Source organism: Phalangium opilio, unplaced genomic scaffold (assembly GCF_054372755.1).
Source record: "Phalangium opilio isolate 3A_F unplaced genomic scaffold, DU_Popi_V2 ptg000024l_1, whole genome shotgun sequence".
NCBI classification, from domain to species: domain Eukaryota; kingdom Metazoa; phylum Arthropoda; class Arachnida; order Opiliones; family Phalangiidae; genus Phalangium; species Phalangium opilio.
In genome coordinates this window covers 689,973-791,913 of record NW_028324155.1, presented here as the reverse complement: position 1 = coordinate 791,913, position 101,941 = coordinate 689,973, and the positions used below count along the sequence as shown (strand labels likewise).

At 36.9% G+C, this 101,941-nt stretch overlaps 15 protein-coding genes and 5 long non-coding RNA genes across 35 annotated transcripts; 10 read left to right on the top strand and 10 right to left on the bottom strand.

Moving 5' to 3' along the window:
* Positions 1 to 8,054: 8,054 nt before the first annotated feature.
* On the top strand, positions 8,055 to 13,449 carry LOC149691997 (sphingomyelin phosphodiesterase 4). Of its 2 annotated transcripts, none has more exons than XM_089867638.1 (15): positions 8,055 to 8,253; positions 8,333 to 8,446; positions 8,609 to 8,830; positions 8,934 to 9,036; positions 9,557 to 9,734; positions 9,815 to 10,082; positions 10,156 to 10,307; positions 10,382 to 10,472; positions 10,551 to 10,657; positions 10,723 to 10,886; positions 10,969 to 11,141; positions 11,234 to 11,446; positions 11,517 to 11,747; positions 11,830 to 13,190; positions 13,253 to 13,449. In XM_089867638.1, exons 1-14 carry the CDS (start codon positions 8,239 to 8,241, stop codon positions 12,130 to 12,132), a joined length of 2,334 nt encoding a protein of 777 aa, XP_089723764.1. In that variant the 5' UTR covers positions 8,055 to 8,238; the 3' UTR covers positions 12,133 to 13,190; positions 13,253 to 13,449. The 2 variants fall into 2 exon arrangements, with proteins under 2 accessions (XP_089723764.1, XP_089723763.1); XM_089867637.1 differs by having other exon boundaries at positions 8,055 to 8,265.
* On the top strand, positions 13,261 to 13,583 carry LOC149691996 (UPF0729 protein GD16342-like). Its single transcript, XM_089867525.1, has 2 exons — positions 13,261 to 13,449; positions 13,521 to 13,583. The coding sequence occupies exons 1-2, from the start codon at positions 13,261 to 13,263 to the stop codon at positions 13,581 to 13,583; spliced, it is 252 nt and encodes an 83-aa protein (XP_089723651.1).
* A 54-nt stretch (positions 13,584 to 13,637) lies between these two features.
* Positions 13,638 to 14,257, bottom strand: LOC149691995 (uncharacterized). The gene is made up of 2 exons (XR_016382580.1): positions 13,966 to 14,257; positions 13,638 to 13,908 (listed from the first exon to the last, which is right to left on the bottom strand). It is a non-coding gene; the product is annotated as an uncharacterized LOC149691995 (long non-coding RNA).
* A 132-nt stretch (positions 14,258 to 14,389) lies between these two features.
* LOC149691994 (uncharacterized) lies at positions 14,390 to 27,937 on the top strand. The gene is made up of 5 exons (XM_089867615.1): positions 14,390 to 14,530; positions 15,283 to 15,356; positions 20,153 to 25,019; positions 25,143 to 27,410; positions 27,615 to 27,937. The coding sequence occupies exons 3-5, from the start codon at positions 20,193 to 20,195 to the stop codon at positions 27,645 to 27,647; spliced, it is 7,128 nt and encodes a 2,375-aa protein (XP_089723741.1). The 5' UTR covers positions 14,390 to 14,530; positions 15,283 to 15,356; positions 20,153 to 20,192; the 3' UTR covers positions 27,648 to 27,937.
* LOC149691993 (uncharacterized) lies at positions 27,577 to 28,561 on the bottom strand. Its single transcript, XR_016382592.1, has 2 exons — positions 28,421 to 28,561; positions 27,577 to 28,359 (listed from the first exon to the last, which is right to left on the bottom strand). It is a non-coding gene; the product is annotated as an uncharacterized LOC149691993 (long non-coding RNA).
* Positions 28,562 to 28,573: 12 nt separating this feature from the next.
* Positions 28,574 to 42,044, top strand: LOC149691989 (scoloptoxin SSD14-like). 2 transcript variants are annotated; one of them, XM_089867643.1, is made up of 11 exons: positions 28,574 to 28,710; positions 29,848 to 30,063; positions 30,236 to 30,358; positions 30,448 to 30,545; positions 30,610 to 30,802; positions 30,959 to 31,232; positions 40,587 to 40,763; positions 40,825 to 41,012; positions 41,080 to 41,320; positions 41,409 to 41,522; positions 41,582 to 42,044. In XM_089867643.1, exons 1-11 carry the CDS (start codon positions 28,574 to 28,576, stop codon positions 41,723 to 41,725), a joined length of 1,905 nt encoding a protein of 634 aa, XP_089723769.1. In that variant the 3' UTR covers positions 41,726 to 42,044. The 2 variants fall into 2 exon arrangements, with proteins under 2 accessions (XP_089723769.1, XP_089723770.1); XM_089867644.1 differs by lacking the exon at positions 28,574 to 28,710 and adding an exon at positions 29,579 to 29,763.
* LOC149691992 (uncharacterized) lies at positions 31,239 to 32,400 on the top strand. Its single transcript, XR_016382594.1, has 2 exons — positions 31,239 to 31,392; positions 31,455 to 32,400. It is a non-coding gene; the product is annotated as an uncharacterized LOC149691992 (long non-coding RNA).
* Positions 31,876 to 40,530, bottom strand: LOC149691990 (uncharacterized). Of its 5 annotated transcripts, XM_089867635.1 has the most exons (11): positions 39,304 to 40,530; positions 39,091 to 39,115; positions 36,351 to 36,543; positions 35,623 to 35,838; positions 34,141 to 35,346; positions 33,973 to 34,068; positions 33,804 to 33,906; positions 33,673 to 33,728; positions 33,390 to 33,592; positions 33,157 to 33,316; positions 31,876 to 32,809 (listed from the first exon to the last, which is right to left on the bottom strand). In XM_089867635.1, the coding sequence occupies exons 3-11, from the start codon at positions 36,541 to 36,543 to the stop codon at positions 32,496 to 32,498; spliced, it is 2,547 nt and encodes an 848-aa protein (XP_089723761.1). In that variant the 5' UTR covers positions 39,091 to 39,115; positions 39,304 to 40,530; the 3' UTR covers positions 31,876 to 32,495. The 5 variants fall into 5 exon arrangements, with proteins under 5 accessions (XP_089723761.1, XP_089723759.1, XP_089723760.1 ...); XM_089867633.1 differs by having other exon boundaries at positions 33,973 to 35,346; XM_089867634.1 differs by having other exon boundaries at positions 33,804 to 34,068; positions 39,304 to 40,529.
* Positions 36,543 to 38,197, top strand: LOC149691991 (uncharacterized). The gene is made up of 4 exons (XR_016382593.1): positions 36,543 to 37,516; positions 37,584 to 37,679; positions 37,746 to 38,083; positions 38,146 to 38,197. It is a non-coding gene; the product is annotated as an uncharacterized LOC149691991 (long non-coding RNA).
* LOC149691988 (protein HIRA-like) lies at positions 42,034 to 49,137 on the bottom strand. Of its 3 annotated transcripts, XM_089867628.1 has the most exons (19): positions 48,754 to 48,947; positions 48,179 to 48,686; positions 47,987 to 48,049; positions 47,614 to 47,910; positions 47,451 to 47,546; positions 47,288 to 47,370; positions 47,143 to 47,220; positions 46,898 to 47,065; positions 46,727 to 46,831; positions 45,675 to 45,851; positions 45,312 to 45,583; positions 44,483 to 44,734; positions 44,225 to 44,408; positions 43,732 to 44,159; positions 43,609 to 43,667; positions 42,970 to 43,081; positions 42,614 to 42,903; positions 42,448 to 42,539; positions 42,034 to 42,371 (listed from the first exon to the last, which is right to left on the bottom strand). In XM_089867628.1, exons 2-19 carry the CDS (start codon positions 48,213 to 48,215, stop codon positions 42,255 to 42,257), a joined length of 2,910 nt encoding a protein of 969 aa, XP_089723754.1. In that variant the 5' UTR covers positions 48,216 to 48,686; positions 48,754 to 48,947; the 3' UTR covers positions 42,034 to 42,254. The 3 variants fall into 3 exon arrangements, with proteins under 3 accessions (XP_089723754.1, XP_089723756.1, XP_089723755.1); XM_089867630.1 differs by lacking the exons at positions 48,179 to 48,686; positions 48,754 to 48,947 and adding an exon at positions 49,044 to 49,137; XM_089867629.1 differs by having other exon boundaries at positions 44,225 to 44,402; positions 48,179 to 48,949.
* Positions 49,138 to 49,390: 253 nt separating this feature from the next.
* Positions 49,391 to 53,433, top strand: LOC149691987 (protein spinster homolog 3-like). 2 transcript variants are annotated; one of them, XM_089867647.1, is made up of 11 exons: positions 49,391 to 49,531; positions 49,601 to 49,729; positions 49,939 to 50,141; positions 50,221 to 50,439; positions 50,541 to 50,677; positions 50,886 to 51,017; positions 51,095 to 51,290; positions 51,378 to 51,443; positions 51,520 to 51,618; positions 51,712 to 51,883; positions 53,023 to 53,433. In XM_089867647.1, the coding sequence occupies exons 1-11, from the start codon at positions 49,426 to 49,428 to the stop codon at positions 53,127 to 53,129; spliced, it is 1,566 nt and encodes a 521-aa protein (XP_089723773.1). In that variant the 5' UTR covers positions 49,391 to 49,425; the 3' UTR covers positions 53,130 to 53,433. The 2 variants fall into 2 exon arrangements, with proteins under 2 accessions (XP_089723773.1, XP_089723772.1); XM_089867646.1 differs by having other exon boundaries at positions 49,426 to 49,729.
* Positions 53,434 to 54,207: 774 nt separating this feature from the next.
* On the top strand, positions 54,208 to 57,768 carry LOC149691986 (serine hydroxymethyltransferase, mitochondrial-like). The gene is made up of 11 exons (XM_089867649.1): positions 54,208 to 54,556; positions 54,619 to 54,771; positions 54,842 to 54,921; positions 55,125 to 55,325; positions 55,399 to 55,480; positions 55,546 to 55,668; positions 55,742 to 55,881; positions 55,957 to 56,219; positions 56,299 to 56,454; positions 56,550 to 56,657; positions 56,724 to 57,768. Exons 1-11 carry the CDS (start codon positions 54,479 to 54,481, stop codon positions 56,852 to 56,854), a joined length of 1,515 nt encoding a protein of 504 aa, XP_089723775.1. The 5' UTR covers positions 54,208 to 54,478; the 3' UTR covers positions 56,855 to 57,768.
* On the bottom strand, positions 55,370 to 59,032 carry LOC149691985 (solute carrier family 35 member B1-like). The gene is made up of 7 exons (XM_089867668.1): positions 58,762 to 59,032; positions 58,551 to 58,645; positions 58,339 to 58,469; positions 57,851 to 58,045; positions 57,534 to 57,767; positions 57,303 to 57,456; positions 55,370 to 57,217 (listed from the first exon to the last, which is right to left on the bottom strand). The coding sequence occupies exons 1-7, from the start codon at positions 58,914 to 58,916 to the stop codon at positions 57,165 to 57,167; spliced, it is 1,017 nt and encodes a 338-aa protein (XP_089723794.1). The 5' UTR covers positions 58,917 to 59,032; the 3' UTR covers positions 55,370 to 57,164.
* A 493-nt stretch (positions 59,033 to 59,525) lies between these two features.
* On the top strand, positions 59,526 to 62,501 carry LOC149691984 (sarcoplasmic calcium-binding protein, alpha-B and -A chains-like). Of its 2 annotated transcripts, none has more exons than XM_089867674.1 (7): positions 59,526 to 60,205; positions 60,818 to 60,900; positions 60,965 to 61,017; positions 61,115 to 61,228; positions 61,309 to 61,441; positions 61,961 to 62,058; positions 62,131 to 62,501. In XM_089867674.1, the coding sequence occupies exons 2-7, from the start codon at positions 60,852 to 60,854 to the stop codon at positions 62,296 to 62,298; spliced, it is 615 nt and encodes a 204-aa protein (XP_089723800.1). In that variant the 5' UTR covers positions 59,526 to 60,205; positions 60,818 to 60,851; the 3' UTR covers positions 62,299 to 62,501. The 2 variants fall into 2 exon arrangements, with proteins under 2 accessions (XP_089723800.1, XP_089723799.1); XM_089867673.1 differs by having other exon boundaries at positions 59,527 to 60,205; positions 60,838 to 60,900.
* A 650-nt stretch (positions 62,502 to 63,151) lies between these two features.
* LOC149691983 (uncharacterized) lies at positions 63,152 to 71,401 on the bottom strand. 2 transcript variants are annotated; one of them, XM_089867617.1, is made up of 9 exons: positions 71,285 to 71,401; positions 69,339 to 70,339; positions 68,607 to 69,275; positions 67,083 to 68,495; positions 66,509 to 66,997; positions 66,289 to 66,438; positions 66,033 to 66,216; positions 65,800 to 65,954; positions 63,152 to 65,727 (listed from the first exon to the last, which is right to left on the bottom strand). In XM_089867617.1, exons 2-9 carry the CDS (start codon positions 70,008 to 70,010, stop codon positions 63,523 to 63,525), a joined length of 5,937 nt encoding a protein of 1,978 aa, XP_089723743.1. In that variant the 5' UTR covers positions 70,011 to 70,339; positions 71,285 to 71,401; the 3' UTR covers positions 63,152 to 63,522. The 2 variants fall into 2 exon arrangements, with proteins under 2 accessions (XP_089723743.1, XP_089723744.1); XM_089867618.1 differs by having other exon boundaries at positions 68,607 to 69,263.
* Positions 71,402 to 71,629: 228 nt separating this feature from the next.
* LOC149691982 (alkylglycerol monooxygenase-like) lies at positions 71,630 to 76,779 on the bottom strand. Of its 3 annotated transcripts, none has more exons than XM_089867653.1 (11): positions 76,605 to 76,779; positions 73,880 to 74,012; positions 73,530 to 73,657; positions 73,297 to 73,448; positions 73,124 to 73,227; positions 72,955 to 73,050; positions 72,815 to 72,881; positions 72,473 to 72,753; positions 72,273 to 72,389; positions 72,115 to 72,197; positions 71,630 to 72,010 (listed from the first exon to the last, which is right to left on the bottom strand). In XM_089867653.1, exons 2-11 carry the CDS (start codon positions 73,988 to 73,990, stop codon positions 71,806 to 71,808), a joined length of 1,344 nt encoding a protein of 447 aa, XP_089723779.1. In that variant the 5' UTR covers positions 73,991 to 74,012; positions 76,605 to 76,779; the 3' UTR covers positions 71,630 to 71,805. The 3 variants fall into 3 exon arrangements, with proteins under 3 accessions (XP_089723779.1, XP_089723780.1, XP_089723781.1); XM_089867654.1 differs by lacking the exon at positions 76,605 to 76,779 and adding an exon at positions 74,825 to 75,194; XM_089867655.1 differs by lacking the exon at positions 76,605 to 76,779 and adding an exon at positions 74,756 to 74,774.
* A 503-nt stretch (positions 76,780 to 77,282) lies between these two features.
* On the bottom strand, positions 77,283 to 78,921 carry LOC149691981 (cytochrome P450 3A12-like). Its single transcript, XM_089867524.1, has 7 exons — positions 78,750 to 78,921; positions 78,605 to 78,693; positions 78,371 to 78,516; positions 77,955 to 78,295; positions 77,808 to 77,896; positions 77,601 to 77,738; positions 77,283 to 77,553 (listed from the first exon to the last, which is right to left on the bottom strand). Exons 1-7 carry the CDS (start codon positions 78,819 to 78,821, stop codon positions 77,283 to 77,285), a joined length of 1,146 nt encoding a protein of 381 aa, XP_089723650.1. The 5' UTR covers positions 78,822 to 78,921.
* Positions 78,922 to 78,979: 58 nt separating this feature from the next.
* LOC149691980 (uncharacterized) lies at positions 78,980 to 79,456 on the bottom strand. Its single transcript, XR_016382591.1, has 3 exons — positions 79,366 to 79,456; positions 79,221 to 79,308; positions 78,980 to 79,128 (listed from the first exon to the last, which is right to left on the bottom strand). It is a non-coding gene; the product is annotated as an uncharacterized LOC149691980 (long non-coding RNA).
* Positions 79,457 to 79,545: 89 nt separating this feature from the next.
* LOC149691979 (neuroendocrine convertase 1-like) lies at positions 79,546 to 88,753 on the bottom strand. Of its 3 annotated transcripts, none has more exons than XM_089867641.1 (14): positions 88,334 to 88,753; positions 87,549 to 88,268; positions 83,673 to 83,777; positions 83,444 to 83,590; positions 83,261 to 83,369; positions 83,092 to 83,129; positions 82,933 to 83,009; positions 82,455 to 82,543; positions 81,554 to 81,939; positions 81,390 to 81,490; positions 81,109 to 81,327; positions 80,725 to 81,025; positions 80,517 to 80,657; positions 79,546 to 79,976 (listed from the first exon to the last, which is right to left on the bottom strand). In XM_089867641.1, the coding sequence occupies exons 2-14, from the start codon at positions 87,786 to 87,788 to the stop codon at positions 79,767 to 79,769; spliced, it is 2,163 nt and encodes a 720-aa protein (XP_089723767.1). In that variant the 5' UTR covers positions 87,789 to 88,268; positions 88,334 to 88,753; the 3' UTR covers positions 79,546 to 79,766. The 3 variants fall into 3 exon arrangements, with proteins under 3 accessions (XP_089723767.1, XP_089723766.1, XP_089723765.1); XM_089867640.1 differs by having other exon boundaries at positions 87,549 to 88,258; XM_089867639.1 differs by having other exon boundaries at positions 87,549 to 88,753.
* A 919-nt stretch (positions 88,754 to 89,672) lies between these two features.
* conv (insulin like growth factor binding protein acid labile subunit convoluted) lies at positions 89,673 to 94,514 on the top strand. Its single transcript, XM_089867627.1, has 3 exons — positions 89,673 to 89,908; positions 90,786 to 93,417; positions 93,524 to 94,514. Exons 1-3 carry the CDS (start codon positions 89,906 to 89,908, stop codon positions 94,087 to 94,089), a joined length of 3,201 nt encoding a protein of 1,066 aa, XP_089723753.1. The 5' UTR covers positions 89,673 to 89,905; the 3' UTR covers positions 94,090 to 94,514.
* Positions 94,515 to 101,941: the final 7,427 nt, after the last annotated feature.

Below are 101,941 nucleotides of genomic sequence, written 5' to 3'. Positions count from 1 at the left end.
AAATTTCTTGGTGGGCGATTAAGTATTTCTTTAAACGTACAGAACTACACTTTTCTTTCGAAGGAGGCTTGGTATATAAACGACATCGTCTTGTCGAACAAAAAACTTCTCCTCAGTTGGAAGAGAGGATAAAAGAATAAAGAGTCCAAGAAGAGATTGAATAGGAGTAAGAGAAGCTCGGGATGGAAATGGGTGATGGGGATTTGGAGAGGAGAGGAATGAAAGGCAATTTAGCCACAGAATGAAAGCTTCTTATTTTGGGGAAGAGGAGGGCAGGGGGGAAACGTTAAAAAGCCAAAAAGAAAGGGGTGGAAGAAAGAAAGAAAGAAAAAAGTATTTTCTCCTTCTTTCCCTCTGACAAAGTATTCGAAATTTGGGGAATTTTCTCGCGGTCACAAAGAAGCTACGGAGCATTTGTCATCCGAAAATTGCTTCCATTCTCTCTCGCTCTCTCTCTGGAAGAGGATACTCAGTCACTAGAAAAATTCTTTTTATTTTAAGATGTTCCTTATTATTCGAGCAACAATCTTCAATATCAAGAAATGCCACTCTGACAATCAAATGTAAATATAAAGGTGAATTGGAACACGGAGCAAATTGTATGTACAATCAACTATAGGTTCCTTGACTAGTGACAACTGCATTCAACCAAGAACGTAAGCAAAGCTACTAAACATCTTAAATTGGGGGACAGCGAGTCTTAAAGTTAAATACTCTTGATCATCTTCCCTTCCCCCTACGACTGACAAAATTTCTCACGAACACTACCGCCTGTCCCCATGCAGGAAGAGAGATGTTCCTTTCAACACACACTTTACAATATTACAAATCCGTATAGGGTTAATTTAATCGTTAGGGTAACTCCCGGAGTAACTAAAATTCCTAGCAAATAAAACTAACCATTCGTATATGGAATAGAAAACCCCCATCTTTCCATCTCAGGCAAGAGAGGGTTCGGGTTTTCCCGATTTTCAACTGGATAAGTTTCGGTCGGGTCTATCGCGTGGTTTATGTAAAATCCCAAGTCTAGTATAATAATTCTTGTTCTACTTTCGCATCCGCATAAAACTTAGTGCCGATTTTCCATCATCAGAAAGGGAGATCCCACATCCCATCCGGTTCCATCTCTCTTTCCTCCTGGAGTCTCAAGGGTAAAAACCGAAAAGGGCGGGAACGAGCTAGAGTGAGCGATCTTCGGGTATAGGAAAAGATTTAATGAAATTAGTCGCTGGATGCCTCCTATACCTTTCGCTTTCGATCTTCCAGACTGAAATCTCGCTAACCCTAACCTTCATCTAAGTAACCGCTTTCTTAATCAGCAAGGGGGGACCCTCTTCACGTATTCTATACGCCTATTTTTCCTAAACAAAAATCTACAACCTTTTGGATTATAGCAGAAGTGCATTCAAGATGGTACCCTTTTAATGATACCACAAACGTACCCAGTTCTGGGTGGAAAAACAAGCTTTTAAAAACAATTATTTTGGATTTATTCATTGGAATCCTATTGACCACAACGGAAACTCTAACGTGTTCTCAGTTGTGGGTGTGATAACCCCAAAATATTCCCCTCTCCAATGATACTAGTTATACAAACATTGGGTTTTAAAAGAAATTCCCACCCTTTCTTCCTTGGATCCCGAGCTATAAATCCACATGATTCAGACGAGAGTTCCTCAGGAAAACCAAAGCCGTAGGCGTTGAAATTTGGCGCGAACGCCACTAACAAACCCCTGGTATTCTGTACAATAGGAGGTTTTGTATGAAGAATGAAAGGGAATCAATTTCCCTTTCCTCGATGGCTATAGATATCCGGTATCAAAAAATAGTAGCGAGCACCCCAAAAAGAAGCCCGGCCTGGGGGTTGGTTCGATAAGGGAGGAGAGAAAGGCCAAGAACAGGAGCAGCGTAAATGGAAAGAGAGAAAAGAGAGAGAGAAGAGAGAAAGGGGAGCGATTAAGGAAAAGAATGTATAAATTTGGTTACATCTCCTCTAAAAGCCGGAACGAGAGCGGGCCACCAACTAAAAAGGGGGAAAACGGAAAAGTAGAAGGAAGCCTAGACCAAAAACGCTGCATTTGGACACCTTGCAGTTTAAGTTTCCCCTTACAGTCCATCAAAATCACGCTCAAGTTAAACCAAAGCAAAATCCAGTATTTATAAAATTTGCTGATAACAAACTGCAAAGTTCATTATTGGTTTTAATTTCCTTCCGGACTAGGAAGCGATTTGTCGCGAATATCACGTGACCCTTTGAAAGATAATTTGTCTAAGGTAGAAGACGGACTATACGCGAGAAAAAGATCGTTTGCTTTCGCAAATGAACAGTCAAGAAAAGAGGATGATTTATGGAGGAAGAATCGAAAATCCTCTTTCTCGCCATTTAGGCGGAAAAAGAGGGAGAGAAAGAGGAAACGTATAGGATAAAGAAAACCTTCTAGATATTTTTCCTCTCGAGTTATTAAACTAGGAGATAATTCGCATTGATTGGGACATCATTCTTAAAAGAGATTTTATACCCTTTATTTTTTCCCCCATTCTCTTAAAAGTAGGATTCCCCAAAAGAAAAGGCGAATAAGAGAGCCCGCGAGTTAAAGCTGAATCTACGTTCTACGGATCTGTTCCAAAAATGTTCGAAACACTAAATGGACTTTTCTCCAGCCTAATCTTTCTTCCTACTCTCTCCCTCCCTCCCCTCAGTTTTAAATTTTTATCTTCGTTAAAATAATTCAGCGGTTACTTATATAATATATTTGATGTCGTAAGAATACTAAATATGTCTTTAAAAGCGAGTAAAACACCGTATGAAAATATTTGGCGCTAAATAGGTGCATTTAGTCTGTATTTAACCTTTGACAGCGCCTCACCAGGCGTCGCTTTACCTCGAATCTATGACTTACGTCACTCCATGACAAGCTCCAGTTTGTAACCGGTAACAAACTTATGGAGCATATCTTACGAACTTACGATAAACTAATTTAAGAGGTTTAATTATGTTTGCCACAACCCGACTTGTTTAAAAAGAAATTCACCTCAGCGAAGAGTTAAAAGAGAGAAAGAACTAAGACTTTTTCCCATCCCACCGTTTCTAAAGTCTTTGGTAAGAAAGAAAAAAGGGAGAGAAAGAAATTCGTATACTTTAATTTATGAGAGAACGTTTTTCAAGATTACGCCTTTAACCATCGTTTCTCGTATTATTCTGGTATAAAGCCCACCCTGGCAAGATAGGATTTCTTAGGAAAAGATCCCCAAAGAAGCTCGATCCCTTCTGTTACCAATTTATTATAACGTTTAACCGGCTTAATGATTTGAATATTTAAATCCAGGGTCGGTACTTCGGTAAAAATAAAGTATATCCAAGCATAAATTAAGAGAAAAATTCTACTTTAAAACCAAAGCTTCGAGTTTAGTATCCCAATTTCTAAATTTCGCGAGTCAAAATCTAACCCAAACAGTCTAAATTTACCTTAAATTATATTATACAGTTGCTATTTTAGGTATAATACTGAAATATGTGACTGCATATTACAGTACGTGAATTGACTTTGAAATTCTAAAATACCGAAACTATTTTTTTGTTCTTCGGAGTTTCAAAGGTAATATTTCAATTTTTCAATCGTATTTAAGTGACTCTTTTCGTAGCAGAGTCGTTTATAAATTATAAGAGACTTTTAGAGTTAATAATAAAAAGAAAATGGAAGGAATTCACAGTCCCACTCGAGGTAAATGAAAATAGATAAAAACATTTTAAATCTTACCATGAATGAGCGTGTAGACTCCCGGATCAGCCCGGGTTGATACCTTCACGTTCACGGGTCGTGACCAAACCTGAGTATAATGAACTAGGTTTTAATTAAATAACTCATACAGAAAATTGAAGGAGAGAAAAAAACATCAACAACATCAAAATGGTGGTCTATCTCTGCAACGGAGTTACGACGATTTCGATCTGAATATCTTATATCAGAAGTATATAATACTTCTATTATTCCCTTCTGCTTATATTAAAATGCTGAATAAGTATAACTAGGTCTATAGGTTTGAAAAATATATCTGAAACTTGGCTCATAAGTTGAATTCACAGAGATATAGAAAGAAAGAGAATGTGCATGGGAAGATGGAAAAGTTAAAAACAAAATTAAAGCTTTCGGTATAATAACTCTAGTTGAACAACGGAGCAGGGAAAACTGACAGTCAAAAGATAAGAGAAGTGGAATTCACGGTTAGTAATGATCAACATCTTTGCGTCATAATACTAGACTCCGACCTTAGAACGAGCCAATTACTTCCGGTTCGATTCTTTGTAGGTATTAGGAAAAGCACCATAGTAAGACATACAGACATTTGTGAGTGACAATTAAGGTCCCAAGGAGCAAAATTTATTCTTTTGAAAAAGGACTTGAAAACATTCCTGACTCAAGTTGAAAAATGTTGTCAGGCTAAGTTAATCAAGGGCTAATTCAAACTGAACTGATTTCCCGTCTCCCTGCAGTCTCTTGGATCACCAATGGTCTAGCAAACCCCTCTTTGGTGAAAACTTATTACAATTAAAACCATAATTTAGCTGTTAATTAAAGACCTATAGTCCTTTTGCCACTAACAAATTATAGAAGGAAGATACGGATCTAAATTTTGGGACCTTTACAAGCTGCTAAGATAGTACATATCGAGGTTAACTACACGAAGTAAGTTTCCTATGAGAAATAGTTTTCATTCTTCATGCAATGTATGAAAAGGTTTGAATCTGTCTTAATCTACCATCAACTAAAATTTGGAACAAAAATGAAAAAGTTGACGTATTTTTTAACGTATTGGAAGAATTCCAGTCTTCGTTAGAATTGTGAAGACTCGCGGAATGCTCGAAACGGTGAAACCAAATTGATGACCAGTATTAACAAAATGGATTAAGACAAAATACGCCAAAAGCTCGGAGGCCCCCAACGACAAAAAGACAGGCGTGTAAGTGTATACTTCACTTCCTTACAACTAATTATGACGCATAGGTGGCATTTTTGTATAACGTGCCAAGACTACCTTGTCAACATTAGAAAACTGCATTTCGCGATTTTTTTCAAAAGAAATTTAATAATGTACGCCATGCTTTAGCGAACTTGAACCGTACGTCATAGTTGCAACTGTAATGAAACGCGACCCATGCGCCATACCACGAAATTTTGTATCTCTAAATAGGGCGAACGAAGCAGTAATTTTTAAAACCGAGTACAATCAGTGTAGGGAAACATATTTAATTTACTAACCCCCCCCCCCTACAACGCGCCTATCTTTAAACAATGCTGTAATTTTTTTGAATTGAATTGAACTGAACTGAATATACAGATCGACATTGACATGACACCTTAATTATTAATATAAAGTAATTATTGGCATACCTTTGATTGATAAGCATTGGCAGAGGTTCCACGTGTACTAGTGAGAATCCGTTGTCATCTCGCACCTGCAATAAAAAATAAATTTAATTATATATTTAAATTCCGTTATTTGGTTCTAAAAAACTCGAAAAATTAATTATTTATAAAAATTCTTAAAGTAGGGAGCCCACGATGTTAAAAATCCTGCCCCGAAATTATTACACGTGGCGTGAAGCAAACGTTACAATACGGGGCTTCGTTAGATTTCTAATTTGGAAAAATATTCTTACCTTAATTTTAATATCAAGCAGCTTTAAATTTGGTCATTTTAAATTTAAAAACTATTTAATTTCAAGTAAATGAACCCGTTTTAAACCAATTTAGCGATGACTAATGAATCTCGGGGCGCCGGGCTTTTGTTTTTTCAGAGCGCGCATGTAATGACTTCATGCAGAGTGAAGATCGGCAAGGTCACGTGGTAGATCAACTAACTAATGCATACGTGACGTTTGAACTTGTTAGTGAAGGCATGGACTTTGTACTTCTTAAAAGGACGGGCAAGAATAAGAATATGGGGGAATACGTCTCGTTTACATCCCCCTCCATGTAACTTTGAGGGGAAGACCACGAGGGGGGGGAATTGCGCCTTTCATTTCGCCGTTTCGCGTTTTGGCGCCTGATTTTCTATCCACGCTTGTTTTATTCGGGGCCACCAACAAACACGCATAAAATTAAATTATGAATTAAAAATTTCAGGGGTAAAATATTTGTCCCTAGTTAATTTTAATTCTATTAAATATTTCGACACTATTTTAAACTATTTCTTAAATTTTAGATCACTTTACAACCCCAATTATAGTTAGCATATCTGCCTAAGTGGTGTAACCATCAGTTTAGACGTGGAGTGACGTAGGTGAAACGTCATAGATTTTCGTAAAGCGACATGTTGAGACGCAATGTCATAGAAAGTGTCGCACTTTGAGGATATATTTTCTAAGCTTATGTTGGGACTTAACAAAAAAAAATTGGTTTCTTGCAGCACCTTTGGCATATAAGAAGAAAGAAAAAAAACAAGTAGTTTTTCGTATGTAGAAACAGGCTAGGTTTCAAGCTTCCCTTTGGCATCAGGCTTAAAAATGATAAGAAGTCGGGCGTGTCAAAAATAGACGCTTGGCCACGCGTAAAAGCAAACGTGTAACGTGTAATGTCATTTTGGTGTCACTGGCGTCTCACTACTTGTCAGAAAAATAGCGCGAAATAAAAACTAACCGGCGTATCACTCTTAACGTCGGAATAACTAGGGAAAGGGAATTAAGGTGTGGCTAACTCATACTACACCGAATCCCAAAAGACCTAATACCTTAGCCTATTTCTATACCCGAGCACAGATGTTACCGCTAAAAAGTCCCATTCGCATTCACTTATTTTAGAAATAATGCTGCATTCAAATTGCATTACATTATTTTATTTCCTCAAACATTAGAGAACTTGAATGTTGAAATTTAAAGGATAACTAAGAAATGGAAAAAGGTCGGATGGGTCTCAAAATTCTCGTGAGAATGCATGGACCCCATGGACCCCCCAAGAGAATTTATAAAATTTAATTCATTGATTAGAAATAAAGCTAAGTAAGAAAATTACTTTAAGAGACGTTAAAGCAATGAGCGATTTTATTGGAGATCCTAAGATGGATGCATTATAGCGGGAAAAAGAGCGAATGCCCATCTGCGATTGTTTTTTCCTTTTCTACAGCTGACATATCACTTTAAGGAAAGGAAGTAAAGTGGTTACGGACTTTTTTATCTTTTCCTTCCTCTCGCTAGGGGTGATTAGTAACTTCTAACAGTAGATAATCTCTCTGTCGCCGTTGCAAATTGGTGAAATTGCTCTATACAGTAGTCTCTCTTTCTTCAATACGACTTGTATTTCTCTTGGACGACCATTTGGCCCAAATTAAATGTCTCTGGGCGGGCTGTTTCTCTCGATAAGCCCCGAGAATGTCGTATCAAAACAAAAGAAACTAACAGCTAGTTTTCAAATACTCCACTTATCTGTCACCCCGTTATTAATGGTCTCTAACAACTATACGGCCAACAGCAATCAGTTAAAGACGCTGTTAACACCCTCTCTTAACCAATGGACACTAAGTTCAAGACACACACACATATATATATACTTACACAATCAGCTATGCTCAAAATTAACGTAGATTTCATTTATGAACCGCTAATTCCTAAAGATTATATGCTCACTAGTGTTCAAAGTCCATACCAACCATATTTGGTTAATTCGATAAATGTACATAGATGGTGGAGTTGTAACAAACTTTTGAAAGGTATTTTGACAAAAATTTCGATATCATGGTTGAGATTTGCTCAAAGATAATCTCTAAGAAGGTGATATTTATTTTTAACTACACCGTTTATTAGAAAAAGATAATTTTCAAAAGATTCCGACATGAACATTAGTTCATACTGCACCGACGTAGTTATTAGTCAAAACTCAAAAGGCTGGAAAATTCGCGGGAAAATTGAATTTTCCATTGGAATTTCCCATGGAGCAAATTTATTGGAGTAAACTTAAATATTTCTTTAAATACATTACATTTCATATAGCACTCCCATAATACTACTCCATGGTATCACAACCTTATTTCCCGCCTTTTAAGAAGTACTTATATTTCTTGTCGTCTGCTACTATATATGCTAAAGTTGTTCTTTAGGATTGCATCGTAAATTACTTTAATTATATTAATAATGTTCCTAATTAATAATTCGTCGTGTTAGTAACTTATTACACGTTATAACTAATATTTAGTTCTCCTATTTGGTTTTATTTTGATAAGAAAAGGAGACATCTGTAACATAATATGCATCATCATACAGTTAGTCAGAATGTAAGATGAGTTTTCTAATTACTAATCACTCTTAACGACTTTGTTTTCTTTTAAAACGATTGTGTAGGAAATGTCAAACCAACCGAAATTGATTCAAGATAACATTTCAAACATACTAAACCGAAGTTTACCAGAGAGATGTGCTTTGTTAACTCGATATCTTCAAGAAGCCAGTCACAAGGTTGATTAAAATATACTTAGCAATAGAGTAGTGGCACTCCATGTTAACTACGCATAGAGTTTAATACAGTCAAAGGGAGGGTGGTGCCATTACTCTTAATTTCAGAGATAGAAAGAAACTAATAATACTCAGTCACTTTATGACGTTTGTACGACCATATAGGACCTCTACAACCTGTTTTCTTATATTGTTGAAAACATATTTGGCTTTGGAGCCAACCATGGTAGAGGATGGGGTTTGATGGAAATAGCTAGAACTCGGAATATATCCAACTTTATGTCCGTTATGGAGTTTCTCTCTCCTAGAGGACCCATGATAACTACAGCTTATAAACTAGTAGCAGATGGTAGAACTCAATATGAGTTTCCTGTTCATTGTTTACCTGTAAGACTCACTATAAAACAAATAAGGGGGGGTGGAAACTATAGAAATAGAAAATAGGGAGAGAAATACAGCTGAGAATTTGTATTATATATCATATTTTTAGACAAACACGCAACACTTACTTCAAGAAGGAAATATACCAGCTCTATACAACCATAAAATCCCTTATAGTGGCCCTGGAAGAATGGCTTCTAATATCACCCTTAGTATCCTTGATTCTTATTGAAATTAAATTAATTGGCCATATGTCTAATCAGCGCCACTAGCGGATGGTCTGAGAACTACTCCCATAGAGTCTAGGTATATTTAAGAGGGTTTGCAGAATCATAGCCAGGTGGCTCGAACGCCGCGCCATCTGACGGAAATTCTGTAAACCCGCTTAAATATACCTAGACTCTATGGGAGTAGTTCTCAGACCATCCGCTAGTGGCGCTGATTAGACATGGCCAATTAGCCTTATTCCTGATCAGCGCCACCTACCCATAGCGGCGACTTTGAGAACTACTATAAGCAGCAAGCCAACCAGATGTCGCTAAAATCTGGTGACGTCATTTTTGGTAAGACCCCGAGAGTGCCCGTCAGTGACGTCACCAGATTTTAGCGACTTCTGATTGGCTTGCCGATTACAGTAGTTTTCAAAGTCGCCGCTATGGGTAGGTGGCGCTGATCAGGAATAAGGCTAATTAAGGCAAAATTAATTTATATTTCCCTTAACTATAATTTTAGATCCTTTTGAGTACTACTTTTTTCATTTTGCCTACTTAGTAGTCAACCCTTCCTACTCTAAAGGGGCCGTTTTTCCAACCACAATGTCGGATTCTCTATATCCTTGCCTCTTAGATCAATATTTCAATTATTTCTTGCCTCTCAGTAACACTTCTTTGACATTTTCAAATGCATATGGGTATTTATATTGTTATTACAAAATTCTGTAAACAACTTTGAACTTGAACTTGAAGTAACTCGTAGTTTAAATTTAAATAGGAATTCCAATGTTAATTCTTATGGACAACAAATAGACAGGTCTCAAGGCATAAGAAGTCTCTCGAACAAATCATTTCTTCCTTCCATTTATTCCACTGAAAAGAGAAATTACGCGGATTTTCAATCAGTAGAAGGATTCTCTAATGGCTCAGAATTTTTACAAGAAGAGATATGGAGATCCCAAGTCTTGATTCTCATTTTGGCCGAGTTTTGGCTCAATTTGAGCAGTGATGATTCTCCTAATATAATTTTTAGTCCAATTATTCAAGTAGGACAAATTTCTACAGTTGAGGACTTTATAGTTATAGTTATAGTTCCTTCATTCTTTTGGCTTATCCTAGGAGTCATTTGTCCCAAGCCACTGTCAAATGCAGTTGGTTCGTCATTTTGTCAAATACTTGCATAGTTTCACCAACAGTGCTGTTAAATCTGATGAGAAAATCATCTCAAATCTTTCCTTTGAAGCGAACAATCCTTGGAATGAGTTTAAGAAGTATTGAATTGAAGTCTTAAACTTTCCCTGTTAATACTATTTTTCCTACAATATTATTCTCTTCAACTATTAAGGAATGTTGTCTCTCGATCCATTCAGAAGAAACTTTACACGTTTTTAAAGTTATCTTTCTCAAGATGGCCATTAGATTCCACATTTAGATTGGTATATTATATTCTGTGTTTTTTTTTTTTAATTAAACATGTAAAATTAATTTATTTCACATTATCTTTATGACTATAGCCATTAGAAACATGGCTTAGTTACATTCAACCTTGGAGGTATGAAAAATCAGACCAGGATCTTGAAACTGGACCTGATTCTGATGCTAAACCTGTAGATGCCAAATGGTATATAACTATTTTAAGAAATATATACTTCTAGTTCTTCAATAAAATGTAAATTTTCTCTTTAGGGAAAAGTTTATTGCGGAAAATTTATTATTCTACTCTGTAATTTTCCAAAAAATATTGCCATGCTTCTTTCGATTGGATTTAATTAATCCAAGACAATCTTACTTATTGTTTCGAGTTGCAAAGGTTTTCTCTTTGTCTAATTTGAGACAAATGATATTGGAAGGTATCTTTGATCTCTTTTTTATACCTTTTAATTAAAGCCCATACTTTAGTAATCACTAATCAATTCACTTTCTTTATTTTAGTTGAAAACCAACTTCAAGAACCCGATCTCTCACAATTAAACACCTCGATTTTATTTCAATCCACCATTTCACATTCTAATAACATTCATAGTCAAGTTCGGCAAAAGATTTACGAACTTGAAGGCACAGGGTACAATTATGAACCTATTTTTGGAGCAAAAGTTAGAGCTCAAGTGAGTATCTATTCTAATTATTTAACTATAAGCTTAGCTTATATTTTTAAATATAATAATTATTAATTAAAAGTTTGACAATATTATTTCAGGTTTTGAAACTTTTAACTGTCATAAATGAAGCCAAAGTTAAAGTTGATGCCAAAGTCAATGAAATAAGTCAAATTCGTAAAAGCTGGTGGACTACTTTTATGGATATCTTTTCATCTAGTGAATACGATACCAGGGATGTCTCTCTGCAAGATATGCGGAAAGTTGAAGCTCATTTGAATAGTTCAGCTACTCAGTTGTGTGCCATGTTCAAAGTAATTATGTTATTATACTTTTTAGACTTTGTTTTTAATCATTTTTGTGTTTAATTTAATAATTTTTCAGCTTTCTATGCCAACTATTGAAGAAAACGCTGCCCAAAGAGAATCAGATTCTTTTCAAGATTCAAATTGGTCAAGATCATTTTCAGCCTCACCTTCCAGAGTGCCTAAAGAAAGAATTTCCTACCATCTTGTAAAATATCAAGGCAATCCCGACCTGCAACCAATTAGAACATTTGAAGTGGCCTTTTTGGTCAGACTGTTGTACCGTTTATCAACGCAACTTAATGATAAAGTAAACCTTTAATTAACTTTTTGAAGTCTGGGATAAGGATCTTAATTATTATATTTAATCTTATCTTATCTTATCTTTACAGTTCAAAGATGAGTTCATTACATTTTACAACAGACCAGATTTTCTTGGAAAGATCTCTAGACAAATATTGTCTGAACCTCTTGTTTGTCGAAAAAGTGATCATGATGAATCATTAATGACCCTTCCTCCTAGAATTAGTTTGCGTATATTGGCTCATAGACAACTGCTGTTTTATTTATTCATTTTTTATACATTGTCAATTGTCTTGGGCTACGGAAACATTCAGTTTTTTACATTTTTACTCTTTATTTTTGTTTGTTTTGTAACCTTGCGCGCTTTGTTTTGCAGTAATAATGTGATTTAAATGGATTGTAACGTGATTAATTCGTCATTTGAAATAAATATTTTTTTAAAAGTCTATTAAGAAGTCACGTTTCGTAAAATTTTCAAATAAACCGCCTTTAATTTAACCATAAGTCTATTATGTAAGGTCCCCATAAGTATGAGTCCCCAATTAGGTCTTATACTACCGGCATTGTACTCGTATTAACATTTTGAAAATTTGGCGGGTACGATAAAAGCGCCATCTATGATTCCTAGGCTGTTTGGCTATACCGGAAGTTAGGATAGGACTTTCAACTTTTTCACGGCGGCGGGTACCGTTTGCATTGCTGTTATTTGGTAAAATCATGTCACATACTTTAAATATAATGGCGGAGACAAATAAAAGCGGTCATTGTCATCTTTAAGTGGAGGATTAAGTTAAGTTACAAGATGAAAAAAAGCTACACTTTCAGTTAACTGACTGAAGTAATGGATCTGGCTTAACTTCAGATTGAACATCTTTAACGGTGTTAAGAAGATAATCTAATAGTAACACTAAATACTTTTCGTGTAAATTGTTTTCTACTAACCTTGAATACATTCTACCTCTTTATGTGTTAATTAAATGCACTTCTTCATTTAAATACTACTTGAGTTTAGGCTAATACCTCCCAGCTCCATTCCTGGCCGCCGCCATTTTTAAACCTGCCTACGATTCAATCTTTAAGACTAAGACATGCGCAATACGAAATTCGATTACGTCAGCTCCGCTTTGTGGTACCTCCAGAGTCCGACAGGGGGCGATGAAATTTCCTTACCTGCTTCCTTCATTAGGGGCATTTGCTCGTGACTTAAACATACTTTGTTTCTGACTTATGGGGACCTTACATAATAGACTTATGATTTAACCGATAGAAGGCAGCACTAAACCCGACTGAACTGAACTTTGACCTCTTGTGAAATCGGAATTCGGAAATATCCAGTCGCTAAGCCTAATCCTAATCACAGTGACGAGAGGTTTTGACTTTTGAGTGACCAAAATTATATACATTCCAACCTAAGAGTTTACAATTAAACGAAATTTAATTATTATTAAAAGTAATAAGATCCATAATATAAACTTGTTTAAATGTGAAGTTAATTTTATTCTGATCATTTAGGCTAAATCATGGTTTGTATTCCGTGCATTGTTGCACCTTTGTTGCTTTGGATATGGTACAAATTTATTCAGCCTTTAGCCTTAAAAATTTGGAACCCTTGGGAAACAAAGAAACCAATTACAGACGCGGATAATAGCGAAGTACCTGAAAAGAAAGAAGCTGCAAAGTGTCCAATATCTAGTTTTAATAAAGCTGAAGTAAGTATATTATATAATCAACCTTCCAACAATGATGATCATGGAATTTACGTATTTATTGTCTTGTATAGAACAAACCAACAAATAAAACTGTGGAACAAACTAGTGGTGAAGAAGTTAAAAAAGATTTGTAAAAATAACGTGTATGCTTGTATTTTAATTGCAAAGAAAAATAATTGTATATAAGATTTATTTATAATAAAAATTCATCAAAAATGTTTTGGGAATTATTTATTTTACATATCAGAATAGTCTGAATTATTATTGATATTAGGAGCTGGTGGAGGGTTTAATCCTCTTTGTAAATTATAAAACACTACAGTAGAGTCTTCATCAACCATGGCAATTGTTAAGGAATCACAATTAAAGATTTTAAAATAATTTTGAAGCTTTTGGCATTCCGTTTTTTCATGAGGTAACATTGGAATAATGAGGCTTTCAAAGTCTTCTTTAGTTGGCCTACCTTTCAAATAGGCAATGTTATCTTTTTCATTGCAATGCTCTTTCAGTTCATACCAATTTTTGTTTAGAGTTAAGTACTGGTATATTTGGGAAGATAAAGAGTGATGGGCTTTATCATTGCACATTATTAAGACAAAAACTGTAACCCAGAGGGAAACGACACTAGAATATCTAGAAATTTTGATTATAACTGTCTTATTTCAAATCTTGACAGTGAAAGCATGGAGGAAGGCGAGATGGTGATGACCTTCGTCTTAAGTCAGTCGTAACTTGCTCTTCCGTAATTACTAGTTTTGTGCATCTTTCAAGAGCATAAGTACCTAAACTGAGCAAGGCCCCACTGTAGTTTCTCTGCTTAAGATGGACTGGAAATAAATGCCAATTCTATATGAAGAATTTTGAGAAAATAATCAATTTCTCAAAATTCTTATGGACAGCCCTGGCCTGAATAGCAGTGACGCCACACCAGAGAGGAGGGGGGGTACCAGTCTGTCTAGGCCGTGGCCCGTGGGCCGTCTACTAGCAGACGATTCAGAACATTCGCGTTACCGCGTAAAAGTCCATCCGTAGTTGTTGTTGCGTCTTCAACGCTTGCAAATGCAAAGATATCATCATAATGGTAAGTTTAATTAAAAAACTAAGGATAAAGAAAAACTTCTAAGAATATGGTGTGTTTTTTGGAGTTCGAAAGTAGCAAACCAAAAATGTTACGATAATGTTTACTAAAGTCTCAAGCCGAGGCTTAAAAAAATTTAAAAAATAATTCGTTGTCGCATAGTAATTGTTTTAAATACTATTAGAAAATTAGTTTCAATAGTAGAATTATTAGCCTTAAATCGTTAAATAAATCGGAATAGCAATCCAAAATTTGTAAAAGGGGGGAGAACCCCCAAGCTACGCTGCTACCCTCCCTCATTTTCAGTTTTAGTTTAGTTCCAGTTTGGTTATCAATCTCCCGCCTTTACGTCGTCCATCCCATAGCGTCTAGCCTAGCTTAGAGCATGGTTAGAGTTAGAGTTAGAGTTTGAGTTTAGGCGTAGGAAGAGGAGATTGGTGAGACTCATTGGATTAGCTATGCATAATATCATTTTAAGGAGCTATTAAGTTTTCAATGAATGACCTCATTTAAGACTTGTTTGAAAAAAAAATTTAATTAGATAAAAAGGGCGGTTGCAAGGTGAAGAAAAGTCACATATAAAAACAAGTTTTCTAATTTGATTTTTTTTCTGGATTTTGACTGCAAATATTACCCCTTTAATATTTATCATGATTTTAAGCTTTTTTTTTTGAGTAAGCGTTTAATGAAAACATACTAGGCTCTTAGATAATTATATAAATTATAATTGGAACTATTGTTTTTTTTTTTTTCAGTGACATTGTAACTGCAGAAACGAAAAATTTTAAAACAATTATGATAGAAATCTGTTGCAGTTTTTATTGGATCGGTAAGTTCAAAAATGTCAATTTTTTTCAAATTTAATGAAGAGGGTATTGGTGAAGGGAGGTTTAGGGTGGGGTTTCCTTTTTTACAAAAGCCTTAAGGGTATTTTAACACCCCCCCCCCCCGCCGTGTTGCTAGACCATTAGGATGTCGATAGAGAAGCGCTAGCAATAGCAGCTCCGTTTGAATCAGTACTTGGTTGTCCTAACAACGCTGCACTGAAATAAAAACCGAGAAAGGGGGGGGGATTACGGCCAGCTACATACTTAATTTCGACTCCCTGCTCTAATCGAGAAAACCTTAATGCATCCAGTAATATAAATTTAGCGACTCTACTCACACATAGAACCAGTTTTATTTGTTGGGGGGATGTAACGGTTCTTACTACTCTGTTAAAATCCAACACTAATGCACATATTATTTATTTTTGGTGAAACGAAACGCTTGTTTTCAACTATTGATTTCTTTATGTAAGCCCTGTCCACACATATTTGGCCACTATTATATTTTATTTAAAAAAAAAATGTTTCTTTCTCCTTCATATCCATTATATCTAACTATAAACATTCAACTCCGTACTTACCCTTGGTTCCCAATTATCTTCAACCAGCTTATTGTTAGACCCCCACCATAATAGGGAAATGTCGTAGGACCCCTACAGGTAGCGTGAGTTTGAAAAGAAACTTTCCCTTGCCAATTTTGTGGTCTTTAGCTTAGATTCTTCCATAGATAGTGATGAAGGGCCGGTAGATAAGATAAGGCCCTTCTTGATAATAACCCATACCCTCCCGTATCCCGTAATGTTAAAAAAATCACAGTTATTCGCTAAATAGATTATTTAGTGGTATATGGGAGAATATAACCCCTGTCCCCTATCTACAACGGACTGAAAAGCTTGTCGTTATGTTCGATTCAGATCACATCACACTCAGTTCCAAACCTTAGTTAGATTTTCTCAAAAATTACTGTCAACTCCGAAGCGCAGTTAAGAAAAAAAGGGGGGGGGGGTTCTAGCCCCTTGTGGGCACCTGTTCCCAGAGGTTGCCATTCGAATAGCATCTAGCCTTCATCGCGCTAATTCCGTTCCCCCAAAACCTGTTTTAACGTTTTCCATTCCTCCCAGTCCCATAACAGAAAATAAAATAGTTTATTACAAATCTTAGAAGCTTTAGGCCTGTCTAAACTTCTATAAATAGCAAAACCTAGAAACGTTTGATTTTCTTTTAACAAAAGCGTAAGGGCGGTGAAGACCCTCCCCCTCAGGAAAGCCATAAAATCGAATTGACAAGTGCACGTGCAGGACAATAACTCCCGATTCCATCTTAAGACCCGAGTGGGCCAGTCCACCGACCTTCTAGTGACCCACGAGCCTGTTTAGGGCCGTTTAGAGGCATGCAGGCGTGGAAAATTCGTGTAATTCTTGGAAGTGGGGGGGGGGATGGAACTTGTAATTTCATTGTCCGTTAACCTTGGGAGTTCGGACCCCCTGCAAAATTCTTTCTTGTAAACAATTTGACAATGGTCCGATTTTAAGTCGCCCGAGACTACTAGCAGTAGCAAGCGCTGAGAGATCCTTCTTTATTTGTCATACCTGTCCCAAGCCAAGCAGTGTTGAAAATGTTTGAGTATATATCGAATCCCTTATCTTCTGACTTTGATCGCTTCATAGAGGGTATAAAGAAAAGGGAGAGAAGGTAACTGGTTGGCAAGGCGGGGGACGATTTTGCTTTAGAAGTAGCTCTGTTGTCAGCAGAGAGAATTTAGAAGGGGAGTGGAAAGGGTGGTTTGGAATGTAGCGCAACGTCGTCTGCTAAACGTTATCTGGGCAGGTCGATTTCCGGTATGATGCGTTTGTAATAGATAGATTTTAGAACACGTGACCGGAAACTCGCCTACCCCAAAAAGCTCAACGCGACATCTTGTTTGGGCGTCATCACGTTTAATAGAGTAAAAGGGGGGGGGCCTTCCACTCCCCTTCTAAATTCTCTCTGTTGTCAGTCTGTTCCTAGCTGTAGTTGCTTACAGTTGTGTTTTTTTTTTCCTAATCGTAAAACATGGATGAATTTTTACTTTTCAACAATTTGAATCGGCGTCTAATTTGTTCCCACGTAAAATTAAATCCTCTAGCTTCCATTTCTAACTGCAGTCTTTTAAAAACATCCTTATTCCTATGTTTTTTCTCATCCAGTGCTTCGAGTATATTTAACTCTCCAATTAGGGAAATCAGGGTTAAAGATTCTTTATCGTTCCAACTTGCAGTTTTAATGATTTCTGACTCATTATTTTTTTCCCTTCATAATTTTCGACAACATCCCAAAATTGAAAACCCCCCAAAAAACTGAAAAAACCACAAAAAAACAGAAAAACCACAAAATAATGAACAAAGTTTGCCTAAAGTACGAAAATGGAAAAATCCCAGAGGGACAACTTGTTTCTTTAGGGAAAGCGCGTTTGTTGTTACATGAATACGGAAAGGCGATTTAACCATAGAAACTATAAACCCCAAGGAGTGGCGGGTCCCCCGCTCTACAAGCGCAAATAATGATGTTGCTCCTAAATTGGTACATGAGAGCTTCCAGCCCGTTTAATTTTGCTTAGCGGAAGTCGCCTTGTACCAGGAAAAACCGGAATAACGGGCAACAAGTTGAGGCATTCCTTCCACTCCTTGGGGTTATAGTCTCTATGATTTAACCCTCAGTAAAGGCGCTTTTAGAGCTAAAACCACTTGTCCGAGGTAGTTTTAGTTAACGCGCTTTATCTCGGGGAAGTTTTTCTTAAAGCGCCCTTGCGGGTGGTACATGAGGGCGGGTTGAAACCGGCTTTCAAATTCCCATGTAACCGCGCTTATTATATGGGTTTAAGATTTACGAAAGGCATTTCCTCTTTGGCATTTCTGTGTAGCTGCGATAAGTCGCGGAAAAGAGGAAGCAACTAGAAGTCGGAAAAGAGCCACTGGAAGTTGATAGTTAAACGTCCCAAGTTAGAACTCTCTAGACCAACGTTTTGCTTCTCTTTTTATACCCTTCTTGATATGGCGAATCTTTCGTTTATTATTTGTCAACAAATTTATAGATTTCTATCTTATCTTATCTTAAAAATACGTTCCGAAGTACAAGTACTATTTCACAAAAATGTTAATTCGAGAAATCATTCTATTGACATCTATATTTTAAGTATTTCGAAATAACATACCAAACTGTTTGGGCTATACCAGGGTAGGAAAATTACCAAGACAATATAAATTTTCCTGACATTTCACGCCTAATTTCAAAATCCCTGACCTTTACGAGATTTCCGTGTACTGACAGTGTTTCAAGTTAAGTTGACGGCTAGTTGTTAGGGGGTAATGGGTACTATTCTATTTCAAGCCGAAACTTTCCCTCTTTTAAAGAAAATAAAAAACTTTCAAACGACCTTTGCCCTTCAAAGAAACTCTTATCTTGATGGACAATCATACAAAATCCGAAATTCCACCGTTAAAATTGGACACTAAATCCCAAATGGGAACAAACATGTCATTCAAGCTGGGTCAAAAACTTTTTTCTCTGAACTAAGAAATGTCCTTCACCTCTGGAATATTTTTCTTTGTCCAGAATAATGACACGTGCGTGTTTTTTTATTGTTGGGGAATAAACTGTATAGGCTTGTGTTCCTAGAAGAGAACCTTAGCGTTTGCTGCTGACTCAGCATTCTAGTAAACACTTGAGGCAGGTTGGGCTGAACTGATTTCTGACAGGCTGCTCTCAGTTTCGCGGAACAGGGTGCAATATCATAAATTTAGATTAGATTAGATTAGATTAGATACTGTTTTTCTAAGCACATCAATGTTAATATAAATTTATGCACCGTTCAGAAAGGGTGTGCACATTATTGCTCTTTTGAAACTAGTTGGTAAGTTATGACCCCTTTTTTTAAGACCTTGTGAACGTTTAAAAATTTGAAACACTGGTATCCCGATAAACGCATTCCTCTGAAGTATTTTTACAATCAAAATAGATAGTGGCAGAAGTGGTATGATACTAGAAGTATTGAGCTAACCAAATTCTTCACTCGGCATTAGTGAAAAGACTTGATAAAACACAAACGGTTGGCCCTCTAGTGGCGGTTTCAGAATTTTTCCCTCCAAAACGTGAGACGCTCGCGGTGGTAGACGGCCGAACTAGATTCAAGGAGCCGGGTCCGTGTTCTGCGGCTTTAGGTTGAGGGGAAGGGGGTAGGAAATGTTTTTGGAACTCGACCAATTTTTCTCTCTCTAGTTTTAGCGCGTGGGAAGCGGCATAAAATCCTCAAATTTGTTCACTAGTGCCAGGATCTATTACCAATGCTAGAGCCCTTCACTTCTAGTCTCATACCACTTCTGATAGTGGTTATATAGTTTTCACTTAGGGGGTAAGAGAAAATCTCTCCCCGCTCTCTCTGCTTTAACTCTCGTATTAAATGAATGTCGAAATAAGTACCACGTGCTCTAGACGATTAGATCGAACTTTGGCCTTGAAATAAATATTAACAAAATGGGTTTTATATTGGATTTGGAGATTGGATTGCTTTGATGGGTAAAAATTGTTTTACGATGATTGGAAAGTCGGCTGGCTCTCGTGTGTCCTCGCGGAGTTTGAACTCGTAACGCAATCCATATAGTGGAAGTGTATAGACGAGTGTAGAGTATTTTAATAAATAAATATCGGGTAATTTATCAGCGTTAAATATCTTTTTTTGTTTGCGTTCAAAGTTGATTTCAGTTCTAGTTACTTCGATAATGAAATTGACTAAAATGAAATAAATATTGTATTAACTTCACAGCCTGGTTGAAAACCCAAATTCAGCTTGGTTTTTTTGAAATATGGAAACAAGAATATGGCCATACGTCGGAAATATGAATTATCGATATTTTAGCAAAAAGGAAGAGAACTACGGCATTCGACGGCAAATATTTTACGGGGAAAATGAAAACCAAATGCCAGATTATTATAGAGGAAGAGACCATAGTAATCTTATAAGTATAACGCCGACTACTTTTCAAGAATCTCATCAAAACTACAATAATTTCGCGCCATTGCGGGTGGAAGTCGAAAACCCAGTTGAAAGAAGTTACTGCCGTCGTACACCCCCTTCGCCTTTTAGAAACAGAGAAGCTTGCTGGAACCCCACCAGATTCGACACTATTGAATACCACCACGGAACTGAAGGTTTTAAAGAATATCGTAGAGGTGAATCGACGTACAACGGAGCGAGAAAAGCACCCACTGAAGATAAACCACCCCCTGGTTCTCGTGTGAAAGCTAATAGAGAGGAAGAAGAAATGAACGGGAGGCTGAGAGCTTTACAGGGAGGACAGCACCGCCCTATATCACCCAATCCCGGAACGTCGTGCAGGGATAGAAACGGGAGAGAGTCTTTCTCCTCGTCAGAACTTCACACTCGCTACACGAGATCGAAACGTTACAGGCACCGTTCAAGGTCCCGATCTCCCTCGCCGCCGGGAAGACGCTCCCACTCTCGCAATAGAAGCCGAAGATCGTACGAAGACGATCCCAATTACGTTCCCGCATCTGTAAGCTGTGTCAATTGGTACGACTATGATGGATGGAGGAAAAGTGAGAGAGCTCCGAAACTAATCTACGACCTGCGTAGGTCCAGGTCTTCTAGCGCGTCAGAGAGACGCGAAATCGTCTCACATTCCGAAGTGGACGCTACTAAGAAGATAATAAGTCCTCCGCAAAGGGCAGCTAGTCCAAGTTTAGAAGATCTGTCGTCGGACAGTATCGAAATTAATGGCGAAGAAAACTTACCCCAAGAAAAAGAAAAGGACATCACCATCCCTAGTTCCGAGGACGAACTTACTGGTCCTCAAAAACTAGAACGAATTATTCGAGAATCGAAATTAAAGGAAGTGGTTATTAAAGTCAAACGATGGCAAGAAAAATGCGCTTTCTCCAACGAAAATTTAGCGCCCGAGAGCCTGGATTGTCAGGAAATAAATAATTTGTCCCACGCGCTTGACCCTCTCGACGACAGCGCGTCATCCGACGGAATTCGACTCATCCTCGACTCAGATTCGGAAGACGAAGACCTTTCCTCTACTTCAACAGTGCCTTACGATTCAGTTCGCTTAGGAGTCGAAAACGAATTTGATTCGGTTAGTTCCAGTAGTGGGGATGTTTCCGTCATTGCTGAGTTTGATTACTTGCGAGATATAAATGAGAATGACAATAGCGAAAGAGTGGGTTCGCGCCGAAATTCAGAAGCACTCGATGCGAGATCAATTGGTGGCTTTGGCTATTCCATCTTATCAAGTCGTATATATCAAGCCCCACCGAAATTAAACCACTTGCCAGAATTTCACAGCGGACTAACGAATTCGCGGATCAATTTTTATGGTTTTATATGTCGCCATCTTGCCAAACTAATTTGGGCGGAACGAATGTTTCTTCCTTCCGCCTTCGATATACTGCCTAACATCGCTCTATCAAGGTCGTTCAACACAATCACCCAAAAATTATACGTTTCTCCCATCGTTACTCTAGTCATCGCATCCACTAGACACTCATTTCCGAAGCAACCTACCAGGCTAAGAAAATTAATCAAAGAAAAAACGAAGAAAAAGAACAAAACTTCCAACAAGGAAGCCTCGCGTAAAATTTGGGAACGAGGTATTGAAGCGCGCGAAAGTTCTAAGAAATTGGCCGTCGATCGTACTACGCATTATCCAAATACGAATTACACTTGGCACTGCGAATTGAGCGATAGGGGGATGCCCGAGAAGAAGAAGAATGCTCAATTACAGAGGAAGACAAGCGTAGACTCGTTAAATGACAAGAAAACCTCGAACAATTCGCAATTCCATAAGGCGATTCCTGAGAAAAAGAAAAATGCACAATTACAAAGGAAGACAAGCGTCAACTCGTTAAATGACGAGGAAGCCTCGAACAATTCGCCCATCCATCATGATGACTTTCCTCTACCAGAGACGCTCATTAACACTACCGTCAAGACAATAAAGCCAAATCGTAGACCACCGGCTAGTTCAATTAGCCGTCAGTTTTCGTTAGAAGATGGAAATATTAAAAGACCATCACGCCGAGGCTCTAACCCAGAACAGAGACGAGAAATTCAAAACGCACCTGCCACCACGAAGTTGGTTATCAACCTTAACGCGGGCACTTCGAAAACCGTCACACCGAGCAGTCCATCTGACTCGTCCGAGGTCGGGACCCGCTTGTTTGACCCTACGGAAATTTTAAAACCGGAAGAGCTAGCCTCTAGTCGATCTTTGAACGCTGAAGAATTGAGGAAATCGAGGCACGAAAGCTTTAAAAAATCTTCCAACAAAACCGTTCCTTCTAAGCAGAAAGCGGTGAAAAGAACTAAGAGTACTTCATCCGAAGAAAAGAAAGATAACGAGGATGGCCTGAAGTGCAAGAAGATGTCGAGAAAAGATTCAAAATTGCCGCTTAATGACGGAAATGTTCAAGAGAAACAAAGGTCTAACAAGCGAGTAAATGACGCGAAAAACCCTAACGATACGAAGAAGTCAGATTGCGCTAAAAAAAGGCGAAAGAGTCAAGAAACGACAGTGGAAAACGTTGTGACCCCAAGCGCTTCCAAGGCTGTGATTTCGGAAAAATATTCTTGTAGAAACGAAAAGAGAAATAGTACGGACGTTTCGTTAGAAATTCCAAAATCGCGTAAGATTTCGAAACAATCGAACAAAGGCTTAACTCCTTCCGACAGCAGGATAGAAGGTCTTAATCCTGAGAAATGTCAGTTATACATAAGCCGCAAAACTACTTCACCTGATCGGCATTCCTACTTTCTAAATCCTCCCATTAACGTTCGAAGTAAAATGCCAGAATCATTGCCATGGAAATTAGTCAAAATAGACCCAGTTCCACGAACGTGGTACGCGAATTTGAGGTTAAAGTCAACTACATCGATCAATAAGCAATCGAATGTTTGCCATTCAACAACTTCCGCTGCTCCTCGAGATGTAAATCAGACCCAAGAAACCACCCGAACTTCAGTTAACGAAAATATTATCCCACCCTGCAGTTCCGAAGAAACTCGAGAATTGTCAAATACGCCAATGAACAAACCATATCACGACATTGAAAAAATACATATTTCACCTCCTAGTACAAAACTTAGTGTACCGTTGCCGATTGATCGTGAAACTCTACTTACAAGCAACACGATGGAAAGTGAATCGGAAAATAGTTGTGAAAATGTATCTTCAACAAAACCACTTGCCTCTCTACCTTATTCTATTCCACCACTATCACCCATCGAATTACATTCATCAAATGATTCCACAAATGAAGTCGAAGTTTCTTCGGAATTGGTAACCAGCAATGATTTTTCACAATCAGATATGCCCGAATTCAATCCTATAATAGTCTGCGTAACTTCCGGCTTTGAAGCTGATTCGACAACTGAATTCGAGAGCGCCGAAGCCCCGAACGGAATAGAATTCGAAAGAGCCGAATCAATGAACGAAATAAAATTCGAAAAAGCCGAATCAATGAATGAAACAGATATCGAAAGCGCCGAAGCATCGAACGAAACAGAATTCGAAAGCGCCGTAGCATCGAACGAAACAGAATTCGAAAGCGCCAAAGCACCGAACAAAACGGAATTCGAAAGCGCCAAAGCACCAAACGAAACGGAATTCGAAAGCGCCACAGCACCAAACGAAACGGAATTCGTAAGCGCCAAAACACCAAACGAAACGGAATTCGAAACCGCCAAAGCACCAAACGAAACGGAATTCGAAAGCGCCAAAGCACCAAACGAAACGGAATTCGAAAGCGCCAAAGCACCAAACGAAACAGAATTCGAAATCTCCAAAGCACCGAACGAAACGGAACTCGAAAAGATTCGGAAAACTCTGGCCGAATACAGAGAAAATTTGAGAAAATTAGAAGAAGCGTTCAAACATTTGCTGTCTCAATCTCCCACGGATTATGGTGTGATAAACGCCAGGACGAAGCGATTACAAGCAATGCGTGACCTAGTCTCGGTCACGGAACAAGAAATGGAAAAACTAACCGCCAACGAAGCCATTGAGCAAGGAATTGAAAATTTAGCTTTCAGTGCAGCCATTCAACAAGAAATTGAAAGTCAAACCGAAGCCGCTAAAGCAGTGAGTCGAGAAGAAATGGCGAATAGAGCCGCTGTTGCTCAAGAAGAAGCGCTCAATCGAGCTGTTGTTGCTCAAAACGAAAAGCTCAATCGAGCTGTTATTGCTCAAAATGAAATGGAAAGTAAAACTTCTGTATTAAAAGAACTATTGGAAAGTCGAGCTGATGTTGCTGCGAAATTAATGCCAATACATCAAGAAGCGGAAAATCAAGCCGTTTTTATCCAACAGGAAATCGCCAAGTTTGTCGAGTTCTCGATAAAAAGTACCGCCTTTTTTGAAGGAATTGAACCTTCAAAGATTTCTTCCATGGACCCTGAAATTTTGCTAGAGTTACGAAGGGAGTTAGAACGAGTGAAAGAGAAGTCAGAGGAGATAAGCAAAAGCTTCGCAAATTTAGACTTCCCTGAGAAAAAGGAAAATTTGAATACGTTACGGTTAATATTCCACATCGCGTCTGTGCGAATACCGCTCATCGACGACGTTCTTAAAAAACCGCTCATCGACGACGTTCTTAAAAAACCGGAATTGGTAAGATTGACTCTTTAATAATAATAATAATAGTAATAATAATAATAATAATAATAATAATCTAGGCTTTGTCTATTATTTATTATCTTTGTATTATTTCTAATCGATCGTCGTATCTTGCAGATCAAAAATGACCCCGAGGACGAGGACGACGATTGCCAATTTCTTTGTGACATTAAAAAGGAGGTTGCCGAAAAAAAACCTCCTCGTCGAAAACCCTCTGAGAAAGAAGTGTTAAAAAATCTAGAAACAGCTATAGCAGCTCTAGCAGACCTTATAAGACCTGACGAAAGTCATCATGATATATTTTTTAAAATGGCAAGCGTAGCTTTAAATATGCGCAGAGGTATTGGTACTGCCAAGAACACAGTTCCTACAACTGATCCAGAGATCCCGCCGCCAGTTATTGAAAATAGAAATAATCCATTACCAAGTATCGCGTCTTCTTCAATCGCCAATGAACATCGAAATATAGCGCGTTCTGTTTCCGAGCCGCGGGCCGTTATAAATCCAGGACAACCTTATAACAATGCTATGGCGAATAATCGCTATCTTCCGTCATCAGTCGCTACAAATGTTATAATGGAATCGACTCCATCAGCTACGAAACTTCCCGACCAAAGTGTGCCTTACGTTATGGCGCGCGAAAAAGGTTGTGCAATATCTCATCCCCAAATACTCGTAAATAAATCAACGACGAATCATTCTAATTTATGTAACTTTAACGATGCTAGCTTGAGCGCTAATAATAATAGTCAATGCCCCATATCGCCTTTGGAAGAATCGAACTATCAACGACAGTTAACTCAATTCGTGAATCCGTCGTCACACGCTATTTCTATGATGCACCAATCGGAAGTTGACTCTAACATTCGCTCACAATCGGTAGCATCCGTCGCTTTCGACGCGCATTATACTGGACAATCGAACTGTAACGACGCGACGCAGCAGCCTAATGGTCCTATAATGCAAATGCAACATATGATCAATCGTTCGACTCGAGAAAACCCCGCGCTTCACCACTCGAATGGCAGGCAACTCACCAACCATGATACTCGTGCCACCGAGGTCCGAATGTCAAGTAGCTGTTTACAGACAAATACTGATCCAAATAGGCAACCAACTCTTCAGTACCCCTCTTGCCAACAGTCGGAAACATACATAACTTCGCATATGTGTTTGCAAACGAATCACAATGCAATTCAACAACATTACAATCAAGTTCACTCTACTCAAAGCCTTTCGCAAAGTGCAACGCATTCACACCCTGTCAATCACGGTCAACCTACTCAATCTAATATGCAAACACCAATGCCCCAACACCACCCTGTTAGTCAAGGACAGCTTACGCAGCCACATTCAATAACTCCAATGCCTTCACACACAGTCAATCGAGGCCATCCTACTCAAATAAATCCCGCATCTTCGATGTTTCGTCACCTTGTCAGCCAAGGTCAATCTGACCAACGGCATTCACACATTGTCTGTCAAAGTCAACCTACTCCACGACATTCACAAACCCCAATGCCAATGCACTTTGCGAATCAAAATATGCCTAACTTACAGTCAAGGAGCAGGCAAACCATTTTACAAGAAGTGGTTACTTCAATGCCACCACCGCCACCCCCATACACTCGCGTGCGCACTTCCACAACCGTAATACCTCCGAGCCATGCCAGTAATACTTACCAGAGAACCATGCCACCAAACCCAGCAGCATATGCTTATGTCTCGCCTAATCCACGAGCTACCCCACAAATGCCAGATTACCGAGCTACCCCACAAATGCCAGATTACCGAGCTACCCCACAAATGCCTGATCACCGAGCTACCCAACAAATGCCTGATCACCGAGCTACCCAACAAATGCCTGATCACCGAGCTACCCAACAAATGCCTGATCACCGAGCTACCCAACAAATGCCTGATCACCGAGCTACCCAACAAATGCCTGATCACCGAGCTACCCAACAAATGCCAGATTACCGAGCTACCCCACAAATGCCAGATTACCGAGCTACCCCACAAATGCCAGATTACCGAGCTACCCCACAAATGCCTGATCACCGAGCTACCCAACAAATGCCAGATTACCGAGCTACCCAACAAATGCCAGATTACCGAGCTACCCCACAAATGCCAGATCACCGAACTACCCCACCACAAGTGCCTGATCACAGAGCTACCCCGCAAGTGCCTGATTACCGAGCTACCCTACAAATGCCTGATCATCGAGCTACCCTACAAGTGCCTGATTACCGAGCTACGCCACAAGTGTCCAATCATGTGGCCAATCAAAACGTCGCTCATGGCGCTGCTAATAATTACCAGGAGAACGCACCAGGATCACATGGTAGTCCTTTCCCCACTGGATTATTGCCTTGGCATCATGTAAGGAAATTCACTGTAGAGACAAATTATTGATGTCACATTACAAGCGTTTCGAACGCATTTTTTGACTTACCTTAAAATATCTTTAAATGTGGCATCATTCATTTATTTATTTATTTATTTATTTATTTATGAGTTGAATCCTAACTCGTAGTGCATTTCGCAGTTATTTCTATTGTTTAATTTTATTTTATTTTATTTTAGCCTCAGCCAAAAAGTCATTCGTCACAAAAGTAACTTCGAAGATTTCATTATTCATTAACCTTTTTTCTTTCGAACTTTTGAAGTGTATATACAAGTTGAGTATACAAATTTCTTTGACGAAAGTCAATTGCCATTTTTTTCTTAATTAAAGTATTAGTTTGTAACAGTTTAGCTTTTTAATATTTGCCAAATTTTTTTTTTTTTAAACACTTGTCAAATGTAAAAACTTAATTTTATAAGTGACCATTATTTGTGTTTTGTTATATACGAGAGAGCTCCGTAACAAGAAAGATTACGAGCAATAAAAGCTTTTTTTAATGAAATCTATCGTTATAAATAAATCTCAGGTGCGCGAGTACAAACATTATAGAACCGGGTGGGTAACCCGTATTTCTATGGCCTCTCAACCACTTCCCCTCTTTTCTGCTTACGTGAACATAGTACTTTTCAACGAGGTTGGACATTAGAATGAATATGATACCGACACTTTTTAATATTAACCAATTTTTAGTTAATGAATTTAAACATACATTATTTCGTCACAAAATCATGATCATTTCGAGTATTTTTTCCCGGTGCTTACTTACGTATTTCAATTAAATATTGACACCATCTCGTCGCAATGTCCTTCCTCTCGGTCTTCAGCTACAGGTTTACCTGTACGACTACAAAGGTAGGTAGGAAACAACCTTGCTATTCTATTGGTCGCTGATGGTTTCTTTTGTATACATTCGGCCTGGTTCGCCTGGAGGGAATAAAAAACACGCGGAAAACTTTGGGGTTTTATTAATTTTCGATAATCTTACTTTTGCCGTATGAAATTTGAGAAAGTGTATTTTGATATCGCGGTTTAGTAATATGATAAATCGAAGATTATCTTTAATTTAGTATAATTTATTAAAAGAGGATTATTAACGCCTTGTCCGAAACTTTGTTGGGAACTTATTTCATAGGAAACTATGACCGATAAACGTGGCTCGTATATTCAGTTGTCTCCCGCAGAAAATGGTGTTTACAATGAAACCGCCACGCCGATTGAAGAAACTATTTCAAGCCGCGAGTCCGGGAATAAAAATATTTTTAAAGCAAACCAATCGTAAGTGTCAACATGTTTGATTATGTTATCAGTTGGGAGTTTGGAACTATGTAGAAATAGAGAATTTCCAAAGAATATCAAACAATTGAAAGAAGTCGAAGTTCAATGGTGCAGATAACCTTTAGAGCTTCGTGCAAAATATAAGTCCCATTTTCGTTATTAATGTACGTAGCTATTAGTTATATGAAGTGAATACAGAGTTGTACCATGTGGCTCTGAATTAGGCGGGTTTTAAAGGGGACAGTTAATTGTCTCTCTACACATTAATTCCCTTGGTTGACGTTAGCTGTCATTGGCTTTTTTGCATATTTTATTAGAACTCCAATTTCCAATTGAATATTAAGAAATTAACTATTAAGGATTGTCTATTGTGTATAACCCATGTTAGCATGACCCTCTATGCATATCACACCGTGATTTATTCCTATGGAGGGGTGACGGGTCGTCTCCGTCGTTTTGACAAGAACTGAGCATATAGTGTTTGAGCGGTTTGGTAAATTGGTTCACCATGCCGCGCAATTATACAGAACTTAGTGGAAATGAATTAAGAAAATATATTTTTACTTGTACAATAAATTATATACCCGAGTCAATTGATTTTATATAACCAATGTCGTTGGAGCGATAATGGATTTCTAATCGTTGTTCCTGATTATAAACCAATATATCCATTAACAACTTCGTTAAATGTGAAAAATATAATCCAATGTACTTGTTGAGGTCTTTCTATAGCCATATACACCAGTTTAACCATGATTGCACGTCAAATTATCTCCTTTCATGAAAGATTAAATAAATATCGAATATCTATGTAAGATAAGGTCTTTCAATAGAAACCCAGTCCAAAATATAGATCAGTTTAACCAATACGTTTGAAGAGGGCATAACTCGGGGATTTTTTTATTTTATCAATTGTTCAAATAAGTACTTTCTTAAAACAATAAGTATGAGCGCGAAGGAGGAGAAAAAACCCATTGCTAGTTCTTCGAGTAGCGGTTCGTATGGTACAATTCCTAAAAAGGAACATTACCATACTGTTTATAAACCACAGAAGTATAAAGTTCAAAGATGCATTTGTTAAATTTTTGATCGTTGTACTCAACAAGACGCGTGTTTTACTTTTGTTTCGTTTTAAAGGATAGTTATAACCAAGAGGGACTGTGTTTTAATGGGCATTGTCGCTGCCATTGTGGTCATTGGAGTGTCCGTAACGCTCACTTTGGGTTTGCCAAAGTTACGCGAAAAGAAATTGCGTTACGAAGATACGACCGTACCAATTTCAAATAGCAAATTATTAAGTTTTAATAAAGCTGTCGTGGTATCTGACGGAGCACCATGTGCCAAGATAGGAAGGTATTATACATGGATATTTTAGTTATAATACAGATAGACCGATTGAATAAGCAAGAGCGTCCACCATAAAGACGAAAGTTGCCGATTACTTATGCAATCAGTTTAATCTCGATTTGAAATGAAGGCATATGGCTACGAATGTATGTTTTTTTTATTATTATTATTTCTAAAGAGATATATTAGAAAAAGGTGGTTCAGCGGTGGACGCGGCCATAGCAGCGTTATTTTGTGGCGGAGTTGTAAATCCACAAAGCATGGGATTAGGGGGCGGTTTTATCATGACTATCTATCAACGGTGAGTCGGCTAAATAAGTTATATAATGTTAAAGGGGATAAGAAGGGGTTGAAACACGTGGTTTCAATACATAAAGTTATTTTTCAAAGACAAAATAAAACAATAGACGTGATAGATGGAAGGGAAATGGCCCCCCTAAGTGCTACCGTTGATATGTTTCATGGAAACTCTACGTTATCACAATCCGGTATGTGATATTAGTGCTTTTGTTTACTTATCAGTTTAGTTACATAATTTTTGTTCATTTATAGGTGGATTGGCCGTGGCTGTACCGGGAGAGTTGAAAGGTTACCAATTAGCTCATCAAAAATATGGAAAATTAAATTGGACGGATTTAGTTACACCTTCAGTAAAATTATGCAGGGAAGGATATATAGTGTCAAAATACATGGGACAGAAATTGGCTTATTTCAAGAATGATATCATTGGAGAAGAATCCATGAAGTAAGTCTTTGCAGTTTTACTTTCGCTCATGTTAGCCATGGAGGCCCCTATGGTGGATTGGGTCTAAATTCAAAATGAACAAAACCACGTGGCTCAGGCCGCGTGGCGCACCATGTTGGCTGTTTCGTTTGTAATTGGGTGTTTCACTTATTGTAGGAGTATATTTTATAATAACGCAACAGGAGATGTTTACAAAGAGGGAGACACAATTTTCTGCCCCGTTTTGGCAAATACTTTAGAAGTAATTGCTCGGGAAGGAGCCGATGCCCTATACAATGGATCCTTGACACAGAAGTTTGTTGAAGATATTCAAAACTTTGGAGGAATTATCCAAGTTGCTGATATGCAACAATACGAAGCCAAATCGCAAAATCCTATTTCTGTCACACTAAAAGACGGAAAATCTCTTCACACATCGCCTCCACCTGGACCCCTGTAACAAAATAGACGTTGGCCCGACTTCGTCCGACCGACGCAACACCGACAGACGCAAAAGGGTCGGTGAACATGCAGTTTGACCGTCGAAATGTCCTAGCCATGAAACGGTTGGCCAGACTCTTGCCCGACTGTATTTTGCCAACTCCGAAAACGTAACATTACCACCCCAAAAAAACATAGTTTTCCGACTGTATTCTGTACCACTTGCCAACAGATAAGAATCTTAATGGGCGTCTAAACCGACTATTAATGGTGTTCCTATCCGACTGCTAACGGTCGTCCGCCCGACTGTTAACTATAATCACGCCCGACTGCTAATGATCGTCTTGCCCGACTGCTAATGGTTGTCCGCCCGACTGTTAACTATAATCACGCCCGACTGCTAATGATCGTCTTGCCCGACTGCTAATGGTCGTATCGTCGGACTTATATCTGTTGACTCGCCCGACGTTTAACTGTCTTCTCGCCCGACCCTAAATATTCTTTTTGCCATACTGTAAATATCCTTTTTGTCCGACTGAAAATCGTCCTCTTATCCGACTGCAAACGATTGCCTTACCTGTCTCGTTATCACGCTGCGGGCAGCGAAGTTGGTTTTTCCTTAGGTCCCAAAAATTGTGAATTTTACACATATATAGATTTCAAGAACATAAAAATAGTTTTATTCCAAGGTCACTTTAGCATCTCACACATAGTCATATCACATCTTTTAACATAATGGTATCACTAAATGACCGTTTTTTGATCATGTGGGAAAAAATTGGAGGAAAATGAATTTTTTGTAAATGCAATATTTTGTTAGGACCAATGAATTAGAATACTAAATTTCATGTACAATATAGTTTAGGAACATTAATTACATGAAATACAAATAGTTTTGAGGAGTAACAATGACTTAAATATTTTGTTTGGACCAAATAACTTGAAAACTTGTTTTACTATTTAAACATTGAAGTTTGAAAACACTTCAACTTATATAGTTAAGGGATAATTAAATGACGAAAACACTTTCATATTATGCAGCTCAAAAGCTTTAAAGGGAGAGTTAATTCTGACATAAAGTGATATAACAGAGTCCATGTTCCAAAAAACGCCCAATGAATCCAGTTTATTTATAAATATAAAGGAATTTATAAATATAAAGGAATTTATAAAAACCACTTTTTGCTAGAATAGTCTATAATCCCTTAGGATACTTGGAAAAGTTCGTATTAAAAATACTCGTCTGAAAAGATAAAGTGAAGTCTCTATATACTTAATCAGTTAAAGAATCTTCACTGTCGAAACGCCTGCTTTCATCATTGGACGTTTGGCACTTTTCATAGTTCAAACCCTCATCTATGTTCCCTTTATCTTCAGGGTTTTCTTCTTCATTACTGTTTTCGTCGTCATCAATTCGTTCATCTGCATCAACACTATCACCATCTTGGGAAATTATCTTATTTTCTTTCTTTCTTCGATCCAGTCGACCCCCATCGCGGTCAGACTTATGTTTAAGCCATTTTTTAATGACACATTCAACATCATATTCCGTAGATCTTCTTAACTTCGGATTTGCCATTACTGCAGCTACAAGTAAATAAATTATTTTATCTCTCTGAATAAAAACAGGAATGTGATAAATACACATTCCAACAATATATAATTACTTTAAACTAAACTTACCAAAACCTTTCCGTTAATTTAATATTGTTTTTCAAAGTTTCAAAAGTTGACTTAAAAAGTCAAAATTTAAAAGTTTGAAAAACTATATAAAATGAACGAACAGATTTTGATAAGTTTTGTTATTGATTTTGATGTTATTTTAACAATCTTAATCGATTTAAAAATGGTTCTGAGATTATTTCTTTATCCCTTTATGATGAATAGTTGTTGAAGATTTATGCGCTTCACTAGCACTTAAAAATAATACTAACCATTGATTACATCTCTTAAAATTAATTTTGAATAGCCAATTTTTCCATTCGATCCCATCCAGTTCATTTGCAAAACTAAACCATGTTTGAAAGTTTTCGCCAAGGCCCTCCTTATAATATCATCCGGATACTTTCCACCCCAAGTTCTGATCATGGCAATCTTCAAATAATAAATTACACTCATTTCATGTCACAACCGTTTTTGAGTATTAATTGGGAAAGGATTTACTTACGGCTTTTTCTCTTTCTTCTTCACTTTGAAGGAGTTCTTCAATTTGTTCTAGCACTTGTATATCTGGAATTGGTAACTTTAAACGATTTGATGTAGTCGATGACGTTGTATTAAATCCAAAATTTTCCGAAAGAGCCTTTGACATTTGAGCAAACTTGGAATTTAAGTCGGTAAGCATAAGAACTACAGTTTTTTGAAATTTTTCTGTAATCCAAAATTTTTTATAAACCAAAAAAACAAAATATTTATAAAATCAATGAAGTAAAAAGCGTTCTCATTTTTACCTTGAGACATTATATTTCCAGTTAAACTGCAAGCTGTGTCGTCAATATTCATTGTACTATGATAAATAAATTAGAATAGGCTGTTGTAACTTGGCATTTTGAGAGTTATATTGCTTAAATTTTACTCATACTTCATTTGAGTGGATATACTTTCTGGGTTACTAGTCGATCCAATAAAACCATATTTTTGAGTTGATTCGCTATCTAAAGCTCGAGTTGATCCGCCTGATGCACCTATATGAGTTGAACCGCTAGGTAATCCTTTCCTGCCATTACGGAGTAATTCGCTTTCGCTTTCACCTTTTCGAAATGATTGGCTTTCACTTTTGCGAGACGATCCATTTAGACTTTTGCGAGATGAACCGATAATATCTTTGCAAGGTGATACGGTTATATCTTTGGAAAATGATCCGGTTATACCTTTGCGAGCTGATCCGGTTATACCTTTGCGAGCTGATCCGGTTATACCTTTGCGAGCTGATCCGGTTATACCTTTGCGAGGTGATCCGGTTATACCTTTGCGAGGTGATCCGACTAGACCTTTGCGAGGTGATCCGACTAGACCTTTGCGAGCTGATCCGGTTATACCTTTGCGAGCTGATCCGGTTATACCTTTGCGAGCTGATCCGACTAGACCTTTGCGAGGTGATCCGACTAGACGTTTGCGAGGTGATCCGACAAGACGTTTGCGAGGTGATCCGACAAGACGTTTGCGAGGTGATCCGACAAGACCTTTGCGAGGTGATCCGACAAGACCTTTGCGAGGTGATCCGACAAGACCTTTGCGTGTTGATCCGACAAGACCTTTGCGTGTTGATCCGACAAGACCTTTGCGTGTTGATCCGACAAGACCTTTGCGTGTTGATACGACTAGACCTTTGCGAGATGATCCACTACTAAATAAATGAGGCCCCGATTCGCTGACAACTGATTTAGTTGTTAATCGGTTAAATGACTTTGAGGTTGAAGCCCTATCTATGGGTTTATGAACCCATCCGCTAGCTCCATTCTTTTCAGTACTTCCGGTTTCATTTTCATCCACAATTTTTTTATTATTTATCCCAATACGGGGCTCTTGCTCGTCATTTTGTTTCTGCAAGTAATTTTCTGCATTATCGTTTAAGACGTCTTCAACTACGCCTATTTTTGAAGATGTTATATGCATTTCTCTTTGAGATGAGATTTTTTTATTTTTATTTTGCAAAGAAGTGTTAATAGCTTCCAGTTTTGTTCCTCCTATGTTGCTATTTAAGCTTAGAGGTTGCACGCTGAAAGGCAAATTCAGATCTTCGGACCTTCCCTCAGACGAATTGTTGTAAGTTGTATTTTCTTGTGATTTATTGTTGAAAGCCCCTGGGGATACATAGTTTTCATCCGAGCCATTTTGTGCACTGCTTTGAGTTTCTGTTTCTTGTAGTGAAACTGTAGGTGAATCTTTCACTAGAGATGACGAAACATTTTGAGGAAACTCAAATCTGGATTTTTCCGTTATAGCCGGTGGCAATATCTCAGATAGATCCCTTTCGACTAGATTAGTTGAATCCATACTCTGCCCTGACCTTAAAAAGGTTTTTTGACTAGTCTGTTTGTTTGGATTACTTTCCGGAAATGGAACAAATTCCGGTGGAGATGGAAACTTAATGACGGTAGAGCCCTTGGGTTTGAGAACCAAATCTGATAATATATTAGGAAAAAATTAGTACAACCTTTTAAGGGATACTTAAACCCAACCCAATATTTTCTTATTGAAAATTCATAAAATGAGTCTTTTTGAAACATGAATAATAAAAGAAATGAAGAAAATTTAGTACCTCAACAATTACAAAACATAAAAATGTTTTTGACAAATTGTAAAATTGTATTTATCCCCGATTCTCCAGAAAGTATATCAATTTAATCTCCTAATTGCTGTTCTCATTTTTAGTATTGAAATAAGATATTTTTATTTACCATTTGATATCTCCTTTTTTTTCTTAAACTTCTTTTTTCGTTGAGTCAGTTCATTATCAGAACGGCTCGATTCATCTCCATCTCCTCTGTCACTTTCTTCGTTGCTTAGATAGGCTGTATTTCTCTTTCTCTTTCGTTTTCCGTTTTCGATTTCACTTTGCAAATCCGATGTATCTTCCGCCCTCTTGCAAAGTTGCCTAGCTTTATTGTACGTCGCTTCAGAAGAAAAACATGGAATATGAAATTAATTACCATTTGAGACCGGGTAAATCGAAAAATAACTATACTTTTATGCGGTACCGCATTTAAGACTTGTTTACATAATAATAACGCATGCATTTTTTGCAAATGCTTTGAATTTTGAACTATTAGATGTCTTAATCTACCATTCACGTGCGTGTCAATGCAAATCGATCTTTGTAGTTAACCTCTCATTTAATTCTTTCTTCATCATCCCATTTAAGGGGTTCTTCACCGAAGATGAAGAGGCAGAGCATATTTTGCAATTTTCGGCGAAAAAATTTCGTCTACAGAGTATGCACGACTTTCTAACCAATGAAATCACCTCTCGTCATACCAGAGGGCGCTGCTGGTTGGTTGGCAAGTCACGCATGCTCTGGATATGAAAGTTTGCGCCGGAAATTTCAAAAAGGCTCCTCGTCTTCATACTCGGTGAAGGCCCCTTTAATAATCATTTACAATAAATTGAAACACTTTTAAATACTTACAGGCTTTAGATAGAATCTTTACGTTGAATGATTCCCAGTTCATTGAGGGAGGATGACAAGCAATTTGTAACTTAGATATTTCTCCGCGCTTAGATTTCATTGGCCATAAGCACTTGTTTTTGGCAACACACCAAGATGATGGCACAATATCAATAGCCCCAGGCTCATCGAGAAAACTAACTATTGCATACATCTGATTCAAGAAAGATTGAAATTTAACTTACATTGCTTAAATTAGATCTTAAAATCATCTTGTCATTAATAATTTTTTTAAACAAAGAATATACGCTTCTCTTTATTTAAAAAAAATACCAATGGTAGGTTCATTTTTCAACCACAGGCGCTTATTTTGAATTTGTAATATCAATGGGGTTTTAAATGTTAAAATCCAATCAAGCAGAAAAATGTTTAGTTAATTTTTGTTACTATCTAGGCATCATGCATCAAAGGAATCACGCTGAATAAATTATTCTCTATTGGCAACAGTAAACACTTCATCTTTAGACTTGAATAACTGTAAGTGCTAATTTGTTTTGAAAACCGCCCTATAAAAATACCTAATTTGGAAGATTCCAGGGGATAGTCAAAAAGGTCATTGACAAATTTACAAACACTTCCGCAAACAAATATTTCACTATCTAAATTTTTAAAAATCGCTTTTATAACCAATGTTTCACCAGATTCCAACAGAAAACAATTATCCCCGTTTGATACTGACACAACAAATTTTTGTGTATGAAGTTTTTTGAACGTTTCTACATTTGGAGGTAAAAATGGATAGTTGGCTTTAAAACGTTTCTTTAGACTTAGACCTTGCCTAATTTGGGATTTGGAAAATGATTTGGATTCTTCAATCCTTTTAATCAGTTGCTGAAGTGGTTTGTTCGGACTTCTTAAATGTTTTTTAATGAAATGCAAATGATTTTCGAATGGAAAGGCACTATAAGAATCTAGTGCTCCAAACATCTTTACATCCTGAACAATATGAGAAAGAGAATGGACATTCATTACAATGAACTCTAATCCATAAATTTCTTTTGACATGTTTATGAATATTTTCAGTAACTCTCCTGCATAATCGGCATATTGTTTGTGCAAAATTGGGTGTGCTAAAATATAAATTGCGCAGTGAAGCAACCGGAAATGTTTTAAAACATCATCTTTGAGTATGCCTATCAAAATTATTGGACCAGTATACAATAGAAACTGCCTAAGTTCTGTTGCTTTCCACAGTTTAATGTGCTTTACAGCTCGGGGTTTTCTCGCAAATTCATTTGGAACATACTGTCTACAGTTTAGGAGTTTCTCAGATAGACGTTCACATAAGTGGTTAGTTAATCTAACATTAAGTTTTCCGGTTAACCAACACTTGGCCATCCTTCTCATCACACCAAGGCAAACCAAATGCATGTAATCCAATGGAAACTGCCGAACCATGTTTACATTCAAGTCTATTAGGGGAGACATGTTACCAACTAAATGATGAAAATCATCATCTTGGATTCGAAATAATTCATTAGTACGAGGTGGCGTGCTAAATTCTTCATCAAAAAAAACAGTTCGGCGGAGATGTCTACTGCCTCTTATAGAACATTTGTCACATGAGTTGAAACCTGTGTGACCCTTTGTATTCTTAACAAAAGCCCGAGCAGGAGTGTCAAGAATAAAGGGCCCTTTAACATTGCAGATATATTTTTTATTTTCATATTCAAATCCGTTGACTTCTAAATTTTGTAAGTCAGTAATCAACGGCCTCAAAAATTCTTCTAGGTTACCAGGTTTAACTTCCCCGCAGAACACACCGACCACAAAAGGCTTACCTATCATCCCCTGAGAAAAACTAAAAACACTAGCTAATATGGGCCAAAAGTGTTTGGCATCACTATGGAAAATTGGAAGGCCATCTATATTTATGGCAAAAGATATTTCACGATCATAATGGGGATTTCCTTGTAAAAATGTTTTTAAACCTTGACTAAACCCGGCATGATAATATTCGCCGTTTTCTATATTTACTACCATAGCTGACCTTGGAGTCTTTAAAAGAGTACGTGCATCCTTTGGCAGTTCCATACCATTATCTCGCAACAACACCAGTAGGGCATTAATAGTAACGTGATTAACACTGTGATTTAATGCCCAGTTACGCAAGCCCGAACGAATGTCTAACAATTCCTCTTCCGATGAGCTACTCGAACTTTGCTCTGAATTTAAACTACTAGGGTCTGAACTATTGTCAATATCAGAACTTATTGAATGACGTGAACCACCAGAATTAGAAGTATCTCGATTGTAATCGTCACGATGAGAGTTACTCATATTTGAATCATTGGAACCTGGAATATTTTCCCCGCTAACACGAAGCGGACCTTCTGCATCCGAAGAACTTGACTGCGTAAACTCAGGGGTCGAACCCTCTAAAGACGGACTATTACTTCTTTTGGAGAAAGTGTTAGAGCTACTGCCCTGATTTTCGCTAATTGTGTCATTCAATGATACCTTATTAACATCATCAACTCGATCTAAAACACTCGCAAGATATCTAGCTCTCTTTCGACGTTTCTGCCTATCACTCAAATTATTCAACGACTTATAACTACCCCGTGGAGCTTGGCTATCATCCATTATCTAATAGCTGAACCAATAACCCAACTTAACAAACTAATTAATGCTTAAAACTGTAAACTCACCTAATGTATGTTGGTTAATCTTTTGAAATTCTATTTAAATACTTTCTTACCTTTATTAACAACACAGTTTCAAACCTAAAGAGAGAAATATAATATTTAGATTAATGGAGTCATAACTTACAGTTTAACTAGCTTAATTTTAGCAAAAGAGCAACATTCAAGTCCCCTCTGTAGAGGCACAGGCTTAAATACACTATCAAAATCAGTTCTTTCTTTGTCATTCTGTAGCAAAGGCTTAGCGAAATTATATACAAAGAACTCACCTCTTTACACAAAAGCGTTTGTACAATAAATGCTGAGTTTCATTAGGTCTCTCTTAAATACCTTTAGAATTTAGAGCTGCAGTTAAAGAAGTATCATTAAATTTAAGTTTAAAGGCGATAAACCCACGGGCCACAGCAGTATCAGGCTCTATCAGCGCAGTAAACACGAGACAAACGCGGAGCGAAGAAAGCGCGAGAAACGTTAAGAGTCGGCCGCGTAAGTGAGAGTGGGAGACCTTAACGTGGTAAAACCCGACACAATCAGCGCCGAGGATGAGACAGAGCTACCAGATTTTTTATGGATACCGCACAATCCAAAAAAATCCCGCACAAATAAAATAGGTTTTTCCGGGAAACCGCCAATAAAATTCCATGAAAAAACCACAATTATTTACATTTATATATAAAAGTTTTCTTCAATTAAATATATCTTGAGCAACGAACTCTATTGGCATATTTCTCTTTGTCTACTGAAATATAAATTCCAAAAAAGCCAAATTCGAGATGAAAACCGCCCATCCGGAAACTCTGGAGTGAGAATGGATCAAAATTCAAAATTTATTTATCAAAGACTATATAACATTTCTCCATGAGCAAATGGACTCACAAACTCTATATTTTATATGGTTTAATAACTTCCTGCTCAGTGCCGGAATAATTACACGGAGTTTTTACACCATTTATATTAACTAAGAATTTTTTTGTATATTTTTATTAAATACGTAAATGACTATTTTTATTTCCTCATCGTTTATACTACAACTTAATTTTTTATTTTTAAATAAACGACTTCTCGACCTTTTACCAACCTAAAAGCGGTACGACTAGCTACATTCAAAACGGCCGACTCCTTACCAACCCTTTAAAAATGATTTAGATTTAATCTAACTAAACGTAGTTCATAGCATTGTGTCAGGACGAGAATTAATTATTGGCGCGTTTTCAGATATTTTAAATATTTAGAAATGATTAATTTTCGTTAAGGTCAGACCACCCGCAATAGAGTCGGTAGGAAGTCGAACATTCCGACAGTTTGTTAATTCGAGAGTTAATCCAAACTGCATCTCGGTTGATAAGAATTGAGAAATCGATTGGAACTTAAAAACTTCTTGCGACTACGAACCGTAACATAAGCCGACCATTATTTCGAAGTACTGTTAGCCGACCTTATAACGGCGTAGTCAACTAATGTCGGCATTTAGTCGTTAGAGAACACTCAACGGACAGCCGACGATTCGACCAAAAACCGACGAAAATGCGGAGAGCTTGTGCTACTGGGGCGAAGTGGTCCCGTTTTAGCAATGATTATGAGCGTTTTAGACGGTTATAACTTTACACCAGCCAACTTGGCGACTTTGGACGATACAGTGCTAACATTCCATAGAATGATCGAAACGTTCAAGTATTCCTTCGCAATGAGAACCGAACTAGGAGATCTTGATTTTGTTAATGCCACTGAAGTAAGCGGACCAGTAGGTTATCGCTTTGCCATATAACCAAGGTCTTCTTTGTTTCAACCAGACTCTGACTAGAGCTGAATCCAAAGACTACGCTGAACAAATTCGTAGTCTAATATTAGATGATCAAACTTTTAGTAGCGAACATTATGGCGCTACTTCAGCCATGCCAGATGATCATGGCACTGCTCACGTCTCTGTGTTAGCTGAGAATGGAGATGCCGTTTCAGTAACAAGTACTGTCAATACGCAGTAAGAAAAAAGCGGAAAAGACCATGGAAACTGTGGTTTCTTTTCCTGAAACCATTTGGTATTTTAGATTTGGAGCTATGATTCGATCATCGTCCACGGGAATCATTCTTAATAGTGAAATGGATGATTTTTCATCCCCGAATATAACCAATTATTTTGGGATCCCACCTTCCCCTAATAATTACATTGAACCGAAAAAGCGTCCAATGTCTTCCATGTGTCCCGCGATCATTGTTAATAAGGATGGAGATGTTGAAATGGTTCTAGGAGGAGCCGGAGGAACTAGAATTATCACGGCAACTTCTTTTGTAGGTTCAACCTTTGAATTGACTTATAGCAATAGTCTTTGTCCATTAAAACGATATGAATGAAAATGTAATTGTTTCAACATGTAAGGTCGCCTCTCTATCACTATGGATGGGTAAAGATATAAAGCAGGCCATTGATACGCCTAGAATTCATCATCAATTGTATCCAAATTTCGTACAACACGAGGCTACATTTCCCAAGGTAATTGTTAAATTTTAAAAGGCTTATCGGCATAAAACCTAAAACTTATTGACCCACAGATATATTTGGATCACCTTAGTGCCTTGGGTCACGAAACTGGTTTAGATGATCAAGGATCGGTAGTCTTGGCCATTGCTAGAAATGGCACGTCAGTTTTATCAAATTTAGATTATAGAAAAGGTGGTTCTATCGAAGGATATTAGAAAAAATAAGTCATAATAAAAGTGGTGATATACATAACGGTAAAAACCTAAACCTACAACAGAAAATCTAGGATAAATTTGTTCCTATACGTATTTTTTACAATATTTAAACTTTAAAGTTAATATAATTTTAGTTTAACTATAATTTATCTCTACTAAACTAAAAATGGTTGAAAACTTGAAACCTCATGATAAAACAGCAGTAGTTTTATTAAGACTGAATTCAACATCAATCTTTTACCGTATAACTGTAACATGACAATGTTAATGTTAATGTACTTTTTATTATTAAAAAATCGCATCGCGAATTAAAAGATCAGTACACTTTATTGGCACAAAATCGAAATGACAATTTCAAACTGAACATGGTAAACAAATTTAATAATTAATGAATAGTGACAATGAAAAATGGGGAAACATTTGAGTTAGGCAGTGCTTTTATCTTGTTTTACAGTCCAATGAGTTACTTAATATCACAGGTATTTTTTAAAACTGTTTAAAATCATGCCTAGTGACGATCAATTGAATTTTATAGTAATTTCGCTTGATCTAATTGATCTTTGAACTCTGTAAAGACTCTTTGAAGTCTTAAATTTGACCCAATGATTGGTAAGATTTCCTTTAACAGATCGTGACGATGCATACCCTTAAATGTATATAATTAGTAGTTATTCTCACGTTAGGCTGAAATGTAAGTAATAATATTAATTAAATTAACTAACAAGTATATAAGGCTGCCAAGATTCCGATTCGGACACTCCTTCTGGACATCCTATTAACATTTCGCAAATATCCCTTATTCTATTCTCCAAAACTATAAGAGAAACATAATATATAATAGGTCAAAGGTTACCAAGGGGGTAGACAAAATAGGGTATAGAGAGTGACCTTCTTGAACCAAATATCTAACCAACGCCAACAACCAAAACTTGTACTCTTTGGCCGAATGTAGGGCGAGAGCCGCGGACATTTGGTTATCTAAATGGCTGATAGTTCCAGCTTGTTGCAGAGACGGATTGGCACTAAAAATAGAGCTGGCTATTCTCGTGGCTCTATGAGTTTGTCCTTGTAAAGAAGCTAAGGGCCACTGAGCTATGTTTTCAGGGTCAGGGCGTGATAAGGAGGCCGAAAAACTACTACATTGATGAAGTACATCTTCAACACTACTTATTAGCAACCTGTTTCGATACAAATTGAAATTAAGGTCCATGGTAAAACATTACACAAAGAGTTGAATATAATACCATGAATTTAATTCAACATTGAAGATATAAGATTTTCCTGTAGATAAACTAACCAATGGATGACCACCATCAGTTAAAGCCGCGCTTTTTATGCTTAAATCTTGACCACCAGCTAACATAAATTTAGAAATTGTTTAGAACTTTTCTCACTAAATTGGCCTTATTCCTGATCAACGCCACCGAGGCGTAGCGGCGACTTTTGGAACTATAATAATACGGTAGCCAATTACAGGTGGCGCTGGAACCGATGGACTCTGATGGAGATCTGTTATTTTCCCTATTTTGAATCATGTGAATAGCCAAGGCTTAACAAGCGATATGGTTTCAAAAGTATTAAAAGTTGATTTTACCTTTCTTATTCTGTGTAATATTATGAAATAAGACTTTCGGAGTAAGTTTTCATTCGATTTTGGTCTATTTGGAGATTATTCGGTTAATAATAATTAGTTAAAACATGTTTTTTGAAGTTGAAGCGGTAATAATCAAAACATAGAAAATAATAGATCTCCATCAGAGTCCATCGACTCCAGCGCCACCTCTGATTGGCTACTGTATTATTATAATTCCAAAGGTCGCCGCTACGCCTCGGTGGCGTTGATCAGGAATAAGGCCAATTACTTTACTAATTACAATTAATACCTTGCATAACTGGTAAAAGTGATTCGTTTTTAATCGCGCACACCTTCTTTTGCATATCCCTATCAATTTGGACGACAAAGTTATCTTTGACCAAAGTCCGAAAATACGATTGAATATACTTACCAAACAGAAACGTTCCCTCTTGACGTAATAACCATAATATGTCTATTATTACAAGTTAATCTAGTTGGCGGTGAAGAAAGCACGATTGGAGGATACATCCTCTGACCCATTGAAGAAAATACTGACAAGGTTGAATCCTCACACACTACGCATGCTAAATGTCGGCTACCAGCAACAGCAGCTCCTCTACTTGAGAGTAGAATTTCCCATCCCATTTCGGCGGCCCCGACTCTTTTCAGTTTATGAATAAGTAAACCTGGTCCAGCCGCGATATTATTTTCTATTTCCAGCGTGACGCTCCCTTCTCCTCCAATTCCTTCTATTTGAACTGAGGCAGTTTTCTCTATTCTTAAAACTGGCAAATGTAAAGATGGACCCGCAGTGATATGACTAGGTCTTTCAGTTTTCTCCTTCTCAGGAATTGGTTGCTGAAGAAATTTGATTAGTAATTAAGTTCAATGCCGTAATACCGAATAATAATAATAAACTTTACAGGAGCAACAGTCTGTGAAAGTGCCGGTCGACCTGGTTTCTTCTTTTCAGGGATTTTTGGTGGTGCACTAACCACTTCCGGTTGTTTTCTCTTAACAGGAATATATATTGGAATGGCTTCTGTACCAACTGTTGTCACAGGTTTTTGAACTTTGGTATCTTTCGGAGGCGCGTCATTTCTAGAACTAAATTCATTAAGTTTGAAACGTAATTAACTAATTAATAATTACTTGTTTGTTGTAATTAAGTTTCGTTTTACATTTCTATTTGGTTAACGACAGTTTTCTCAAACTCCAACACTTTAGCCTCTATAACTTTTGTCGCGTCTTGGGGTTTTGGTGTGGATTGTATTCCTCCATCAGTCGCGGTGGAAGGTTTTGACTGATTGGAAATAGCCGCGTTGGAAGCACCCATAGATTCATCGCGTTTTTCAATTACTATTCTACTCTTTCCTTCGGAAGAGGAACTAAAAACGGGGTTACCCCGTATGCTAAATGGTTGAACAACATCGCTAAAGTGGAAAGAAGATAGCATAATTACAATTTTTTTTACTGAAATATCAGGGGTGTGCGAGTACTCGTTAAGTTCGAGTACTCGGTTCGAGTATCGAGCCGAGTACTCGACTCGATACTCGATAACAACACATTGAGATACTCGAGACAGATTCTAGTAGCTTTTTAACATTTTAAATACTCTGACAAATACTCGAGTCCGAGGCTTACAACTATAGCAGACGATGAGTTCATGATCATTTATTTTGAAAATCACCTGTTCAATGTTTAATTGATCACTAACAATCTTTTTGAACTAGTTAGATATTAGATAATTGAACATCTTCGTTCGTTATTTTCAAGAAATTTACAAAATTGCTACTCGACAAGTCAATATTTGGGACTCGATAATTACTCGAAAGAACCAAAATTTGACCTAATCTAAATACTCGATACTCGAAAGTATTTTTGAGACTCGGCTCGATACTCGATAAGAAATTAGTTTCGATACTCGGACTCGGCTCGAAACCGAAAAAACGGGACTCGCACACCACTGTGAAATATTCGTTTTACTGAAGTAAAACCAATTAAGCCAACCTTCCATCTGTTATAAGTGGAATGAATAATGGAGTAATTCTTCTTCTGCCATCAGGCATTCTCGTCTCAATCTGTTTATCAGTTGGTCCTTTAATTTGTACAATAGGTTTAACATGTTGAGGAGTAGTAGCTGGTTTTAAATCATTTCTATTTTCTTCTTGACGCATGTGTTCTTGTAACTTTAAAAGTTCCGGGTTTTCAATAATGTTATTTAAATTGGATGCTAAATGATTGCCAAGGCTTTTTCCGTATAATCTTTGATGTAGCTGATTCTATATACAAAGTATTTAACTATTTATCACTCGATATCTACCAGAATAGAACTGATAAAGTCTAATCTATTAAGGCGTTTCTTTTATTTACCTTCTCTTCTAAAGAGATAGTTTTACCAACTTCTTCAACAGTAAACTCAAAAAATGCCACAGTTCCATCCCAGGAACAGATTAATACTTGGTAACCCGATTGGGACCAAGATACGTCCAAAATTGAGTTTGTGAATAAGTCATGCATTATTACTAGTGGCCTCTTTAAACATGTTAACTATACAAGTTACAAAACACATTTTAAAACTATGAAAAACCCATATATTTAAATTACAGGCTTCATACAACTTTTGGAAAAACGATTTCCCTGAGTTTTCCAGGGTTTTTTTCCCATATATTTCCAGGTTTTTCTTCCCCACATATTTCCTTGAGTTTTCCAGGTTTTTTCCCCCCATATATATCCCTGAGTTTTCAGGTTTTTTCCCCCATATATATCCCTGAGTTTCCAGGTTTTTCCCCCATATATATCCCTGAGTTTTCCAGGTTTTTCCCCCATATATATCCCTGAGTTTTCCAGGATTTTTCCCCCATATATATCCCTGAGTTTTCCATGTTTTTCCCATATATATATCCCTGAGTTTTCCAGGATTTTTCCCCATATATATATCCCTGAGTTTTCCAGGTTTTTTCCCCCATATATATCCCTGAGTTTTCAGGTTTTTCCCCCATATATTTTTGCCTGAGTTTTCCAGGTTTTTCCCCCCATATATATCCCTGAGTTTTCCAGGTTTTCCCCATATATATCCCTGAGTTTTCCAGGTATTTTCCCCATATATATCCCTGAGTTTTCAGGTTTTTCCCATATATATATATCCCTGAGTTTTCCAGGTTTTTTCCCCCATATATATATATATATCCCTGAGTTTTCCAGGTTTCTTCCCCCATATATATCCCTGAGTTTTCCAGGTTTTTTCCCCATATATATCCCTGAGTTTTCCAGGTTTTTCCCCCATATATATCCCTAAGTTTTCCAGGTTTTTTCCCATATATATATATATCCCTGAGTTTTCCAGGTTTTTTCCCCCATATATGGAGTAATAACACCAGGTTTGTATGAACCCTGAATTAATCTTAATTAGTAGGTACACCAACCCAAACAGATAAAGAACGATCTCGGCTTCCTATAGCGCAACAACAAAAGTGTTGCGTCTTTCCCGTTTCTTTATTAATTTTGGATAAAATATTTGGGTTGAATCTCTATAGAGATTGAATACATAATTCAACAACAGTATTCTCTCATCCATGGCTGTAAGTGATACTTACAACGCAAGTTATGGCTTTACGATGGCCAACAAAATCTTTATTAGTTTTCCAACCATCTCTTTCTATAATTTGAGCTGTGGGACCACTATTATTCATGGCATGAGCCGAAACTAAGTACTGGCCATCTGGGGACCAACTTAATCGTAGTGTATGTGTTGTCCCACCACACTAAATATTTCAAACCAAATTCATTTAATTAAATTAAATAATTTAAAAATCTATGATGACATCAGTCATCGACTGACTTCTTTGAAAGGTTCGGTAATAACAGTTTCACATTGCCAGTCTTGAGTCCGCCATACTCTAACACTTTTATCATCAGACTGTAACATATATGAACAATAAATAGTATACTAAATAATTAAAAATTTATTTATGTCATCGATGTACCTGGGATGATAAATATCTCCCAACTGGATCCCACGATACACCTTTAACAAAGCCTGTGTGACCTTTTAATACCGCTACGACCTCTGTGATTGATATAATATTGATTTTAATCTTAATAAGACTCGTAAGTAATTTTAATTAATTTAAAAGCCGCCTTAATTACCATGCCATTTTAAGGCATTCCAAACAATGACGGAGTTATCAACGCTACATGTTGCTAACCAAGCATCATGGGGCGACCATGCTAAATCAAGAACGTCTGTAAATAATATAAAGGTAACATTATATTAATTTTTTTGGCAAGTATTTCCAAATGATTTCCAAACCTCCACTGTGTCCTCTAAGAGAAGCTATACACCTCCATTGCTCTACATTAGCCATTTTCCCATTGGAACCAAAGCCAGTAGTCCCATTACCATAGCGTCCCATTTGCCAGATCATAACCACTTTATCATCTCCACCAGATGCTAAAAGTTTTCCACTTATTGACCATCTTACGCAATTTACGCAGGCAAGATGATTGTCCATTTGACATATGAGTTTTGGAACGTTTTCGTCATGTTCGTCTTCTTCGTTAATGACTGGTGCCATATTCCATATGACAACACGACCAGTATCAACCCCTTTACATCAATAGGTAATTTTGGTTGATTGTGTCTAAAAACTGTTTTGTTTTTGAACACATTTTGAGAGAATTACCTTGTCCTCCCGTCGCGAATCTCGAGCCATCGGGATGTATATCAATTGAAAATATAGCATTACCTAAAAAATAATAATCATATAGTCACGGACCCATGGTCAATTTGGTCATACTTCAAAACAATGGATTTCTTATAGACTTCTTATTATTAACTTTGTTACATTTTAGAAAAATGAAAAACAACTCCTTACCATCATGACTAACCCAACTTGGCTTCAAAAGTCTCATTATTGTTATTATAAATTAGTAAAATTTAGTAAAATTAAAGTTTAAATTTAGTCAAAAAATGCATTCATTGAATAGTCGCTCTCGCCGGACCAACTTCCAACTCCCTGTAGCCCACTCGATCGCGCGCTCACGGACCGCTGCCGCTATAGACCACTTCGATGTAACTAAGAGGGTAAGACAGGAAGGTAAAACTTTGCCTGCCTTCTATCCCGCTTTTTAGCGCCTGCGCTGTAGGCTTGAGGGATCATGAGTGTGCACAGAGACGTGAAGCGATCAATCCCCTTGTATGTCCCATTACTAAGGGTTTTCTACCCCCTTTTTAACATTGAAAGCCTATGGCCATAGCTGCGTCCGTGAACGCGTGATCGAAGGGGATTTGGTAGTGGAAATTATTTATTTTGGCGAGTGTCCAGTCCCTCAACGAAGGATGGTTCAGCAACTTTCCTTTTATTCGCTGTCATCTTTCGTCTCCTTGTTAATTACAGCAATGCCTTTATTCAATCAAGGTCCGTGCATAGGATTACCCCTATCTTTTTACTTAAATTGCGGTGTTTCTCAAGTATTTCCCGCGTAATTTGGATTACGCGCGCTATAACAGCGATTGTGGATTGGCGGAATTTGTCAATTTGAAAAATGGTGTCATTTTTGCGAAAAAAAATTCTGTGACGTTTCACCTACGCCACTTCACGTAAATCTCTCATTAACTAGTGACAAACTTATAGAGTAATGGCAGTCCTCTGCCTTCGACTGTATTAAGCTCTATGGGGAAATAACATGGGGTGCCATTAGTCTATGGAACCAACCTATCTTATAAACCTATGCTAGTACCTTTAATCTTCACGAGCGATCACATGACATGTAGGTGGTGTGAACCGAGTGTGGGGGTCTGGTGGTGGTGGCGCGTTTATTTAGATAACCTTTGAATGCTTGACTGTTTGACCTGATAAAAAAAAAAGATAAGTGGTTTCTGAATTTTGAAATCGAGATTAGATTAAATTCAGAACGGTGTCAAGGGATTGTTTTAATTTCCATTTAGTCTACTACGGTTTTAAAAAGTTTTAATGTTTAGTTTATTATTTTAAAGTATTTAACTTTATAAATTATGGGAAAAAAAGTAGTTTTTTTATTTATAAATTTAAAATAGTCAAAACAACAAAAACAAACAAGAAAACTAAGTCCTTTAGTCGTCTATTTTTGATCTACCGAAATCATGAATTCCCAAGCCCAACCACCAATGTATTCAGAGGTTGCATTTCCAACTCGTGAACGGCGACGTCAACCAGAGAGAAATAATTATAACAGTGTTTCATCATCGGGTAATATGGGAATTTACTCGGATTATAATGGTTATCATCAATATAACCAAAGTGGTGAACTTGGTTCAGGCATAGATGCATCCGTTAGAGGTATTACTACACCACCTGCCGTTAAGCCAACTAAAAGAGCCTATATTACTATTGGAATACTCTTCTTTATCAACTTGATCAATTACATGGACAGATTGACTATTGCTGGTATGAATTTTATTCTTTTGTTGGTTTTTTTTGGCTCTATGTCCAGTAACACGCTGGGACTGGTCAGCGTATCCTGAGGTGCATGTAATGTAATAGACTAATGGCACCCCATGTTATTTACCCATAGAGCTTAATACAGTCGAAGGCAGACGGCTGCCATTACTCTATTTATTAATATTAATTAAAATCATACATTTATGATGTTTTAGGTGTATTGACTAGTGTCAAAGAATATTACCACCTGAATAATACTCAAGCTGGTTTACTACAAACCGCTTTTGTTGTTAGTTACATGATTATGGCACCTATCTTTGGGTATCTCGGTGATCGTTATAATAGAAAGAACATAATCATATTTGGAGTTCTCTTTTGGAGTGCCACCACTTTAGCAGGATCATTTGTACCATCTGAGGTAAACTCAAAAAAGTTCGATCTATCTAGGCTTACATTTGATAGTTTCGAATTTTGCGTTAACGTACGTTGTCATATAGTACTTTTTAGTGTTTCTCTTCTTGAGAGCTCTAGTTGGAACTGGTGAAGCGAGTTATTCAACAGTGGCACCAACCATAATAGCTGATTTATTTACCCAATCAGCCAGGACCAAAATGGTGGCTCTTTTCTATTTTGCCATTCCAGTTGGTAGTGGCTTGGGATATGTTGTCGGTTCCGCTGTTTCTCAGTGGCTAAATAGTTGGTTTTGGGCATTAAGGGTGAGTTGCAGTCAAAGATTTTTTTTTTTTTTGTTTATGCAGGATTCCAGTAAAGTCTTGAGGAGACAATAAATACAAGGATTTTTATTTTTAATATTTAGATAACACCGGTTCTTGGTGTCTTGGCTGTGATTTTAACCATTTTTGTAATCAGAGAACCACCTAGAGGTGAATCCGACGGTGGAACTTCACTAAAGAATACCACAATTGCTGAAGATTGTACTCATTTACGAAAGAAGTAAATAATCAACATTTTTTTTTTTTTTTTCCAAAATTTCTTGGGTTTTTTTTTTTCCAAAATTTCTTGGGGTTTTTTTTTATTTTTTTCCAAAATTTCTTGGGATTTTTTTTTTTTTTTTTCCAAAATTTCTTGGGATTTTTTTTTTCCAAAATTTCTTGGGGTTTTTTTTTTTTTTAATAATAATATTTCTTTTTATTACATCCAGCTCTTCATTTGTATGGTCTACAATAGGTTTTACTTGCGTAACTTTTGCAACAGGATGCCTGGCATGGTGGGCTCCAACCTACATGAGTTTCGCTCTTAAATCTCTTGGCAGTAGCAACGCTGATGAGGATGCGTAAGAATTTCTTTTTAAGATCTTGTTTTTAATCCTTTTTCATCCTTTATAATACCAATTTTGAATTAATTTTTCAGGATTGGCTTGAAATTTGGCGTTATTACTTGCGTAGCTGGCTTTATCGGTATCATATTGGGTTCTATGGGGGCTCAATTCTACAGAAAATACAATGAAAGAGCTGATCCAATTATTTGCGCGGTTGGAGTCCTTTTTAGCTCACCTTTGTTATTTGTAGGATGCATAATCGCGGATAGACATGAAAATCTGGCTTGGGTTCGTTTGTTTTTTTGTTGTTGAAAAAATTAGCGTAAAGTTTCGTTTCTCTTCTCTTTTCTTATAACTAAATTAAGTATTTTACAGACTCTAATATTTTTTGGGGAAGTACTTCTTTGCGTTAATTGGGCCATTGTCGCGGATATTTTATTGGTAATTAATATTTATATAATTAAAATTAAACCAGTTTAGTTTAATTTATGCTTTCATATCTTTAAAAATGATTTAGTACGTAGTCATTCCAACAAGGAGATCAATTGCCGGTGCCGTCCAAATTTTAATTTCCCATTTATTTGGAGATGCATTTAGCCCTTACCTTATTGGGATGGTAAAAGAATTAGAAAACGTTTCTACAAAAATCTCTCTACTTAATTAATTAGTAATAGTAAACTAATTTTTATAATTTTTACAATTGTTTTAGGTTTCTGATAATTACATTGCAAATCATGATAAATCTATCAAAACCAATTATTTAGGCCTTCAATACGCTCTTTACATCTGCTCTTTTATTCTGGTCCTAGGAAGTATGTCTTTCTTCATGGCTTCCTTTCATATAGTTGAGGACAAAGAAAAGTGTAGAAAGGAAACAATTGGTATGAAACTATATCTACTAACAATTAAGTAACGAGGCTTTTTGCATGTTAAATTTTTTTTTAGCTTTTCATGTATTTTAATATTTTTGTGTTGTGAATTCAGTTATATTGTGCATGCTTGTGTTCTTTTAACATTGTAATTGATTGATAATGTCCTCTTTTCTTCACACATTGTTGCGTGAGATTTTAATCTCCACTTTTCCACCTGTAACATAATTATTAAATTAATTAACCTTGCAACCCTTACTAACCATAACTAACAAATCAAGCATGTTTTTTTTTAATAACAATAACCCACCTAATTAATTACCAATCCAATTAACCCATTTCATTACCACTTATTCGCTTAAAGGGAGGGTGAAGTAGAAAATCAAGTGATTTTTTATCGATTCTTCTACTAATTATAAGACCAGTCTGCATAGTGAAACATTCAGGAAATACCAATTCCGAATGATTTTAAAATTATTTCAAATTAGGTTCAGATTTTAAGGATAATTTTAAAGAAGGTCCTCCGACCAATCGCGTAACGCCCTGCCTTTTTGTTAACAAAATTCTCGTGGCACGCTCCATGTTGAATGAAATTTATCACTAGATTTGATTAAAATTTGGCGCGCAACGTGACAATCGTGGCGCGAGACATGGAGCGTGCCACGAAAATTTTGTTAAATGGAAGGCAGGGCGTTACGCGATTGGTCGGAAGTCCTTGTTTAAAATTATCCTTAAAATCTGAACCTAATTTGAAATAATTTTAAAATCATTCGGAGTTGGTATTTCCTGAATGTTTCACTATGCAGACTGGTCTTATAATTAGTATAAGAATCGATAAAAAATCACTTGATTTTCTTCTTCACCCTCCCTTTAACAATTAACTCCCTAAATCCCCAAAATTAACACAATGCATGAGAATGCATGATTTATTTAATAATTTTTAACTAGTTATTAATGATTCAATTAAATTCATCTTTCTTATTAATCAAAGAAAATATATAAAGGAATAGAAACCGCCTTCTCATTTACTTTTAAAGGAGAAGGGAGGGACTAATATAATTCTTGTTTCTATTAGTTTTTCCTGATATTTTCTTTGATTTAATCAAAAGAATCTCATGAGTCATGAGGGCAAATTTATTATTAAATCTTAGGTGGTGAACAAGATTCCTTATTCGACCAACGTTTACCCAACCCAGTTGAGTCCAGCATTGATGAATTTGCCTGGTCTTATAGTGATACAAATCCTCTAGTTTTATAAAATAATAGTTATAATACGTTTTGGATAATTTATTCTCCTTTATTTTTTTGGGAAATCTTTTCAGATTTAATTACTTAAATTAATTAATATTGTATTATATTATTTTAGCCCAATAATTCTCAAAAAAGCTTGTTAATTAATTAATTACCCTCTAGGCTTACTTTTAAATTAAAACTTAATGCCTATTAAAAGTGATTGTTTCGCTTATATTGATTGGTCCATCAATTGTAATGTGTTCGAACTTCTTTTGTACATAATGATTGTCTTTATTAATTAAATTTCCTAATATTTTATACTGTTTCAATTTGCGCTAATTTTAATAACAGAAACAATGGAAAATCGCGTAGTAAAAATATGCGGAAATGAAGATGAAAATAAAATCTCCGACTCTGCCGCAACAACTATCAATGGAGTTAACGAATTAAAGCTTTAATTAAACTGAAAATGGGATATAATTCCCCCTCCTTTTTTTTACAGTACAAAATTACCATGACAATTAAATAAATATTGATTAATAAAACTTTACTTTGTTAATAACTTAAATAAGTTTATTTATATTAGTTGTCTCTTGTCAGCACGCACAAAGCTAGGTTACATAGAGACCCTGCTTTGCGCGTGCTGACAATCGATGCTGTAACAGAGTATATACAGAATAAGCTCTCGTTCGAGATAGCGTAAGTTTTTAAGATACGTTCCATAAGTTTGTCGCTGGTTATTGAGATTTGAGAGCTTGTCCATGAAGTGACGTAGGTAAAACGTCATAGATTCTCTTAAAGCGACGCTGCTAGTAAGGCGCTGTAAAGGCTTATTACATACTAAATAAGATGATGGACTGCAAACATCTCTATGACTGCAAAGCCCTGCGTAGTAAATAGAGTGCTGTCAGAAGCGCCGGTGTGACGTCACCCATGCTGTTTTCCCATAAAGAAAAAACGGTAACTGTCATGGCCGCCCATTGCTAAAGGCAGACTCGTGACGTTTAACCTTGGATCTGACGTCACAACTGATAGCACTCTATTCTCTTGTTGTTCTCGAACTAAGTCTCTATCATTACGAAGTATAGGGAGAGGGCGTTTGTCAGGGAGGGAAAGAACATCCAACGTCATTTTATACCTCTTCTGAGGGAGCGTTTGTAGGCGCGATACTGAAATTCCCCCGCTAGGGCGATGGAATCGAGGTAAGAGATATAAGCCTATGACGTGCCAAGAATGGGTTTGCCCTCTCCCTATAGGAAGTGTCATACTTATGGAACGTATCTTATAAACTTATGGAGATAGGGAAGACTGATTACGTTACGTATCAACGGGGCTAATTAGGCAGCAGCTCACTACCGTATTGAAGTGTTGAAAATGGCGTGTAAAGCTCTTTGGTCAAGAAATTTAATTAATCGAATCCCTCAATGTGCCAATAAATTTTTTAACATTAGAGTAAGTTTTTTAATTATTAATTAAGAATTAACTGACTTATCTTAATTAATCCGCTATTAAAGTCTGAATCAGCTGGTAGCCGTTCCTCATTAAACCGCGTGGCATCCCTATGGACTGGGAGAGAAAATCTTTCCGATGATGACCCTGAAATTTATAATTTAATTAAGGAAGAAAAGAGACGTCAGGTTGAAGGGTTGGAATTGATAGCTTCAGAGGTAATCTTCAATTACTGGCTTAATATTATAATAATGAATAAATTCATATTATAATGAATTGCATACTTAGAACTTTGCAAGTAAAGCTTGTTTACAAGCTTTGGGTTCTTGTCTAAATAATAAATATTCGGAAGGATATCCAGGCCAAAGGTTTGCCGAACTACTTAATATTAATTTTAGATTTGAATAGGACAAGTATAAAGTGTAAACTGACTCCCCAAAATTTTATGTCATGTTAATTAAGTGGGGTTTGATAATTTAATTAGGTCAGGTTAAGTTTAATTCCCTTTTTTGGGGTGTTGGTTTGCTATCATTATGTCTATTTTTTTGGCTAATAAAAATAAGTACTTTAGGTACTATGGTGGAACGGAAGTAGTTGATAAAATTGAAACGTTATGCCAAAAGCGTGCCTTAGAAGCATTTGATCTTGATCCAGAAAAATGGGGGGTTAATGTTCAACCCCTTTCAGGATCTCCCGCTAATTTTGCCGCTTACACTGCCTTATTAAATCCTCATGATCGTCTAATGGGTTTAGATCTTCCTGATGGGGGCCAGTAAGTAATTAATAAACCTCCCCAAATTAATTTCAGTCTATAAATTGTGTAAACTAATTTTATTTATTTAAAGTTTAACTCATGGCTTCATGAATGATCAAAAACGAATTTCAGCAACTTCAGTTTACTTTGAGTCTATCGGGTATAAATTAAATGTTAGTTAAACTAATCTACATTCGTTTTACAATAATTTAATAATTAATATTATTAATTACTTAAGCCTGAAACTGGGTTAATTGATTATGATTTACTCGAAAAAATGGCGACATTAATTAGACCTAAATTAATAATTGCTGGAACTAGCGCTTATTCCCGATTATTAGAATATAATAGATTTAGAAAGGTAAAACACATTAAAAACATCGATATTTAAAGAGAGTTCAGTAAAATTTAATAGATAGATCTTTCCTTCCTAGATTTGTGACGATGTAAATGCAATTTTGTTAGCAGATATGGCACATATCAGTGGTTTAGTCGCTGCTAAAGTCATTCCATCCCCTTTTGATTATTCTGACATTGTCACAACTACCACCCATAAAACTCTAAGAGGAGGGAGGTATAATAATATCTCGCGTGATACCATTAAAATTAAATATAAAAAATATTTAATCATTCAACTTTGAACCTTCAGAGCTGGTTTGATATTTTTCCGAAGAGGAGTAAAAGGAACTGATAAAAAAGGAAATGAAATTAAATATAACTTTGAGGACAAAATAAACTTTGCCGTTTTTCCAAGTTTACAAGGTGGTCCGCATAATCACGCAATCGCTTCCGTAGCTGTTGCCCTAAAACAAGCAAAGTCGGAGGAATTCAAAGAATACCAAACTCAAGTTCTCAAAAATGCAAAAGCAATGGCTGAAAAATTAACTCAATTGGGTTACAAATTAGTTTCTGGTGAATTAGTTATTCTAATCTTAATCTTAACATTAACAAAGTTTAATTAATATTATTAATTGTTTAAAAAACACCCCAGGAGGTACAGATAACCATCTATTACTTTTGGACTTGCGTCCTAGAGGTCTGGATGGTGCTAGATTGGAAAGTGTTATGAATCAGTGCAATATTACCGCTAATAAAAACACATGTCCAGGAGATAAATCCGCACTAATACCTGGAGGAATTAGATTAGGTTTAAATAAATAAATTTTTGTAGATTTTGCCCTTTCCCCTTCCCCTTCCAGCAATCATATTTTTTTATTTTACGGTTCTCTTAAATTCTTTCAGGCGCACCGGCTTTAACTTCACGAGGTTTTAAAGAAGAGGATTTTAAAAAAGTGGTTATGTTCATAGATGAAGCTGTTAAAATTGCCATTAATGCTAAAAGTCGCGGTGGTAAACATAGTTTTTTTTATTGGGTGGTCAGTTTGGACTTGGTCACTTATCTTTTTTTTTTTTAAGGGAAAACGTTAAAAGAATTCAAAGCCTTCATTAACAATGATTCGGATGTTCAAACTAGGATGTTGGCATTGAAATCAGATGTACAGAAATTCGCGTCCAAATATCCAATGCCTGGATTTGATGACCAATAAGCCTAACTGTAACTAATTTTAATTTTTCTTGATTTAACTGGGGGGAAAATTTTGATATAAAATATATATTAAGGTCTTATAATTATTCTATATATACTTAAATAAAAGTTTTTTATACAAATTTGTTGAATTTTAAATAAATATATATATTGTCATTGAAAACATTGTGTGTACTTTTTTGTTGTTGTTATTAATATAACATTTTTGCTTAAATTCGTATATTTTTGTGTCGATATTCTTTTCTTTTCATTTATACTTGTGTGATTTTTTTTTAATATTAAATTAGATCTAAGTACAAAATCAGTTCAGTTCAGTTCTTTTTGCTTGGATTTCCTTTACCATAAATTGAATCTAGTATCAAACCTAAAGAAAGATTAAACAAATTACAAGTTTTAAAAATCCGTCCATAACTTTACGAAACTCTCTTCTAGTTTCGTTAACAATTTACCAGAGAAAACAATAAAGGTTCCAATCCATTGCCTGCTACTTAACGAGTTCCCAAAAATAATAACCGAACCTAAGACAGTGAAAAACTTTCTAGTGGTAGTTACAATGGAACATGGTAATGGTCCAAATTCAGACACCATTAAAAATATGAACATCTAGAAGTAGAAGTACATGATTAAATTTGAATTCTTTTCACCAAGAACTTAAGTAATGTTTTGAATTTGAATTTTACCTGTCCTAATGCACTTAGAAGAGAGAACGCTACTAGGTTTGAAATAACATAAGGGTATTTATGAACAAAGTCCATGAAACTCCATAATTCTCCGGTAATAAATAAAGCCGGTCCCAGAATTAAAACGGACCATAAATTAATATTATACATCATATGACCAGATTTTGTTTTGTGCTCGGATTTCATTCTTTCCTGAATTCCACCGGTAAAACCGTCTAATGTTAATGAAATTAGCTGTTAAATTAAAATTATATTAATATCAATATCAATATCATAAACGTCAATTATCAATTTTATAAGTTACAATTTAATTATACCAATAAAAGATTGCCTTTTCCAATATACGATGAATCTGACTTTGTATCAGAACCTTTCTTGTCTTTTAACATAAACAGAACAATTCCAACAACGATCATTGTTACAAATAGGTATTTTCTAAGAGAATATCTCTTTTTGCCTATTAAAAATCCTAAGATCATCATTGGTATTGGTTTGCATGATTTGCCAACTACCTACGCGTGTTAATTAATAAATTTAGGTCTCTATATTTTAGTTTCTAATATCTAATTAGCCTTACTCCTGATCAGCGCCATCTACCCATTGCGGTGACTTTGAGAACTACTGTAATCGGAAAGCCAATCAAATGTCGCTAAAATCTGGTGACGTCACTGACTGGCACTCTGAGTCTTACCAAAAATGACGTCACCAGATTTTAGCGACATCTGATTGGCTTGCCGCTTATAGTAGTTCTCAAAGTCACCGCTATGGGTAGATGGCGCTGATCAGGAATAAGGCTAATTTCTACCTGAGTTGGATAATTTATGTGAACTAATGCCATATTACTAGCCACCATAGCACCTAAGTAAGAAACAGCGCATGATGCGTAATATTTGGTGCTTGTAGTATCTTTACCCTGTTTCATGAAAGTCATCAACACTACAATGATTTTTATTTTAATGTATTAGATATTTCATTAAAAATTAATGAAGGAAAACTATAATGTAACTATAGACTTACTGAACTTGGCAAAAATAACACTAACAAAACATAGTAAAAACACGAGTGTCAAAGTGAATGTGAAAACGCCATCTTCTCCGTACTTGGTACGTGTACTAATGACAAATAGTAACTTCGGTTGGTTAGAAAGTAAATGAAACTATTTGTTCTAAGGCTAATTAATTAATAAGTAATTAAATAATACAGAATACTGGAAACTAATTTGGCTTACATGCTTTCTTGCAATATGCCAACATAGAAATAGCAGACAAAAATAGCCAAGGCATAAAACACTAGTCTTTTTGTGCTACTCATTTTCTCCTTTTCCTCGATTAAAATAGCTTCGCAAATAAGTTTATCTTTTTCTAAAACTTCCGATCCATTCATTAAAATTTTTCAATTAAAAACATTAAAATAACCTTTAATTGCACGACAAGGTACAAAAACCCGTCCACGACTTCTTTTTTCGAACTTTACCACACAGTGACGCGAATGACAATGTTGACGTGTACATTTACAACACGTGCCGGGAAGCCGGGTTGTATAGCAACCTTTCCCGCCTTACCGCGAGGAATGAAAGCCCGCCAAAATCAAATCGCTCAATTACAAGCGCGAGTCGTTTCTTTTAAACCAAATTGTTTTCCATTTAAATACATTGATAATTAGGATTACTTACATTTTTTCTTGCAATAAACTCATTCCAATGTACAAGGAAATAATGAAAACTGCGTATAAATAAAATCTAAGTTTCTTATAATTGAAAGGAATTCCCTGCTGAATGACGCCTGCAACGGGACCATCATTGGCCACGTCCAAGTACAAAACTTTATCTTCCATGATTTCATCGCGTTCAATTTGTTTCCGCGTCTATTAACCAAGAAATATTCATTAAATTCTAATTAGTTTAAACAACGCTTCCGTTTAACAAGTGGAGGAGGCATGGGACGAAAATAATTTAGATTATACCGTTGGATTAGACAACACGCGATAGGAGAAAAATGTACGCGTAGAAACCCTCGATAAAATATAGGTTAACTGTCTCACCCGTCACCCGTTCAATTTTCCGATAAAATAACTATATAAATATAGGCCTACGAGGTACAGCCTTCCCGCGCATTAAAGTTTTATAAAGCATTGTATAACAAAAGATATAGAGGAACAATTTCAACCTCGCGTTTTCTGCGAACAATATTCCTTTCATTTCATTGCCATTACTCAACGGATCCAGATGTTTAAACTCTTTAAAAATAATGTTATGACGCGAAAAATAAACTTAACGAGAATAAACGTGGACACTTATTAGGAAATCTCGTTGCAACGTAATCCAGTTACGTAAAAAAACAAAAAAAAACCTTTGGCCCCTATTATGGATAGAAACGATTTTGTTAAAAAGAAAAAGATGCAAACACAGCATTCAGTGTTGCGGCCTATATAGAAAGAGAGACTTATCACTTATAATATGGTCACGTGACGTTTTAAGAACGATGGAGAGAACCCACGCAAATAAGGGATGAAGAGAGGGAGGATGAAATAAGAAAAATTCAGAGAAGATTCCTGGCAAGGATAAGACGAGCTTCTAAATTTGTTGCTCATAAGCTCTGAAAGAGGGATTGAAAAGAGAGGGATCCTTCATCTTCCATTTCATTCACCACAGGGCAGTTCCACAAAATTAATAGGTTCGTATTTTAACTCTTAATTGCTTAATTAATAAGTCAAAATTGCATCCGACTATTAAAAACGTCTCAAACGTATATAAATAACCAGTTTCCTTCCAAATTAAACTAATTAAAGTAGTTTTAATACGACATTCATAATATTAAACCAACTGCGGCCGCAGCCGTATGTGGAATTTCACTCTATATAAACAAGGAAGTGAACTTTGTGCAAAGCGAAGTCATAAACAGAGACCCTGAACTTTTATTAAAGTTGTTCATTTGTTTTAGCCTAGAATCTATTCTTTTTTATATAAATACGCTCTTTTAAAATTATTATAATTGTACTAGACTAAACTATCCCTAAAAATATAGTTTGTGATAGTTAAATTATTCAAATTTTAAAGAAGAAAAAATATTGCTTTGGTTTTTACCGTTTTACCCAGGCGGTTTCGAATATCCATACACAAATTATACACGGTCTTGAGCCGCGCTTTTAACTGTTTATTTATAGCTACAAAATTTTTCGCTGAAGGTGAAAAGCTGAAAACCGCCTGGTTAAAAAAGCAACTGCCGGAGATTTCTTATCAAAGCAACTCTCCCTTTTAAAAATACCAAAATTTCACAACATTTCAGTGTTTCCGATTTTTTTTAAGGACCCGTCCTCACTATGTCAACCCTGAGGCATAAACATATCTACATATTTCACAAGTTTTGGGGTAATTATAATAAAAAATATATTTCGCGTACTTTTACGTTAATATAACAATACTGTCACCACAGATATGAATGGTGATGGTGTTCTGACGTGGGATGATTTTCAACTATTGGCTGAGGTGCGATCGTGCGACAAACTCTTTGATGACGGCCTCACCCCTGGGTGTTGGTTTTTTCTTTATGTAATTTCCAAAATGGTCTATTGTTTAATTGCAGAAATATACCAAAATTCAACGGCGAGGTAAATTAGACAAGGATGTTTTAGAACGATGGAAGTCCATTTTAGAAAAGTGGTGGAACGAATTAACATCGCACGCGGATTATAATAAAGTACGTAGGGGAAACCGCAATGCCGTTTTTTGTACTTACTGGGGAAATGGACGAATTAAAAACTGTTTTACCCATTTTAGGATTGCGTGGTTGAATTTGACGAATGGCTTAAATTCTTCGATTCACTTGGAAAATCCACAAAAAAGCATAGCGAATTGCCAGACTTCTTGAAACTATATCTTCACCTGTTTTTCCAATGCATGGACGCCAATAGTACGATATTTCCATTTTGATTCACACATATGGTGCAATCATAAGTTTATAATATATGTTCAATAAGTATGACAATACCTATACTTCGTACTTTCTGAGAGCTAGTTCGAGAACGACGCGAGAATCGACTACACGCAATTTTGCAGTTCATCTTCCTATATAGGGAGAGGGCGTTTGTCAGGGAGGGAAAGAACATCCGACGTCATTTTATACCTCTACCTAGGGGAGCGTTTGTAGGCGCGATACTGAAATTCCCCCGTTAGGGGGATGGAATCGAGGTAAGAGATATAAGCCTATGACGTAGCAAGAATGGGTTTGCCCTCTCCCTATATTCTGTTCTAAGCCCTTGACAGCGCCCCACCAGGATCCCTTTACGAGAATCTATGACGTTTCACCTACGTCACTTCATGACAAGCTCCTAGTAACCAATGACAAACTTATGGAACATACCTTATAAACTTACGGTGCAATTATGACCCTACATCTACATAATTTTGTTATTCCGTTATTCCGCAACAGAAGACGGCCTGTTTTGTTTGAAAGATTATAAAAAGTATCTCTCCGCTCACGAAATGGATACAGCGAGAGCGGAAGAATGCTTTAAATTTATGTTAAACGTAAATAATACTTTTTAAATAAGTTAAGCTTTCATTATTTAAATAAATTCCAATCTTTTTCTTAATCCTTAGGAAGATGATATTAAAAACGAAAATGCCATGACATCGGATAGATTTAAAGATTTAGTCTATGATTTTTGGGTCTCCCATAATAATGATTCCCAAGGAAAATACGTTTGCGGAACTTTTGATTCCGAATCTTTAGAAGAACTCGAAAGAAAAGTTGGCAAAAAATCCTAGACAATCTTTTTTTTTATTACGACGTAATATTAATTTAAATGTAATTTGGGTTTTAATTCAAATGGTTTCAAAATAGTTTTATTCCCCATATCAGTTTTAATAATAACTCTTTTCTTTTGGCTAACAAAACAAACGAAGACTTTTACTTATAAAGTTACGGAAACAATCAAATTTATAACTCAACATAAACTTAATTACTCCGAGTGTATTTTTCTTTTGTAAATATTTTACCCTTTTTTTAAAATAATTATTTATGACTTTGTTTGCATCGTCTTTGTATTTTACGGGATACAGTAAGTATTATTAAATTACTATATACCGACATCATGGATAAAGAATGAGCGTGAGGGAATTAGCCTTATTCCTGATCAGCGCCATCTACCCATAGCGGTGACTTTGAGAACTACTGTAAGCGGCAAGCCAATCAGATATCGCTAAAATCTGGTGACGTCATTTTTGGTAAGACCCGAGAGTGCCAGTCAGTGACGTCACCAGATTTTAGCGACATCTGATTGGCTTGCCGCTTACAGTAGTTCTCAAAGTCGCCGCTATGGGTAGGTGGCGCTGATCAGGAATAAGGCTAATTTGTTTTCACGCTATACGACGGTGGCTTATTCGATATATACTATGTCACAGCTTCGGTTGTCAACACACGCAAAGCGAGGTCTCTATGTAACGTAGGTTTGCGCGTGCTGTCAACCGAAGCTGGAACAGAGTATATATCAAAAAAATCTGCCGTCAGAGAGCGTGAAAAACAAATTTCCTCACACGCATCCTTTATCCATGATACGATATACTTTGAATTGTGAAGAATCGAAGTCAATTAACTTCGTTTTAGTGCTAGATGATCCTCGACAGTATAGAAATGTTTTATTTTAGTACTATAAAAGTGCTTTCTTTACATGGTAGGTAATATTGTAACATTTCCGAGAGACGCGCGCTATATATTATAGAATCAGTTTGAACTGGCTTATTACAGTTCTTTCAGATTACTAAGAAAAATTTCCTATACATTTTATTTATTTTACAGTTATAATAATTTGTACAGTTAGCGAATGACGAGACTCGAAAATAATGAAAAGCTATTATAGTAATACAATGAAGTTCTCCATTTACTACGTTGAATGTGTGCCAGAGGTTTTGGCATGAACTAACGTACAATAACTTGAAACGTGGGTGGGGATAATAAATGGCAACAAAACAAAAACAACGTAACTTACACTTTTACAAAAAGGGTCTTCCATTGGCAAAGAGATAACTCTCGTCACCAACAAGATGATCTTGATTTTCGTCGTCTCCCGAAGAAGCTATTCCAGTTACCACGAAACTTCTCTTGGCCAGTTCCGTTTCCGTCAGTAATTGTTGGTGCGCGCTCGTTACCCATTCTAATATTAATTCGGCGGAAGGCACAACGTATTTGTACGTTTTACCCTGATGCCTTAACCACTGTTCTCGAATCAGGTATTCGAACCTGCGTCTAATTCCCGCCGCGACCGGATGCAGCTTGGAGCTACACCCACCCGGTACTATGACTAAGCGTACTCCCGATTCTGAGGTAAACTGTTGAACCGCGGTGGAAGTGTGTGGATAATAGTAGTCCAAGACCAGAAGATTAGGAATGGGCACGTGACACAACCATATGTCTCTCAACCACTTGAGGATGACTTCGCTGTCCATTTGAATATCTTTCTGGTATATAATTAATCGATTGCCGCATTTTTCAGACTCTTCCTTTTCCATGTCGCTTTTAAGAATGATTAACGGTGGTAGAATTCGGCCGTCAGATAAGCAACTCAACATGACGACGCCACTCGCGTGTTTGTCTCCGCAGTCTCTGATACTTGGCCTCAAAGGTCCTGAAAGGTTAATTTTGGGGAAAGAGAGAGGCACTTCGTCCATGCTTCCGATAGCTAAAGGCAAGAACAGGCCTTCGTTTTGTATCTCTTTCATGGACTTGCGAAAATTGGTGACGCACGTTTCCAAGGAAGCCGGAAGCATTTCAGAAACGGAAGGCACTTCCTGGACTAGATGGGGATAACGACGTATGAACCTATGGACCCAACCCGATGACCCCACAAAATTTGGTTTCTTTTGTCGAATAATGTCTATGGCGTTGCTGAGCAAATCTTTTTGAGATAAGGTAACATTCTGATCAAACTGCTTCAGAACAAACTCTAAAGTTTCGGGGTCACCGACAAACTTTTCGCTAATTTTGAAATTTTTGCAGAATTGATAATACCATGTCGCGGGATTTGTTAGTTCTTGGTCATACTTAACGTAAAGCTCATTAGCTTTTCTTTTCAGCATGTCAAATTTAGGTGGTCCACCACTGTCTGAAATGTATTTTTTATACCATTCGTGGATTTCGTTATCAGGATTCACCAAGTCCGGGGTTGGTTCCTCATTATCCGATGGATCTGTAGAATCGTTGTCTTTAGTAACTTTATTGTTATAGTAGCGGTTGCATTCGGCTTTGCCACTTTGGCAAAGCATTTCCAAAACGGATTTCTTCTTTTTCCAATTAGAGAATAAATGACGACTGACTTGAAAGGCCTGGCACGCCTCCAAAATGTTTCGACGTTCGACGTACTTTAGGAACTCTAACTTGAAAGCGGCTGGGTACCTAATTCTGGATCCTCCTTCAATATTGTCTTCGGCTTGAAGTAAATCACATTCGGGAATGTGTCTGATTTTTTCTAGTCTTCCGTCGTACCATTTATAAAACCACTTTGAAGAGTTCAAGTTTTTCTTTCCACCAAATTTTTGTACAATTTGATCAACTTTGTGAAGTACCTTGTGAACGGTCATTACTTGCGAGTTAATATTAACTTCTCGAAACCAGTTTAGAAAGTATCCCACAACCGTTTTGGCCGGTTGAGGTTTTTTAAAGTAGGGGTTGACCGAATTTTCAAATTCTTCGCGTTTATCGTACCATTCAAGGACTAACGCCTCGTCTAGTTCAAATTTCTCCGCGGCTTCTTTCACGTCACTGGCTTGGGCAAAACTAGCCACCATTAACTTAAAATCGGCGGAATAATTTTCAGCCTGATCAGCTTCGTTGGTATCACCGTTACCAGTCGCGGAGGATGTAGGACACGTCATCCGTTTCTTTAAGGATGAAAAGTTCTCGGCTTCTTGGCAAAGCCACACTTGGTTCCTTTCCTCCTCGTAATCGAGAGAGTTTAAATCTTCTTGATTAAAATCCGAGCGACTTTCTTCTTCCCCCGCCACCCACGTCATTGATTTATTATCCAAGTGAGAAGAGGTGGTGGAAATGGCGTCGTTACTTAGTTGAGAATCACTGTCTTCTTGAACAAGATTCCTTCTGGTCAATGTACTTTCCTTCAGCTTATCCGATCGACCTCTTCTCGTGGGTAAGTAGATGATATTTGGGTTCTGAACTTTGGGTACGGGTTTACGACTCGATTTCTTAAAAATGAAAAAAAAAATTACTGTGTACTACAACTCCTCACCCTCCTTTGAGGAAAAGTAATGTCTTACCCGACGTTCGATGGATTTTTCTTCTTCCTCTTTTTCTACGTAATCTTTCATCCAGTTCTTGTACCATTCTTCGTCCGCTGTGAAATCCATGTAATTCAACTGCGAAGAAACACTCTTGGCTTTGGACATGATAATACTTTTTCTAAGAGAGTTCCCTGCAAAAATTTACAGCGAATAATTATTATTTTAGTTCTTAAACACGTGGATAAGAAGTTAAAAGAAGGGTCTTATACCTTTTAGTTTACAGTCCTTGTACCATTCCAACATTTGTTGATTCAAGGCTTGTAGCGCTAAATTATTAGGGGACTGTTCTTCCGTCCTCTTCTGATCCGCCTTCCATTTGAAGACAACAGCGGGACTAACCCTGTACTTGATCGCCGCGTCGTAACAACTACCCGTTTTGACAAACTCCAAGACCTAAAGATATAACGTTATAAACATTTTAACTTTTATCATTCTAAGAGTTACGATTGAAAAAACGTTTCGCACTTCGTTTTTGACACTGCTACAATATGAAAGACCAGGCTTGTTTCGTTTTGTGATTTTGCTGGATACATCCCAGTAAGTGATCATGGAAACGCAGATCTTGAAATGGTTGGCTGCCGCGCAAATACCATTTTTGACAGCGTACTCTAAGACCTGGAAGGGTGAAAAATAGAAAACTTAGTAAGAAATAATACTTAATAATAATGTTTAAGACGCGTCTTACCGAATTCTTAAACTCCGGACTATAATACCGCTTGCTACCTTGCATATATTGTTTTTGGAAGTAGTTATTTGTTTTTCGAGGAGGAAAAGTTCTCTTAGGTTTGACTGGTACCGTCTTCCTCCGTCTTTTTGGTTTTGGTGGTTCTTCATCAATAAGTTCATCGACACTGGCGTCACTCGTGGAAAATTTATATTTAGCAGCTCGAAATAGAGGATAGTTCTCCGCACCAGAATTTAATCTGGCATAGTTTGTACGTGCGGAATTTTGAGTGCTTGAACGTGTAGAGTGAACTTTAGGAGGAACTACGATGCTGTACTTTTCTTCGTCAGACTGCTGTTCTTTTTTTATGGTAACAACTAGTTTTCCACTGGAATGTTCTTCGTCGTCTTTCTCTTCACTTTCCGGGCTCTTGGGCTCAGTTTTTACCTTTGAAAGGTCATGTTTAATATTTACGATTGGTGGTGGAACGGTAGCTGATTTAGAAGATTCCTAAAAAGCATTTAATATTTCAGAAATTATGGGCCTTTCCAGAGGGGAGTATGTCGAAAAGGAATTAAATAACGCGAAAGACTACCTTATCTATTAAGGCATTCGAATTTCTTTGCCGGTTTTGCGAAAGAGTCGCTCTTTTCACCAAACCATTTGGCTTTCTAGATCTCGTACTCTTCTGGTTACTATTAAGCTCTTCCGCAGTATTAGATACCACGGTTTCTTCAGCAGACTTTTCAGGCTCTTTCTTCTGTACGCGAGTTTCGTTTACCGAAAGACGTTGCAGACCAACATTATTCAAGATTCCGCATTCGCTTGTTGACTCGTTTTCAACATCACTAATATTTTCCTTCAGAGTAACTCCGAATCTTTCGCAAAAGTCAAAAGCCCATTCTTCTCCTAGTTTAGGGCTGTTTTTGGACACTCTAGACTTGGAGTTTCCTTTGTCTAATAATTCCTCGAGTGTCATGCCAACTCCATTGAGTCTCAGCTTGTGAATTTCTATGAACAGATCCACTTCCCAATCGGAAACATTTTCAACTCTGCTCAAAGTAAATACGGATTCCTTGTTGGCTATCCAATCTGTCAGGACTGATTGGGGAATTCCAAATTCTTTAGCGGCTTCATCTTTTCCGACACTATCAGCTAATAAAATGGCTCTCTTTTGATAACAAGCGGGGTAGTTATCAAAAACGGGCATCTTTTCAGTATCACCGTGTCCTTGGACCATCTTTGGTCCCGCCGTAACTGAACTACTAACACCCCTAGTTGACATTCGAAGACGAGCTTGGCAAATGTTGTGAACTTCGCTTTGCACGGACCAATGTTTGACTTTACCGAGGTCCAATTTAAAGTTATCAGCCGCGGCTGGCACACCATTTTGGCGAGCAAACTCAACCACTTTTTGTCTCAGAGAATAAGCTGATTTGGCGATATCACTTTGGCGTTCGGACTTTCTTTCAACTACTTTGCGACTTCCGTCTGAAGATTTTGAAATTCTTTTGCTTCGAAGGGAGTAGCTCGAAACTACCGAGTTTGAAATACTGTGAAGTAGAGAATATTCCGTTGGAACATAACCAAAAGTTCGAGGAATTAAAGTCTTCATTCTCGAAGGTCTGCCAGAAACTATTTCAGAAGGTTTATCACTACTAGTTGAAGGTTTATCAAAATCCAACTTCAATAGTTTATTTGATTGTCTCGTCAGGCGCGTTTGAGTCGGCTCTTCTTTTTTGTTGCAAGAGGAGTTACTGTTTATCGGTGAACTGTTTCTCTTCCTGGAATTTGGAGAACTCGTTCTCGAGCTAGGAGAACTGGTACTTCCATTTGGAGAAGAATTCTGGTCCATTTTCTTGGAGCTGTTTCGAGTTTTCATGATTGATTGAGATGAAGAGTTACAAAAATTTTCAGTATCAGGTTTTGATCCTTGAGATTTTTGTTGCGAGCGTGTGGTGATAAGGCCCATGCTTAAGGGAGTTAACATCTCATCCGAACATGGCCTCTGAAAAGAATAATAAAATTAATTAAAACCCGTAACATCTCGCTTTGGTTATTGAGTTGAATAAGTTGTCAAGACATTGTTAATGGATTTAAATGAAGTTTATTTCTATACCTGGTTTTTTACAACGTCATCAGAGGCTTGAATAATTCCATGGACATTGGCTGATGAATTTTCAAGGGATAGTGCGGATGAAAGTGATAATGCGATACAATGAGTGTCCTTTTTCTTAACTTGTACTTTAGAAGCTTCTTTACGGTATCGTCCAGACCAACACCACCTCTTCACTTCGTCTTCAGTTACTTCAAAGGTTACCGACGCTGCTTTGGCACCATTTTCGTGAGCGTAAGCTACGACGGAAATTCGAAAAGTGTCCGAATTTTTTACTTCTTCACTGTTTTTGTTCTCTTTCCGGGACAGATTACTATCGTTAGAAATGTCTTTAGAAGAATTGTCTTTCAGAGAGTTATTGTTGACTTCAGTTGGCTTTTCTTCTTTCACGGAAGAGAGAGTAAGGCTTTTACTACAGTCATCAACTAGTAATTTCTTTTCTTTTACGGTGGATAACTGTTCAAACAAAATGGGGCTCAAAGTTTCGTTGGTAGAGTCGTTTTCACAAGGTGACTGAGTAAACTTCTCTAAGACGGGCATATCACATTCTCCATCCCAAACTGCTTGTTTCTCTTCTTTAAATAGAGTTCCATCTTGATTCTTCGCGAAAACTTCCAAATTAATAACACCTGGATATTCTAATGGAAGCTCTTCCAAGTCCTGTAATACAAACTAACCATAATTTAGCGAATCTAATTCTTACTAAGTAACAGGACGAAATTCTAATATTCTCACCTCAATGTACTCCAAAGGGTCCCTCTCAAAACCAATTTCAAAAGCCTGACACCATTTGAGAGCCCATTCTTTAGTTAAGCCTTTCTCGCAATCATCATCAACCATATGAAAAGACTTCAAGCCATTGCCTCGACTACACAAGTCCTTAACAAGCACAGTGTTTCCTTCAAAAAGATCCTCCGACACTGAAACGAACAGATCTCTTTCCCAATCTTTCAAGCCTTCCAAACAATACTTCTTTACCGACGCAGAGTTAAGGCTTTGCCACTCTTCTAAAACTGATTTAGTTATCCGAAATAACTCTATGGCCAAGATTTCACCCTTCAATTTAGCAAAATGAACAGCTCCCACTTTGAAAGCGGTTGACCTGTTAGATTTCTTAACGTCGTCGTCGTCAACTGCTGTTGAGATTAAAGAGACAGATTCTTCATTTTGGCTTTCGTTTTTGATCAGAGACTCTTTATTCGTTTCTGCACTGTCTTCCTCTTGCATTACACTAACAGAGAATTGAAATGTCCCAGATTCCTTTACCCCTTCTACTCCTAGTTCAGAGCTTGGCCCTAAATTGTCATGGCCAAGACTAGTTTTCACTTCTGGTGACAAATTTAAGTCGTGATCCAGAAGTTGAACAGGATCATCATCAACGGATGGACTCGCTTTGGTTTTTTGCATAAAAATGACAGGATCGGTAGAGCAAGATTCTGCTAGGGGTAAGTTTCTATTCCGCTCTATCGTGTTAAGAATGGCGGAATTGTCTTTGGATTCCCTAGGGCATATCTTCCTTATAATAGTAATCTGAGGGATAAATTCCTCTTCATCCTGGCTACTTGCGCTCGAAAAATCACTCTCTTCTTCTATATAGATGATCCTCGTAATTCTTTTTCTTCTCCCAGGCTTCTCATTTAAGTTAGCTTGTTGAGAACTGGTACTAGGAAAGCTCAACTCCGCTTCCTCCTTGATGTTAATGGTTTTTTCTCCACAAAGGGCTTCCTCCGAATGATCTGATACACATTCAACAACCATGTCAAATAATCCAAGTTCAGCTTTGTTATCAATAATCTTTGCATCGTTTTTTTCCATAACCAAACTTGTTTTTTACAAGAGAAAACCAATAATAAACAGAATCTCAAACCATTCTATAGGCCTATACCTGTGGGGGCGAAAGAAAATTAAAAGAGCATGCTAAAACTAAATAAGACCCCTAAGATCTTTTCAAACACAAGCCAGTACCGATTCTAAGAAACGAGTGTTAAGTGCAAGATTCCAAAAGAAAAAGAAAAGGCCGTGGTCCTCGAAATATGGTTGGAAAGTTTACAGGAATGCAATGGCAATAAGGTGGTGAAAGAAACTTATACAGATTTGCAGAGTGTATAAGAAATTAAAAGTAGAGTTTTTTGAATTGTTAATTTGTTCGCACTATCCAAAATAACGTATATCTCCCCAGAAATACTTGGTATTCTCTAAAATGGAATTGAATTTCTAAGGAAAGTATTAAAAATCTGAATATTATAGGATAATTAGCCCTCGACTATAGTATAGCTTGGGGTATGGGCTTATAAGCTACTTTTATAGTAATTCGAGATAAGTTATTAAAATTCCTTTAGACGCGTATATTTTGGTGTTTTTTCGTAGAAAGTTACTCCCCAAACACGAAAATATATATTTTATACGCGAAGAAATTTTCCCGAGACAATAATTTACAAAAAACCGGAGCCTCTCGGGCTATAAGGCTGACGAAATGGCATTGCATTGAGGAATAGCGCCATAGAAATTCTCCGGACACCCCATCGGGTTTAAACCAAAACTCGGCGCGTCGCGTACAATGATTAACGTTAAAACAAATACGTAGTTATAAGAATAATTCCGGTCTATTATTACGTATCAAGCTTAAATTAGTTTAAATAATTATTATTCGCGAAAATAATAAAAAAAGTCTTTTTACTTACGCCGCCAGACCCTCTACGTAAACGCCATTTTTTAATTCCTATTTGTTGTCGTCGCGTCGGTATGAAACGAGCTCTTCTATTGGACGCGAGGTTTCCCGCTCCCTAGCGGCTGGATACCATTCCCCATAGGCTTTGAATTAGGTTTTCCATACTTCCGCTAGGGCTTTCACCCACTTTTTAAAGCGCAGAGTGTTTTCTAAAAATATTACTTTTTCCTATAGTAGTCGGCCAATCGCGAGCCGAAAGGAGGTCCAACAAAAAGAAAAGTCAAAGAGGACCAATGATATTACCATCAAGAAAAGCGGGAAAAATATGAAAATTTAAAAGTAAACTTCACACGTGTGATAAAATTAAAACAATGCGCTGGAAGTTTATTTTCTTATAATAATTATTAGAAATCTTCTAAAACCCCATACATTATTAAAAATATACTGATGGTATGCGGTTAATCTCACTCCTTAATTTTTATTATTTTGAAGCTTTTGATCAGGTATTAAGGTATTATTGAATCACTTTTAAGCCTATTCGCTCTTTTTGGTATGGATTTTTAGAGTTACAGCTTTAGACAATTTAAAAACCCAAAATAGGGCTGAAACAATGTAGCACCATCTGATCGATACATGAAGAACGCTGGTTGACTCGTTGTTCACTCCCCAGTAACAGAGTAAACCGTCCATCACAAGAAATAAGGCACAACGAAAAATCTCTTGAGCGTACGCGTGCTCTCTGTTTCAAAATAAGCCAAGTATGATTCAACTTTTTACGTAGACGATGACGCATTGCCATTAGAAAGAAATATAGGCCTATATTGTTTAAAATAAATCTCTTACTTTTTATCTAAAATTGCTCCAAGACACGTGAAGGAAAACATTATGTATAAGATGCCACTTATTATTGTCAAATGAGAAAATTCCTATCAAGAGGTATTATAAACTTACAATATGTAAAACCACTCATTTAGCGTTAATCGTGGTAGAGATAATTTTACCATGTGCTTGGTGGCAATTTCTAAATACCCCCATACCACTATAATAAAGTGTAACATGATGTAAAGATTAGCCCATAATGGTATTTTTGGGTCATACACTTCTTCCGGATAATGAACCTATATGGTCATCAACAAAACCAATCCACTTGAACTGACGCAGAGTTTAGTTAATTATAATTAATAACTTCGATTATACTAACATCGGGAATGTCTTCAAGTTCTCCTAAACGTGGCTTTCCGGGACTCCAACCTGGTCCCTTGAATAAGACCCATATTTTATTGGCAAATCCTTTGGTGGAGAAGAAAGTTTTAAAAATATGAACGTAATGGCACATCTGAGTCGTCCATGGGTCGAACGTATTGATGGGATGCGTTAAACCGTACACCACTTTCTCGTCCTCGGGAATGAAGGTTCCAAACATGCGGTCCCAAATTATAAGTACCCCGGCATAGTTTTTATCAATGCAATAACGATTGCGTCCTGAGAAAATTATGACACCATATTAATCTAAAAGCGTCTAAAATTAATCATCATCACGTACCGTGATGAACACGGTGATGACTCGGAGTATTTAGAATGTACTCCAAAGGTCCCAGTTTGTCTACGACCTAAGAATACTACCAAGGTTGAAACGAACAGAAGGACTCGCAAACCAAACGAACGAAAGACAGAACGAATTACCTCAGTGTGAATCCAAAACTGGTAGAGCAAATTAAACTGGTTATGAACTAGGAATGTCGAAGGTGGTACGAATAGGGCCAAAGGAAGATAAAACATCTGTCAGACGGAAAAATCTTTAAATATCTTTCAAATTTCAATATGAATGATATACGGCACCCGCCAAACTTACCCACGTAACGTATCCTTGGACAACGGACTGCCTCAAAGCTGTAGAGAGGTTGTAGTCCTCCGAACTATGGTGAACTTGATGGGCAGCCCACAGTACATTGACTTCTGCCTCAAGAAATTCAAAACAATTTAACCAACGTCGCTATAACTATACCGTCACATTGACGTACGTACCGTGACTGGCTCGATGAAGCCAGTAATAACCTAAATCGGCTCCAAAGAAAGCGATAATCCAAGTCCAATGGGAATCCCATGGTAAAGCGAACATTCTCCAGTTATCGTAAATGTAAACATAAGCGACAATTTGAAAAGAACTGACAACGAACCTTCGAAAAAGGTTTTGTAAAATACAGTTTAGAACATTGTAGTGTAGTGTTCTGATTGAATCGGAAGTTTAATCAAATTACTTGGATAACTCCATGAGTACTCCTTGTGATATGGACCCGAAACCATCATTTAAGCGTAAATGACTTCGTCCACGATATAAACTCACCAATAATTCCAATAGTGATAGAGTTAAAAACAAAGGCACTACCTGCGTGGATAAAACGTTTCAATTCTATAATAATCTTGTAGTAAAATTAAAACGTTCAAAAAGAAAATCGTTTTTTATTAACATTTGTTTATTTAAAAGATAATTAGAGTATAATTAGGTAGTGTTTGAGGTAGTATAATAATATTCAAGATCAATAAGAAAATTACAAATTTTGGGCGTCTGACAACTATTCGATAACCTGCCGATAAAATTAAAACTTACCTGAGTTGTGTAATGAGGAATTTCATTCATATCTTCGTACATATGATCTTTGGGATTAACCACGTAAAAGAGGTATCCCAAACGCTTCAATCCTTCTTTTACCACTTCCATAGTTACTCGCTTCTAATATTTTCTGAACAGAATAAATGAATCGAAAGATGTTCGCGTCATTTATTGGATAAGTTTCAACTATTCGGAATAATCAAAGAGTCTCCGTTTTACGCAATCTATATCTCTATCTATATCTATATTAGTCGAAGGTCTGAGTGACATATAACTGATTATCAATGCCAAGCCCAAACCACTTTATCTAGGGATCCGAACTTTTACGGGGAAGTTAGTTGAAAAACAAAATTATTACAATTAATATCCATCCTTTTAAATTTAAAATTTATATTATTGTACCTGTTAACCGTTGTTCCCATCTAAAGCACCTGCTGGCTTTGTGAACAATGCCTTCTTGCAATAAATGATTAAAACTACTTGTATATTTAAATTTAAATTATTTTAAGAGAAATATGTGATTTCATGATTTATAATAATTGAATACGGGGAAAATTAAAATTAAATTATACTGATAAATTTATCGTCTATAAAATTAATATCAAAATAATCTTGAGATTTTCTTTTTATAATTAACATTAGTATCTTTAACGTGTCTAATTATAAACCTTAATTAATTTGGAGAAAATATTACTACGCAAACTATAGTATTTTTAATAACTTCCACGAAGTGTTTGGGACTAAACGTTTATGAGAATAGCAGTGTCGCCTAGGTATATTACCTTGAGGTTTTATTTTAGACTAAGACCATTAAACAAAGAGTTTTAAAACGTACGACTGGTTTGAAGTGTTTAATATCAAAAAATTGTCTACCCCTGCCTCTCGTTAATGACCTCCAGCAGTAAGATCTACCTTCATAACCGAATAAAGATAAAAATTTACACAGCTTTCGAGCCAGATAAACGCGATAATGACTTATGATCGTGAAGTAGAATTTTCTTTTTATTTTGACGTAAGCACGGTATATTTAAATAACAATAATATAGCGTGTTTCTGATAAGGCTGGCATAAATTAAGGGGGATGTTCTTTGGGAAAGTTCTATAAAATTTTGCAGTCCGGGCCACACTGTTTTAGGGGTGACCCCTTAATTAAATTAGCAATCATTGTCTTTCAGTTTCTTTAATAAATTTAAGGGATCATCAGTAAAATACTTTAGACAATCTTAACTCGAAAACAGTGGCCCGGACGGCAAAATGGAGATAGAAGTTACATTTACGACTCAAAATCGTAAAAAGAACATCCCCCTTGATTTTTAGCAGACTTATCAAAAACACACTGTAGCCTATATTTGCAAGCTTTCCATTCTCTCAAAAGCTTTTATTGTGAAATTGTAATACTAGTTTAAAGATAAATTCGCTACTGCACAGATCCAAAGGGGATTTCGTTCCAGGAGTGCAACCAATCGATTTTAGATAAATGATAACTGATATTAGAGGCACTTAACCAACCTGCTATCTCACTATCAAAAACGCGTGATGCTTGATAAAAAGGGAACAAGTTCAGAAGGAAAAGGGTATTCGATTTTTTTTTACTTTGTTTATGAAAAAAAAAATGTTACTTCTATTCTTTAGAATAGAGGTGGCAATGATGAAAATTATATGGTTATCACAATGGCTTTTCGGAGTACTTATTCACGCATCAATGTTAAGATTTTTGTAAGGAAACAAAGTATAACCTTTGTCAAAAAAAGGAGGAAAATCTAAAATCGATCTTTTGTATTGTAGAGGTTGATGCCAACCGTTTTCGTAGGTACGCAATAACTATATCAAATATCACGTATCCACGGCAAATACAGGGTGTTTCTGATAAGTATGGCTTAAATTAAGGGGGATGTTCTTTGGGTGCACGATTTTGAGTCGAAATATAACTTCCATGAGATTTTGCAGTCCAGGCCACTGTTTTCGAGTTATTATTTGAGTGTTTTATGGATGACCCCTTACATTAAATTAGAAATCAACGTCAGTCAGTGTCTTAATTAAATTTAAGCGGTCATCCCTAAAACACTCAAATCATAACTCGAAAACAGCGTCCCGGACGGCAAAATGAAGATAGAAATTACATTTACGACTCAAAATCGCTTAAAGAACATCCCCCTTAATTTATGTTATGTTATCAGAAACACCCTGTATATTGAGTCAATCAAACCCCCGTTCTTCCCCCAAAGTTGCATAGTTTAAACACTTTTTTTAAATTATTTTTGTTTAGTAAAATGTAAAACCTACAGAATTGGAACATGCAAGAGTAATTACGTATTACTCTACACTCTCGCTGCTCTTAATTGCAATTACTAAACCCTTTTCTTTTTTATCTAGAAGAGCGTAATTTAAACGAGGCGTATAGCGTTTTTCTTTACGCTTCTAAATGATATTTTTGTTTACAACGACAATAAATAATAACAATGTTTATCATTCTAAATTCTAGAATGATCTTAAGCGTTTTCATTAAAGTTCAGCTACTGCTATTGCTATTATAAGCAAATATTTCGCAACGTGATAAAGCACAAAAGAAAAATAGAACCGTAAAATCAAAACCCTTACATTGATATATATATAATATGTAGATCTATGAAATAATATTGAAAACCTTTTTTGACATCTGCTTCGAGAGTCAATTCTAGTTTCGCTTGGGATAAGGTTTGAGGGAGATTCTGAATAAACTTACTGTTAATATTAAAATTATTATACGCTCGCTCTTCTTCTGGTAGAACTAGGACGTTTAGTCTAGTTGTTATATTTATTTTTCCGAAATCACATCCTCTGACCTTCGCGTTAAATTCCGAACCTTGTTATACTCGCGGCGGCTCCTCGGTCATTCACTAGCAAATAAACCAAAACCGGGATCTGGAAAACAAGCGCGTATTTTTCGAGCGAAATTGGCTTACGTAATGAGATTAACGTTTAACTTCTTTACCGGCGTCTCGCGACGGATTTACGGACTTTTATATTTAAATTTGTTTTAATGTAATTAAACAGAACATATACTTATTAAATGTTAGGATAAATACTGAAAGATAAAACTCGATTTAAACAAATTTAAAACAGAATATTATGGAACATAAACATAAATTATACAGTTAGTGTTAGATAGCGTTATTAGCGTATACTATTTGAAAGTTTAAAAAGAGAGAAAGAGAGAGTCATTAAAACGTCTAATATTTAATTAATTTATTAGTTGTAGTTAGGACGAGGGGCTAATCACTCAGCGTAATCGGTGTGCACACTGTACCTTTTACGGTAATGATTAATTTAATCCTTGATAGGTTTAAACAATAAAAAGTAAATAGAATGTAAAGTGAATCTATAAATCTATCGATAAAGGGATACTTAAATCGTACATCTTTCAGACTGGTTTAAGTTTTGGACTTTTGGCTAAGCGCTTTTCAATTTTGAGTACTACCTTCTTGGGGTGTAAAACTGAACTATTACACCGCATTTCGGGTCTTGTTTTCGCGTGAGTGGAAGACCTAACAAAACGAAATTTTGAAAGAATGGTGGCCAAAGTCAGCTTCAATTCCAAAAGTGCGAACTGGGCCCCGATACAGTTTCTGGGTCCAGTTCCGAAGGGTAGATAAGTGAAGTCTTTAATTTTTGATATATTTTCTGGAAGAAACCTATAATTCACTTTATAAAAATGTCTTAAACCTTTCTTCTAATTTACCTATTAGGGTCAAATATGGTGGGATTAGGGTAGAATTGTTCATCCATATGAATTGAAGCGATAGGTATTATGATATCTGTACCTTTTTCAAGACATATATCGCCCAAATTGACCGTTTGTAAGGCGGTACGGTTCAAACTAGAACAATGGTTGTAATTAATTGTTTCAATAACTTTGAATCATCTACATAGTTCTATACTTAATTACAGAGGTATGGCGGGATATAGACGCAAGGTTTCGGATATACAAGCAGACATATACTCTAAATTTTCGATAGCTACCATCGAAATTTCCCCCTTTTCGAATTTATCAAAGTCAATTATTTGAAATAAATATATTGCGCCCAAAAGGTACCTTCTCGTTGATGGCTTCGTCTAATTCGTGCAGAAGCCGCTCCTGACACTCCGGGTTCTCAGCGAGTAACATGGAGACGCAAGACAAAGACGTGGATGACGTGTGAAACCCAGCCGACAAAAATGACAAAGCATGAGCCGCGAGTTCTTCTTCCATCAAAGGAGTCTCATTTGCGTTGTGCTTCAGTATCAATGTAATTAGATCCGTATTGTCAGGTAGATCCTCCTTAGTATTGTTAAGGTACTGATTCGCGTTACGGGAGACAATGGCTTCAACGTAACGAATGACGTGCGTTTCAACGATTTTCAGATTGAGAAATCGCTTCAATTTCGGGAATAACACTGAAGTCCCAAAATCAGAAGTGTTCCATATAAACCTTTTAGGCACGTACATGTTTTTAAACGGAAAACACTTACTGGCCAGCCATATTCTCGATGGCGTTAAGGTTTTGAAGAAGTCACGAACAATTTGAACCATCGAATTGTTTGGGTCTTTGTATGAATTAACTCGGCACGCAAACACTATCAGAGACATGATGTCCATGGTGTAGAAGTCGTATATTCTGAGGAATACACGACGTGAGCTCGTCAACGCTACACTCAAATTGCATCTTCGAATTCGCACTTAAACTAACTTGTAGAAATACTTACTCATGAATATCAACTTCGGCCTCCTTCTCAGCGAACGTCGTTAAATTCTCTATAAGTACCTTAGCGCAGTCCATCATTTGAGGTAAGATCTGATGAAGTTATACATCAGAGTCATTGTAAAGCCTCAAATGCTATATCGTAATACCTTCCTAATTTTGGCTTTAGTGAATATGGGGCTCATAGCTTGACGCGATTTCTTCCACCGTTTGTGTTCCATGAATACTATTAGATCATCAAAGGATTCTCCGGTTTTACGAACATTCTAAAATATAATAAAGCTATGTTTTAATCGATATAATTAAATCTTAAACATTTACCAAACGATTTGGGAATTTATTAAATTTCTTAATAAGAATCTCTTCAATTAGATAAGGATCGCTTATGGAAATCCCTCGCCAACTAAGAAACCTCAAACTATAAAGAAGCTTGATTAATTAATTTTAGGTAATTAACATTCTAGGTAAAACTCACTGGAATATTTTCCCGTATTTCTTATACAAATCATCGATAATTTCATGATATGGCTAATTAAAATTAAACAATACTATAGTAACTTTTGAAGTTGTTAATTATATAACAAGTTGTATAAATAAATATATTAATTAATTCATCTTACAAGAAATGGTACTTTAAACAGTATAATTAGGAAAGATATTGGTCCAACAGTAGGGTACAAGCCCGTTGTCGATTTCGAATATTTGTATCTGTAATATTGTGCTTGAAATATTAATAAAAATGGTTAAGTTTTACATTAAACTTACTTTAATATAAGTGCCACGAAAAGCAACAAGACAACCCATAGTAAAGCCATTTTCAACTCAACAAGTCTCGTTGCCTCAATGAAGATATGACACCTTCATAATTCGCGAAAGGAAACAATCTTAAGACAAACAAACAATGGCGTTATAAAAAAATAGCTTCTTGAGGAAAATTAAACGATGAAAATTGAACCCTCAATTTTATTCTCGCGCTTTCATCATAAATTATGGTTAAATTATATTATTTACAATTGATGAATTTACCTTTTTAAAAGAATTATTCACACCACAATTATAAATAAGAAAGACAAAGGAAAAATAAAAGGAAACGTAGGTTTTTGACTAGAATTGTTTCTTTTTTTTTAAGTTATAATTTTCTTGCGTATATAGACAATTTATACGACTTAGTAAAAATCAAAAATGTCCGGTTGAGAAAATACATTGTTAGGGTTGGTTTTAGGAAGTCGTCTAATAGTTTGACCAACTAAATCGTTCCAATCCAAATCATCCTGTACGCTTGTTTCTCGCAATTCATTAAGCCTAATTTTAATATCCTCCGATGCTTCGGGTTCGGATTCGGAATCAGAATCATCTGGGAAGTTATCTTCGTATTCCTATATGGATAAATTAAACGAATCCCTGTTTTAGTTAGTTACTTTCGTACTTTCTAAAAGCGTTCGTTAATTTAACATTCTAGGGGTTTCCATTTCAGGGAAGTAAATAAATAATACCCTAAAACGCGACCTTATCGCGTTGCCTGATGAATGTATGTGAAAAATTACTCGCTATTTAATGATTAGATGAACTCCAACGAAAAAAATTAGCTAAGGTTGGATCGATACTAAAAATAATTACTTATCCTTGAAATTGGAAATTCGTAGTTTACACTGGAGTAGGGTTCCCACAATACCAAAAACCCATTGAAGAACTGAGAACATGAGCTAGGTTTCTGTCCCCTATAGCATCATCTAAGCTTACGTTAACGTAAGATATGTTCTCAGTTTTCAGGTGGGTTTAGAAGCCAATGAAAATCATATAAATGGGAACGTTTTTGTATTGAAATTTGATGAAAAGGATATGCTTCAAAATTCCGGGGTTTCTAATAGGCGCCCTTTCATAAAACGAAAAGAGGGGTTTATTAGTAAAATTTTGACCTTATTCGGATCAATGGTTTTGATAGCTCCGGCTTCATCAGGATACTTTCTATTTCCGTTCTTCATGTGGTTAGGTATCTCTTTCGTTCCATGGATAGTCAATTTCGCGAACGTCAAAGCGCCGTGATAATCCTTGCCTTTCTGCACGTTATTTTTATGGAAAATATTAGAAACTAATGAAGTTCCGGCGTTCAAACGAGACATATACCTGGTCTCTAACAAGAAGCGACCATTCCCCAACGGGATTTTCACCCCATAAATGAACAGTCAAGAACGTCCAATTTTTAAAACCGAGAGTGGATTTGTCTAAATTTCTTCTAGACAGTAACATGGTAACCGATCCGGAAGGTGATGATAAAAATATATCCAAAGCTCCACGAAGAGAATATTCCAGGCTGACCGTCACCTCGACATGCTCCACATATTTGATTTCGTTTTCAGTCCCTTCGCAACCGGTACTCTCGAATTTAACACCGGCTGAGCTTTGGGACTCTATTGGTTGGGGTAGACTGCGATGGTAATACATCATCGTAAAGTTATTCTGCCTATACCTAATAATTATCAGAATAGAAATATATTCAAGTGAACTCACGGACTACTCGATTCAACTTGGCAAATTCCCTTGCTCGGAACACTGGTCCAATTGAGGGCCATTTTGACTAGAGAAAAGGCGTCCATCAAACCAAAACCAAAGCGACTATTGTACATCAATCCCGCTCCGTTTCGTTTCCAGCCTTTGTTGTTTTTTAAAGGTTCGTAATCGGAAGTCCAAGCAACTAAGTGTTGCATATCACGCCATGTTAAATTGGGGCTGAAATGTGTTGAAAACTATTTAACATATATTAATAAAGGGTGGGAATAGTTTCGACTTACTTGGCTTCAAGAACCAGGGCGACAACTCCGGCGGCGAGAGGGGCTGCAGCGGACGTTCCAGTGTGGTCTATTGTACATTCATCATGCAGATCCGTGGTGGACTTAAAGAATACGTGGCAATTATTGTTTTCTTTCTTTTTAGCGAATGTAAAGTTGAAACTTACAATTTTCTGGTCCCGATATGCCCCGCTGGAAAAAGTAGCGGCCATCGTGGAAGCGCATCTCTCTCCATACCAGGGGAACTGTCCTTGTTGGCTAGCGCTACCAATCGAGAGCGTATATATGGAACTAGTATATCCATCGCAATTACAGTTGTCATTACTACCCCCACCGTTCCCGGCGGCCCAAACGTAAATGACACCTTTACCCCCTCGGCCTTCGAAGATACCCTTCTCCAGAGCCTCGACGGCCAAACGCTTGGGACCGTCTACGGTCATGCCGTCGTCGCTCGGGCCCCAAGAGGCGCTAAAAACGTCGATATGGTCGATATGAAAGGCTAAGGAAACCGACTCCACCGCGTCACTAACGTCACCGTCCAACATCTTAATCCCTAAGACGGTTGAAAATAATGAGATATATTTTTTAATCGCCTTATCGGCAAAACTAGGAGTATAACCGAATAACAAAGGAAAGCCATTAGCAGATTATTCTATTTGTAGGTAGAGAATGTACAGAAAAAATGAACTGCTCAAGGGGATTTTCCCACACTATTTTTATGGCAATGATTTTATTTTTTATCCAATGTTACCAATTATAATCAAATTAAAGCGTTGCCATAGAAACTACGTTACTCCCAACATAACAAATTTCTCACTCTATAGAACAATAATGAATCTGAACGACAGTTCGGTCAGTGCGATACTTCTTAATCACCATTTCTTTTTAAGACAATACGAGACGTAATAAGCAGCCATGTCTCAAAAGAGTACATGGTATTATGGTAAGCCCTGTGAATTATGGGTCTATTTATGGCTCTTGTACGGGAAATCCGCTGGTCTTGTCAAAACCAGAGGATACACTATACTAAAAGCACTGGGCCAGACTGACCAGATGAGATTAACTTACCGCCAACGCGAGCGTTATAGGCGACTCCGACGCCACATTTCTCGTTGTTTGCCTTCATAGCTATTTCTCCAGCGCATCTCGTACCGTGGCTAAATAAAGTTCGGATTTAAGAAACAATATTGTACAAAAAAACATAACAGCGACGTTGTATGAGTACATAAATCTTCCACTATGTTTAGGCTAGATTTACGGGGAAACCAATAGGGGGTTCACTTTAGTCTTATAAACCAGAGTGAACAGTTCTTGAGCCATTTTTTACGGGATTCTATGTCACGTATCGATTTCGTTATAGTCCTCACCGAACCAAAACAAAACCTTATTTCATTTTGCAGATGATGAAAATTGATGGCATGTTTTCGTTAAGGGGTTAAGGAACGATAGATATATTTTCAACCATTTTTTTGATATCTCGCGATTCCGTGCTCAGAAAAGGAAATATCGAACAATTGGGACAAAAGGGTTGTATTGATCTTCTTACCTATTAGAGTCGAATTCATCGTATCGTGGGAAAGGGTCCGGATCGTTGTTATTTGTATCCCAACTGGCTTCAGGATCCTTAAAGATATTTATTTTAAAGCTCACTGACTATAGATTAGATTTTGAACTAGTCAAACGGAAATATTCCCAAAGGACTTACGTAATTGGATCCGATATCTGTGTGATTCCACTCCAAACCTAAAATAAAATGAAAATGGTGCTCAGTAAAGGATATCATGTTGTTGTTGAAGGGATAAAATTTAGACATGTCGAGAAAGCATTGATAAAGCTTTCTCAACATGTCGGATGCACCAACATAGCTTTCATACCGTCATCCATGATGGTAACTACCACTCCCTTTCCGGTGTATCCCATTTCCCAGACAGGTATCACTCTCATGTCCAGTTGAGGTAGGTTGCCCATGGTACGCGTATCGTGCTATATATCAAGATTGACCCGATAAACTTACAAATGGCACTTTTCAGAGATCGTAGTGTTTCTAATAAACGTACCAAGTACCATTGATGAGGCCAAAGGTCATCGTTAAATCGACCTTCTTGATTGTCCCTTATAAACTCGCCTCCGTTTCTTTTCGTTCGTTTATGAATGTAACCTCGTTTTTCTCGATTAAGTACAACTTGCTGTTCGGCCCACAGTACCTTTTTTCGCATTGTTTTACCATTAGATTGATGAGTGATTTATCGCGATTATGGTATTAACCGAAATTAAAAGCAAACTGACCCTTTCGTCGTCCGTTAATCTTCGGGTCAAGTGAGACGCGTCTCGTCTAGATCTCCTAGGGTGGTTCGCGCTTCTCATGAGGTAGGTGTTAGGAAAACCCATAAGCTTTACGGAAAACAGATCAAATTTTAATTTTAAAACTGCAATTAGGAGCAGATGGTGGGATTAAAGAAAAAATAATAATTCCAAGATTGAAACGAGCACAATCGGAAAATAAAATCGAAACGTTTCCTACACAAACTTTATTCTATTTTTTTTATAATCCCTTTATAATTAGATTATAAGATCCACTTAAAATATACGAAAGCGCTTTGGAATAAATAAAGATGAGATCAAACGATTCCTCCCACATATTTTCTCCGGCATCTTTACTTTTATATCGAAAAAAATCTTTAAAAACTTTAAAGATCAAATAACGGTCGATAGAAAACTAGACTAATTTCCCGGTAGAGAGTTAATTAAAATTTGAAAATTGAAATGTGATGCAATACTTCCCTCGTGTGTCGTTACATCATTCATTACCGGATAAAGCCTATTTATACATTTAAATTAGCATTTGGACAAAATTAAATATCTTTATCGGAAATATATCGATTTGTTTGGCGATTCTTTAATTAAAGCATTAAGGTCAGGCGCTCCTTACTGTCATTCAAAGTAATTTATTATAGAGAAGAATTAGTTCTGACATGAATATGTTATATTATTCTGTGAATATTTAACCGCATGATGTATGCTTTGCGTGTAGCTAAAATTCTATGCATGGAAACATTTTAGCTGTCCCTAATGAAGCATCGCTTTATTGAATTTGCTAGTTCAAGATAAAGAAGGTTCCACTCTATTATTTTTTAATTTTTTACTGTAAAATATTCTTGGGAGACACGAATAAATTCATAGTAAAAATAACATAGGCATCCGAATCACGCAGATGGTCGTTATTTAGTTTTAATATAAAACAAAGAAGGATGACGTTATCGAGCCGAGGGTGCGATAGAAACGTGGGCTGAACGGGGAATAAAACTCTCTTACGACAATGAAATGGTTTATCTGTTAGCGACTCTCGCAGCCAACGAAAAAGGCATATATCTCACGTAAAAGCTAAAGTATTTACGCAAACACTTATAAATATATCCGGTTACTTTGCATAAGCGATTCGTTACTAGTGATGGCAAAAATTGGAAGATTTAAAAACGGAGGTACAAAGTAATAAAGAAGTCGACGACTTTTTGTTTACATAATGCAGTGACAGGTTTATTAGATTACATTGTATCTATTTCTCGAAGTAAGAAGCTATAGGTTCACTCTGCATGGTCAATGTCTCTCTAGTTTGAATTTTATTTCAAAGTAGGCCTATTTCACCTTTAAAGATGCAGCTAGCCCATCTTTACTATAAATAATGCGTATGGCAGGTTCAAGGGTCATATGAACAGGATAAGTTTGCATCGTTAAATGGGCAATTATGTTTTACTTCAAGTTTGGTAATAGACTTAGATAGTTTTCACTAAAAGGGCTAAAGAAACTTTCTCCACTTATTCTCAGTTTTAAATTGTGTGCAGTGTTGTCAGACCCTTTGCGTGATCCAAATTACTCCAGTAATGATTCAAACTGAACTTCTAAAAGTCTTTCTCTCTCAGTCTCTCTTGGCTCAATAATGCTCAGAGCACCGCAAAACAAAAACAAAAAAAAAACAATGAAAATAGTTTGCCATTCGTCATGGAATGACATTATAATAAAGACATTGTATCAGTTTAGTTACTTCGGTACACAAACTAAACCTAGAAGTGAACATACTCATGAAGTTAGTAAGTAACGACACATGAAACATTGTATAGCATCCACTTTCATAGGGCTTAATGCATTAAATTTCGTTCAAAATAAAAAATTCAACATCCCATAATCCCGTGAAAAGATTTTGATCTCTTTAGACATCCCCATTGAATTCTTATTTTAGTTTTAAGATCAGCTAGTGTTATAGATTTCAAAGTTAAAGCCAAGAAAAGCTTTCCTTAACACCCCGCGACTTAAACTATGGAAAGAAAAATAAAGATTTTTGTAGGCCTAGCATTGTTTACGCCGCAGATGTGTCAGTTCCCATCGCTACACTTTTATCCAAATCGAGAGAACGGAGGAGAGATTCCGCTATAGTTTTATCCGAGGTTTTATCTTTAAAGCCTGCTCGCCCACCTGGCTAGCTTTACACGGAGTGTAACACGGTTACAACCTCTGATTATTTATTACCAGGGTCATCAATTAAGCCTGGCCTTTGCGTATATACTGTTTTAATTAATCCCATAGACACCGTTAAGCTCCTTAAACCTTAAGCTGACCAGATTCTAGTATCCGTACTAAACATAATTTATTATGTTACGCTAAAGACTTTCGACCTATTTGAAAATTTCAAACTAAACTACGAGCTACTATAATTTTAAAATCCCATAGATGAAACTCGTAATTAGTTTACGGTGTTTTAATTGCAGCCTTAGAATCAAAATTGTTTTAGTTAAGAAAGTGTTGGTGGAACAGTTACTAGTTCTAAGGTTTGTTTAGAGACTTTGTATTTAAGTCAGACACGCACGTTTTAAAGGAGGAAAATTTTAATATTTAGAGGTTTTCGTCTTGCTGCGCAGACGCTGGCCAACTTAGTTCATTATGTATGTGTTAGCATGAGTTATACGCGATGGTAGTTTGTTAATAATTAACCCAGGTTAATTAACTTAATTTCAATTAAAGGATGAAACAAAAGTTAACTACGATTTCTCCTTAGATTATGGAAGGGTTCGTTAAATTTTACGTAATTTTAGATAGAGTACAACAGCGGGAGAATTATAGATATCATCTCTAATTTACCAATATCGTTATGATATTTATATAAATGAGAAAACTGACTTCGAAGCGGAGCTTCCACGAGGGGCTAATCACTACCAAATTCCCTATAGACTCGTAATCATTTTAACATATCAACTGTGGGACTTTCAATAGTGTATATTACACCGATACAGAGTGACTTTCCCCTTGGACAACCACGATATAATAACTTCAATTGAGTATTATATATTGGAAAAGGTCTTTAATTTGGTCCCAATTCCCAGTGGACTGATTGTAGGATGAGGAAAACTTAAATATGCAACATTCAAACGTGACTCGGTCGGAATAGAGGATCCCTAAAATATACGCACGAACGACCCTCAGAATATGCGAAGGTTTAAGCTTTAGCCCTAATTAGGGAAATTGGTTTTCTATAGATTTTCGCCTTTTGCAACTACAGGCACTGACTTTAAAAGGGACTAGAAATCCAATCAATGCCTTTGAAATTTAACTACTTTTAAGGGTGCAACTGATTACTATACCGTTAGCGAAGATGCGGGCCTTCCAGAATTTTTCGCGCCTTGTCAATCCCATAATTTTTTTTAAAGGGATGGTGTTGTTTGTATTTATGTTTTTGCTTAAGTAAATTTATATTTCATAATTTTTTAATTACGAGGCATAAGTGTCAAGCCCAATAATTATCTAAATTACCTTTAAAATTTACGCCTCTATTTAAGACGAGTGCACTCACTTTATTCTAGGAATTATTACTATGCTATACGTAACTAAACAGGTGTATCTTTACGATATTAAACATAAAACATTTGACTATACATAAAATTTTATGGGTATTAACTTAAGAAACTTTCTAAACATTGTAAGAGGGTACTAAAACCGACGATATTATACGGTGACTAAAGTTTCATTTCATAAAACATTCAATACAACGCAAAAACAACTTTGGAACATTAATTAAAACTTAATTTTTAATTTGGAAAAGACAAAATTAACCCATAAAAGCTAAGGAAATCTTTACGGCACCAACATTTAGTGAAAGGGCATTGAGAAACAGACCTCTCCGAGGTTTTCGTATCCCAATTCTAAGGCCAAGTCATCGGCTGTTCTTCTGGAGCCCGTCAACCTCACGACCCAGTCATTGGTAAAGTGTCCGGGTCGATGGTCCAGTCTCGTGGGTAATTGCATTGGCACCGAGTTTCTCCGGACACCAAAAGCGTTACTGGCCGCAGCCAGGACACAGATGGTCCATATGATCCTCAGGGCCCATCGGGATGGTGATGTTTCGAACTTATCCATCTTTGAATCGATTATGGTCACGAAGTTGGACACTCCGTTACGCGGTGTAGTTCGATGAAAAGAAGGTCAGTTCTCCAGTTCATCGCTGTATTATATGGATGGACAGGGATACGGTATCGCGAGGATTCAACGTTTGCCGACCCCCTTAATCCCGCCTTCGTTCCTTACACGTTTGGTTTCCCCCTTTTCGTGGATAAACTTTTCGGAAGCAAAGTTGGGAGCGATATCCCTCCGATCGCGATTCTAGAGTTCGAGCAGAAAACGATGACGTAGCGGCATTTCTCTTCAACCGCCGCCCGCCCGCCTTCCGAACTTTAAGGAGCAACAGGTGACGAGCCATGGCAGAAGCACCTGTCGAGGGTTGCTCGGGCGACTCCTTCCAGTTCATTGGTTGGGAAGAGAGTTTGACGTCACAGTCCGATGTGGGCGCCGTTTTCGATATCTGTATTCTCCTAACGCGATATTTCTCCCTAAAATAAACTTGCCGTTTCTCTTCTTATTCAGCCGTCACAGCGGCACACTTTATTCTATTCAATGATACGTACTACGTCTCTCCCCGAGAAGTCCAAGAGGATTAATGACGAAAACGGCTGCAGTTGAAACTAACAACTGCTTAGCTTGACTCAGGCTTGGGTTTGATGTTCGAGATAAGAGGGTAAGGGGGTAGCGCCATTATTGTTCGGGCTATAATAATTACATTGGATATCGAACGCCACTGATTACAATAAAAATATAGCAAAGCGGGGGAGTTTCTCTTTTTTTCGAAGCAAAAGCAAAACAAGATGTAATTCCGAAGCTTTATTCGATGCGAGTGTTGCGAGCAAATTAAACTACCAGACAGTTTGTTGTGAAGCACGTGAAAGAAGAGAGAAATAGAATTAGGGCAGACACGTGTCTCCCTTTCTTTTATCAAACAAGTGTCATAACAAATGAGTTTTTGTTCTAAAACATATAGGCATTCTTTGTATTTCAGAGGCGTACAATTAATTTTATTTTTATTTTTCAAAATAAAATCTGGCCATTCTATATACGCGAGAAATTTAATTTATCTCAATAATTGGGCTCAGTTCTACGAAAAGGCCAAAGTTTGAGACCCCGTATATACGTAATTAAATGTTGCAGACCTCATGTTCTTTGTGACACATTCCACTCAGTTTGATCCCAAGAACTAACCCATTAATTTACGGCAGACTTATCCGAAACACCTTGTATTCGATCATACATAGTTGGCTGACTAGGAGGATTCATACCATTTACACAAGGAGGCCAGATTCCGTGGTGGAGTCAAAAGCCAGGCCTCCTTGTGTAAATGGTAAGAATCCTACTAGTTAAAAAACTATGTATTTAAAACTAGAAAAAAAATTTGCTAGTATTCATTTTTACGCCTCATTGGACCTTGATAATTTAAATAAAAAGTAGGCTTAAGATTTGTTTACAACCTTCATATCACGTTTTCTTTTGGTTTTGGAATTCCTTACCGTTATTCAAACACGATTTACAAAGGCAGTAGGGGTACAGACAATAGACTATCACCACTATAGTAGAGTCCTACCTTACACCTTAAAATTTTTCAACGCAGACCTGACCGGTTCTCTACGAGAAAAACCTTCCTATATTAAGGTTGAATTCTAATACACGTTTCGGATATTATTCATGAGAGCGTATCAAGAAACCGGTTCACAAGGATTCATTCCCCCTCCACTCTCCCCGCTATTCTGGTCTTTTTTAAAAAAACTGTATAACTTTAGAGTCGCACCCCTCTGGCTCTCTTATCCCTACAAAAATCACTAACTGGGTCAACTACCTGAGGCGAAACACTTCTTTTTTTTTGGTATTCGTTAAGTTTATCCAATGAGAAAGAGGAAAATACGACCACCTGACTAGTCCCTATCGTGCCACGGGGTATTTTTCCATCGTCACCATTTCATAGAGTGGGCGCAACGGAGGTAGAAACGCTTTGGCTTGCTCTTTACATGTGCCACATTTAGACAGTGAAAGTTGAAAGTTTGGTTTATTTTGGTTTAGTGAACAGCGATGAACTGTGTAAAAAGTGTTTTTCGTTTTGTTTCTTTCACACTTAAATTCGGAACTTAAATTGTTTGCTTTTTATCATCAAAATGGTAAGTTTTCCTTAATTTTTCTTTACAAAACAATACAAATTTTAACGCGTTTAGCTAAATATATTGAAGGGGCTGAATTTAAAGAGATTGCCTTTAATAATGATTATAATGATATCATAATTAAAATTGAAATATATTTAATTGAATGACTTTTACCATAAAATCTATAGCTTTTTCTATAAACTCCAAAAATACCGTAATATTCTAGACTTACGTTAATCCAATATAGAAATCTTTTAACTACTAATTAGTGTTTTAATTACGTAATGTATATGTACGTTGATAAAAACTTGATTACTACAGGGATTTGTAATTTTTCAAAATTGACCGCCCCATCGTTTTCCTTCTAGCAACATCCGTTATGTTATCAAGTTCTAGTTATAGATTATATCTTTACACTTACGTTATGAGCGAAATATGCCAAGGATATAGACCTTCTTACGCCTTCTTAATTATAAATTATTAAAGATTTCTCTACGCTAAAATTGGAGATAAGGGAATGGAAATTCGAAATATGAAATGTTTTTTAATTTACATCATACTCGTGTACGTGTATGGATTAAAGTCTGGCCCCAAAATACGAAAGTATTTTAGAACCGCGGGCCAATTTGATCAAATTTTACTCGCTTCCAAATTCGGTTATCTTTTTAAAAAGTTTATGAAATACTTCTTGATCGAAATTTTCTATGGCTCGTGAATTAAAACTTATTTTGAAAGGGGTAAAGAAACTGAAGAAAGAGAGAGAGAGAAATATACGAACGTGTTTAAGCTACAAATCGAAATTCGCTCACTGACCCAATTAAGACTGGCTCTTCGGGTCTCTAAATAATATTCATGTTTGTTTATGTCATTTCTGGTATTTTTTCTTCTTTTAAAGGGTATCACGACATTACGTCTCCTTCGGACAGTGTTCATCTTAGTTCTGACCTTACATTTCATCTCGGCTAAAGCTAGAGTGAGACAAGACCCTCAATGTCCGAGAAACGCCCTCTTCTTACATCCTTGCAAATGTATGCCCGGTGGACCCAACGGTGTCAAGGTCATATGCGAAGACTCCAGCTTGGCAACCATGTCCATCGGATTAAGCAACGTCAAGCAACCTTTAGAAAGGTTAATCATCAAAGGGTCAAACGCCAGAAGGTTGTTCGGACCCCTTATTTCGCATTTAACCATCAACAACTTGGATATTGAGGGAAACTCGTTCGAATCCATCGCCGATGACGTGTTACTGGCGGATTTCCAACTTCCGGGCAACGTCAGCTTTGAAGGAAACAAGTTGAATGTTATTCCATCCGGTCTTCTGTCGAAAATGGGGAACACGACGTACTTGAGTTTGGCTTATAACGAAATTACAAGTATCCCAGCTGGTGCCTTTGCTGGAATGGGATCGTTGTCCAACCTTAGGCTGGATCACAACAAAATCCGGGAAATAAACCCGACCGCTTTTAACGGACTAATTAACCTTCAACATTTAAGCCTACACAACAACCATATGTCAACCATTGCCAGGAACATGTTTCAACCCGTGCAGAAAGTGAAATACTTGGACTTGTCAGGAAATAGGTTTACCAAATTTGGCGGAAACGATTTTCGGGATTTAAAAAATTTGTGGGTGCTAAACATCTCTGATAATTCTTTAAAGGATTTACCCAGGACGCTTTTCGCTCGAACAACTCTAATTCGTGCCTTAAATTTAAATAACAACCTCTTCACGGACATCAGTACATATTTGGTTAGAGGTTTAAGATTCCTCAGGGATATATATTTGAGCGGCAACAAGATTAAGAGCGTGGCTAAGAAGGCCTTCACTGCCGTCAGACATCTAAGGACCTTGGACCTCAGTCGCAACAGAATGGAGGACATTGGATACGAACAATTCACAGATTTGCAATGGTTGGAAAAGTTAGATCTGAGTTATAACAACATCGCGAAAATTGCAAGTTACGGAATCAAGCGGATGTACCAAGTACATATTGACTTGAGTTACAATAACATATCCTTCATCGGAATGGGTGCCTTCCAAGAACTTTCCAACGTCTCCATTTTCGACATGTCACACAACAACTTAGACGAAATACCAGTCCAAGCTTTCCATTTGTGTGACGTAAACGTTCTGCTACTCAACCACAATAACTTTTCGGATTTAAACAAAATACCAATTCAAAATCTAACCGGAATTAAAGTTCTAAATGCCAGTTACAACCACATCACTGAAATAAACCGAAAGGCCTTCACACCCAAGAAGCTTTACGAACTGCATACCGTAGATTTGAGTTACAACAAGATTAAGTCCGTCTCGGGAACCGTGTTTGAGAAGCTGTCTAGCGTCCGTCACGTCAATTTAAGTCACAACGTCATACAGAAGATTACGTACAGTACCTTCGGCACTATTTCAACTTTACTAGACTTGGATATAAGTCATAACAACATCAGTGACGTGGGGTCGTCTGGGTTTTCGAATTTAGTGTCAGTGAGAACGATATACGCCAATAACAATCGCATTAACAAGATATTCCCACTTCCGGTGGCCCTAAACGTCCTACATATGGAGCACAACGCCCTGAATGATATTGAACCTCAGTCTTTTCCCATGATGAATTCTATGCTGGCATTATACTTGGACCACAATAATCTAACCAGCATTCGTAAAGGAGCCTTCGCTTACTTGTTGACGTTACAAATACTTTCCTTAGGGCATAATAACATCCGTGAAGTACCGTGGCAAGCCCTGGAACAACTTAGTTCTTTACAGTACCTTTATTTCCATGCTAATAACATAACAGAGTTAAAAAAGAAGGCTTTCGGCGTCTTACCAGTAGTGTTCCATCTGCGTTTGGAACAGAACAACCTACAAAACGTTAGCGTTAACGCCTTCGAGGGCATGTTACAACTACTGAAGCTAAACATGAGCTACAATAACTTGACCGCTATCAGACCGGGGGTGTTTAAGAGTCTCGTTTCCCTTCAAATTTTGGACTTGTCTCACAACAGAATCACCTACTTAGAGAATAAAACGCACGGTGTGTTGGATGACTTATTATCTCTAGAAGTGGCAAATTTGTCATACAACAGAATATCTTACATCTCGGAGAAAACCTTTCCCAAATCACCTTACATTCCGTATAAACTACGCTACGTCGATTTAAGTTACAACACCATACCGTCACTGACCAAGACATTCGACGATGGAATGGGTAAAGTGCAGGAACTCAAGTTATCGCATAACATAATTGATGAAATCCAACTCGGGGTGCTGGGTAACATCACCTATCTGAACTCCCTGGATTTGTCAGGAAATTTATTGACTAAGTTTCCGAAAGGAACCTTGGGAACGTACGATAATATTACGGAAATCGACTTAAGCTATAACGCGATTGAGACCTTGGCGATAGAAGACATAGCCAAAATGACGACGCTACGCAAACTGGATCTCAGGGAAAACCAGTTACCCAACTTCTATGACGAACTAATTCCATTAATGAAAGACGGCTGCCAAGTTTATTTCGAAGGTATTATAGTCTTTTGTAGGCATAACATAAACGTGCTTCAAATACTTGTTTCAATAATTCTTTCTTTGTGTATAAAATTAACGCCTCAATTCTCCATCTTTTACAGGTAATCCATTAAACTGCAACTGCCAAGTACGTCCTTTAAAGAACTGGATCGGAAACTTAGTCAACACGAGCGATTGGGACAATGTCATTTGCGCGGCACCTGTTTCCGCCGGAAATAGATCCTTGGTCACGGTGGAGGAGGACCTTCTGGTCTGCCGCGAGGCCTTAGAAGAGGAAGTGGCCCCGAGTCGACCAGATCTCAAGTTCAGAGGTTTCGAAAGAGTCAGTGATAGCGAAGTTCGCGTCGTGTGGTTCGTCGTCACCAGGGAAGACGTTGCCGGGTTCAAAGCCACCGTTTTTAAGTCTACTGGGGAAACAGCCACCGAACTGAATGTCCCTTACTACACCAGGCAAACGGTCATCGGTAATTTAGACGGTAGTGAAATCTACCGCTTTTGTTTCACAGCCCTGGATTCTCTGGGAGCCGAAAGAAATACATTCTCGTCTCAGTGCGAACGTTTCGGGCCTTTCAAGAAAAACTCTAGTAACGGATTAATACCGTCTTTCATCGCGATTACCCTTGGACTAATTTTATCTATAATGCGACCCATTTTCGTGAATAATTAATCTATTTGACTGCATTGAAATAAGACTTAAAAGACTTGATTAATTCACCACTAAAACCAATATATATTTCGCGAGATTATTAAGTATGTCATTTTTTTAAGAACAGGAAATCAAAACCTACTTTGTCTATTTGGGTTTCCTGGACGGTGTTTTCCGCTTCAGTGATCCGGAAAACTTACATTTTAAGTAAGACGACGTCCGTTGTCTATATCAAAACACAAACAATTGTTTTTTCTTTCATAAATTTTAAGAAAATTGTAGACTTTTAAAAATACTTTTGTGAAAACACATTGAAATTGTAAATTTTGCCATATCGAACTTAAACTCATAAAAAACTACAAACCCCTTTTTTAATTAATCAATTCAATCAACCTAAAGTGTCATTAACTAGTCACTGAAATAAACTTCGTTTTTTAAAAAGAAAATGATTATTTGTACCTCCCTCTCACGGCCGAACACCTGTCTATAAATCATGGCCCACATATCATGTAACTTTAAATATACTTCAACTTAACTATAATATAAAACATAAGGCAACTAGAGTAAAGATTAATTAATTGAATCTACATTAAAATTGTAAGAAGTATTTTGTTACTCAAAAGATAGCGTGAAATACATGGGAAACTAAACTACAGAAAATCCATATTATCGACCTATTCGGGAAAAATTGGAGTCCGCTTGTTAACAGAGGACATTGCTATAGAACCCAACTGAAACTTCCTAACTTTAGCGAGGCCATACGATTAAATCGTTGGTCCGTTTAAAATTTGCTATCAGTTTCATAAAAACGATAAATATAGCAAATTTATAGGTAAAAACGATTCGCAAAAAGCCTTGTCGTAAAAGTTATCCGCGAAACTGGAGAAGAATAAAAGTAGGCGGTTCTCATTCCTCCTTTCGGAAGAAGAGTAAATTCCTGAGCGTTAGCTGAAGATAGGCGAGAAGCTCAGGAGGAAGGATGGAGTTCATCAATGATCAAGATGAAAGTGTACCACGGTTAAGGCGGGGTGTAAGCGTTTTAATGCGGATTTAAAATACCACGTTTCTCCGCTTTTGGCTACGGTGTATTATAAAGGTGGAAAAAATATTAACGGGACACGAGCCATAAAGAAAGGAAGAGAAGGGAGTAACGAGGATCGTAAAACTCCGAAATAGTCGCGCTGCACTAGCCATGAAAAAGTTGGCAATAAAAAAACGACTCGATCATAATGTCCCCCAACTATATTTTTGGTACCCATTTATACCCACCCCCCTTTGATCTTAAAGGGATGCTGGAACATATTTAAAGCCCCACTTAATTAATTAAAAACCACCCCCGTTAAATTGAGCTTGATTTAAGCTTGCGAGTAGAACTTAATATATTAAAATATTAATTGTATTGGTTAGCCAAATCTCAACTCGGAATCTTACTATATCAATTTGTCTCAACTTCTCTTTAAGACCTACAGGATCGTTACCTCTTGCTACATACGGTGTCCCAAATGTCGTGAAATGTATATTTTAAACTTTTTTCTATACGCCCGAGTCCGACTCTGACCCGGTCAAATTCAATTCTTATATCGAGAAATCACCTTCTTTTTTTTCTTCTTGACTTTTTCCTACTCCACTAGTTTTACGTCGAAACTAAATCCATTTTAACGGCTTTACCGAAGAAACTGGAGGCATCCAGTGACACAGAAACATTTTCAAGCGTAAATAACGTATCCGAAATGGAATTTCCACATTGTTAATCGAACCTCTTCTTCTAACTGCAGAGTTGGCAGTAAAGTTAACAGCTAGGGCCTTGCAGTACCCTGAATAGCTACGCCAAAACGTTTAATGTCGATTTGGCCTAGTGAGCTTTAAGGGTACTAAAAAATACGTGTTTCCAATATAATAAAGAATCACATTTTATTTTTTATTATTTGCTAACCCTTCTTCGAATCACTCGGTGATAAATTTTTTACGACCAATATCAGGCGCTTTTTTTTTCATAAAAAACCTCTTTGTAGACAAAAAGAATAAGAAACGTGATATAGGCCTACTTTTCTAGAAAAATAACTTCAATTTGAGATTAAGGAATAGAATAGCTCCCTAAATCACGAGTGAAAAACTAAAATATCCCTAAAAGAATCTTAGAAACGATAGATCAGTTCAATTCACGCCAGTAAATACGGAACCTAAAATATTACCAGTATGTGCTCGAAAATTAATATTACAAGAGCAGAAGGCAGAGAGAGTTCATTCATTTCGCTTCAAGAATTAGGCTTACGTAACAAAACCGCTTCTTAAAAAAAAAAACGGAAGAAATAAAATTGGGGCCCCCAGGATTTAAACGACCGAATTTTTCTTGGGCAGCTGAAAAGGATGGAGAAAAAGGAGGAGGAAGATGGTTAAGAATATTACGCAAAAACCGAGAGCGAACTTTCTATACAAAACAGTTGTTAGAACGAATAAGCCTCCTGGAAGAAGAGAATACGTAGATATATCCCTATAGCTCGGCCCAAAAAGAGTAAAATTGCTCTCTTTCGCTTTTATAAGCCGACACTCCATTAATTTAAAAGAGCGCGTAGATTCTTCCCCTCCCTTCTCTCGCAGTTTTATAACGAAGAGTTTTCGGAGAATATTTCCTTCCACACGCAGCTAGCCAGCCTAGAAGCGAGTATTTAGCTAACACGTAGGCCTAGATCTTTTCTAACAAAAAAAAAATTATATTCCTAAGCCTATCCAAAGAAAATGAGTAGACAGCCATTATTATTATTACCACCCAGCTTAGACTATCGCCCGAATCTAAAACTGCACGAATTCCTCGGGACCAATTTTGTAACAACCCTTGGCAAAAATTAAAATTACACCCTCGTAAATTTTTTTGTTCATTGTACTTTTTTTTTGGGAGCTAGCTTTAGATACAGTGAATAGAGAGGAACTGAGCTGAAGGTTGGAGCGGAATAATTATCGCTAATTGCCACTAGGGCCTCATTTATTATACGGACAATGTCGAGACAATTAGGACTTTGATAAATATTTGTTAATTAGAATCGGTGGCCATTTAGCAGAGAGAAAAGAGAGACAGAGACAAACACAAGTCGTTCGTCGGTCAAAAATTGTCCAGGGAGGAGGGGGAGGAGGAGGAGAGGAAGTATGGGTTAGAAGAGTAAAGGAAGAACCATCTACAGTCCGTGTCCTTTAGGCGTGGACGAAGAAATTAATGATAGCGGCTCAGGAGTCCCGTTTCTCCCTAGCTCCATCCTCCATCTTCCTTCTCTCATCTTGAGCTTCCCTGTCACAGATCTCCACGCGCTTAGTTCTCTGCCGAAATCTTTTCCCCAAGCCGACCTGGCGCAAAAACGCGCGAGGAGCCAAATCACGAGCGTCGTTAGAAAAGAAACAATCATCGGGAATTAATGGCTTTCCTCTTCAACGCTCATTTACAATCAACTACGAAAGACGACGACGACGAAGACCAACCTAGAAAAAAGGGAGGATGGAACTGGAGGAGGAAACTCTATTTTTGTTATTTTTTTTTTCATCTTCATCCCTGTATGGTTGGACGGAGTGGGATTATGATAGGCCAGCATCTTTTCCAGCTACTACGTTACGTCTTTAGAAATGATCGGTGAACAAAAATGTATTACTCGATTTTTCTCGTTTGGTTTCACTGTTTTGGTTTTTACATTTTTTTCTTTGGAACGAGGAGATATTGATCATGCTAGAAGTCTGTTAACTGGCGTAAGATAAGATTGTAAGATTGTATATGTCCAATTTTCACTCAATTTGCAGGGTGGCGCTTGCTACGTTTGATTGATTTCACTACACATTACTTCTCAATATTGCTGAAGTTCAACAACTACAGAATTGGGTTTACTTCGTGTGATGATCGTTTGATTTGAAATAGACTCTGGTTTAGTTTTGGTTTCGTTATTTAAAAAATAGAGCATCGTTGTTTCCCTCCAAAATCGTATATAACATTAGATGATTTATGAGGAGAGACATTTTAGTTAAGAAACTTATAAAGTTCAAGGTTTCTACCGCGGATTATGCGCTGGCGACCGAATTTCTGGGTCTTTGGTGTTATAATTTATTAAGGGAAGTCATTGAAGAATGGCAGTAAGATGGATCATTTTGAAATCACATTATACTCATAAGAGCTTGGCTTAAAAAGTCCAGACAGAGTGAGTTTTTTTTTGTATTTCTATCACGAACTTCCGGCATTTTCTTAAACTATTTGTTTTCTTCTGCAAATCCAACTTTACTTTAACGCCTAGTGAGGCACTGTCAAAGAGTTAGTACAGACTAAACAGGAAGATGGACTGCAAAATTAACCAAGTGTAGTCAATTCTCGCTTCTGTCGTTCTCGAGCTAGCTCGAGCTGTAAGTCTCTAGCATTAGTGTCGTCATACTTATGGAACATATCTTATAAACTTAGCCCGTATTTAATATAATTGATCCACATCTAATTTCCTCTCAGTTCAATTCAGTCGCACACATGTTCCTTTTCCGTGATACCAAGAGTTTTACGATGACAGTTAATGAAAGTCAATACCTTTAAGGCCTGCAAGCAAACGTCTCTTCATTTTTATCGTATCCTAAGTGTCAACTTTGTCTGGTCGAAAGAAGATACCGAAGTGTCATTTAGGTCAACCCATTTTCGGGATTCGACGTCTAACCGTGTCTAAGTGAACGTCGTTTTTATTTTTATTTTACAAGGATTTTATCCTCAAAGCGGGCCATTTTCCCTTCAAAAGTTGTAGAGTTTCAACCCTTTTTTGTTTCCTTTTCCAACAAATTGTAATTAAATTTGAGTATTAGAGAAAGAAATCATTCGACTAACGAAGAAAAAGCGAATAGTCTTCTCGTTTTACTTTTTCTTCTTCGCGCGCTCTAGCTGTCTCGCTTTTGACTTTCTTGCTTTTGCAGTGTCCGTTTTTCCTTTTATAACAAAGTTAAATCGCTTTTTCTCGTGGCAAAACCCGTGAAAAACTATTTAAAGAAAGTCTCTGCTTTTCACTCCTTGACACAAAAGTTTTCTTCTCTTGTATAAATAAAAGAAAATCTTCTTCTCAACTAGGCAAGAGAAGATATTAAAAGCTAAAAGAAGAAATAAAGGGCTGGACACTTTTATTTCTTAACTGTGACAAAGTCCTTTCTTAAGATGAAAAAAATCATACATTAAAAATATTCCATAAAAGAAACGCGTGTCTAAATGACTGCCGACACCTATTAGAACTATGGCTAGTTAATCATATTGAAAGCCAAAATTTTAATGGCAATGGATAATCGATAAATATGTCTATAACAGTTCAAAGTTTATTTAGAAATTCATTACCAGAAGACGACGCTAAATTTCTAGCGATTACCAAAGAGGGTATAAAGAGGGGGAGTAGAAAGCTTGACTATAGAGTGTTCTCGCTTTGAAAGTTTTCCTCGAAGCTTCCGGTGCGCGCGCATGTTTCTCTGTCTAGCTCTTATTGGTTGGAGGAAAATATAACAAATAAATAAAAACGAAGAGCGAGAACACCCAAAATGCCTTGCCAAAGCTGGTAACTTCAACTCTTCCTCTTTGTAACCTCTTTGGTATTACCGTCTCGCAAATTATTTCTGTAGATAACTATCACTCGTAAATTTGACCTAAATGTCAGTCAGTCGCGTCATTTACAACTATGAAACTTCAATTATACGCTAATACATTTAACACAGATCATTATACAACAATGCTTCGACGGAATTGAAGTCTAAAATGATGAATTTATGACGTAATGAGTGACACAAGAGATTAATTTCGTCTACGATACCCCATTGACGTTAAGTAAGGATGTCATACAAGGAGTATCGACACTTTTATCATTGGGATTTTGAACTGGCTAAGTCTATTTTCTTTTTTCTAAACATATAGATATACAGGTATGTATAGGAACCGCAAGAAAGACTTCCGTATCTTTTCCACACCTCAAACGACTTATCGACAAGTTAGCTTCGGGGGAAAAAAATATTTGGAACTATTATTTTCGGGCCGTCATAGATAGACCCAATAATACCAATTTTTTCTCACCCTCTCAAAGTACACTCCCTATATACCCCTCCCTCTCTTCTCTCAACACTATTACCCGCAAGAAAAGTGTCGGATAAAGACTAGACGACCGCGAGAGAGAGAGAGAGAGAGAAACTTCTCTGACAGTAGTTTGCGCAAAAACTAATAACGGTAAAAAGAGGGAAGTGGCCTCGTTCAGACTAAATATACTAACAGATATTTTGAACAATTACTTATCTTTATGTAAAGATAATAAGATAAGATGGTCACGTGTTTATCATATCTCTGGTTCCATTGAAAGTATGCTCTTAAAATGAAGTATCATCTAACTAACCGCTTTGAAAGATCAAGCAAAGACAACTCCACTCCCATCCCAATAGAAAGTCACTCGTACAACTCAACTTACTTTAGTCAAACACTAATAAAATGTGGGATTCACTCTCCTAGAATCCGAATTAACAGAGATAAAGTTTGCTCAATTACATTTGCAAAACCAGCTTCCTGGAAAAATAATAAGGAAGAGTATGAACTTATTTCTGAGAAAATTCCGGAAGGAAAAGGGGTTCGTTCCTTTATAGGTCTCATAAGAAGCTCTCTATATTTGGCGCTATCTCGGGAAGCGCGAGAGAAAGTGAAGCCTTGGTCCCTCGCTAGCTTCGGGAGAAGGTATAAGATCCCCTTTATTGGATGAAGTGGTGACAGTTGTTTTCAAAGTTGCCACTCCAGGCGCGAAAAGAAGGGCGGTAAGTAAGAGAAAAAAATTCTAGGGGCATTTTCTCTTCGCCGAATTCTCTGGCGTCTCAGAAAACATTTTTTTTCTGGTTTCTTCCTTCATCTTTCCATGTGCCCCTATAAGCTCGGGCCAAATATCCAAGAGAAGTACATTAAAGGGAGTAGAAAACACTGCATATTGTGCGCAAAAGCGGAATCACGTAAGTGGCGCCAAATTGCCCAAATATCTCTTCCACATGGTGAGAGAAAAGTGAAGCTGAAAAATTCACCTTCCACCCAAATAAATATATTGTTTTAACTGTGGAAACAGGTCTTAGATTATTGTGCTAATTCCAGTTTCCATTCAGTCAGATGTCTCGCATTGTCGTTTCACAGTGAAGATGAGTCAACTTTTATTTTTAACTTTGGACCAGTGATAATGCTACATGAAAATGGACTTGAAAGAGCTGGACCTCAGAACTTGGACTTCTATTTCTGGGAACGAGTAAAGAAACATAGGGTTAAAGAGTCTCCTATATCCCCCTATCGCTTCTCGAAAGTTCGGATCTATAAAAAGGTGTATGACAGTTTCGATAGATCGGAGTATATTTATAGGAAATTAATTTTTGTTTTCGATCTTTCGTCTCCTCGCCACGCTTATATCGTTCGAACCAGAAACAAGAGTATTAAATTAAAAGTTTTCGATGTAGTTTCTTCTCTAAAGCCAAAGAAACGCGTGGGAAGATTTTAAAATCCATTTTCTTCATCTTTCAAATACTCTCTCTAAAAAAGAACAGCCATTTGAGGGAATTGATTGAAAATTTCTTGTAAGAAAAAAATATATCTTTTTATGGAAGAAAGTTATTTAAAATTCGATAATGAAAGAGAGGAAGAGAGAGTCTTACGAAGTGAGCACAACGTTAGTTGGTGCTACAAATTCCTCCACAAGACTGATAATAAAATAAAATTTTCACAACGTGTTACCTTGCCAATATTTCAATATGTAACCTAGTTGTTTCGCCACTGCCTCTCGACAGGTCAAACGTTTATTTTCTCGACTTCTGAATGAACACCTCCATTAAATTTCGCAGCAGCTGGAACATTTCTATCTGTAGACAATTTGACCTAATTATA

What these genes read in the sequence shown, in the direction of transcription:
- LOC149691997 (XM_089867637.1), top strand. Translation starts at nt 8,239, where the DNA reads ATGCATCATCATACAGTTAGTCAGAAT. An exon ending in ATCATACAGTTAGTCAGAAT is followed by an intron (nt 8,266 to 8,332) that starts GTAAGATGAGTT and finishes ACGATTGTGTAG; the next exon opens with GAAATGTCAAACCAACCGAA. An exon ending in AAACCTGTAGATGCCAAATG is followed by an intron (nt 10,658 to 10,722) that starts GTATATAACTAT and finishes TTTTCTCTTTAG; the next exon opens with GGAAAAGTTTATTGCGGAAA.
- LOC149691996 (XM_089867525.1), top strand. Translation starts at nt 13,261, where the DNA reads ATGGTTTGTATTCCGTGCATTGTTGCACCTTTGTTGCTTTGGATATGG. An exon ending in CTAGTTTTAATAAAGCTGAA is followed by an intron (nt 13,450 to 13,520) that starts GTAAGTATATTA and finishes TGTCTTGTATAG; the next exon opens with AACAAACCAACAAATAAAAC.
- LOC149691994 (XM_089867615.1), top strand. Translation starts at nt 20,193, where the DNA reads ATGGAAACAAGAATATGGCCATACGTCGGAAATATGAATTATCGATAT. An exon ending in TTCTTAAAAAACCGGAATTG is followed by an intron (nt 25,020 to 25,142) that starts GTAAGATTGACT and finishes CGTATCTTGCAG; the next exon opens with ATCAAAAATGACCCCGAGGA. An exon ending in GATTATTGCCTTGGCATCAT is followed by an intron (nt 27,411 to 27,614) that starts GTAAGGAAATTC and finishes ATTTTATTTTAG; the next exon opens with CCTCAGCCAAAAAGTCATTC.
- LOC149691989 (XM_089867643.1), top strand. Translation starts at nt 28,574, where the DNA reads ATGACCGATAAACGTGGCTCGTATATTCAGTTGTCTCCCGCAGAAAAT. An exon ending in ATCATGACTATCTATCAACG is followed by an intron (nt 30,359 to 30,447) that starts GTGAGTCGGCTA and finishes TATTTTTCAAAG; the next exon opens with ACAAAATAAAACAATAGACG. An exon ending in TTATCACGGCAACTTCTTTT is followed by an intron (nt 41,321 to 41,408) that starts GTAGGTTCAACC and finishes TCAACATGTAAG; the next exon opens with GTCGCCTCTCTATCACTATG.
- LOC149691990 (XM_089867631.1), bottom strand. Translation starts at nt 36,543, where the DNA reads ATGTATGCAATAGTTAGTTTTCTCGATGAGCCTGGGGCTATTGATATT. An exon ending in AAAGATTCTATCTAAAGCCT is followed by an intron (nt 35,839 to 36,350) that starts GTAAGTATTTAA and finishes TTTCTTCTGAAG; the next exon opens with CGACGTACAATAAAGCTAGG. An exon ending in AGTATATCCACTCAAATGAA is followed by an intron (nt 33,729 to 33,803) that starts GTATGAGTAAAA and finishes TATTTATCATAG; the next exon opens with TACAATGAATATTGACGACA.
- LOC149691988 (XM_089867628.1), bottom strand. Translation starts at nt 48,215, where the DNA reads ATGAGACTTTTGAAGCCAAGTTGGGTTAGTCATGATG. An exon ending in AGAGGGAACGTTTCTGTTTG is followed by an intron (nt 43,668 to 43,731) that starts GTAAGTATATTC and finishes CCAAATTGATAG; the next exon opens with GGATATGCAAAAGAAGGTGT. An exon ending in ACTTTTACCAGTTATGCAAG is followed by an intron (nt 43,082 to 43,608) that starts GTATTAATTGTA and finishes AATTTATGTTAG; the next exon opens with CTGGTGGTCAAGATTTAAGC.
- LOC149691987 (XM_089867646.1), top strand. Translation starts at nt 49,426, where the DNA reads ATGAATTCCCAAGCCCAACCACCAATGTATTCAGAGGTTGCATTTCCA. An exon ending in GTTGGTTTTGGGCATTAAGG is followed by an intron (nt 50,440 to 50,540) that starts GTGAGTTGCAGT and finishes TTTAATATTTAG; the next exon opens with ATAACACCGGTTCTTGGTGT. An exon ending in TGTACTCATTTACGAAAGAA is followed by an intron (nt 50,678 to 50,885) that starts GTAAATAATCAA and finishes TATTACATCCAG; the next exon opens with CTCTTCATTTGTATGGTCTA.
- LOC149691986 (XM_089867649.1), top strand. Translation starts at nt 54,479, where the DNA reads ATGGCGTGTAAAGCTCTTTGGTCAAGAAATTTAATTAATCGAATCCCT. An exon ending in ATAAATTTTTTAACATTAGA is followed by an intron (nt 54,557 to 54,618) that starts GTAAGTTTTTTA and finishes CCGCTATTAAAG; the next exon opens with TCTGAATCAGCTGGTAGCCG. An exon ending in CTATCGGGTATAAATTAAAT is followed by an intron (nt 55,481 to 55,545) that starts GTTAGTTAAACT and finishes TAATTACTTAAG; the next exon opens with CCTGAAACTGGGTTAATTGA.
- LOC149691985 (XM_089867668.1), bottom strand. Translation starts at nt 58,916, where the DNA reads ATGAATGGATCGGAAGTTTTAGAAAAAGATAAACTTATTTGCGAAGCT. An exon ending in ACATAAATTATCCAACTCAG is followed by an intron (nt 58,046 to 58,338) that starts GTAGAAATTAGC and finishes TAACACGCGTAG; the next exon opens with GTAGTTGGCAAATCATGCAA. An exon ending in TTCTAAGTGCATTAGGACAG is followed by an intron (nt 57,457 to 57,533) that starts GTAAAATTCAAA and finishes TTCTACTTCTAG; the next exon opens with ATGTTCATATTTTTAATGGT.
- LOC149691984 (XM_089867674.1), top strand. Translation starts at nt 60,852, where the DNA reads ATGTCAACCCTGAGGCATAAACATATCTACATATTTCACAAGTTTTGG. An exon ending in CGCACGCGGATTATAATAAA is followed by an intron (nt 61,229 to 61,308) that starts GTACGTAGGGGA and finishes TACCCATTTTAG; the next exon opens with GATTGCGTGGTTGAATTTGA. An exon ending in CCAATGCATGGACGCCAATA is followed by an intron (nt 61,442 to 61,960) that starts GTACGATATTTC and finishes ATTCCGCAACAG; the next exon opens with AAGACGGCCTGTTTTGTTTG.
- LOC149691983 (XM_089867617.1), bottom strand. Translation starts at nt 70,010, where the DNA reads ATGCAAAAAACCAAAGCGAGTCCATCCGTTGATGATGATCCTGTTCAA. An exon ending in GTCCGGAGTTTAAGAATTCG is followed by an intron (nt 66,439 to 66,508) that starts GTAAGACGCGTC and finishes TCACCCTTCCAG; the next exon opens with GTCTTAGAGTACGCTGTCAA. An exon ending in CAAGGACTGTAAACTAAAAG is followed by an intron (nt 65,955 to 66,032) that starts GTATAAGACCCT and finishes AAATTTTTGCAG; the next exon opens with GGAACTCTCTTAGAAAAAGT.
- LOC149691982 (XM_089867653.1), bottom strand. Translation starts at nt 73,990, where the DNA reads ATGGAAGTGGTAAAAGAAGGATTGAAGCGTTTGGGATACCTCTTTTAC. An exon ending in GTACTCATGGAGTTATCCAA is followed by an intron (nt 73,449 to 73,529) that starts GTAATTTGATTA and finishes CCTTTTTCGAAG; the next exon opens with GTTCGTTGTCAGTTCTTTTC. An exon ending in AGTTTTGGATTCACACTGAG is followed by an intron (nt 72,882 to 72,954) that starts GTAATTCGTTCT and finishes TAGTATTCTTAG; the next exon opens with GTCGTAGACAAACTGGGACC.
- LOC149691981 (XM_089867524.1), bottom strand. Translation starts at nt 78,821, where the DNA reads ATGGAACACAAACGGTGGAAGAAATCGCGTCAAGCTATGAGCCCCATA. An exon ending in ACGAAGCCATCAACGAGAAG is followed by an intron (nt 77,897 to 77,954) that starts GTACCTTTTGGG and finishes AAATTCGAAAAG; the next exon opens with GGGGAAATTTCGATGGTAGC. An exon ending in ACCATATTTGACCCTAATAG is followed by an intron (nt 77,554 to 77,600) that starts GTAAATTAGAAG and finishes AGTGAATTATAG; the next exon opens with GTTTCTTCCAGAAAATATAT.
- LOC149691979 (XM_089867639.1), bottom strand. Translation starts at nt 87,788, where the DNA reads ATGGATAAGTTCGAAACATCACCATCCCGATGGGCCCTGAGGATCATA. An exon ending in CGCTTCTTGTTAGAGACCAG is followed by an intron (nt 80,658 to 80,724) that starts GTATATGTCTCG and finishes AATAACGTGCAG; the next exon opens with AAAGGCAAGGATTATCACGG. An exon ending in AAACCATTGATCCGAATAAG is followed by an intron (nt 79,977 to 80,516) that starts GTCAAAATTTTA and finishes TTATCCATATAG; the next exon opens with GAATACGAAGATAACTTCCC.
- conv (XM_089867627.1), top strand. An exon ending in CTGCCAAGTTTATTTCGAAG is followed by an intron (nt 93,418 to 93,523) that starts GTATTATAGTCT and finishes CATCTTTTACAG; the next exon opens with GTAATCCATTAAACTGCAAC.